This window comes from Mauremys reevesii, linkage group 7 (genome assembly GCF_016161935.1).
Source record: "Mauremys reevesii isolate NIE-2019 linkage group 7, ASM1616193v1, whole genome shotgun sequence".
In the NCBI taxonomy this organism is placed as follows: Eukaryota; Metazoa; Chordata; order Testudines; family Geoemydidae; genus Mauremys; species Mauremys reevesii.
Window position 1 is genome coordinate 124977189 of NC_052629.1, and position 137565 is coordinate 125114753.

The window sequence follows — 137565 nt, forward strand, 5'->3', positions numbered from 1 at the left end:
CCTGGGGGCTGGAGCGGGAGGGGCGGGGGGAGCCGTGCCTGGGGCCTGAGCGGGAGGGGCGGGGAGCCGTGCCTGGGAGGGGGCCTGAGCGGGAGGGGCTGGGGAGCCGTGCCTGGGAGGGGGCTCTGAGCGGGAGGGGCGGGGGAGCCGTGCCCGGGGGGCCTGAGCGGAGGGGCGGGGAGCCGTGCCTGAGGGGCCTGGAGCGGGAGGGGCGGGGAGCCGTGCCTGGGGGCCTGAGCGGGAGGCCGGGGGAGCCGTGCCCGGGGGCCTGGAGCGGAGGGGCGGGGGGAGCCGTGCCCGGGGCCTGAGCGGGAGGGGCGGGGAGCCGTGCCCGGGGGCTCCTGAGCGGGAGGGGCTGGGGAGCCGTGCCCGGGGCCTGGAGCGGAGGGGCGGGGGGAGCCGTGCCCGGGGGCCTGAGCGGGAGGGGCGGGGAGCCGTGCCTGGGAGGGGGCTCTGAGCAGGGGCGGGGGGAGCCGTGCCCGGGGGCTGAGCGGAGGGGCGGGGGAGCCGTGCCTGGGGCCTGAGCGGGAGGGGCTGGGGGAGCCGTGCCTGGGAGGGGGCTCTGAGCGGAGGGGCGGGGGAGCCGTGCCCGGGGGCTCTGAGCGGGAGGGGCGGGGAGCCGTGCCCGGGGGCCTGAGCGGGAGGGGCGGGGGAGCCGTGCCCGGGGGCCTGAGCGGGAGGGGCGGGGAGCCGTGCCCGGGGGCCTGAGCGGGAGGGGCGGGGGAGCTGTGCCTGGGGGCTCCGAGCGGGAGGGGCGGGGAGCTGTGCCTGGGGGCTCTGAGCGGGAGGGGCGGGGGAGCCGTGCCCGGGGGCTCTGAGCGGAGGGGCTGGGGAGCCGTGCCCGGGGGCCTGAGCAGGGGGCAGGGGAGCTGTGCCCGGGGGCTCGAGCAGGAGGGGCCGGGAGCCGTGCCCGGGGCCTGAGCGGGAGGGGCCGGGGAGCCGTGCCTGGGGCTCCAGGGGGCAGGGAGCTGTGCCGGGGCCTGAGCAGGAGGGGCGGGGAGCGTGCCCGGGGGCCTGAGCGGAGGGGCCGGGAGCCGTGCCTGGGGGCCTGAGCGGGAGGGGCCGGGAGCCGTGCCTGGGGGTGGGGCCTGAGCGGAGGGGCTGGGGAGCCGTGCCCAGGGGGCTCCGAGCGGAGGGGCCGGGGAGCCGTGCCCGGGGGCTCCGAGCGGGAGGGGCTGGGGGAGCCGTGCCCGGGGGCCTGAGCGGGAGGGGCCGGGAGCTGTGCCTGGGGTGGGGTCCTGAGCTGGAGGGCCGGGGGAGCCGTGCCCGGGGGCTCGAGCTGGAGGGGCCGGGGGGAGCCGTGCCCGGGGGGGTCTCCGAGCGGGAGGAGCTGGGGGGAGCTGTGCCCAGGGGGGGGCTCCTTTGCGCTGGCAGCACCTGGGCAGCGCCAGGGGAGACCCGCTGCTCTCGCTCTGACACCCTGGGAGCTTGCCCTGCCCCCGCAGCACCCTGCCTGGGCCCCAGCTGGGACGTCTGGCTCTCCAGCGCCCGGGTTCCAGCCCCGCGCGGGGTGCTCGGGGGGGGGGGGGGTTCCCTGGGCACTCTGTCCCGCTCCGCGCTGCGTGTCCCGGGGCCGGCGCCTGGCAGAGCTGGACACAGGCTGTGGCTGGAATCCGCGCCAGTGGAGAATGCGGAGGCCCGGCCGGCCGGGAGGTCACCGCTGCATGACTGGGCCAGCCAGTGCCCTGGTAGGCACAGAGGGCACAGGCCTAGCCGGTGCCAGCCTCACTGCAGGGATAGAGCAGGAGCCCACAGAGCCGGAGAGGACGTGGAGCGCGGCAGAGCTGGGCAGCTTGGGCCTGGGCTCTGGCTCTGCCTTAGGGGGATGGCAGGTGACCCAGTGGATGCTCCTCGCCCTGCCCCCGCAGCGCCCCTTGCTGCAGCCCAGGGGAAAGCCCTGTGTGGCAGGCTGATGGTGAGACGCACTGGCGGGAGCCATGGGTGGGCCGGCCCCGGCAGGCTCTGTCCAGGTGCTGGCAAGGCTGTGGGGCCTGGCCTCGTGGAAGGGTGGGGCTGGAGGGGCCGGCGTGCTGCAGGGAGGCTGCTTGAAGGCCCCGGCAATGCACACTCCGTGCCCCACGGACCCAGAACCACCCGATGGGCCATCCCCACTCGGCTACGGCAGCCACTGCCTGAGGCTGCACAGAGAGGTGCAAAAGTTCCCCTCTGTCTACGGGGCATCTGGGGTCGTGCTCTGGAGCCCGAGGACAGCGGGCGGCATAAGAATTCCCGGGGCCTTGCAGCAGTGTTCCGGGCCGGGCACGCTGCTGCCTGCCCTGTGCCCACAGCCCAAGCGCCAGCCACTCGAGCCCAGGGCATGGCAGGCAGCAGGACGTACTGGGGGCAGGTGGAGGCTGGGCACTTACAGCTCAGGCCCCAGAGCGGGAGCCCATGTCACCCCCCCCCCCTCATTTCCTGCCAGCAGGACGTGATCCTGGCAGTACCCACAGCCCAGGGCCATGCTGTACTGGGGCCTGCCGGGGGCTGTTTACAACAGTTTCCAGCTCAGAGCCGCTCCCCCGGTGTTGTTAGCGCAGGCTAGATGGTGCCAAGGTGCCATGCCCCGAAGTCAGGGGAGATGAACCCGGCCAAGGGGTCACCACTGCCCCCCCTCCCAAAGCCGAGCAGTGAATGTGCTAATGCGACTCCCACAGGTTAACCAGGGCCTGACCCCAAGTACTGGAGGGGAGGGTGAACCACTGACAGTGGGTTTGGCAAATGTGATACTAGCCCCCAGGGCAGGTCCCTGCCAGCTGAGGAAGCAGGGGCCATTCCTGCCAGCCAGGGACACGACTGGGAAATGTAACGAGAGAGAGAGAGTGTGTGTGTGTGTCCCCGTCCCCCGAGGGATGGGGAAGGGTTCTCAGCCCCTCGCCAAGCCCTCGGAGCGGGAGGTGTGCATGGCAATGCAGCAGGCAGGGTGGTGGGTGCATCTTTTACACAACTTCCCTGGGCTCAGAACGAACCCACTGGCCCAACCCACTAGTGCAGAGCAGGGCTGCCAGGATGACACCAGCGTGGAGAACCTGCCTCGTGAGCACAGACTCAAAGAGCTTGGCTTGCTTAGCCTGGCCCACCGCAGGCCAGGGGAGAGCTGATCGCTGGCTATAAATCCGGCCGAGGGGGAACACCAGGCAGGGAGAGGAGTTATTTCAGTTACGTGAAAGTCTCAGCTGGAAATCAGGAGAGGGTTTCTAGCCATCTGTGACAAAGTGGGAATGTTTTAATGTTTGCTCTGAATACTGGGTGGGTGCCTCAGTTTCCCCTATGCCTTTCTTAAGGATCTAGGTGGTGGGATCAGGGGGTGGGATTGTGGCAGAGCCCTAGAGGGCCAGTGTGATGGTGTCTGCACAGAGAATGGCCGACACCCTGTCTCCTGGCAACTGGTGGCCTGAGCCCCTCCCCTGCCGGTGCCAACAGGTGGTGTTGGAGAACAGAGAGATCAGGGGCCTCCTGGCCCGGGAAAGAGACAAAGGGCAGAGGGGGGGCTGGAGAGAGTCTGTTTGGGGCTGGCTGGGGAAACAGGGAGGCCCAGGACCGGGGTCTGGGCTCCCCACCCCCAAAGATGAACATGGCTGAGGGGGCCTGTTCTCTGGACCTACAAGCTCTGTTAGGGACCATGTTCCTGTCCTCTAATAAACCTGTGTCCCCAGCTGGCTGAGGCCCAGTGAGTCGCAGGAAGTGGGGGGTGCAGGGCCCGGCCTCCCCCACGCTCTGTGACACCATCAGAGGAGTGAGGTTCTGGAGCAGCCCCCAAGGGGTGCAGAGGGGGCAGAAACCCTAACTGGCTTCATGCCTGAGCTGGATCCGTTTTCGAAGGGATGGTGTGATGGGGCTGCCTCCGCTGGCATGGAGCCGATCGGGGACTGCCAGCAGCACGATCCCGACCGCCGGGGATGGGCCACTAGCTGGGAAGGGCTCCGAGTCACTGCCGAGAATTCTCTCCCGGGGGTCTGGCTGCCGGGGCTTGCCCATGTGCTCAGGGGCTAACCCAGGAGCGCGCAAACTTTTTGGCCTGAGGGCCGCATCGGGTTTCGTAAATTGTATGGAGAGCTGGTTAGGGGAGGGGGTCACGGCCCAGCCCCATCTCCTATCTGCCCCCCTGGACTCCTGCCCCAGCCCACTCCCCGTTCCTGACGGCCCCGGAACCCCTGCTCCCATTCAACCCGTTTCCCCCAACCCCTATCCACACCCTCCCCTCCCCACCACCCCGCAAAACCCAGCCCACAAAACAACCCCCCCGCGCCCTGCCCCTTTAACCTGCTGCCGGGAGCAACGGTGGCTGGCCGCACAACAGCCGCGCAGCCCCGCTGGATCCAGCCACCGCCACCACGCAGCACTGAGCACCGGGTCAGGCTGGGCTCTGCAGCTGCGCTGCCCCAGGAGCTCGCAGCCCCACTGCGCAGAGCGTTGCTCCTGAGCCAGGAGCTCGGGGCCTAGGCAGGAGGATCCCGTGGGCCGGATGTAGCCCACGGGCCATAGTTTGCCCACCTCTGGTCTAACCAATCACCAGATCTGGGGTCAGGAAAGAACTTTCCCCTGGGGGAGTTTCGCCTTCCCCTGCAGTCTGGGGCACTGGCTGTTTTGAACTAGTGGCAGTGGTGGACGCCAGTGACTCAGGCAGAGGCTGGGGTCTATGCCCGGAAGGGGTGGGTGAGACTCTGTGGCCTGCACCGTGCAGGGGTGAGGCTAGATGAGCTGCATGTCTGTATTGTAGGGCTGTCGTGGGCACAGGGCCACACAGGAGTATCTGGCCTTCGGGGGGTTGGTCGGAGGGGATGTGCTATGTGGATAGAAAGCTGGCTAGATCATCGGGCTCAACGGGTAGTGATCAACGGTTCCATGTCTAGTTGGCAGCCGGTTTCAAGCGGAGTGCCCCAAGGGTCAGTGCTGGGGCCGGTTTTGTTCAATATCTTCATTAATGATCTGGAGGATGGTGTGGGCTGCACCCTCAGCAAGTTTGCAGGTGACACTAAACTGGGAGGAGTGGCAGATACGCTGGAGGGTAGGGATAGGATACAGAGGGACCTAGACAAATTAGAGGATTGGGCCAAAAGAAATCTGATGAGGTTCAACAAGGACAAGTGCAGAGTCCTGCACTTAGGACGGAAGAATCCCATGCACTGCTATAGACTAGGGACCGAATGGCTGGGCAGCAGTTCTGCAGAAAAGTACCTAGGGGTTACGGTGGATGAGAAGCTGGATAGGAGTCAGCAGTGTGCCCTTGTTGCCAAGAAGGCTAATGGCATTTTGGGTTGTATAAGTAGGGGCATTTCCAGCAGATCGAGGGATGTGATCATTCCCCTCTATTCGGCATTGGTGAGGCCTCATCTGGAGACTGTGTCCAGTTTTGGGCCCCACACTACAAGAAGGATGTGGAAAAATTGGAAAGAGTCCAGCGGAGGGCAACAAAAATGATTAGGGGGCTGGAGCACATGACTTCTGAGGAGAGGCTGAGGGACCTGGGATTGTTTAGTCTGCAGAAGAGAAGAATGAGGGGGGATTTGATAGCTGCTTTCAACTACCTGAAAGGGGGTTCCAAAGAGGATGGAGCTCGGCTGTTCTCAGTGGTGGCAGATGACAGAACAAGGAGTAATGGTCTCAAGTTGCAGTGGGGGAGGTCTAGGTTGGATATTAGGAAACACTATTTCACTAGTAGGGTGGTGAAGCACTGGAATGGGTTCCCTAGGGAGGTGGTGGAATCTCCTTCCTTAGAGGTTTTTAAGGTCAGGCTTGACAAAGCCCTGGCTGGGATGATTTAGTTGGGGTTGGTCCTGCTTTGAGCAGGGGGTGGGACTAGACACCTCCTGAGGTCCCTTCCAACCCTGATAGTCTATGATTCTGTGAGAGGATCTAGAGGGCAGAGGAGCTGGGGCATAAGGGCTGCCCTCCCCCTCATGGCCACGCAGCTCCCCCCGCCCCGCTGGGTGGGTGCACAGCTGGCAGCTCTGCTTCCAACCCACCATGTTCCCTCCCCTCACGTGCCCAGGCCAGGCCCAGCTCCGGCTCCGAGCAGGCTGGTGCAGTGGTGGAGGACGCAGTCTGCCGGCTGCCTTGGTTTGCATGAGAGCAGGTGGGGGCAGGGTGGGCAGCGTATGCCTGGGACCCGGCTGTCCTGCACCGTCTGTCACCAGCCCAGGAACCACAAAGAGAGGCAGTGAGTCCAGGCGAGGGCTTTATTCACACGCAAGCTGCCCCCGCCACGTGCCAGGGCAAAGCACCACAGGATGCAAGACCTCGTCTCGCGGCCCCTGTGCCCCGCCCCGCCCGCTGTGGCAGGTGCGAGTCCCCCTCAGCCCCCCAGCCTAGCGCTGGGTCAGGGTCCCGGTGCCCCCGGCCGGAGGCAGCGCAGAGCCCTGGGTTGCGGAAGGGGCACCGTGCCAGCCCGGGACAGGGGCCCAGGACGTCCCGAGGGGGCAGGGCTCTCCCAGGGGGCTGGAGCCAAGCAGGGGAGCCCAGGTCCTGGCAGACATGGAGAGGGGGCTGGGCATGGGGACGGGCTGGCTGGGTTGGGGGTGACAGGCCGGTGGGCACTCGGGGTCACTGGCAGGTGTTGTAGATCTGGATCTGCTGATTGATGGCACCCACGATGCCCTTCACCTTGGCCTCCAGCCCATCTAGCTGGGCCGCCTTCTCCTCCAGCACCAGCTCGTTCTCCTGGTATGACCCCTCCAGCGCTGGGGAGACACAATGCAGGGTGAGCCCTGCCCCGCTGGCACCCTGGCATGGGCAGGGCCCAGGGCTGTTCCCGCAGTGCCCCTGCCCCACTCCTCACCTGTCAGGCGCTGCAGCTTGCCTTGAGCATCCTGCAGGAGAGCCTTGGCCTCGTCACGCAGCCGCTCCGCCCGGAGCCTGGCCTGCAGCGCGGAACGTGCCTGGTTCTGCACCAGCTCCTGTGCCGCCTGGTACCCGGCCTCCAGCCGCCCCTCTGCCAGCTGTGCCACATCCAGCCGAGTCACGAGTGATGTGGAGAAAGTGGATAAGGAAAAGTTATTTACTTGTTCCCATAATACAAGAACTTGGGGCCACCCAATGAAATTAATGGGCAGCAGGTTTAAAACAAATCAAAGGAAGTTCTGCTTCACGCAGCGCACAGTCAACTTGTGGAACTCCTTGCCTGAGGAGGTTGTGAAGGCTAGGACTATAACAGCGTTTAAAAGGGAACTGGATAAATTCATGGAGGTTAAGTCCGTTAAGGGCTATTGGCCAGGATGGGTAAGGAATGGTGTCCCTAGCCTCTGTTCGTCAGAGGGTGGAGATGGATGGCAGGAGAGAGATCACTTGATCATTACCTGTTAGGTTCACTCCCTCTGGGGCACCTGGCATTGGCCACTGTCGGTAGACAGGATACTGGGCTGGATGGACCTTTGGTCTGACCCGGTCTGGCCGTTCTTATGAGGGCCAATGGGCTCCCCCCAGGGCCAGCACAGACCCACAAGACAGAGCCAGCATGGCTCCCCCCCGCCCCCCGCCCCCGGGCTAGCACAGACCCTGGACAGAGCCAGCATGGCTCCCCGCCCCGCCCCGGGCTAGCACAGACCCTGGACAGAGCCAGCCCGGCTCCCCGCCCCGCCCGGGCTAGCACAGACCCTGGACAGAGCCAGCATGGCTCTCCCCGCCTTGGCCACCTCCAGCCCTGAACCAGAGAGCCAAGCCCCCTCCCAGTCCCTGGGCCCCCAGCTGGGTTTCCTCTCCTTTGCCCCCACTCACCTGCTTGACCTCCCGGGCCCGGGCCTGCGCAGCGTTGGCCGTGTCCCTGGCCCGTGTGGCCACCAGGCTGTTATTGGCCCGTCTCAGCTTCAGCGCCCCCAGCTGGCTGTCCAGCCGCCCCACCTGCTCCATGGCGCCCTGCAGCTGGCGCTCTGTGCTCGCCGCCTGCAGCTGGATCTGCCCGGGGGGAAGCGGCATCAACCTGGCAGGGCCCCCCCAGCGCTGCCCGGACCGGCTGTGATCGTATGAGCGCTCTGTGCCCAGCCCTGGCACTGCCCAGACCGTGGGGGGCTTGGCTGGGATACTGGTGGGGACGGAGTACCGGGTAGGGTTGCCCATCGCTGCCCCATGGTGCAGAAGGGTTCAAATGCCCCTGGGCACCGCAGGGGGCAGGAGCTGGCTGGGGCAGCAGGACTGGCTGGAACCGACCCAGAGTGTCGAGAAAGACCCAGCGCCTGGCCAGCTGACCCCCAGCAAGGGAGAGTTGGCCGGCAGCCGAGAGCCCAGCGGGGCCTGCAGGGAGAGGGGCTAGGCACAGGGCTCGCCAGGGGCTGGCGGACGCGGGAGAGACGAGGAGGGAGGCCGAGAAGGGCTGGCCAGGCTGCCCCTTCGCTGCTCCCCGCTGAGCCAGGACTGGAACCCGGCCCCGGGCGCGCGGCACAGGGGCTCGCTCGGTGGCCGGGCCGGGCCGGGCGGAGCTCCCGGGGGTTGGCAGGGGCTGCAGCCCGGCGGTTTGGGCTCAGAGGTGGGGAGGCCACGTGACCCCGGCCCACGGAAGGGAAGTGCGCAGGCTCAGCTCTCTCCCAGCCCATGGGGAGGACAGAGCTGCCCGGCCCTGGCTGTGGGGCTGGGGGTACCCGGCTCACCGTGCTCAGGGTGCCCTCCGTGTGGCGGATGTCGCTGCTGGCGCTGCGGATGGCGCTCTCAGCGGCGCTCTGGGCTCGCCTGGCATCCTCCAGCGCCCGCCTCCCCACTTCAGCCCCGTTCTTCACGCTCTCTGCCCGCAACCTGCACCCGGGCACACGGCAACACATGGGGCCCTGGGCTGGCCCCACCGCCCGTCCCTGGGGCCAGGGCCCAGCCCCCTCCCCTGCCCGTTACAGTGGGCTCCCCACAGCGTCGCGGCAGCTCGGGGGCTGTGCAGGAAGTGGGCGTCGCCGGCGGGTAGCCCCAGAGCCGGTGTGCCTGGCACCCCGCCCCGTGGTCTCACCTGGCCCTGCGGGCGTCCTGCAGCAGCTGCTCCGCCCGGCGCACATTGCCGGCCGTCTCCTCCAGGATGGCATCCACGTTGGCCAGGCTGCGGACGCGCGCCTTGATCTCCTCGGCCAGGTGGCGGATCTGGTCGGGCGAGGCCGGGATGGAGAGCGCCAGCACCCGCCCGGCCACCGCCGCAATGCTGTCGGGGTCGGCCCCCTCCTCTGCAGAGCGGGGAGCGGGTCAGCACCACCGCCCCTGCCCCCCCAGGGCCCGCCCTGCCCCACCCCAACACCCTGCCCCACTGTGCTCCCCATGCCCCTGCCCCAGTGCCTGCCCCTGCCCCCCCAGTGCCTGCCCTGCCCCCCCCAACACCCCGCCCCACTGTGCTCCCCAGGCCCCTGCCCCCCCAGTGCCTGCCCTGCCCCCCCAGGGCCCGCCCTGCCCCACCCCAACACCCTGCCCCATTGTGCTCCCCATGCCCCTGCCCCCAGTGCCCGCCCCATCCCCGGCACCTGCCCTGCCCCACCCCAACACCCCGCCCAACTGTGCTCCCCATGCCCCTGCCCCCAGTGCCCGCCCCATCCCCAGCACCTGCCCTGCCCCACCCCAACACCCCGCCCGACTGTGCTCCCCATGCCCCTGCCCCCAGTGCCCACCCCATCCCCAGCGCCTGCCCTGCCCCACCCCAACACCCCACCCGACTGTGCTCCCCATGCCCCTGCCCCCAGGGCCTGCCCTGCCCCAGGGCCCGCCCTGCCCCACCCCAACACCCTGCCGCATTGTGCTCCCCATGCCCATGCCCCCAGTGCCCGCCTGCCCCACCCCAACACCTCACCCGACTGTGCTCCCATGCCCCTGCCCCACAGTGCCCGCCCCTGCCCCAGTGCCTGCCCTGCCCCACCCCAACACCCCACCCGACTGTCCTCCCCATGCCCCTGCCCCCAGTGCCTGCCCTGCCCCACCCCAACACCCCGCCCGACTGTGCTCCCCATGCCCCTGCCCCCACAGTGCCCGCCCCTGCCCCCAGTGCCTGCCCTGCCCCACCCCAACACCCTGCCCCACTGTGCTCCCCATGCCCTGCCCCACAGTGCCCGCCCCTACCCCCAGTGCCTGCCCTGCCCCACCCCAACACCCCCCCATTGTGCTCCCCATGCCCCTGCCCCCAGTGCCTGCCCTGCCCCACCCCAACACCTCACCCGACTGTGCTCCCCATGACCCTGCCCCACAGTGCCCGCCTGCCCCACCCCAACACCCCGCCCCGACTGTGCTCCCCATGCCCCTGCCCCCACAGTGCCCGCCCCTGCCCCCACAGTGCCCGCCCTGCCCCACCCCAACACCCCACCCGACTCTGCTCCCCATGCCCCTGCCCCCACAGTGCCCGCCCCTGCCCCCACAGTGCCCGCCCTGCCCCACCCCAACACCCCGCCCCATTGTGCTCCCCATGCCCCTGCCCCAGTGCCTGCCCTGCCCCACCCCAACACCCCGCCCCACTGTGCTCCCCATGCCCCTGCCCCCAGCGCCTGCCCTGCCCCACCCCAACACCCCGCCCCATTGTGCTCCCATGCCCCTGCCCCCACAGTGCCCGCCCCTGCCCCCAGTGCCCGCCCTGCCCCACAGTGCCTGCCCCTGCCCCACCCCAACACCACACCCGACTGTGCTCCCCATGCCCCTGCCCCCACAGTGCCCGCCTGCCCCACCCCAACACCCCGCCCGACTGTGCTCCCCATGCCCCTGCCCCACAGTGCCCGCCCTGCCCCACCCCAACACCCCACCCGACTCTGCTCCCCATGCCCCTGCCCCCACAGTGCCCGCCCTGCCCCCAGTGCCCGCCTGCCCCACCCCAACACCCCGCCCCATTGTGCTCCCCATGCCCCTGCCCCCAGTGCCTGCCCTGCCCCACCCCAACACCCCGCCCCACTGTGCTCCCCATGCCCCTGCCCCAGCGCCTGCCCTGCCCCACCCCAACACCCCCCATTGTGCTCCCCATGCCCCTGCCCCACAGTGCCCGCCCCTGCCCCCAGTGCCCGCCCTGCCCCACCCCAACACCCCACCCGACTGTGCTCCCCATGCCCCTGCCCCAGCGCCTGCCCTGCCCCACCCCAACACCCCGCCCCACTGTGCTCTCCATGCCCCTGCCCCCAGTGCCCGCCCCTGCCCCACCCCAACACCCCGCCCCACTGTGCTCCCCATGCCCCTGCCCCAGTGCCCGCCCCATCCCCAGCGCCTGCCCTGCCCCACCCCAACACCCCACCCGACTGTGCTCCCATGCCCCTGCCCCCAGTGCCCGCCTCTGCCCCACCCCAACACCCCACCCGACTGTGCTCCCCATGCCACTGCCCCCAGTGCCCGCCCCATCCCCAGCGCCTGCCCTGCCCCACCCCAACACCCCGCCCGACTGTGCTCCCCATGCCCCTGCCCCCACAGTGCCCGCCCCTGCCCCACCCCAACACCCCACCCGACTCTGCTCCCCATGCCCCTGCCCCCACAGTGCCCGCCCCTGCCCCCAGTGCCCGCCCTGCCCCACCCCAACACCCCACCCGACTCTGCTCCCCATGCCCCTGCCCCCACAGTGCCCGCCCCTGCCCCCAGTGCCCGCCCTGCCCCACCCCAACACCCCGCCCCATTGTGCTCCCCATGCCCCTGCCCCCAGTGCCTGCCCTGCCCCACCCCAACACCCCGCCCCACTGTGCTCCCCATGCCCCTGCCCCACAGTGCCCGCCCCTGCCCCCACAGTGCCTGCCCTGCCCCACCCCAACACCTCACCCGACTGTGCTCCCCATGCCCCTGCCCCCACAGTGCCCGCCCTGCCCCACCCCAACACCCCCCGACTCTGCTCCCCATGCCCCTGCCCCACAGTGCCCGCCCCTGCCCCACAGTGCCCGCCCTGCCCCACCCCAACACCCCGCCCCATTGTGCTCCCCATGCCCCTGCTCCCCAGTGCCTGCCCTGCCCCACCCCAACACCCCGCCCCACTGTGCTCCCCATGCCCCTGCCCCACAGTGCCCGCCCCTGCCCCACCCCAACACCCCACCCGACTCTGCTCCCATGCCCCTGCCCCCACAGTGCCCGCCCCTGCCCCCAGTGCCCGCCCTGCCCCACCCCAACACCCCGCCCCATTGTGCTCCCCATGCCCCTGCCCCCAGTGCCTGCCCTGCCCCACCCCAACACCCCGCCACTGTGCTCCCCATGCCCCTGCCCCCAGTGCCCGCCCCATCCCCGGCGCCTGCCCTGCCCCACCCCAACACCCCGCCCCATTGTGCTCCCCATGCCCCTGCCCCCACAGTGCCCGCCCCTGCCCCCACAGTGCCTGCCCCTGCCCCACCCCAACACCTCACCCGACTGTGCTCCCCATGCCCCTGCCCCCACAGTGCCCGCCCTGCCCCACCCCAACACCCCGCCCGACTGTGCTCCCCATGCCCCTGCCCCAGCGCCTGCCCTGCCCCACCCCAACACCCCGCCCCATTGTGCTCCCATGCCCCTGCCCCACAGTGCCCGCCCCTGCCCCCACAGTGCCCGCCCTGCCCCACCCCAACACCCCACCCGACTCTGCTCCCATGCCCCTGCCCCCACAGTGCCCGCCCCTGCCCCACAGTGCCCGCCTGCCCCACCCCAACACCCCGCCCCATTGTGCTCCCATGCCCCTGCCCCCAGTGCCTGCCCTGCCCCACCCCAACACCCCGCCCCACTGTGCTCCCATGCCCCTGCCCCCAGCGCCTGCCCTGCCCCACCCCAACACCCCGCCCCATTGTGCTCCCATGCCCCTGCCCCCACAGTGCCGCCCCTGCCCCACAGTGCCTGCCCCTGCCCCACCCCAACACCTCACCCGACTGTGCTCCCATGCCCCTGCCCCACAGTGCCCGCCCTGCCCCACCCCAACACCCCGCCCGACTGTGCTCCCCATGCCCCTGCCCCCACAGTGCCCGCCCCTGCCCCACCCCAACACCCCACCCGACTCTGCTCCCCATGCCCCTGCCCCACAGTGCCCGCCCCTGCCCCCAGTGCCCGCCCTGCCCCACCCCAACACCCCGCCCCATTGTGCTCCCCATGCCCCTGCCCCCAGTGCCTGCCCTGCCCCACCCCAACACCCCGCCCCACTGTGCTCCCCCTGCCCCTGCCCCCCCAGTGCCTGCCCTGCCCCACCCCACCACCCCGCCCCATTGTGCTCCCCATGCCCCTGCCCCCACAGTGCCCGCCCCTGCCCCCCCAGTGCCCGCCCTGCCCCACCCCAACACCCCACCCGACTGTGCTCCCCATGCCCCTGCCCCCAGCGCCTGCCCTGCCCCACCCCAACACCCCGCCCCACTGTGCTCTCCATGCCCCTGCCCCCAGTGCCCGCCCCTGCCCCAGTGCCCCCTGCCCCACCCCAACACCCCGCCCCACTGTGCTCCCCATGCCCCTGCCCCCAGTGCCCGCCCCATCCCCAGCGCCTGCCCTGCCCCACCCCAACACCCCACCCGACTGTGCTCCCCATGCCCCTGCCCCCAGTGCCCGCCCTGCCCCACCCCAACACCCCACCCGACTGTGCTCCCCATGCCCCTGCCCCCAGTGCCCGCCTCTGCCCCACCCCAACACCCCACCCGACTGTGCTCCCCATGCCACTGCCCCCAGTGCCCGCCCATCCCCAGCGCCTGCCCTGCCCCACCCCAACACCCCGCCCGACTGTGCTCCCCATGCCCCTGCCCCAGTGCCCACCCCATCCCCAGCGCCTGCCCTGCCCCACCCCAACACCCCGCCCCACTGTGCTCCCCATGCCCCTGCCCCCAGTGCCCACCCCATCCCCAGCGCCTGCCCTGCCCCACCCCAACACCCCGCCCCACTGTGCTCCCCATGCCCCTGCCCCAGTGCCCGCCCCATCCCCAGCGCCTGCCCTGCCCCACCCCAACACCCCGCCCACTGTGCTCTCCATGCCGCTGCCCCACAGTGCCCACCCCAGGTCCAAAATGTGCCCTTGCTGACACCGCCCCCACACTGCCCCCAGCCCAGACACCGCCTGCGAGTCCTGGCCTGCTCTCCAGACAGTGCTTGCCCCCCAACCCACTGCCTTGGCACCCCCCATTCCTTCCCCTCCCCACCCAGTGCCCTGCCATCCTCCATCCCCGCCCCATGACAACACCCATCCTGCCCCGGGGGTACCCAGCGCCACAGCCCCACCACACTCGTGTGACGAACTGGGAATGTTCTGAATGTTTGCTCTGAATACGGTGTTGGTGCCTCAGTTTCCCCTCTGCAGTTCTTAATATCTAGGGGGTGGGATCAGGGGGGGTGGTTGCTGCAGAGGAAGGGGCCAGTGCACCGAAATGCTTGGCACTCTGTCTCCTAGCAACTGATGGTCTGGGCCCCCCCTCTGCAAAGGTGCCAACTGAAGGTGCTGGAGACACAGAGATCAGGTGACCCCCTGGCCCGGGAAAGGAGCTGAGCAGAGAGGAGGGGCTGGAGGGGGTGTCAGTCTGGAGCTGGCTGGGGACGAGGAGTGAAGTGCAGACGTGGGGGTCTGGCTCACTGCCCCCCAGAATGGACCCGGCCGAGGGGTCCGGTTCTCTGTACCTACAGGCTCTGTGTTAGCCCCTGTTCCTGTCATCGAATAAACCTCTGTGTTCCCGGCTGGCTGAGAGTCACGTCTGACTGGGAAGTGGGGGGGCAGGACCCTGTGGCCCCCCCAGGACCCCGCCGGGGAGGACTTGCTGGGGGAAGCGCACGGAGGGGCAGAGGATGCTGAATGCTCCAAGCAGAGACCCAGGAGGTGAAGCCGTGGGAGCTTCTTGCCCTGCAGACAGGCTGCTCCCAGGGAGAGGAGGCTCCCCAGAGTCCTGCCTGGCTTGGTGGGGAGCAGCCCCAGAGCAGCGCCCGGGGCCCCCGGGACAGCTGGCGCAGGGGAGGGGCTCCCTGGCGGGGGGTGGGGCTGGGCACTCACGGCTCAGGAAGCCCTTGATCTGGTGGATGAGCTCGCGCAGAGCCGTGTTGGAGCGCTCCACACGCGCCCTGCTCTCGTTGGCCTTGTCCAGCGCCGCCTGCGCCCTCAGCCGGGCCGAGTCAGCCTTCCCCTTGGCCTCGGCCACCTGCCCAGAGAGGTGAGAGCCACGCGCCCACACTGCCCACGGACGGGGGAACCACGCGCCCACACTGCCCACGGACGGGGGAACCACGCGCCCACGCTGCCCACGGACGGGAGAGCCACGCGCTGCCCACAGGCACTGCCCACGGACGGGGGAGCCACGCGCCCACACTGCCCACGGACGGGGGAGCCACGCGCCCACACTGCCCACGGGCACTGCCCACGGACGGGTGAGCCACGCGCCCACACTGCCCAGGGACGGGGGAGCCACGCACCCACACTGCCCAGGGACGGGGGAGCCATGCGCCCACACTGCCCACGGACGGGGGAGCCTCGCGCCCACGCTGCCCAGGGACGGGGGAGCCACGCGCCCACACTGCCCACGGACGGAGAGCCACGCGCTGCCCACGGGCACTGCCCAGGACGGAGAGCCACGCCCACACTGCCCACGGACGGAGAGCCACGCGCCCACACTGCCCACGGGCACTGCCCACGGACGGGGGAGCCACGCGCCCACACTGCCCAGGGACGGGGGAGCCACGCGCCCACACTGCCCACGGACGGGGGTGCCACGCGCTGCCCATGGGCGCTGCCCACGGGCACTGCCCAGGGACAGGAGAACCACATGCCCACACTGCCCAGGGATGGGGGAGCCATGTGCCCACAGGCACTGCCCACAGACGGGGGAGCCACGCGCCCACGGACGGGGGAGCCACGCGCCCACACTCGGGGGAGCCATGTGCCACCCACAGCCCCTGCCCACGGATGGGAGTTGCAGCCCACGCCCTGCCCCTGGAGTCCCTCTCCGTGCCAGGTTCCCCTGCTGCCCACTCCCTTCCCCGCCCACATTGCGTACCTTGTGGAAAAGCACGTCCACCTCACCCATGGCCTGGTGCAGCTCGGCCTGGGTGTGCCGGGCCCGCTCCCGCGCGCTGCTGGCCGTGGCCACCGCTCCCTGGCAGTTGAGGCCCCCACAGTGGCGCCTGCCATCCTCGTCCCGGCAGCCGGCCCCTCCGCAGGGGCTGCTGGCGCAGGGGGCATCCCCGGGGGCACCACACACCTGTGAGCAGCAGGGCACTGTGGGCCGGACACCCCCGGAGCTAGGGGTAGCCGCCTGGAGCTGCTGTGCCATGGGCTTGCTGCCCCCTGCCCCACATCCCCCATCCCCCGCCCACCCGCCCCACTTCCCCCTCAGCCCCCATCCCCCGCCCGCCCCACTTCCCCTTCAGCCCCCAGCTCCCACCCGCCCCACACTGCCCATCCCCCACCTGCCCCACTTCCTCAGCCCCCATCCCCGCCCGCCCACACTGCCCATCCCCGCCCGCCCCACTTCCCTCAGCCCCATCCCCGCCCGCCCCACACCGCCCATCCCCCGCCCGCCCCTCTTCCCCCTCAGCCCCCATCCCCCACCCGCCCCACCCTGCCCATCCCCGCCCGCCCACTTCCCCACCCCACCTTCTCGTTGACCTCCCGCAGCTGCAGCGCTCGGTCCTGGTGGCCAGCTCGCCAGCGCCGCCGGTTGGCCGTGACTCTGGCGGTTGAAGTCTCTCCTCCGTGCCATCAGCTGCTCCGAGCGCGCCGGGTGGCAGCCGAGTCGCCACAGAGCTGGGCACTGCCAGGCTGGAGGCATTGGCATCGTGCTCAGCCGCCCGTGACTGGGCGTGGGACTGGCGGATGCTGTCGTAGGCACCTGGGGAGGAGCAGACGGGCAGTGAGAGACACCCGCCCAGGGCAGGGAGCCTCCTGCTCCCTCGGCGCCAGCCCCCCACAGCCTCCGTCCTGGGGGCCCCCTGCTCCCTCCCCCCAGAACCAGCCCCCCACAGCCTCCGTCCCGGGGGCCCCCTGCGCCCTCCCGCCCAGAACCAGCCCCCACAGCCTCCGTCCTGGGGGCCCCCTGCTCCCTCCCCAGAACCAGCCCCACAGCCTCCGCCCCAGGGGCCCCTGCTCCTCCCCAGAACCAGCCCCACAGCCTCCGTCCCGGGGCCCCTGCTCCCCCCCAGAACCAGCCCCCCACAGCCTCCGCCCCAGGGCCCCTGCCCTCCCCCAGAACCAGCCCCCACAGCCTCCGTCCTGGGGGCCCCCTGCTCCCTCCCCCCAGAACCAGCCCCCCACAGCCTCCGTCCCCAGGGGCCTCCTGCTCCTCGGCGCCAGCCCCCACAGCCTCCGTCCTGGGGCCCCTGCTCCTCCCCCAGAACCAGCCCCCACAGCCTCCGCCCCAGGGGCCCCTGCCCTCCCCAGAACCAGCCCCCACAGCCTCCGTCCCGGGGCCCCTGCTCCCTCCCCAGAACCAGCCCCACAGCCTCTGCCCCAGGGGCCTCCTGCTCCTCGGCGCCAGCCCCACAGCCTCCGTCCCGGGGCCCCTGCTCCTCCCCAGAACCAGCCCCCACAGCCTCCGTCCCGGGGGCCCCTGCTCCTCCCCAGAACCAGCCCCACAGCCTCCGCCCTGGGGCCCCCTGCTCCCTCCCCAGAACCAGCCCCCCCCAGCCTCTGTCCCGGGGCCCCCCTGCTCCCTCGGCGCCAGCCCCCCACAGCCTCTGCCCCCGGGGGCCCCCTGCTCCTCCCCCAGAACCAGCCCCCACAGCCTCCGTCCCGGGGCCCCTGCTCCTCCCCAGAACCAGCCCCACAGCCTCCGCCCCGGGGCCCCTGCCCTCCCCAGAACCAGCCCCACAGCCTCTGTCCTGGGGCCCCTGCTCCTCGGCGCCAGCCCCCACAGCCTCTGCCCCCCAGGGGCCCCCTGCTCCCTCCCCAGAACCAGCCCCCACAGCCTCCGTCCCGGGGCCCCTGCTCCCTCCCACCCAGAACCAGCCCCCACAGCCTCTGCCCCCAGGGGCCCCCTGCTCCCTCCCCAGAACCAGCCCCCACAGCCTCTGTCCTGGGGGCCTCTGCTCCCTCCCCAGAACCAGCCCCCACAGCCTCTGCCCCCAGGGGCCCCTGCTCCTCCCCAGAACCAGCCCCCACAGCCTCTGTCCTGGGGCCCCTGCTCCCTCCCCAGAACCAGCCCCCACAGCCTCTGTCCTGGGGCCCCTGCTCCTCCCCAGAACCAGCCCCCCACAGCCTCTGCCCCCAGGTCCCCTGTGACGTTATTGATATAAATTGGGACCATATAGAACATGGTTTGCAACCAAGGTCCTGTAGTGGCACCAAATCTTAAGTGAAGGGGGTCATCTAAGGTGTCTAAGAGCAGGTTAGGGGTGGCTGGTTAGGATTGTGCTGTCTGGGTGCATGTGTCACTTTTAGCTGAAGTTATGAGTATTGGCTCTGTCCTGTCTGTACTTCAAACTTATGCTCTGCTTCTGGGAGACACCCCAGACAAGCTGGTGTTAGCTCTGCCCAGCCTGCTTGAGGGCCCATTAAGGACCATCAGCTACACAATGGACCCATGGAGAGAAGGCAGACACGCCTCGTGACTCAGCAAAGTGCAGGGACTGGCCCATGTGACTCCAGACTCCATTTTGCTGGAATTTTCCACAGTGAGGACAAAGAGGTTCTTACACCTGGAAGAGCCTATATAAGGCTGATGCCTCATCTCCATCTGGTCTTCAATCCTGCGTCGTACCTCTGGAGGGACTTTGCTACAAGCTGAAGCTCTGCACAAAGGACTGACTGACCCATCCCAGCGGGGGATGTTCCAGAGACTTGATTTGAACCTGCAGTTTATTCTGTTACTGCTGCAAGCCTGAACCAAGAACTTTGCCATCACTGTCTGTAACTGATTCCATTTAACCAGTTCTAGCTCTCAGCTCTAGCTTTTCCCCTTTATGAATAAACCTTTAGATTTTAGATTCTAAAGGATTGGCAACAGCGTGATTTGTGGGTAAGATCTGATGTGTATATTGACCTGGGTCTGGGGCTTGGTCCTTTGGGATCGAGGGAACCTTTTTCTTTTATTGGGGTGTTGGTTTTCATAACCATTCATCCCCAGGACGAGTGCACTGGTGGGGATACTGGGAGACTGGAGTGTCTAAGGGAATTGCTTGTGTGACTTGTGGTTAGCCAGTGGGGTGAGACCAGAGTCCTTTTGTCTGGCTGGTTTGGTGCCTTAGAGGTGGAAAAGCCCCAGCCTGGGGCTGTAACTGCCCTGTTTGAGCAATTTGTCCTGAATTGGCACCTCAGTTGGGTCCTGCCAGAACTGCATCGTCACATCCCCCTGCTCCAGCCCCCCCAGAACCAGCCCCCCACAGCCTCTGCCCCCAGGTCCCCCTTACTCCAGCCCCCCCAGAACCAGCCCCCCACAGCCTCCGTCCTAGGGGCCCCCTGCTCCAGCCCCCCCAGAATCGCCCAGTGCCAGCCCCCTACAGCCTCCGTCCCGGGGGCCCTCTGCTCCAGCCCCGATGAGCCCCTCAGTGCCAGCACCCCCGAGCCTCTGCCCCCGGGGCCCCCTGCTGCCAGCCCCCCCAGAGTCGCCCAGTGAGACTCCTGCCTCCTAAAAGCCCTGACCTCTGGGGCCCCCGGTGCCACCCCCCTGAAGCCCCTGCCCCTGGGGCTCCTCAGTGCCACCCGCAGGGAAACTCTTGCCCCCGTGGTGCCAGCCCCAGAGCCCGCTGCCAGGGCCCAGCTCACCCAGGAAGTTGGAGTTTTTGAGCAGGTGGAGCTGGCGTGCCAGGTCGTGCAGGGTGAGGTTGAGGCCGCGGGCGCCACGCTCCAGGGTGCCCAGGGCGCGCTTGGCGTTGTAGTTCTCATCCTGTGTCATGGTGAGTTCACCCTCCAGCTGGGTCAGCGTCTCTGTGGCTTCACCGATGTGCTGCCTGTGGGCAGGGCAGGGTGAGGCCCTGGGGCACAGTGCCAGCCTTGCTCCTGCCCTCCCCAGCCCGCCTGTGGGACACTGATCTCTGCCTGGCGTGGGCTCAGCCCCACCCTCCTGACCCATGCCCAGGCACTGCCCAGGCGCCTGGCGAGGCGCCTCTGCACCCCCCGCTCACCGCAGCTCCTCCATGGTGCGCAGCAGCTGGGTCACAGCTGCCGCGGTGGCGTTGCGGGCGTCCACGATGGCCCGGGCCGTGCCCAGCTTCTCCTCCAGCTGGCGGAAGTTCCTCTCGAAGGCGCCTGCGACGCCCGTCTGCTGGATGTGTTTGGCGCGCAGTGCCAGGCCCCGGGTGCGGGCAGCCAGGTCCTGCACCACACGGTCCCAGTCCCCGAAGCACTGGTGGCAGGGCTGGCAGTCGGGGAAGGCACCAGAGAAGCCGCGGGCGCACTGGTCGCAGCGGACGCCCGACACCCCCTGGCGGCAGGAGCAGTGCCCGGTGGCGCGGTGGCACTGGGAGCTCGTGACCCCGTGGGGATCACAGTCACAGGCTATGGAAAGCAGAGAGACGTCAGCGGTGTCCCCTGAGCCTGGCATCCTCCCCACTGCCTCGTGCACTCTGCCCCCGCCCACACACTCACCCCGGCACTCCCGCTCTGGCTCGCCCCAGTGGTTCTCCCGGCAGTCGGCGCAGGTGCGGCCCCCGAAGCCCGGCCGGCACGGGCACTGCCCTGTGAACTGAAGACAGACACTGCCTATGGTCAGTGCATGCGAGCCCCTCCCCACCCTGCCCCAAACCCTGTGATAATGTGGGAATATCTGGTCATGTTTTTATGAAGCCTGTCCGTGCCTCGGTTTCCCCGCGATGCTGCCTGGCTTCCCAGTGGGTGGGGAAGGGCTGGTTGCTCTCAGGGTAGGGGAAGTGACATGGCCGTCTGGGCCTTGCTCCCCATGTCAGTGGGGCATTTGAGAAGACACTGGCGACTCCGCTCGCCGGGACGCTGGCACCGAGCACGCAACGCCCCCGAGAGACCTGCCTCCCCTGGGGGGCTGAACCATCCCCAGCTGAGATCAAAGCACTGGGGGGCAGGGGGAAGATCTGGGGGCTGGCAGGAGCCAGGGCTCTGCTGAAGGAGGGCAGACAGACAGAGCCTGCACCCAGGGGCTGGGCGCTGGCTGAGCAGGACGGCCCATGCTGCAACCTTCACTTCTCTGGGCTGCCCTACGGACTCCCTGTGCCGCACCGGGGGACAGCGCTGGGCGAGTCGCTGCAGGCGCTGGGCAAGGGGCACCGGTCCCTGCGCAGTGGGCAGGGCTCTGCCGAAGGAGGGCAGACAGACAGAGCCTGCGGCCCATGCTGCCACCTTCACTTCTCTGGGCTGCCCTACGGACTCCCTGTGCCGCACCGGGGGACAGCGCTGGGCGAGGGGCATTGGCAGAGCGAGACCCCTGGGGGTCTGGACCACTGCAGGGGGCCCCCGGAGCCGGTCCCAAAGCTGCTGACTCCGGAGGGCAAGTAACTACAACGTGGCGGCTCCAGCCTGGCATTGGGGAGCACAGGCCCCTGGCTGCATGGGGTGGGAGATCATGGGGCAGCTGCCCCCGGGACATGGACTCAGTGGTGAGGCTGCACCCAACCCTGACACAGCGCAGGGACCAGGCCTGCCCCCAAAACACCCCAGGGCCCTGCCCCTCCAATGCCAGCTGCACCGCAGTGGGCAGGCAGGATCCTAGCGTCGGGGGAGCCAGGGGTGGGTTGAGAGGGTGGGACAGTCTGGGTGCGGGCTCAGTGCGGAATCTGGGTTGGGGGGATCTGGGTTGGGGGGGGTCTGGATGCACAGGGGCTTGTTGGAGGGTTCTGGGTGCAATGGTGATGGGACTCTGCAGGGGGGTCCCGGTGAAGGTGGTTGGGGTTCAGCAGGGATCTGGCTGGGGGGGGGATAAAGCTTGGCAGGGGGGGTTGGCTGGGGGAGTGGGGCTCAGTGGGGTGGGGATCCAGGTGTGGGTAGCTCATTGGGGTGGTCTGGGTGCAGTGGGAGTGTGGCTCATCGGGGGGGTGAGGCTCAGCAGGGGGGTTGGGTGGTGTGACGTTATTGATATAAATTGGGACCATATAGAACATGGGTTGCAACCAAGGTCCTGCAGTGGCACCAAATCTTAGATAAAGGGGGTCATCTAAGGTGTCTAAGACCAGATTATGGGTTGCTGATTATAATTATGCTGTCTGTATGTCTGTATCATTTGTAGTTAAAGTTATAAGTATTGGATCTGTAATGTCTATAGTTTGTATTCTGCTCTGCCTCTGGGAAGTGTCCCAGACAAGCTGATGTTAGCCCGGCATAGCTGGCTTGATGGCCCATTTAAAGAGCCATCAGCTACACAATTGACCCATGGAGAGAAGGCAGACACGCCTTGTGACTCAGCAGAGTATGCAGGGACTGGCCCATGTGACTCAAGGCTCCATTTTGCTGTAAATTTCCACAGTGAAGACAAAGGGATTCTTACACCTGGAAAAGTCTATATAAGCCTAATGCCTCATCTCCATCTTGTCTTCAATCCTGCTTCTGACCTCTGGAGGGACTTTGCTACAAACTGAAGCTCTGCACAAAGGACTGAAGGACCCATCCCAGTGGGGGATGTTTTCCAGAGACTCAATTTGAACCTGCAGTTTACTCCAGCACTGCTGCAAGCCTGAACTAAGAACTTTGCCATTACTGTATGTAGTTGATTGCATTTAACCAATTCTACCTCTCTTCTCTACCTTTTTCCCTTTGTAAATAAACCTTTAGATTTTAGATTCTAAAGGATTGGCAACAGCGTGATTTGTGGGTAAGATCTGATGTGTATATTGACCTGGGTCTGGGGCTTGGTCCTTTGGGATCGAGGGAACCTTTTTCTTTTATTGGGGTGTTGGTTTTCATAACCATTTATCCCCAGGACGAGTGCACTGGTGGTGATGCTGGGAGACTGGAGTGTCTAAGGAAATTGCTTGTGTGACTTGTGGTAAGCCAGTGGGTGAGACCAAAGTCCTTTTGTCTGGCTGGTTTGGTTTGCCTTAGAGGCGGAAAACCCCAGCCTAGGGCTGTAACTGCCCTGTTTGAGCAATTGGTCCTGATTTGGCACTCTCAGTTGGGTCCCGCCAGAATCGCTCCGTCACAGTGGCGTAGTCGTGCTTGGATCCACAGAACCAGGTCAATTAAGCTTTGGGTCAGAACCCCACGCTATCCAAATTTTAACTTTGGGATTGAGAGTTTGGTTGGTTAAAGATCAGTGACTATGAGACAGAGAGCATCAGGAAAAGCAAGGAAACTGCAAGCCTTGAGAGACAGCCTGCAGTTTGATTATGAGCAAGAACTGGCAGAAATTCGAATGGAGAAAGAGGCTGATGAGAGAAAGAAAGAAGTTGCTAAGAGAGAAGAAAAAGCTCGTAAGAGGCGTCTGGAGCTGCTGGCTGCTGAGGAGAAAACTCGACAGATGCAACAGGAGACAGCTAGACTCCAACTCCAAGTCAAAAAAGCAATGGAAGAACAGCAGAGACTGTATCCTCTTGAAAGTCCAGTTTGTAACAATGTTGGTATGTTGTATCACTCTGAGCAGTTGTCTGGGGGTAACCACATGTACCCCAACAATGCCACCTTTTATGTCAATGCTGTTACTGTGTGTTCAGTAGGGGGTGGCCCCATAAATTGTGGCAGTGCTATGTATGAGAGTGTAAAAGTCAATGGTAAAAGCTGTTTAGGGCAAATTATGGCTTCTAACATCACTCTTGTTAAAGCAGATCTGGTCAAAGAGGAAGATTATTTACCAAATCAGAGTGTGAATGTTGTGATCCTCTGTGAGTTTACTGTCCGTGTGCCTTTAGCCAGAATCCACCTTGAGTGGAATGGGGCTCAGCATGAAGTGATAGCTGGCGTCAGGAAGTTATTGCCTAAAGATCTTTTAATTGGGGAAAATGTTACAGCTTTGTTCAGTCCAGGTAGCCAGTTACAGGGGAGGAATGATCTTAAACCTGTGTCTAGTGTGGGCAATGATTTGCCTGAGGTGGGTTGCTCCAAAGGTTTGTCTGTGCCAAGAAGCAGTGTGTCTGGGAATGAAGTTTCTGAATGTCTGTCTGATGTCTCAGAAGTGAATCTGGAGTTAGATCAAGAGCAGAAAGATCTCATTGGTGAGGAAAATGTTTCTCAGGAGCAGACTAAAGTAGATGGTCAGGTTAAAGCCCTAACTGAGGAAGGAGAGGGTAAATTTGTAATGGGTAATGGATTGTTGGCTAGTGCAGCTTGTAGAAGTAAACCTGAAATGGGTAACTGTGATTTGCTACAAGTAGCTCAGTGTAGTGAAAAGAGCAGCAGCTTATCTGTTGGGAGAGGCAATGTGCCTGGTAAGGAAAGTTTGCAGGAGACTAGGCAGCCTTGTGAGCTGATGGCTTTGTCTAATCAGCAATTTGGGAAGGGAGGGATAGTGGAAGATGAGTGTCCATATCCCTTACCTGCTTCCTGTGTGGAGAAATGTGACAGTGGAGGGAATGTGCCTGTGTCTGTCAGGAGTATTGACTTGCCTATAAAGGAAGCTACCCCAGTCTCCAAGCAGTTGTCTGTGAACAGCCCTGTGTGCTGGGACAAGGGAAGTAAAATCCCAAGCTGTGTGTCTGGTAAAGGAGAATGTGTCTCCGGCTCTTCTGTGTCTGTGGAGCAGACAGAAGGTGCCTGTCAGCCTGTAATGGTTGAGGGTGATTCAGTTGTCTCGAAGTTGGTTGTAAATACAGCTAAAGCCCAGGAAGGGAATGGTCCTGAGTTTGTGTCTGCTGGGGGGAATGGCACTGTGACTAGGTTGCATCCAGTTAGTGTCTTAGCAAAATCCCAGAGACCAGACAGTTCTGGTGCTTGTAGTTTGCCAGTTGCTAATGTGTGGTTGGAAAAGGGTGCAGCAACTCTGTCTGATCAGGGTGATACCCCAGCCGGGGCACAAGGAGAGCATGAAGGTGATTTAAGTGTGTTACCTACTGACAGTTTGACAACTTGTAGCAAGAAGGAAAAGATTCCTGAACTTGTTCATGGCCAAGGGAAGGAGACTACTTCTGACCTGTTATCTAGAAAGTCTGTAGCATCTGTGGTTGCTCAGGGAAGTGTTCCTTTAGAGCAAGCCCTAGGTGAAGAGGGGAAGGGCAGAATTTCTGAGAGGGGTGAATTGCTGCTTAGAGAAGCTCCTAGGGAAAGGAATCCTCATGGTAGCCTGTGCAAGCAGTTTACTGCAACTGAAGGGTGTAAAGGTGATTTAATCAAGAAAGTTTTAGTTCCTAACAGCCAGAAATTTTCTGTTGTGAATGGATCCACTGACTTTCCTTTTGAGAGATCCAGTGTGGGCAGCTTTGAAAAGGTCCCAGGTGGAGTAGAAGCTGTTAAGGAAGTTGAGCAGCCCTATAACCACCTGGCTGTGTGTGGCCAGCTTGTTGGTGGGGAGACAATGCTGTTGGGACAGGAATGTCTCCATGCTGAATCTGTAAGTGAGCAGTCTGTGCTTCAGGATCTGAGGACAGATTCAGTTACTGGTGTTTCAGGGCAGAACAGTTGTATGGCTAAATGCTTGAGGAGGCAGGGGAGAGCAAGCCAGCTCTCACCCTCAGACTCTTTGGATTTGTGTGGTATCTCTGTAAGACAAAGTCCAGCCGTGGAATCCATAGCAGCTAAGAAGTTAAAAGCTAGTGTCTGTGTTGATGCGAATTACTGGGCTGGCAGGGAGAAGAAAGACTTGCTAATGGCTGTTAGCACGGAGGGCCCACCCCATCAGCCAGTGATCTCTGTTAAGCAAGAGAAATCAGGGTTTAATCCTGAAGAACAAGAAGGAAAGAGAAGACTGAATTTTGCAAAGGGAACCCGCAGGTTAACCCTAAAAGGCCCAAACTCCAATGGTATTGAGCCAAGGGTGTGGCATGACAAACATGTTTGTAGATGGACACTTGCAATCAATTTGTTGTTATTGCTAATGCTAACTGTAACAATGTACAATGTGCCTAATCTTTTGGAAAATCCCTTGAACATGTTGAAAGGAATACATGAAAACACACTTTATGTTAAAGGGCCTTGCTATACTGATGTTTCACAGTTAATGCCTGTAAACAGTGTTGGAACTTTTCACAGGGGAAAATACATTCCAGACCTGATGTGCTGTATGAGAGGGGAAACTGAGGCACACTACCATATTGCTTTCATGGCTAAATGCCAAGATTCCTGTTCTATGAACAACCTCAATATCTACATTGGTTTAATGTTAATTGGGTTCCAAACATTGGCCAAAGCTGGTATGGATAAAGTAGCTGTTTTCTTTAGCTCTTGGCAAGATCACATGAAACATACAGGAACCATGCTGCAAAAACTAACCAAGTTATACCTTGAGTTTGTAAGGAGATTCATTCATGTTATTGAACATGACTTTGATAAACCATTTCGGTTATACACTGGTACGGCCTCTAGCCCAACACTAGCTGTAGTGAGACAGACCCAAGGAAAGGGGGCTCTTGGGATGCAGTCAGTGATGTTTTGTCATCCCTTCCTGCATCAATTTTGCGTTGGGGGTGTGACGTTATTGATATAAATTGGGACCATATAGAACATGGGTTGCAACCAAGGTCCTGCAGTGGCACCAAATCTTAGATAAAGGGGGTCATCTAAGGTGTCTAAGACCAGATTATGGGTTGCTGATTATAATTATGCTGTCTGTATGTCTGTATCATTTGTAGTTAAAGTTATAAGTATTGGATCTGTAATGTCTATAGTTTGTATTCTGCTCTGCCTCTGGGAAGTGTCCCAGACAAGCTGATGTTAGCCCGGCATAGCTGGCTTGATGGCCCATTTAAAGAGCCATCAGCTACACAATTGACCCATGGAGAGAAGGCAGACACGCCTTGTGACTCAGCAGAGTATGCAGGGACTGGCTCATGTGACTCAAGGCTCCATTTTGCTGTAAATTTCCACAGTGAAGACAAAGGGATTCTTACACCTGGAAAAGTCTATATAAGCCTAATGCCTCATCTCCATCTTGTCTTCAATCCTGCTTCTGACCTCTGGAGGACTTTGCTACAAACTGAAGCTCTGCACAAAGGACTGAAGGACCCATCCCAGTGGGGGATGTTTTCCAGAGACTCAATTTGAACCTGCAGTTTATGCCATCACTGCTGCAAGCCTGAACTAAGAACTTTGCCATTACTGTATGTAGTTGATTGCATTTAACCAATTCTACCTCTCATCTCTACCTTTTTCCCTTTGTAAATAAACCTTTAGATTTTAGATTCTAAAGGATTGGCAACAGCGTGATTTGTGGGTAAGATCTGATGTGTATATTGACCTGGGTCTGGGGCTTGGTCCTTTGGGATCGAGGGAACCTTTTTCTTTTATTGGGGTGTTGGTTTTCATAACCATTTATCCCCAGGACGAGTGCACTGGTGGTGATGCTGGGAGACTGGAGTGTCTAAGGAAATTGCTTGTGTGACTTGTGGTAAGCCAGTGGGGTGAGACCAAAGTCCTTTTTGTCTGGCTGGTTTGGTTTGCCTTAGAGGCGGAAAAACCCCAGCCTGGGGCTGTGACTGTCCTGTTTGAGTAATTGGTCCTGATTTGGCACTCTCAGTTGGGTCCCGCCAGAATCGCTCCGTCACAGGTGGATGGGGGTGCAGCTAAATAAATGGAGACATCCTGTCTCCTAGAACTGGAAGGGACCCTGAAAGGTCACTGAGTCCAGCCCCTGCCTTCACTAGCAGGACCAAGGACTGACTTTTGCCCCAGATTCCTAGGCGGCCCCCTGAAGGATTGAACTCACAACCCTGGGTTTAGCAGGCCAATGCTCAAACCACTGAGCTATCCTTCTGTAAAGGGAGCCCTCCCCCTGCAGCTTAGAAGCGATGGGTGCAGGAAGCGGGTAGGAGTTGCAGGGGCGGCTCTAGGAATTTCGCCGCCCCAAGCAGGGCGGCACGCCGCGGGGGGGCACTCTGGCGGTTGGCGGTCGCCGGTCCCGCGGCTCCGGTGCACCTCCTGCAGGCGTCCCTGCGGAGGGTTCACTGGTCCCGCGGCTCCGGTGCACCGCCCGCAGACGTGCCTGCGGATGCTCCACTGAAGCCGTGGGACCAGCGGACCCTCCGCAGGCACGTCTGCGGGAGGTCCACCGGAGCCGCCTGCCGCCCTCCCGCGGCATGCCGCCCCAAGCCCGCGCTTGGCGCGCTGGGGTCTGGAGCTGGCCCTGGGAGTTGGCAAAGCTTCCTGCAGCCAGGGGAGAAATCTCGGGATGGGTCTGACACAGCCCCAGATGCCATGCAGGGAACAGGAAGTCCCATGCTCACCTGCCCAGCCGGGACTAGCAGCTGAGCCCGGTGTAGGGTAGGAGCCACCAGACTGGGGGTCTTCCCCAGTCTGACCCCCCCATGGTGATTTACCTCTCTGCTGGCACCCAAAACATACTGCTGGGGAGGGTCACATCACTACTCTTGTGGCTTCCCTTCGCTTCCCCATCAGAAAGGCATTTTTCTGCGGGGAAGCAAAGAAATGTGCGGGGAACATAAATTCTGTGCATGCGCAGTGGCACAGATTTCCCCCAGGAGTAAAACCTGGGGCTATAGCCCCGCTCCTGGGGGCCATGATACTCCCCTGGCCTGCCTCTGCCCCCGACCCAGCCCAGCACCCCTCCCCCCCGCTGGCTCTCACCTGGTTGCAGGCGGGGCCCAGCGAGTGCTGGGGGTGGCAGGCACAGGGCTCACAGCCCTTCCCACTGGCCAGGTTCCAGAAGTTGGGGATGCAGCGGTCACAGCTCTGCCCCTGCACGCTGGGCAAGCACTGGCACTGCCCACTGCGCCGATCGCACTGGCACTCATCCTGCGCACTGCACTCGCTGCGCTCTGTGCCCAGGACGTTACAGGAGCAGCCTGGGAACCCAGACAGCAGGGGCATCAGCAGGAAAGGGGGGGCCCAGCTGAGACCCTGGCTAAGGGCATGGAATGGGATAGGGCCCGGCTGCATGGCACTGGCACCAGTACCCATTGGGAGGACTGAGCATCTGGTCCCTGGGGGCGAAGGGGGGTCTGTGTGCCTGGTCCCAGGGGGTGAAGGGGGGGCTGTGTGCCCGGTCCCAGGAGGGGTGGGGGGATCTGTGCACCTGGGCCCGGGGGGTGATGGAGGGGTCTGTGCACCCCGTCCCAGGGGGTGGGGAGTCTGTGCACCTGGTCCCAGGGGAGGTCTGTGCGCCCGGTCCCAGGGCAGGTCTGTGCACCTGGTCCCGGGGGGGCGAGGGGTGGGGAGGGTCTGTGTGCCCAGTCCCGGGGGCCGTATGGGGTCTATGCGCTGGGGCTGTGCGCGGTTCTGGGGGTGCTCAGATGCGAGGGTAACAAGCCTGGTCCAGGAGACTGGCAGGGCAGAGCAGGGTCCGCCCAGGGCAGCGCCCGCAGTGCCCGAGCCCGGCCCGTACTCACGCCGGCAGCTGTGGCGGGTGGCGTCGCCGTAGTAGCCGGCCTGGCAGTGCTGGCAGTGCGCCCCCTCCGTGTGGTGCAGGCAGCGCAGGCAGCGCCCCGAGCGTCGCTCACACGCCTCTGCGTCCAGCAGGTCAATGTGGCCGTTGCACTGGCAGGGCTGGCAGTGCCCGCCGGCCCGCGAGGGGTTCCCGTAGTAACCAGGGGCACACTCCTCGCAGCGCAGCCCTGCGGGAACGCCGATGTGGTGAGTATTGGCTCTAGCCTGTCTGTATTTCAAACTTCTGCAGACAGGCCGGGGTTAGCGCTGCCTGGCCGGCTTGACGGCTATACCAGGGGTTCTCAGCTGGGGGTCAGGGCCCCTCGGGGGGTCGCGAGGCTGTTACATGGGGGGTCACGAACTGTCAGCCTCCACCCCAAACCCCGCTGTGCCTCCAGCATCTAGAATGGTGTTCAATCTACAAACAGGTGTTTGTAATGTATAAGGGGGGTCGCGCTCAGAGGCCTGCTGTGAATGGGGTCACCAGTACATAAGGCTGAGAACGCCTGAGCTACACAACTGACCCACTGAGAGGAGGCAGATCCCCCTCGTGACTCAGCAAAGTGCAGGGACTGGCCCCTGTGACTCCAGACTCCATGTTGCTGTAATTTTCCACAGTGAGGACAAATTGGTTCTTACACCTGGAAGAGCCTATATAAGGCTGATGCCTCATCTCCAGCTGGTCTTCAATCCTGCTTCTGACCTCTGGAGGGACTTTGCTACAAGCTGAAGCTCTGCACAAAGGACTGAATGACCCAGCCCAGCGGGGGATGTTCCAGAGACTGGATTTGAACCTGCAGTTTATTCTGTTACTGCTACAAGCCTGAACTAAGAACTTTGCCATCACTGTCTGTAACTGATTCCATTTAATCACTTCTTGCTCTCATCTGTATTTCTTTCTTTTTATGAAAAACGCGACAGAGTCCTGTGGCACCTTACAGACTAACGGACGTATTGGAGCATGAGCTTTCGGGGGGTCTTGCATCCGACGAAGTGGGGATTCACCCCCAAAAGCTCATGCTCCAAAACGTCTGTTAGTCTATCAGGTGCCACAGGACTCTTTGCTGCTTTTACAGCTCCAGACTAACACGGCTCCCCTCTGATACTGTCTTTTTATGAACAGACCTTTAGATTTTAGATTCTAAAGGATTGGCACCAGCATGATTTGTGGGTAAGATCTGATGTGTATATTGACCTGGGTCTGGGGCTTGGTCCTTTGGGATCGAGGGAACCTTTTTCTTTTATTGGGGTGTTGGTTTTCATAACCATTTATCCCCAGGACGAGTGCACTGGTGGTGATGCTGGGAGACTGGAGTGTCTAAGGAAATTGCTTGTGTGACTTGTGGTTAGCCAGTGGGGTGAGACCAAAGTCCTTTTTGTCTGGCTGGTTTGGTTTGCCTTAGGGGTGGAGAACCCCCAGCCTAGGGCTGTAACTGCCCTGTTTGAGCAATTGGTCCTGATTTGGCACCTCAGTTGGGTCCCGCCAGAACCGCACCGTCACAGGGAGAGGGGAGGCAAGGGGGGACCAGCCACGCGGGAGGGGAGGCAAGGGGGACCAGCCACGCGGGGGAGGGGAGGCAAGGGGGGACCAGCCACGTGGGAAGAAGGGGATGTGGCGAAGGGGGGTTTTATTCACCTTGATATGTTCCATGTGAGTCTGGCTAATACTGGGTGTGCCTCAGTTTCCCTGTGTGCTGCAACAATGTCCTGGGGGTGGGAATTGGGTGTGTGAGTTTTGCTGAGGCCCTCAGGGCAAGTGAAGTGGCTGGAGCTGCCTGCACTAGGTGATGGTCGATGCCCTTCGTAACCTGAGACCCAGGAGGGGGATGCGACCAGGTGACTCTTGGCAGGGGAAGGACGTGAGACAAAGGCCGGAGGAGGAGCAACGGGCTGGGCAGGGGCCAGGCAGCTGGAAGGAGTCAGTCTGGGCTGGCTTGGGGCGCAGGGGGAGGGGCAGAGCCCTGGTTCTGGGCTCCCCTCCCCCCAAGATGGACTTGGCTGAAAGTCCCTGATTTCTGTGCTAACGAGCTCTGCCCTTCGCCGTGATCCTGTCGACTGATAAACCTGCTGTTTTACGCTGGCTGAGAGTCCCGGCTGCCTGCGGAGTGGGGGGGCAGGGCCCTCTGGCTGCCCCAGGACCCCGCCCGGGCGACTGGCTGCGGGAAGCACACGGAGGGGCAGGGGATGCTGGATGCTCCGAGCTCAGCCCCAGGAAGGTGGAAGCTGTGGGAGCTTCTTGCCCTGGGGACCGTCTGCTCCGAGAGAGGAGGCTCCCCCAGAGTCCTGCCCGGCTCCGTAGGGAGCAGAGCCGGCATCGCCCGGGGACTCCGTGATGGGGTACAACGGTGCGGGGAGGGGTGGGACGGGGGTACAGCCAGGAAGCGGGGGAGGGCCGGGGCTCACAGCTCAGACAGAGCAGCACTGCGCTGTAGGGCCCAGGAGGACGAAGGCTGTGCAGGGCTGTACCCCCTAGCGCCCCCAGCCCGGCACCTCACTGCAGGGGGCTGAGCTGCCCCACGGCCCTGGGGGTCCCCAGTGCAGACGGGCAGAGTGCCAGGTGCTGGCACAGCCACGCCCACCACTGGTGCCACCCCAGGGCAGAGGAGCTGGGCAGACGGGGGCCCCGGGCAGACGGGGGCCCCGGGGCGGAGGAGCCGGGCAGACGGGGGGCCCCGGGCAGACGGGGGTTGGGGAGGAGCTGGGCAGACGGGGGCCCCGGGGCGGAGGACCCGGGCAGAGGGGGCTTGGGGAGGGGCTGGGCCCGGCTCCGGCTCCGGCTCCGGGCAGGGAGAGGCTGGCACGTCAGGCCCTGGGGCAGTGGTGCCAGCGGGTGCCCGAGGCCATAGGGGGCACCCACCTGTGTAGCCGGGGTTGCAGTTGCAGATCACCTGCCGGGAGCGGCTGTCCTGGCGGCAGGAGGCGGCGAAGTGGCGGCCGCTGCTGGGCCCGTCGGGGCAGGGGCAGGGGCGGCAGCGCTCTCCCGAGGCCAGTGCGGGGTTCCCATAGTGACCAGCTGCGCACCTGTGGGGGGAGGCAATGAGCACCAGGCCCCCCAGCCCTGGGGACACCCGACTGCCCCCCTTCCCCACAGGGGGCCAGCCCCACAAGTCAGAACCCCCGCACCACGGGGCCAGCGCCAGCCGGTCGTGAGCTGGGGTATGAACTGTCCCTGTAACTCTGGGGAAACGGAGGGAGACCCAGGGCCGGGGTCTGGGCTCCCTGCCCCTAAGACGGACCGGACTGAGGGGGTCCTGTTCTCTGTACCGGACTGTGTCCTGTCGTCCAATAAACCTTCCGTGTTACCGGCTGGCTGAGAGCCCCGGGGACCTGCAGGTAGTGGGGGGTGCAGGGCCCGGACTCCCCCACCCTTCCTGACGCCAGCCCCTTGGCACGGCCACCCGTGGGGGGGGGGACTGATGTTCTCCCTGGCACCGCATCCCTCGTCCCAGGAGAACCTGGCCAGCACCGCTACCCCTGCCCCGGGAGAGCCCCACCGGCCCCCACCCCCGGAGAACCTGGCTGGCACCGCGGCCCCCGTCCCAGGAGAGCCTGGCCAGCACCACTACCCCTGCCCCGGGAGAGCCCCACCGGCCCCCACCCCCGGAGAACCTGGCCGGCACCGCTACCCCTGCCCCGGGAGAGCCCCACCGGCCCCCACCCCCGGAGAACCTGGCTGGCACCGCGGCCCCCGTCCCAGGAGATCCTTGCCAGCACCATGGCCCCCGGCCCGGGAGAGCCCCCTGGCACCGCGGCCCCCGTCCCAGGAGAGCCTGGCCAGCACCATGGCCCCCGGCCTGGGAGAGCCCCCTGGCACCGCGGCCCGTCACCTCTGGCATCTGTCGCCATCCGTGTGGTCGCGGCAGTGCAGGCAGCTGCCGGTTCGTGGGTCGCACTCCTCTGAGTGCCCATTGCACTGGCAGGGCTGGCAGTGGGGGAAGCCCCAGGAGCCAGGCTGGCAGCGGTCGCAGCGGGGCCCGAAGGCGCCTGGCCGGCAGGGGCACTGCCCACTGAAGCTGTCGCAGAAGCTGCTCAGGGCCCCGTCGCTGTTGCACTGGCAGGCTGCAAGGGAGAGGCCGTGAGAGGGGCTGGGCACTGCCCGGGCACTGCCCACCCAGCCCGGCCAGGGCCCCAGGGCGATCACTGGGGCAAAGGGCAGGCAGGAGAGACACCCCTATCCCCTGGGAACCGGGGACCCTCCCCCGGAACAGAGGCCCCCAAACAGGTGTGAGGGGAAGGCCTGGATCCTGTCCTCTGGGGAGCCCTCGCGGGGGAGGGGCGGGAGTCACTCACCTCGGCATCCGCTGGGCCCAAAGCCGAAGGTGCCCGGGGAGCAGTGGTGGCAGCGACGCCCCATCACGCTGGCCTTGCACTGGCACTGCCCCCCACTGGGCTCACACTCAGAGCTCAGCGAGCCCTGGGGGTCGCACAGGCAGGCTGGGGGCAGACAGACGAGCGCGTGACCCATGGGCAGAGGGAAGGGGGCAAATTGTGCACCGGCATCCCAGCCCAGGAACCGGGTGCACCCCCTCCCCCAGAATACACCGCCCGGAACCGGGGGACCCTCTCCCAGAATACACCGCCCGGAACCAGGGACCCCCCCCAGAATACACCGCCCGGAACCGGGGGACCCTCTCCCAGAATACACCGCCCGGAACCGGGGACCCTCCCCCAGAATACACCGCCCGGAACCGGGCACCCCCCCAGAATACACCGCCCGGAATCGGGGACCCTCTCCCAGAATACACCGCCCGGAACCGGGGACCCCCCCAAGAATACACCGCCCGGAACCGGGGACCCCCCCCAGAATACACCGCCCGGAACCGGGCACCCTCGCCCAGAATACACCGCCCGGAACCGGGGCCCCCCCCCCGGAATACACCGCCCGCACCCGGGCACCCCCCCAGAATACACCGCCCGGAACCGGGCACCCTCTCCCAGAATACACCGCCCTGAATCGGGCACCCCCCCAGAAAACACCGCCGGAACCGGGCACCCCAGAAAACACCGCCCGGAATCGGGACCTCTCCCAGAATACACCGCCCGGAACCGGGACCCCCAAGAATACACCGCCCGGAACCGGGACCCCAGAATACACCGCCCGGAACCGGGCACCCTCTCCCAGAATACACCGCCCTGAATCGGGGGACCCCCCCCAGAATACACCGCCCGGAACCGGGGGACCCTCTCCCAGAATACACCGCCCGGAACCGGGCACCCCCCCAGAAAACACCGCCCGGAATCGGGGACCCTCTCCCAGAATACACTGCCCGGAACCGGGCACCCCCCCAGAAAACACCGCCCGGAATCGGGGACCCCCTCCCCAGAATACACCGCCCGGAATCGGGGACCCCCTCCCCAGAATACACCGCCCGGAACTGGGCACCCCCGCCCCCAGAACCAGGCCAGCAGATGGCAAGGGTCTCTCCCGTCCTGGGACTGGCTGGCGCTGCCCAGGAAGCGCCTGGCAGACGGGGGCACTCACGCAGGGCCCCCCCGTGGATGATGGCCGACATGCTGGTGAGCAGGGTGGTGCACACTTGGCTGGCGGGCGCCTTGCCCACGGCCCAGGTGTGCTGGTCACAGCGGTACCGCTCGAAGGCCTCCCTGCGCCCCACGGCGCCCGCGTCGCCCGCAATGAACATCTCCATGGAGGAATAGCGCGGCACCAGCACCAGCTGGAGGGGAGAGAGGTCAGCCAGTGGCAGGGCATGCTGCCCCCCCCCCCACCCGCGGCCCTGTCCCCCCCCAGCACAGCCCTGTCCCCTGCCCCACCGGCACACAGCCGGGCCTGGCACGGCCCTGTCCCCCAGCACAGCCCTGTCCCCGTCCCACCGGCACAGCCGGGCCTGGCACGCCCTGTCCCCAGCACAGCCCTGTCCCCTGCCCATCGCGGCCCTGGCCCGGCCCCGCCCTGCCCTGTCCCCTGCCCCACGCGGCCCTGTCCCCCCCCAGCACGGCCCTGTCCCCGTCCCACCGGCAGACAGCCGGGCCTGGCACGGCCCTGTCCCCCCCAGCACAGCCCTGCAAACTCCCCCCCCCGCACACACACAGCTGCCGTGGCCCCGTCCCCCTGGCCCAGCCCCCAGGCTCACCGAGTCGAGCAGGACGCTGGCACCGGGCACCGCCTGGCGGGACGTGTAGCGGGTGAGCTCCAGGCGCAGGGTGTAGCTGATGCCACGCTCCAGGCAGACGGGCTGGGGCAGGAGCACGTACCTGCGGGGACAGGAGCCACGGCTCAGCTGCCCACAGTGCGGGCCCGGGATGGGGGCCCCCCGCCCAGTGCCAGCAGGGCAGCTCCCCCCAGCGCCACCCCGGCGCCTGGCCCACCCCCCGCCCTGCTCACCTGGCCCTGGGCGGCAGCGCCGTGGCCAGCCGGTCGTCAGCAGGGATGGTGTTCCCGCAGGGGCTGCCGGTGGGGATGGGCCCGGGGCGCAGCACCCACAGCTTCACCTCCTCCCACGGCTCCGGGAGCTGAGAGCCGGGAGAGGCCAGTCAGAGCGGGCAGGGGCAGGGGCACGGGCCTCGGGCCAGAGGGAGGAGCCAGGAGGAGGCAGGGCTGGCCCGGGGCCGCAGGTGGGAGCCCAAGGGGGGGCAGTAGCTTGGGGTGAGAGCCCAAGGGGGGGGCAGTGGCCCGGGGCCGCAGGCACGAGCTCAAGAGGGGGCAGTGGCCAGGGCAGGAGCCCAAGGGGGGCAGGTGGGAGCCCGGGGGCAGTGGCCCGGGCCACAGGTGGGAGCCTGGGGGCAGTGGCCAGGGGCCGCAGGTGGGAGCCCGGGGCAGGTGGGAGCCCGGGCTGCAGGTGGGAGCCCGGGGCAGGTGGGAGCCCAGGGGGCAGAGGCCCGGGGCCACAGGTGGGAGCCCGGGGCAGGTGGGAGCCCAGGGGCAGAGGCCCGGGCCACAGGTGGGAGCCCGGGGGCAGTGGCTCGGGGCCACAGGTGGGCGCCCTGGGCTGCAGGTGGGAGCCCGGGGGCAGTGGCTCGGGCCGCAGGTGGGAGCCCGGGGGCAGTGGCTCGGGGCCGCAGGTGGGAGCCCGGGGGCAGTGGCTCGGGGCCGCAGGTGGGAGCCCGGGGGCAGTGGCTCGGGGCTGCAGGTGGGAGCCCGGGGGCAGTGGCTCGGGGCCACAGGTGGGAGCCCGGGGGCAGTGGCTCGGGCCGCAGGTGGGAGCCCGGGGGCAGTGGCTCGGGCCGCAGGTGGGAGCCCGGGGGCAGTGGCTCGGGCCGCAGGTGGGAGCCCGGGGGCAGGTGGGAGCCCGGGGGCAGAGGCCCGGGGCCACAGGTGGGAGCCCGGGCTGCAGGTGGGAGCCCGGGGCTGCAGGTGGGAGCCCGGGGGCAGTGGCTCGGGGCCGCAGGTGGGAGCCCGGGGGCAGAGGCCCGGGCCACAGGTGGGAGCCCGGGGCCGCAGGTGGGAGCCCGGGGCTGCAGGTGGGAGCCCGGGGGCAGTGGCTCGGGCCACAGGTGGGAGCCCGGGGGCAGTGGCTCGGGCCGCAGGTGGGAGCCCGGGGGCAGGTGGGAGCCTGGGGCAGGTGGGAGCCCGGGGCCGCGGGCTGGGAGGTGCCGGCCCAGGGCTCACCTGGGGCTCGTAGCGGATCACCACGTCGTACTCCATGGAGGCGGGCCCGTTGCTGACCAGGAACTCCACGGCACCGCCCTCTGGCACATGGGCAAACCCTGCCCCCGTCCACGTGGCTGGCCGGCCCGTGGGCTGCGCCCGCTCCACCACCGTGCCCTGTGCGAAGGAGCCGTCAGGAATGGCCCCTCTGCCCGCGTGTCTCCAGGGGGCCCAGCCTGGCCCTGCACATGGGCCCCGCTCTGCCCGCTGGCTGCTGCATGCTGAGCGGGCGCGGGGGGGCCGGGCTGGCAGCTGGGCTCAGAGGCAGCCGGGGTCCCAGTCCCACGGCTCCGGATCCCAGGCCCAGCTGTTGTGGGTACTGCCGGGGCCTCGCCCCCCAGGGCGCCCTCCCCGGGCAGGCCCAGCCCCACCCTGTGCACAGGCGGCAGAACGCCGGGGCTCCCCCGCCTCACCTGGCGCAGCCGGGCCTCCTCCGCCTCGTAGGTGTGGTGGTCCAGGTGGGCGAGGTAGAAGCCGGCCTCCACCTGGCTGCACGTCCGGCCCGCCATGTGGCTGCGGCAGTGGCACTGCCCGGTCTCGGCGGCACACCTGGCAGCAGAGCGGCGTCAGAGCAGCCGCGCCAGGCCCCGCCGCCCATGGAGAAGGGGGTGACCCCCACCGCCCCCCCAGCCCCCGCCCCACGGGGTCATGGCCAGGCCCAATGCCCACTCACTGGTTGTGGTGGGCACCGCCCACGTCGCAGTCACAGGAGCGGCAGCCGAGCAGGTCGTGGCTGAGAGCCCAGTGCTCCGGCTGGGGACAGAGACGGCGTTAGTGACCGGTCCGCCCGGCCTCTGCCCGGCCCCATCCGGCCTCAGCCCGGCCCCACCCAGCCTGCCCGGCCCCGCCCGACCCCATCCGGCCTCTGCCCGGCCCCGCCCGACCCCATCCGGCCTCTGCCCGGCCCGCCCGACCTGCCCGGCCCCATCCGGCCTCTGCCCAGCCCCACCCAGCCTGCCCCTGCCCGCCTGCCGCCCCGCTCAGCGTGCACGGCCCCACCCAGCCTGCCCCTGCCCAGCCCGCCCCGCTCAGCGTGCACGGCCCCACCCAGCCTGCCCCTGCCCAGCCCGCCCCCGCTCAGCGTGCACGGCCCCACCCAGCCTGCCCCCTGCCCAGCCCCGCGCAGCCTGCACGGCCCCGCCCAAACCCCCCCCCGTCGGCCTAGCCCCTGCCCCCTGGTGTGACAAAGTGGGAATGTTCTTAGTGTTTTCTCTGAATACTGTGGGTGTGCCTCAGTTTCCCCTGTGTGTTACTCAAGTGTCTAGGGGCTGGGCTAAGGGTGTATCATCATGGCAGCGACCCCTACAGGGCAGGTGTGAGGGCCACGGTCTGCACTGTAGCCGGGTAACTGATGGCTGGAGCCCGTCCCCTGCCAGAGGATCCTGGCTAACTTCACTCAGGGCAGTTCCAGAGTCCCCGGCCTGTGACAGCGGGACACCTGGCCCCTGCCCTCCTCCCACCAGCCAGTACCCGTGATCCCCGGGCACTGGCCAGGCCAGGCCCAGCCCCAGGAAGGGGCCCAGCCAGTGACACACCCTGGGCGGCAGCCTGGGGCCAATGCCGTGGGCAGCGCTGCCTGGAGGGCCGGCACTCACCAGGCACTGGTCACAGCTCTGGCCGGTCACCAAGCGCTTGCAGAAGCAGTTGCCACTGACGGGGTCGCACTGGGTCCCGTCCGACACCGTCCCCTGCGGGTGGCACTGGCAGCCTGACACGGAGAGCGGGTGAGAGGGTGACACTGGCCGACACCACCCCACAGCCCTCACCCCCGCCATGCCCCGCCCCCCCCGGCGCCCCCTGCTGGGAGCTCCCCAGCACCCCTGCCCCCAGCGCCCCTGCCGGAGCTCCCCACAGCGCCCCTGCCCCCAGTGCTCCCTGCTGGGAGCTCCCCACAGCGCCCCTGCCCCAGCGCCCCTGCTGGGAGCTCCCCACAGCGCCCCTGCCCCCAGCGCCCCTGCTGGGAACTCCCAGCGCCCCTGCCCCCAGTGCTCCTGCTGGGAGCTCCCCAGCGCCCCTGCCCCCAGTGCCCCTGCTGGGAGCTCCCCCAGCGCCCCTGCCCCCAGTGCCCCTGCTGGGAGCTCCCCAGCGCCCCTGCCCCAGTGCCCCCTGCTGGGAGCTCCCCCACAGCGCCCCCTGCTGGGAGCTCCCCTCACAGCGCCCCCTGCTGGCAGAGGCGGGAATGGCAGCTGGCCATGTGGCCGGAGGTACCCACGCTGGCAGCCCTGGGGGTTGTCGCCGCTGAGCCCGAAGAATCCTGGCTGGCACTTGTCGCAGCGCGGGCCCCAGGTGTGCGCCTTGCAGCGGCACTGCCCGGCGAGGAGCCCCAGCGCCGGGCTGTCGTGGGCGTCACAGATCCCGCCGTCCAGGGCGCCGGCTGGGTCACAGTCACAGGCTGCGGACCCCAAACGGGCAGAGTCAGATGTGGCCCAGCCCCGCAGGCCATGCCCTCCCAAGGGAAAGGCCCCGCCCCGAGACCGGCCTCAGTTCTCCACCCCCGGCCCCGGGCCCCTCCCCTCGGCAGGCCCCGGGGTCCCGCAGGTCCCTGCCAGGGTCCCTGTAGTAGAAGGGTTTGCAGAACTGGCAGCTGCGGCCCATCGTGTTGTGCTGACAGTCGTCACAGACGCCCCCGCTGGCGTTGCCCGTGGCCAGGTACACGGCCATGTCGAAGTGGCACCGGCGCGAGTGCTGGTTACAGTTACACCCTGCGAGACACCGGTGCCATGCGGTAACCCGGCCCCCGGCCACGCCACCCGGCCCCGGCCACGCCGCCCGCCAGGCCACCCAGCCCCCGGCCACGCCGCCCAGCCACACCGCCCAGCCACGCCATCCAGCCCCCAGCCACGCCGCCCGGCCCCGGCCACGCCGCCCGGCCACGCCACCCAGCCCCAGCCACGCCGCCCGGCCCCGGCCACGCCGCCCGGCCCCACCACCCAGCCCCGGCCCCACCACCCAGCCCCGGCCCCACCACCCGGCCACGCCACCCAGCCCCAGCCACGCCGCCCAGCCCCGGTCACACAGCCCAGCCACGCCGCCCGGCCAGGCCACCCAGCCCCCGACCACGCCGCCCGGCCACGCTGCCCAGCCCCGGCCCCACCACCCAGCCCCGGCCACGCCGCCCGGCCACGCCACCCAGCCCCAGCCACGCCGCCCAGCCCCAGCCACGCCGCCCGGCCACGCCGCCCGGCCCCCGGCCACGCCACCCGCCAGGCCACCCGGCCCCCGGTCACACAGCCCAGCCACGCCGCCCAGCCCCGGCCACGCCGCCCGGCCCCACCAACCAGCCCCGACCACGCCGCCTGGCCACGCCACCCAGCCACGCCACCCAACCCCGACCACGCCGCCCAGCCACGCCGCCCAGCCCCGGTCACACAGCCCAGCCACGCCATCCAGCCCCAGCCACGCCGCCCGGTCACACCGCCCAGCCACGCCGCCCAGCCCCAGCCACGCCGCCCGGTCACACCGCCCAGCCACGCCACCCAGCCCCCGGCCACGTCGCCCGGCCACGCCGCCTTGCCCCAGCCACGCCGCCCGGCCACACTGCCCAGCATCAGCCACGCCACCCAACTGTGCCACCCAGCCCCAGCCATGCCGCCCAGCCCCAGTCACACTGTCCAGCCCTCCCAGCCTGGCCTCCAGCCACGCCGCCCGGCCCCTGGTCACACCGCCCAGCCACGCCATCCAGCCCCAGCCACGCTGCCCAGCCTCAGCCACGCCACCCAACGGTGCCACCCAGCCCCCAGCCATGCCGCCTGGCCCCCAGTCACACTGTCCAGCCCCTCCCAGCCTGGCCTCCAGCCATGCCGCCCAGCCCCTGGCCACGGCGCCCAGTCACACCGCCCCGCCACGGCGCCCACGCCCCAGCCACGCCGCCCAGCCGCACCACCCAGCCCCTGGCCACGCCGCCCGGCCACTAGCCATGCTGCCTGGTCACACCACCCAGCCACAGCACCCGGCTCCCAGCCACGCCGCCCGGTCACACTGCCTAGCCACGCCGCCCATCCCCCAGCCACGCCGCCCGGTCACACCGCCCAGCCCCCAGCCACAGCACCCGGCTCCCAGCCACGCCGCCCGGTCACACCGCCCATCCCCCAGCCACGCCGCCCGGCCCAACCCCCAGCCCAGCTACCCAACCATGCTGTCTGCCCGGCCGCCCCGCCTGGCACTCACTCCGGCAGGCGTTGGTGCTGCGCCCCTCGGCCGGGCGCCAGGGCAGGTCGTTGTAGAAGCTGTCGCACTTCTCGCAGTTCAGGCCCTGCGTGTTGTGTTTGCAGGCGCACCTGCCATGCACCTGCCGAGGGGGTGGGGCGTGAGAGACATGCCAAGGCCCTGCTAGCCCCAACCTCTGCCCGGCCGGGCCCAGGGCACGCAGCGCTGGCCCTGCTGCCCCAGCCAGACTCCCAGCGGAGCGTGGCCTCCAGCTCTCAGACTCTGCTGCAAAGGGGGCCAAGCCGCGCCAGGCAGCGGGCGCTCTCGGGCCCACGCCCTGCCAGTGCAAAGGGGGCCGCCGAGACCCACAGCCACCCCGGGCCAAGCCAGCCCCCGCCCGTCAGCCCGCGGGGCTCGGCTCGGGCCCTTCCCAGCGTGGGGGGAGCGCAGCCCCTACCATGCCCTCCACGTTGGCCTGGGCGCCGGGGGCGGGCGCGCACTCGGAGGCGTGGCCGTAGCAGAAGCAGCTCCCGCGCAGCACCAGCTCGTAGAGGGCGTAGTAATACTTCTCCTGGATCTCCCGCCGCGAGTCCAGCAGCTGGTCGCCCAGCGTGTGCAGCCGGGTCAGGTTCACCCGCAGGTTGGTGACACGCAGCAGATCTGGGGGCAGACGTCACCCAGTGCAACGCTCCAGGGCAATGCCGGGGGGGGACCCAGCCCATCTCCTCGGGGGCGGCCGGGGGAGCCCATGTGTGGGGAGGGCCCCCGGGAGACCAGGGCGAAAAGCAGCAGCAGCTCCCAACAGAGCGGAGCAGCACAGGCCCAGGGCCTGGATCCACCTGCCCGTCCCCAGGAACCCCCGCGCTGCCCCAGAGCCCCTCACCCTGATTCCCCAGGACCCCCCCAGGAACCCCCCTGCCCCCCCCAGGAACCCCCCTGCCCCCAGGAACCCCGCTGCCCCAGAGCCCCTCACCCTGATTCCCAGGACCCGCCAGGAACCCCTGCCCCCAGGAACCCCGCGCTGCCCCCGAGCCCCTCACCCTGATTCCCAGGACCCCCAGGAACCTCCTGCCCCCAGGAACCCCGCTGCCCCCGAGCCCTCACCCTGATTCCCAGGACCCCCAGGAACCCCTGCCCCCAGGAACCCCGCGCTGCCCCAGAGCCCCTCACCCTGATTCCCAGGACCCCCAGGAACCCCTGCCCCCAGGAACCCCGCGCTGCCCCAGGCCCTCACCCTGATTCCCCAGGACCTGCCCAGGAACCCCTGCCCCAGGAACCCCGCGCGCTGCCCCAGAGCCCTCACCCTGATTCCCAGGACCTGCCCAGGAACCCCTGCCCCAGGAACCCCCGCGCTGCCCCCGAGCCCCTCACCCTGATTCCCCAGGACCCCCATAGAACCCCTGCCCCCAGGAACCCCGCGCTGCCCCAGGGCCCTCACCCTGATTCCCCAGGACCCCCAGGAACCCCTGCCCCCAGGAACCCCGCGCTGCCCCGAGCCCCTCACCCTGATTCCCAGGACCTGCCCAGGAACCCCTGCCCCCAGGAACCCCGCGCTGCCCCAGAGCCCTCACCCTGATTCCCAGGACCTGCCCAGGAACCCCTGCCCCAGGAACCCCGCGCTGCCCCAGAGCCCCTCACCCTGATTCCCCAGGACCCGCCCAGGAACCCCTGCCCCCAGGAACCCCGCGCTGCCCCAGAGCCCTCACCCTGATTCCCAGGACCCGCCCAGGAACCCCTGCCCCCGGAACCCCGCGCTGCCCCAGAGCCCTCACCCTGATTCCCAGGACCCGCCCAGGAACCCCTGCCCCCAGGAACCCCGCGCTGCCCCAGAGCCCTCACCCTGATTCCCCAGGACCCGCCAGGAACCCCTGCCCCCAGGAACCCCGCGCTGCCCCAGAGCCCTCACCCTGATTCCCAGGACCTGCCCAGGAACCCCTGCCCCCAGGAACCCCGCTGCCCCAGAGCCCCTCACCCTGATTCCCCAGGACCTGCCCAGGAACCCCCCTGCCTCCCCCAGGAACCCCCGCGCTGCCCGAGCCCCTCACCCTGATTCCCCAGGACCCGCCCAGGAACCCCCTGCCCCCAGGAACCCCGCGCTGCCCAGAGCCCCTCACCCTGATTCCCCAGGACCCCCATAGAACCCCCTGCCCCCAGGAACCCCGCGCTGCCCCGAGCCCCTCACCCTGATTCCCAGGACCCGCCCAGGAACCCCTGCCCGTCCCCAGGAACCCCGCACTGCCCCAGAGCCCTCACCCTGATTCCCCAGGACCCCCATAGAACCCCTGCCCCCAGGAACCCCGCGCTGCCCCCGAGCCTCACCCTGATTCCCAGGACCCGCCCAGGAACCCCTGCCCCCAGGAACCCCGCGCTGCCCCCGAGCCCCTCACCCTGATTCCCCCGGACCCGCCCAGGAACCCCTGCCCCAGGAACCCCGCGCTGCCCCAGAGCCCTCACCCTGATTCCCAGGACCTGCCCAGGAACCCCTGCCCCAGGAACCCCGCGCTGCCCCCGAGCCCCTCACCCTGATTCCCAGGACCCCCAGGAACCCCTGCCCCCAGGAACCCCGCGCTGCCCCAGAGCCCTCACCCTGATTCCCAGGACCCGCCCAGGAACCCCTGCCCCCAGGAACCCCGCGCTGCCCCAGAGCCCCTCACCCTGATTCCCCAGGACCCGCCCAGGAACCCCCCTGCCCCCCCCAGGAACCCCCGCGCTGCCCCAGAGCCCCTCACCCTGATTCCCCAGGACCCGCCCAGGAACCCCTGCCCCCAGGAACCCCGCGCTGCCCCAGAGCCCCTCACCCTGATTCCCCAGGACCTGCCCAGGAACCCCCTGCCCCCAGGAACCCCGCGCTGCCCCCGAGCCTCACCCTGATTCCCCAGGACCCGCCCAGGAACCCCCTGCCCCCCCAGGAACCCCTGCGCTGCCCCAGAGCCTCACCCTGATTCCCAGGACCCGAACCCCTGCCCCCAGGAACCCCGCGCTGCCCCAGGGCCCTCACCCTGATTCCCAGGACCCCCAGGAACCCCCTGCCCCAGGAACCCCGCTGCCCCAGCCCTCACCCTGATTCCCAGGACCTGCCCAGGAACCCCTGCCCCAGGAACCCCGCGCTGCCCCAGAGCCCTCACCCTGATTCCCCAGGACCCCCAGGAACCCCTGCCCCCAGGAACCCCGCTGCCCCAGAGCCCCTCACCCTGATTCCCCAGGACCTGCCCAGGAACCCCCTGCCCCCAGGAACCCCGCTGCCCCAGAGCCCTCACCCTGATTCCCCAGGACCCCCAGGAACCCCTGCCCCCAGGAACCCCGCGCTGCCCCGAGCCCCTCACCCTGATTCCCAGGACCGCCCAGGTAACCCCCTGCCCGTCCCCAGGAACCCCCGCGCTGCCCCAGAGCCCCTCACCCTGATTCCCAGGACCCGCCCAGGAACCCCTGCCCCCAGGAACCCCGCTGCCCCAGAGCCCCTCACCTGATTCCCAGGACCCGCCCAGGAACCCCTGCCCCAGGAACCCCGCTGCCCCAGAGCCCCTCACCCTGATTCCCAGGACCCGCCCAGGAACCCCTGCCCCCCAGGAACCCCGCGCTGCCCCAGAGCCCCTCACCCTGATTCCCCAGGACCTGCCCAGGAACCCCTGCCCCCAGGAACCCGCGCTGCCCCAGAGCCCCTCACCCTGATTCCCAGGACCCCCAGGAACCCCTGCCCAGGAACGCTGCCCCAGAGCCCTCACCCTGATTCCCGCTGCCCCAGAGCCCCTCACCCTGATTCCCCAGGACCCGCCCAGGAACCCCTGCCCCAGGAACCCCGCGCTGCCCCAGAGCCCTCACCCTGATTCCCAGGACCCGCCCAGGAACCCCTGCCCCCAGGAACCCCGCGCTGCCCCAGAGCCTCACCTGATTCCCCAGGACCTGCCCAGGAACCCCTGCCCCCAGGAACCCCGCGCTGCCCTCACCCTGATTCCCCAGGACCCCCAGGAACCCCTGCCCCAGGAACCCCGCTGCCCCAGAGCCCCTCACCCTGATTCCCAGGACCTGCCCAGGAACCCCTGCCCCCAGGAACCCCCGCTGCCCCAGAGCCTCACCCTGATTCCCCAGGACCTGCCCAGGAACCCCTGCCCCCAGGAACCCCGCGCTGCCCCAGAGCCCTCACCCTGATTCCCCAGGACCTGCCCAGGAACCCCTGCCCCCAGGAACCCCGCGCTGCCCCAGAGCCCCTCACCCTGATTCCCCAGGACCTGCCCAGGAACCCCTGCCCCAGGAACCCGCTGCCCCAGCCCCTCACCCTGATTCCCCAGGACCCCCAGGAACCCCTGCCCCCAGGAACCCCGCGCTGCCCCAGAGCCCTCACCCTGATTCCCCAGGACCCCCAGGAACCCCTGCCCCAGGAACCCCGCTGCCCCAGAGCCTCACCCTGATTCCCCAGGACCCGCCCAGGAACCCCCTGCCCCAGGAACCCCGCGCTGCCCCAGAGCCCCTCACCCTGATTCCCCAGGACCCGCCCAGGAACCCCTGCCCCCAGGAACCCCGCTGCCCCAGAGCCCTCACCCTGATTCCCAGGACCCGCCCAGGAACCCCTGCCCCAGGAACCCCCTGCTGCCCCAGAGCCTCACCCTGATTCCCCAGGACCCGCCCAGGAACCCCTGCCCCCAGGAACCCCGCGCTGCCCCAGAGCCCCTCACCCTGATTCCCAGGACCCGCCCAGGAACCCCTGCCCCCAGGAACCCCGCGCTGCCCCAGAGCCCCTCACCCTGATTCCCCAGGACCCCCAGGAACCCCTGCCCCAGGAACCCCGCTGCCCCAGAGCCTCACCCTGATTCCCTGCCCCCAGGAACCCCCGCTGCCCCAGAGCCCCTCACCCTGATTCCCAGGACCCGCCCAGGAACCCCTGCCCCCAGGAACCCCGCTGCCCCAGAGCCCCTCACCCTGATTCCCAGGACCCGCCCAGGAACCCCTGCCCCCAGGAACCCCGCTGCCCCAGAGCCCCTCACCCTGATTCCCAGGACCCGCCCAGGAACCCCTGCCCCCAGGAACCCCGCTGCCCCAGAGCCCCTCACCCTGATTCCCAGGACCCCCAGGAACCCCTGCCCCCAGGAACCCCGCTGCCCCAGAGCCCCTCACCCTGATTCCCCAGGACCTGCCCAGGAACCCCCTGCCCCCAGGAACCCCGCGCTGCCCCAGAGCCCCTCACCCTGATTCCCCAGGACCCCCAGGAACCCCTGCCCCCAGGAACCCCGCGCTGCCCCAGAGCCCCTCACCCTGATTCCCAGGACCCCCAGGAACCCCTGCCCCCAGGAACCCCGCTGCCCCAGAGCCCCTCACCCTGATTCCCCAGGACCCGCCCAGGAACCCCTGCCCCCAGGAACCCCGCGCTGCCCCAGAGCCCCTCACCTGATTCCCAGGACCTGCCCAGGAACCCCCTGCCCCAGGAACCCCGCGCTGCCCCAGAGCCCCTCACCCTGATTCCCCAGGACCCGCCCAGGAACCCCTGCCCCCAGGAACCCCGCGCTGCCCCAGAGCCCCTCACCCTGATTCCCCAGGACCGCCCAGGAACCCCTGCCTCCTCCCAGGAACCCCGTGCTGCCCCAGAGCCTCACCCTGATTCCCAGGACCCCCAGGAACCCCTGCCCCCAGGAACCCCGCGCTGCCCCAGAGCCCTCACCCTGATTCCCAGGACCCGCCAGGAACCCCTGCCCCCAGGAACCCCGTGCTGCCCCAGAGCCCCTCACCCTGATTCCCAGGACCCGCCAGGAACCCCTGCCCCCAGGAACCCCGTGCGGCCCCAGAGCCCCTCACCCTGATTCCCCAGGACCCGCCCAGGAACCCCTGCCCCCAGGAACCCCTGCTGCCCCAGAGCCCTCACCCTGATTCCCCAGGACCCGCCAGGAACCCCTGCCGTCCCCAGGAACCCCGCGCTGCCCCAGAGCCCCCCTGATTCCCCAGGACCCGCCCAGGAACCCCTGCCCCCAGGAACCCCGCTGCCCGAGCCCTCACCCTGATTCCCAGGACCCGCCAGGAACCCCCCTGCCTCCTCCCAGGAACCCCCGGGCTGCCCCAGAGCCCCACACCCAGATTCCCAGGACCCGCCAGGAACCCCTGCCCCCAGGAACCCCGTGCTGCCCGAGCCCTCACCCTGATTCCCCAGGACCCGCCCAGGAACCCCTGCCTGCCCCCAGGAACCCCGCGCTGCCCCAGAGCCCCTCACCCTGATTCCCAGGACCTGCCCAGGAACCCCTGCCCCACCAGGAACCCCCGGGGTGCCCCTGAGCCCCTCACCCTGATTCCCCAGGACCCGCCCAGGAACCCCCCTTCTCTCCCCACAGGCCCCTCCGCACCGCCAGGATCCCCCCACCCACCGCAGGCCCCCTCGTGCCTCCCCAGGCCCCCCGCACCCCCCAGGCTGTGCCTGTGCTCAGGGCTGGATCCCCCCCGCCTGTGCTGCTGAGACCTGGGCCGGGATCTCCCCGCGTGGTCCCGCTGGCGCAGAGCCGCGGCGTGAGCTGGACTCACCCTGGATGGCCGGGCTGTAGGGGTCTCGGATGGGGATGGCTGGGTCCAGGACTCTGTAGATAACCTGAAATACGGGGAAAGGCCCCTCAGTCCCAGGGCCGGCTGCGGGACAGTCCCGGGGCCCCGGGGGGTGGGGGGCAGGCCTGTCGTGCTCATTTCACTGGGCCCCGGGGCCCGAGGGTGCTGCCCGGCTTGGCTCGGGCCCCGGGCCAGACGCAGCCCGGGGGAGCAGGCCCGGCCCAGCCCGGCCCCTTGCCCGTTAGCTGGGAGGCTCCCATGTTTGAGCGTCTCTCGGCTGGTGCCAGCCTCCCGGGGAGAAGGGACGAGGCTGGGGCTGAGCTGTCCCGGCCCGGCCCGACGAGCGCCCAGGAGGGGACGGGGAGACCGGACCAGCAAGGAGAAAATGCAGCTTCTGGCTCGGCTCCTGGCTTCCCGGGCCAGTGGGAAACGCCCAGGCGGCCGAGCAGCCACCCGCAGCCCCAAGCGGCCCGGCGCCAGGCGCTCCGAGCCCAGCTTCTGCCAGCCTCTCCCCGTGCCCAGGCCTGGCAGCCTGGCAGCCTCTGCTCAGAGGCAAGGGAAGGGAAGGGGGGGGGAGGTCTCCCTTCCCCTTGCTGTTTGGGATCCAGCTGGAGCCGGCGGAGGTGACGTCCTCTGGCTTCCTCCTTTGTCTGGTCGGGCCGGCCCTCGGGACCGGGACTGGGGTCGGGATCGGGCCGGCCCTCGGGACCAGGACCGGGGTCGGGCCGGCCCTCGGGACCGGGACTGGGGTGGGGGTCGGGCCGCCCTCGACCGGGACTGGGGTCGGGCCGCCCTCGGGACCGGGACTGGGGTCGGATCGGGCCGGCCCGACCGGGACTGGGGTCGGATCGGGCCGGCCTCGGGACCGGGACCGGGGTCGGGCCGCCTCGACCGGGACCGACGGGGTCGGCCTCCGGGACCGGGACTGGGTCGGGCCGCCCGGGACCGGACTGGGGTCGGGCCGGCCCTCGGGACCGGGACTGGGGTCGGATCGGGCCGCCTCGGGACGGACTGGGGTCGAGGATCGGGCCGCCTCGGGACCGGGACCGGGTCGGCCTCGACCGGGACCGGGTCGGGCCGCCTCGACCGGGACGGGACCGGTCGGCCCTCGGGACCGGGACGGGTCGGGCCGGACCGGGTCGGGACGGCCCTCGGGACCGGGACCGGGGGGCCCTCGGGACCGGGGTCGGGCCGCCTCGACCGGGACTGGGGTCGGGCCGGCCCTCGGGACCGGGACTGGGGTCGGGGTCGGGCCGGCCCTCGGGCCCGGGCCCGGGACGGTGAAGGCCCAGTGACGTTACGGCGGAGCTGGGATCCCAGGACATGGAGGGGATGAAGCTGACAGCAGGAGCCAGGTTTTCCCCCAGCATCTCTCGGAGGACCCCGGAGGAGAGCTGGGGGAACAGTCCAGCCCCATCTCCCAGCCCCGAGGGCGGCTCACTGATTTCCCGCCCCTCCTCTTCTCGTTCCCATGCGAGAGCTCAGCAGCACTTTGGTCTGCACTGACCGCGGGTGCCTCGGCTGCTCGCGCTGGGACACGCCCGCGCGGGCGCAGGATCTCCAAGGCCCGCGGTGAGCCCGTCGCCCAACCCTGGACACGGGCGGGGCCAGCCCAGGACCCCACTCACCTCCTCGCTGGACGGCTCGATGTCTGAGTAGCGGGACTCACAGATGACATCGTCCACCCTGCGCAGGGCGCGCGGCAGCGCCGGGAAGGCCGCAGCGCAGTCATAGCGTGGCGATAAACCTTCCAGGTGCGGCCGAAATCGCCGAGCGCGACCAGCATGGCCGCCGGGCGGAAGGTCTGGGGGAGAGACACGGGGGGCTGGGCGCACCGCAGCAGGGCCGAGTGGGATGCTGGGGGGGGCAAATGGGTGGCACAAGCGGGGCGTCGGGGGAGGGGAGGGAGCCCCCAGGGCATCGGGGGAGGGGGAGCCCCAGCCTGGAGCCAGGCGCGGGGAGGGGGAGGAGCCCCAGGGTGTCGAGGGAGGGGAGTGAGACCCCAGGGTGGTGCGCGGGGGGCGTCGGGGGAGGGGCGGGAGCCCCCAGGGCGTCGGGGGCGGGAAGGGAGCCCCCAGCATGGCGTGGGCGGGGCGTTGGGGAGGAGAGGAGCCCCAGGGTGTCAGGGAGGGAGGAGCCCCCAGCATGGCGTGGGCGGGGTGTCGGGGGAGGCGAAGGAACCCTCAGGGCGGGGAGGGAGAGACCCCCGGGTGTCGGGGGAGGGGAGTGAGACCCCAGGGTGGTGCGCGTGGGCGTCGGGAGGGGCGAGCCCCAGGGCGCCGGGAGGGAGCCCCAGCATGGCGCGCGGGCGTTGGGGGGGGCGAGGACCCAGGCGTCAGGGGAGGAAGGAGCCCCAGCATGGCACATGGGGCATTGGGGGGGAGGGAGCCCCAGAGTGTCAGGGGAGGGGAGGAGCCCAGCATGGCGTGGGCAGGGTGTCGGGGAGGCGAGAACCCTCAGGGCGTCGGGGGAGGGAGGCCCCAGCCTGGCGGGCGGCGTGTTGGGGAGGAGGGAGGCCCCAGGCGTGGGGAGGAGGGAGCCCCAGCATGGCACGAGGGGCGTTGGGGAGGCGAGCCCCAGGGTGTCGGGAGGGGAGGAGCCCCAGGGCGTCGGGGAGGGGAGGAGCCCCAGGGTGGCGCGGGCAGGGTGTTGGGGAGGGAGGAGCCCCCAGGATGTTGGGGGCGGGGAGGGAGCCCCAGGATGTCGGGGAGGGGAGGAGCCCCAGCCTGGCGCGGGCAGGGTGTTGGGGGAGGGGAGGAGCCCCAGCCTGGCGGCAGGGTGGGGGAGGGGAGGCCCCAGGCGTCGGGGAGGGGAGGAGCCCCAGCCTGGCGCGGGCGGTGTTGGGGAGGGAGGAGCCCCAGGGCGTCGGGGGAGGGGAGGGAGCCCCCAGGGTGGCGCGTGGGGACAGGCGGGGGGCTCCCGGGAGGCTGGCGTGTCCCCCATGTCCCAGGGGAGGACGGGTCTGGGCGAGGGGCCCCGTGCCCGCAGGGGGGTGGCCTGGCCCCACAGGGCTCCCCACGCCCGCCCCAGGCAGGGACCCACCTTGAAGGTCATGATGAGGTGGGTGAAGTGGAACTCGGCCTCCAGGTCCAGGCGGATGCTGACGTGCTCCACGCCTGCGGAGACGGGGCTGTGAGCTCCGTGGGGCCGGCAGTGGGGCCTGGGGCATCGTCCCGGGCGCTGGTGCTGCTGTGGGGCCGGGGCGAGGCCCCCTCCGAGCCCGGTCACTGCCAAGGACTCAGCCGCCTCCGCCAGGCAGGGCCCCGCGGCAAAGGGCCAGGCCAGGGTGGGTCCGGCCGGTGAGTCAGCGCTTCCCCGCGTGGGAGGGCCCCAGGGACCCCCAGCCCCACATGGCTGCCAGCCCCTCTCCTGGCTAGGGGAACACAGGGGCCGTTCGGCGTCAGAGCCTGGCCCGTCTCTGTGGCGGGGGGACCCCCATGGCCCAGGCCCCCGAGGCAGCCACCTACCCTGGGGGCTGGATGGGGATGGCTTGGCCCGGGGGGGCAGAGTGGGCCAGGGCTCCTGGGCCCCACACACGGGCCAGGCAGTCTAGGCAATGGGGCTCTCTGCAAGGGAGCTGGGGGGCTGAGGGACCGGGCAGGGCCTGGGGCAGGGCTGGGGGCAGGAGGGCTGAGCCAGGGGCTGGGGCTGAGCCAGGGGCAGGTGGGCTGAGCCTGTGGGGCTGGGGGCTGAGCCAGGGGGGCTGGGGGACAGGGCTTGGGGCAAGGGGGCTGACCGGGAGACCTGGGGCTGAGCCAGAGGTGGGGCAGGGCTGGGCACTGGGGGCAGGGCAGGCAGGGGGCCGGGAGGGCTGGGGGCTCACCATTCTCTGACTGCCACCAGGCCTTCCTGCGGTGGGGAGGAAGGAGGACGGCGTTCTCCATGCGGTGGCTGAGGGGGCCAGGGGCGTAGGGCCGCAGTCGCACACAAAACACTTCTTCTCCTCCTGCAACAGAGCCGCCTTAGCGACCCCCGCAGCCCGGAGCCCCGCAGCCCGGCGCCCGCTGCCAGCGCCCGCGCGCCCAGGCGCCCGGGCGCCCAGCCAGCGCAGCCCGGCGCGCCCTTGGCAGCCCGCGCCCGCTGCCCGCCCGCCCGCAGCCCGCCCGCAGCCTGAGCCCCGCAGCCTGGCGCCCCACCCACCGCAGCCCAATGCCTCGCAGCCCGGCGCCCCGCTGCCCGCGCGCCGCCCACGAGCCCCAGCCCAGCGCGGCACCCCACCGCTGCCCAGCGCCCTGCAGCCAGCGCCCCTGCAGCCCGCGCCCCGCCCCACAAGCCCTGCAGCCGGCGCCCCCACGCTGCCCGCTGCCCACCCACGAGCCCTGCCCGGCGCCCCTGCCCACGGGCGCCCCACCCACCCCACCACTGCCCGCGCCTCGCAGCCCGCCCCCCACCCCTGCCCGGCACCCCCACCCACCCGCCCCACCGCTGCCCAGTGCCCCTGCCCCAGCACCCCGGCCCTGCAGCACCCCACCCCAGCATACCCCTGCTCCATGAGTCCACTGCCCTGCAGTGCCCTCCGCCCCACTGCTGCCCAGCACCCCCTGCCCACGAGTCCACTGCCCCAGCACCCCCTGTCCAGGGCGCCCCCCCAGGACCCCACCCCAGCGCCCCCGTCCCACCTGCAGGTGGCTGACGATGCAGTAGGGCTGGGGTCCCTGCAGCCCACACGTGGAGGAGGCTTCCAGCCGCTCCGCTCGGCCCACAAGCAGGTCCCCGGTGACTGGGTAGCAGCTGCCCATGGAGCAGCCATGTGGGGGCTCGGGGTGCTGGCACAGGCCCCCCCCCAGCACTGTGGAGAGAGGTCAGAGCTGAGAGGGGAGCAGGGTCTGCACCCCACCCTGGGCGAGGGAGCTGGGGGTCCGTGCCCTGTCCTGGGGCACCTCCCTGCCAGCCATGGAAGACAGGGGGTCTGCCCCGTCCACACTGGGGAGCCGAGGTGCCCCGGCGCCCGGGAGGCCAGGCGCCCCAGCTGCCTTTGCCTGGGGATCGGGGGCGGCAGCGGGGCGCCTGCGCCCGGGAGGGGAGCGGGCGGGGCGGCCCCGGCGCCCGGGAGGAGAGCGAGCGCGGGCGGAGGGGGCTGCCCGGCGCCCGGGAGGAGGCGCGCGGGCGGAGGGGCGGCCCCGCGCCCGGGGGAGGCGCGCGCCCGGGAGGAGCGGAGGGGCGCCCGCGCCCGGGAGGAGCGCGCGGGCGGAGGAGGGCCTGGCGCCCGGGAGGAGCGCGCGGGGCGGAGGGGGGCTGCTCCGGCGCCCCGGGGAGGGGAGCGCGCGCGGGGCGGAGGGGGGCGCCCTGGCGCCCGGGAGGAGCGCGCGCGCGAGGAGGCGCGGCGGGCGCCCCGGGAGGCGCGGGGGGGCGGAGGGGCGGCCCCGGCCCGGGAGCGCGCGGGCGGAGGGGCGCCCCGCGCCCGGGAGGAGCGCGAGGCGGAGGCGCCCGCGCCCGGGAGGAGCGCTGGGCGGAGGGGCGGCCCCGGGAGGAGCGCCCGGGCGGAGGGGGCCCGGCGCCCGGGAGGAGCGCGCGGGCGGAGGGCTGGCGCCCGGGCGGAGGGAGCGCGCCCGGGAGGGGAGGAGCGCGGGCGGAGGGGGCGGCCGGCGCCCGGGAGGCGCGCGCGGGCGGAGGGGCGGCCCGGCGCCCGGGAGGCGTGCCCTGGCACTGCAGGGTACAGGCACTGATGGGCACCGGGACCTTTGTTCTGCCATCACCCAGGAACTGGGGCTCCCTGGCGCAGAGCAGGGCCAGAGCCAGGGGCTGGTGGTCACACAGACGGGGGGGGGGGCAGTGCCGAGGGTCTGGCTCCAGGCTGTTCTGAGCCCCCCTTGGCCACCTGCCCCTGCCCCTCAAGCAGGGCCAGGAATGTGACTGGCCGAGCCCCTTCCGCTGGCCGGGGCGGAAACAGCTGCCAGCTAGAAATAGCCAGGCCCTCACCCTCGCGCGCCAGGGCTCTGGGCCCAGCCGGGCAGGCAGCCAGGGGAGGGGTGGGGGCTGCTGACTCTGCATCCCGGGGTCCCAGGGCGCCCGCCACCCAGCCAGGACAGGGGGTGGCTGGGCCAGGAACCCAGGAGTCCGGGCTCCCTCCTCCCCGACCTGCGACGCTACTGTGCTCGGGGGAGGGGTGCAGGGGAGGCCCCAGCACAGTCCCTGCCCTCCTGCTGGGGGGGGTCGCTCACCCTGCCCCCCCCGGGCAGGCTGCGTTCTGGGCACCCAGCCAGCCCCCTCCCCTACCACTGAGCTTCAAAGACAGAGGAGAACCGGCCGCCCTGGGGTGTGCCCCCCAGCACGGGCAGCCATGCCCCCCGCCCCCCGCTCATGGCAAGGGGGCAGCACAGAGGCAGCCCGGCAGGGCTCTGGGGCCCAACTGGGGGCGAGGGGTGGCTGGCAGCTGGCGCTGGGCACAGGTAACAAGGGAGCGGTGGCCAGCGCCAGGCACAGCTGGGACTGGACCCAGGAGTCCCGGCTCAGGAAACAGGCCCAGGGCCCACCCTGCCCCACAGCTCCCTGCAGGAGACGGGGCCAGGCCACTGCCGGGCACTGACCCCCACGGGGGACGGGCCAAAGATGAGCCCCAGGGGTGCCAGTGGGGAATGAGCCAGCGCCACCCCCAGCTGGTAGCCCCACCGCAGCCCCCATGCGGGGGCACAGGAGGGAGGGCGGGAGCCAGCTGCCCAGGGGCGGGGTCCCACAGGACCTGGGGGCAGTGGGGAGGGCAAGTGAGGGGCAGGGGCCATGGGACGAGCTGCCCGGCCCCAGAGGTCCCAGGACCCCGGACACAGCGCATCTGGGGCGGGGCATCGCTCCAGGCCCCTTGGCTCCTGGTGCCCCCCCACCCCACAGCGGGCCGGACTCACCCGCCAGCAGCCAGCCCCACAGCCTCATCGGGGCAGCCCCGGGTCCCGCTAGTCCTTCGCCGCAGTCTCCTCTTCACCCTGCGGGAGAGGCCGGTGAGCCGAGCCGAGCCGAGCCGAGCCGAGCCGGATCCCCCCTCCCCCGGGGACGCGCCCAGCCCCGTCCCGCTCACCCGCCCGGTCCGGTCCGGCTCGGCTCGGCCCCGCTGTGCCCGGCCCGAAGTTGGAGAAGTTGGCGAGGGGCCGGAGGCAAAGTGCGGGGCGGATTCGCCGCTGGGATCCGGGGCCGCGGCCAGGGGAGGAGCCGGCCGGGGGCTCCCGGGGGCGGTGCCTCGTAGGGGGCCAAAGGGAAAACGGGACCCCCGGCCCGTTCCCAGCCCCGGGGCTTCGGATAGGGCCTGTCCCGGCACGTGCCAAGCCCCCCCCCCCCCGCACGAAGCGGCGCAGCCCTGGGAGCCGTAGCCCAGGTGCTGGAACTGGGGGGGCTGCAGCCCCCCCTGGCGCAACGCGGTTTCCATCATATCCAGGGTTTGCAGTTTGGTTCCCCGGCTCAGCCCCGTACACATTGCACCAGCGCCCCTGGCCGGCGGGCACGGCCCCGGGGAGCTGCCGGGCGCAGACGGGGGGAGCCGGCGGGCACGGCCCCGGGGAGCTGCCGGGCGCAGACGGGGGGAGCCGGTGGGTGAGGCCCCGGGGAGCTGCCGGGCGCAGACGGGGGGAGCCGGCGGGCACGGCCCCGGGGAGCTGCCGGGCACAGACGCGGGGAGCCGGCGGGCGCAGATGGGGGGAGCCGCCGGGCGCGGGCCATGGGGAGCTGCTGGGCACAGACCGGGGGAGCCGGCGGGCGCAGGCCCTGGGTCTGAGCTCCTGTCCAGGCGGCTCCGGCTTTTCCCCCGCGCTGGCAGGCCCGGCTGGAATGCAGGGCCGGGGCGGGGGCTGCAGGACAGACGCTGACAGCCAAGGCCGGATTTCAGTCAAGGGCAGCTGGGCCAAATCCCGCCCCCACCCCACCCGCAGGAGGGTTTGGGAAGCAGCGTCCCGTGCACAGGCCCCACCCTCGCCAGTGAGCCTGTCCCAGCGCCCAGCGAGGGGGCCCTGTGTAACCAGCCCCCACCCCAGAGGCAGGCGCCTCAGTGCCGAACCAGGGGGTTCGGTGAACTGATGGCTCGGTTCACACTGGCACCGCCGGCTCGATGCTGCCCCAGCCCGTGCCGGAGGGTTGGGGCTTCCTGCCCGGCTGCAGCATGCGGGGGGCGGGGGTGCCCTTGCGGGTCAGTGTTAAGGCTCCATGGTGCTGGAGGGCACCGCCCTGAGCTCCTGGTTCAGGCTGGCAGCAGCCCAGGCAGGCAGTGCGGCGCTGGCCACGCTTGGGCAATGGACGCTGGGGCTGGGCCCCTGCTCAGCACGGATGCGGGGCCCTGGCCAGCCTGGGACCCCGCCCTGGAAGGGGTGAGCATGGTGGCACCCGGCAGGGGTGCAGCTCACGCTGCCTGTGAGGCCCTGGCCAGCCTGGGACCCCGCCCTGGAAGGGGTGAGCATGGTGGCACCCGGCAGGGGTGCAGCTCACGCTGCCTGTGAGGCCCTGGCCAGCCTGGGACCCCGCCCTGGAAGGGGTGAGCATGGTGGCACCCGGCAGGGGTGCAGCTCACGCTGCCTGTGAGGCCCTGGCCAGCCTGGGACCCCGCCCTGGAAGGGGTGAGCATGGTGGCACCCGGCAGGGATGCAGCTCACGCTGCCTGTGAGGCCCTGGCCAGCCTGGGACCCCTCCCTGGAAGGGGTGAGCATGGTGGCACCCGGCAGGGATGCAGCTCACGCTGCCTGCAGGGATGTGGGGACTCCGCAGGCTGCCCTTGGTGGGCACAGCTTGGGCAGCTCAGTCCTTGGGCAAGGCAGCCTGAGCCCCACGCCAGGCCCAGCCCTGCCCACCCCGCTCACGCTGGCACAAGCAGGGCCAAGCCCTCGGGCTGGAAGCAGAAGGGCCCAGCCCAGAGCTCCCCTTGGACCAGCTCCTGGGGTTCGGAGCCTGCTCCTGCCCCCGCGGCTGGGGCCTGCCTGGCCGGCGCTCACCAAGCAGCGATGGCTCCAGTCCCGTGCCAGCCTCTGGCCCGGCCACCAGCCAGGCTGCCCCGGCAGCTGCCGCCTCTGGGCGAATCTGACGCCCCCACGCTGGAGGGGCCAGAGCTGGACTCCCTGAACGGGGGCTCTGGCTGCCCCTGGACAGGGTGGGGGCCGGGTGTTCCAAGAGCCGGTTCCACCCCAAAGGCACCGTTCAGTCCACAGTCTCACCCAGACCTGGCTGGGTTTGGGATGCAGCCCACACGCCAGCGCCTGCAGGTGGGGCAGGGGCAGCCTTGGGCCTGGGATGAAGTGGGGATTTATTCATCTGGTTACTGTCCTGTACCAATACGGTGTGTGCCTCAGTTTCCCTGTGTGCTGCACCATACTTGGAGGGTGGGAACTGGGGGTGTGATTTTTGCTGAGGCCCTCAGGGCAAGTGAGGCTGCCCAGCTGTTTGCAGCTGTGTAACCTGAGACCCAGGAGGGGGGGTGCGACCAGGTGACACCTTTTGCCCAGGAAGCGAGACAGAGAGGAGGAGCAGGAACAATGGGGGGCGGAGGTGGGGTGGCTGGAGGCTGGCAGTCTGCGTGGGGGGCTGCAAGGGGGGGAAGCCAGGCCGCCTGGCCCAGGACTCCCAAGATGGACTTGGCTGAAAGTCCCTGATTTCTGTGCTAACGAGCTCTGCCCTTCGCCGGGATCCTGTCGACTGATAAACCTGCTGTTTTACGCTGCCTGAGAGTCCCGGCTGCCTGCGGAGTGGGGGGGCAGGGCCCTCTGGCTGCCCCAGGACCCCGCCCGGGCGACTGGCTGCGGGAAGCACACGGAGGGGCAGGGGATGCTGGATGCTCTGAGCTCAGACCCAGGAAGGTGGAAGCTGTGGGAGGTTCTTGCCCTGGGGACCGTCTGCTCCGAGAGAGGAGGCTCCCCCAGAGTCCTGCCCGGCTTCGTAGGGAGCAGAGCCGGCATCGCCCACCGGCTCCGTAGGGAGCAGAGCCAGCATCGCCCAGGGCCCCCGGGGCAGAGCCAGCATCGCCCACCGGCTTTGTAGGGAGCAGAGCCGGCATCGCCCAGGGCCCCCGGGGCAGAGCCAGCATCGCCCACCGGCTTTGTAGGGAGCAGAGCCGGCATCGCCCAGGGCCCCCGGGGCAGAGCCGGCATCGCCTGGGGCAGAGCCGGCATCGCCCGGGCCCCCGGGGCAGAGCCGGCATCGCCCACCGGCTTCGTAGGGAGCAGAGCCGGCATCGCCCAGGGCCCCCGGGGCAGAGCCGGCATGGGGCCGTGGTCCCTTTGGGCGCTGGGGCAGTGCCCAGTGCAGAAGCAGGCACACAACACAGAGCAGCCAGGGCCACGGGCTTAGGCCTTTATTTGCAGAGTCCAGGGGTGCTACAGGTAGAGCCTGGAGCCAGGAGGGGCCCCTGCCAGGTGGGGCCTGCCCCTGGCTTCCCACTCGCTCCCTAGTACAGTGCTGGCCCCACGGCATTGCCTGCCCATGAGCCCAGAGCCCCCGGCTGGCTGGCAGCGGGCCCAGCCTGTGGCCAGGGAGGGCAGCGACAGGGCACAGAGCAGGCTGCCAGCAGAACTCCTGACTCCCCCCCTGGGTGGGCAAAGGGTGTGGGGGCTGGGGCATCCCTGCCAGTGGAGGGGCCTGCACGCCAGCTCTGAGCCCCACGGCAGCATGGGCACTTGGCTCTGCCCTCCCTGGGGCATTCCCAGCCCCACCTGCTGTGGGGTATGGGAGGGCAGGAAATAATCCCATTAATGTCTGGGGGGGGGGCGGGCAGGGGCCTCATCACACCATGAGCCTGTGTCCCCGGGGTGGCCCCTGTGGATAGGGGGTGTCCTTGGGGGGGGGCCTCTCTGCCCCGGGTCCCTGTGGGAGGTCCCTGTGGATTGGAGGTGTCCTTGGGGGGGGCCTGTGGATAGGGGGTGTCCTTTGGGGGGGTCTGCTGGGGGTGTCTCTCTGCCCCGGGTCCCTGTGGGGGGCGCCTGTGGCTCAGGGGTGTCCTTGGGGGGGCCCTGCTGGGGGCATCTCTCTGCCCTGGGTCCCTGTGGGGAATTGCAGGGGGGAGGGGGTGGGCACCCTCCACAGCTCCCCCAGGGGAGCCCCCCACTGCTGCCAAGGGCCCACTGAGCCCTTCCAAGGGTGGCCAGTGCCCAAGGTCACAGGCCCAGCCCAGCAGCGCAGAGGGGGCATGGGGGCAGCACAGAGGGAAGGCGTGGGGGTCCAGATGGGCAGTCAGGCCTGGGGGGGGCTGGGGGGGCTCCGTGGGGGTCCAGACAGTCAGGCTGGTGGGCGGGTCTGCAGGGGTCCAGATGGGCAGTCAGGCCCGGGGGTACCATGGGGGTCCAGATGGGCAGTTGGGCTGGCGGGGGCTCCGAGGTGTCCAGACAGGCAGTCAGGCTGGTGGGCGGCGGGGGCTCTGCGGGTGTCCAGACGGGCAGTCAGGCTGGTGGGCGGCGGGGGCTCGCGGGTGTCCAGAAAGGCAGTCAGGCTGGTGGGCGGCGGGGGCTCTGCGGGTGTCCAGACGGGCAGTCAGGCTGGTGGGCGGCGGAGGGGGCTCCGCGGGTGTCCAGACGGGCAGTCAGGCTGGTGGGCGGCGGGGGCTCCGCGGGTGTCCAGACGGGCAGTCAGGCTGGTGGGCGGCGGAGGGGGCTCCGCGGGTGTCCAGACGGGCAGTCAGGCTGGTGGGTGGCGGGGGCTCGCGGGTGTCCAGACGGGCAGTCAGGCTGGTGGGCGGCGGGGGCTCTGCGGGTGTCCAGACGGGCAGTCAGGCTGGTGGGTGGCGGGGCTCCGTGGGGTCCAGACGGGCAGTCAGGCTGGTGGGTGGCGGGGGCTCCGTGGGGGTCCAGACAGGCAGTCAGGCTGGTGGGTGGCGGGGGCTCCGTGGGGTCCAGACAGGCAGTCAGGCTGGTGGGTGGCGGGGCTCCGTGGGGTCCAGACAGGCAGTCAGGCTGGTGGGCGGCGGGGGGGGGGCTCTGCGGGGGTCCAGACGGGCAGTCAGGCCTGGGGATGTGTGACGTTATTGATATAATCTGGGACCATATAGAACATGGTTGCAACCAAGGTCCTGTAGTGGCACCAAATCTTATGTAAACGGGGGTCATCTAAGGTGTCTAAGAGCAGGCTCTGGGGTTGCTGGTTAGGATTGTGCTGTCTGGGTGCCGGTGTCATTTTGTAGTTGAAGTTATGAGTATTGGCTCTGTACTGTCTGTACTTCAAATTTGTGCTGTGCCTCTGGGAGACACCCCAGACAAGCTGGTGTTAGCTCTGCCCAGCCTGCTTGAGGGCCCATTAAGGACCATCAGCTACACAATTGACCCATGGAGAGGAGGCAGACACGCCTTGTGTGACGTTATTGATATAAATGGGGACCATATAGAACATGGGTTGCAACCAAGGTCCTGTAGTGGCACCAAATCCTAAGTAAAGGGGGTCATATAAGGTGTCTAAGACCAGGTTCTGGGTTGCTGGTTATGATTATGCTGTCTGTATGTCTGTGTATAATTTTGTAGTTGAAGTTATAAGTATTGGCTCTGTAATGTCTATACTTTGTTTTATGCTCTGCCTCTGGGAAGTGTCCCAGACAAGCTGATGTCAGCCCTGCATAGCTGGGTTGATGGCCCATTAAAGAGCCATCAGCTACACAGTTGACCCATGGAGAGAAGGCAGACACGCCTTGTGACTCAGCAAAGTATGCAGGGACTGGCCCATGTGACTCCAGACTCCATATTTTTGCTGTAAATTTCCACAGTGAAGACAAAGGGATTCTTACACCTGGAAAAGTCTATATAAGCCTGATGCTTTGTCTCCATCTTGTCTTCAATCCTGCTTCTGACCTCTGGAGGGACTTTGCCACAAACTGAAGCTCTGCACAAAGGACTGAAGGACCCATCCCAGTGGGGGATGTTTTCCAGAGACTCAATTTGAACCTGCAGTTTATGCCATCACTGCTGCAAGCCTGAACTAAGAACTTTGCCATTACTGTATGTAGTTGATTGCATTTAACCAATTCTACCTCTCATCTCTACCTTTTTCCCTTTGTAAATAAACCTTTAGATTTTAGATTCTAAAGGATTGGCAACAGCGTGATTTGTGGGTAAGATCTGATGTGTATATTGACCTGGGTCTGGGGCTTGGTCCTTTGGGATCGAGGGAACCTTTTTCTTTTATTGGGGTGTTGGTTTTCATAACCATTTATCCCCAGGACGAGTGCACTGGTGGTGATGCTGGGAGACTGGAGTGTCTAAGGAAATTGCTTGTGTGACTTGTGGTAAGCCAGTGGGGTGAGACCAAAGTCCTTTTTGTCTGGCTGGTTTGGTTTGCCTTAGAGGCGGAAAAACCCCAGCCTAGGGCTGTAACTGCCCTGTTTGAGCAATTGGTCCTGATTTGGCACTCTCAGTTGGGTCCCGCCAGAATCGCTCCGTCACAGTGGCGTAGTCGTGCTTGGATCCACAGAACCAGGTCAATTAAGCTTTGGGTCAGAACCCCACGCTATCCAAATTTTAACTTTGGGATTGAGAGTTTGGTTGGTTAAAGATCAGTGACCATGAGACAGAGAGACAGCCTGCAGTTTGATTATGCGCAAGAACTGGCAAAAATTCGAATGGAAGAGAAGCAAGTCTTGGCCCAGCTGGAGAAAGAGGCGGCTGAGAGAAAGAGAGAGGCAGCTGAGAGAGCGAGAGAGGCTGCTAAGAGAGAAGAAAAAGCTCATAAGGGGCGTCTGGAGCTGCTGGCTGCTGAGGAGGAGACTCACAAGGTGCAACAGGAGACAGCTAGACTCCAACTCCAAGTCAAAAAAGCAATGGAAGAACAGCAGAGACTGTATCCTCTTGAAAGTCCAGTTTGTAACAATGTTGGTATGTTGTATCACTCTGAGCAGTTGTCTGGGGGTAACCACATGTACCCCAACAATGCCACCTTTTATGTCAATGCTGTTACTGTGGGTTCAGTGGGGGGTGGCCCCATAAATTGTGGCAGTGCTATGTATGAGAGTGTAAAAGTCAATGGTAAAAGCTGTTTAGGGCAAACTATGGCTTCTAACATCACTCTTGTTAGAGCAGATCTGGTCAAAGAGGAAGATTATTTACCAAATCAGAGTGTGAATGTTGTGATCCTCTGTGAGTTTACTGTCCGTGTGCCTTTAGCCAGAATCCACCTTGAGTGGAATGGGGCTCAACATGAAGTGATAGCTGGCGTCAGGAAGTTATTGCCTAAAGATCTTTTAATTGGGGAAAATGTTACAGCTTTGTTCAGTCCAGGTAGCCAGTTACAGGAGAGGAATGATCTTAAACCTGTGTCTATTGTGGGCAATGATTTGCCTGAGGAGGGTTGCTCCAAAGGTTTGTCTGTGCAAAAAAGCAGTATTTCTGGGAATGAAGTTTCTGAATGTCTGTCTGATGTCTCAGAAGTGAATCTGGAGTTAGATCAAGAGCAGAAAGATCTCATTGGTGAGGAAAATGTTTCTCAGGAGCAGATTAAAGTAGATGGTCAGGTTAAATCCCTAACTGAGGAAGGAGAGGGTAAATTTGTAATGGGTAATGGATTGGTGGCTAGTGCAGCTTGTAGAAGTAAACCTGAAATGGGTAACTGTGATTTGCTAAAAGTAGCTCAGTGTAGTGAAAAGAGCAGCAGCTTATCTGTTGGGAGAGGCAATGTGCCTGGTAGGGAAAGTTTGCAGGAGACTAGGCAGCCTTGTGAGCTGATGGCTTTGTCTAATCAGCAATTTGGGAAGGGAGGGATAGTGGAAGATGAGTGTCCATATCCCTTACCTGTTTCCTGTGTGGAGAAATGTGACAGTGGAGGGAATGTGCCTGTGTCTGTCAGGAGTATTGACTTGCCTATAAAGGAAGCTACTCCAGTCTCCAAGCAGTTGTCTGTGAACAGCCCTGTGTGCTGGGACAAGGGAAGTAAAATCCCAAGCTGTGTGTCTGGTAAAGGAGAATGTGTCTCCAGCTCTTCTGTGTCTGTGGAGCAGACAGAAGGTGCCTGTCAGCCTGTAATGTTTGAGGGTGATTCAGTTGTCTCGAAGTTGGTTGTAAATACAGCTAAAGCCCAGGAAGGGAATGGTCCTGAGTTTGTGTCTGCTGGGGGGAATGGCACTGTAACTAGGTTGCATCCAGTTAGTGTCATAGCAAAATCCCAGAGAACAGACAATTCTGGTGCTTGTAGTTTGCCAGTTGCTAATGTGTGGTTGGAAAAGGGTGCAGCAACTCTGTCTGATCAGGGTGATACCCCAGCCAGGGCACAAGGAGAGCATAAAGGTGATTTAATTGTGTTACCGACTGACAGTTTGACAACTTGTAGCAAGAAGGAAAAGATTCCTGAACTTGTTCATGGCCAAGGGAAGGAGACTACTTCTGACCTGTTATCTAGAAAGTCTGTAGCATCTGTGGTTGCTCAGGGAAGTGTTCCTTTAGAGCAAGCCCTAGGTGAAGAGGGGAAGGGCAGAATTTCTGAGAGGGGTGAATTGCTGCTTAGAGAAGCTCCTAGGGAAAGGAATCCTCATGGTAGCCTGTGCAAGCAGTTTACTGCAACTGAAGGGTGTAAAAGTGATTTAATCAAGAAAGTTTCAGTTCCTAACAGCCAGAAATTTTCTGTTGTGAATGGATCCACTGACTTTCCTTTTGAGAGATCCAGTGTGGGCAGCTTTGAAAAGGTCTCAGGTGGAGTAGAAGCTGTTAAGGAAGTTGAGCAGCCCTATAACCACCTGGCTGTGTGTGGCCAGCTTGTTGGTGGGGAGACAATGCTGTTGGGACAGGAATGTCTCCATGCTGAATCTGTAAGTGAGCAGTCTGTGCTTCAGGATCTGAGGACAGATTCAGTTACTGGTGTTTCAGGGCAGAACAGTTGTATGGCTAAATGCTTGAGGAGGCAGGGGAGAGCAAGCCAGCTCTCACCCTCAGACTCTTTGGATTTGTGTGGTATCTCTGTAAGACAAAGTCCAGCCGTGGAATCCATAGCAGCTAAGAAGTTAAAAGCGAGTGTCTGTGTTGATGCGAATTACTTGGCTGGCAGGGAGAAGAAAGACTTGCTAATAGCTGTTAGCACAGAGGGCCCACCCCATCAGCCCGTGATCTCTGTTAAGCAAGAGAAATCAGGGTTTAGTCCGGAAGAACAAGAAGGAAAGAGAAGACTGAATTTTGCAAAGGGAACCCACAGGTTAACCCTAAAATGCCCAAATTCCAATGGTATTGAGCCAAGGGTGTGGCATGACAAACATGATTGTAAATGGACACTTGCAATGAATTTGTTGTTATTGCTAATGCTAATTTTTGTAACTAATGTGTTGATATGGCCAAGAACTGTAACAATGTACAATGTGCCTAATCTTTTGGAAAATCCCTTAAACATGTTGAAAGGAATACATGAAAACACACTTTATGTTAAAGGGCCTTGCTATACTGATGTTTCACAGTTAATGCATGTAAACAGTGTTGGAACTTTTCACAGGGGAAAATACATTCCAAACCTGATGTGCTGTATGAAAGGGGAAACTGAGGCACACTACCATATTGCTTTCATGGCTAAATGCCAAGATTCCTGTACTATGAACAACCTCTATATCTACATTGGTTTAATGTTATTTGGGTTCAAAATATTGGCCAGAACTGGTATGGATAAAGTAGCTATTTTCTTTAGCTCTTGGCAAGATCACATGAAACATACAGGAACCATGCTGCAAAAGCTAACCAAGTTATACCTTAAGTTTGTAAAGAGATCCATTCATGTTATTGAACATGACTTTGATAAACCATTTCGGTTATACGCTGGTACGGCCTCTAGCCCAACACTAGCTGTAGTGAGACAGACCCAAGGAAAGGGGCTCTTGGGATGCAGTCAGCGATGTTTTGTCATCCCTTCCTGCATCAATTTTGCGTTGGGGGTGTGACGTTATTGATATAAATGGGGACCATATAGAACATGGGTTGCAACCAAGGTCCTGTAGTGGCACCAAATCCTAAGTAAAGGGGTCATATAAGGTGTCTAAGACCAGGTTCTGGGTTGCTGGTTATGATTATGCTGTCTGTATGTCTGTGTATAATTTTGTAGTTGAAGTTATAAGTATTGGCTCTGTAATGTCTATACTTTGTTTTATGCTCTGCCTCTGGGAAGTGTCCCAGACAAGCTGATGTCAGCCCTGCATAGCTGGGTTGATGGCCCATTAAGAGCCATCAGCTACACAGTTGACCCATGGAGAGAAGGCAGACACGCCTTGTGACTCAGCAAAGTATGCAGGGACTGGCCCATGTGACTCCAGACTCCATATTTTTGCTGTAAATTTCCACAGTGAAGACAAAGGGATTCTTACACCTGGAAAAGTCTATATAAGCCTGATGCTTTGTCTCCATCTTGTCTTCAATCCTGCTTCTGACCTCTGGAGGGACTTTGCCACAAACTGAAGCTCTGCACAAAGGACTGAAGGACCCATCCCAGTGGGGGATGTTTTCCAGAGACTCAATTTGAACCTGCAGTTTATGCCATCACTGCTGCAAGCCTGAACTAAGAACTTTGCCATTACTGTATGTAGTTGATTGCATTTAACCAATTCTACCTCTCATCTCTACCTTTTTCCCTTTGTAAATAAACCTTTAGATTTTAGATTCTAAAGGATTGGCAACAGCGTGATTTGTGGGTAAGATCTGATGTGTATATTGACCTGGGTCTGGGGCTTGGTCCTTTGGGATCGAGGGAACCTTTTTCTTTTATTGGGGTGTTGGTTTTCATAACCATTTATCCCCAGGACGAGTGCACTGGTGGTGATGCTGGGAGACTGGAGTGTCTAAGGAAATTGCTTGTGTGACTTGTGGTAAGCCAGTGGGGTGAGACCAAAGTCCTTTTTGTCTGGCTGGTTTGGTTTGCCTTAGAGGCGGAAAAACCCCAGCCTAGGGCTGTAACTGCCCTGTTTGAGCAATTGGTCCTGATTTGGCACTCTCAGTTGGGTCCCGCCAGAATCGCTCCGTCACACCTTGTGACTCAGCAAAGTGCAGGGACTGGCCCATGTGACTCCAGACTCCATTTTGCTGTAAAATTCCACAGTGAGGACAAAGAGGCTCTTACACCTGGAAAAGCCTATATAAGGCTGATGCCTCATCTCCATCTTGTCTTCAATCCTGCTTCTTACCTCTGGAGGGACTTTGCTACAAGCTGAAGCTCTGCACAAAGGACTGAATGACCCATCCCAGCGGGGGATGTTCCAGAGACTTGATTTGAACCTGCAGTTTATTCTGTTACTGCTGCAAGCCTGAACCAAGAACTTTGCCATCACTGTCTGTAACTGATTCCATTTAACCAGTTCTACCTCTCAGCTCTAGCTTTTCCCCTTTATGAATAAACCTTTAGATTTTAGATTCTAAAGGATTGGCACCAGCGTGATTTGGGGGTAAGATCTGATGTGTATATTGACCTGGGTCTGGGGCTTGGTCCTTTGGGATCGAGGGAACCTTTTTCTTTTATTGGGGTGTTGGTTTTCATAACCATTCATCCCCAGGACGAGTGCACTGGTGGGGATACTGGGAAACTGGAGTGTCTAAGGGAATTGCTTGTGTGACTTGTGGTTAGCCAGTGGGGTGAGACCAAAGTCCTTTTTGTCCGGCTGGTTTGGTGCCTTAGAGGTGGAAAAGCCCCAGCCTGGGGCTGTGACTGCCCTGTTGGAGCGATTTGTCCTGAACTGGCACCTCAGTTGGGTCCCGCCAGAACTGCATCGTCACAGGGGGCCAGCGGGGGGGCACCACGGGGGTCCTGACAGGCAGTCGGGGCGGCGGGCAGCACCCGGGCACTAGCAGGTGGCGTAGGCGTTGGCCTTCTCCCGGATCTCCTCCAGAAGCCCGGAGACGCGTCTCTCCAGCGCCTGCAGCTGCCTGGCCTTGGCCTCCAGCAGCTCCTCGCCGGCCCCAAAGCGCCGCTCCAGCTCTGCAGACAGGCGGAGACCGCAGTGAGCCCCCCCGCCATGCCCCCCCGGGCCCACAGCCAGCTCGGCCTGCAGCCCCCCGCACCACGTGCCCATACCCCTCCCAAGTGCCCGTCTGAATGGGGGGCAGCAGGGCCCCCGGCGAGTGGGGCTGGGCACGGCTCCTGCCACCCCCAGCCGCGCGCCCGCCCCGGGTACCTTCCAGCTTCCTCTGGCTGCCGCTGGCCTTGTCCAGGAGCTGCTGGGCATCCTGCAGGAGCCGCGTCACCCGGAGCAGCGCCGCGCCCGAGGCCCCGGCCAGCCCGCCCACCTGGCTCTTCAGCACCGCGTAGCGCGGTGTCACCGCTGCCAGCGCCTGGGGCAGAGGGGCACAGGCTGACACCCAGCGCCAGGCCCACTGCCCCCAGTGCTGAGCAGACTGGTGGGTGTAGGTTGGGGGGAGGGGGAGGGGGAGGGCGCTGTGTGGGGGCAGGGTGCTGTGCGGGGAGGGAAGGCAGGGGCTGGGGAGGGGCGGGCGCTGTGTGGGGAGGGGTGGAGGGGCGGGCGCTGTGCGGGAGGGGAGGGCAGGGGCTGGGAGGAGGGGCGGGCGCTGTGCGGGGAGGGGAGGGCAGGGGCTGGGAGGAGGGGCGCGCGGGGAGGGGAGGGCAGGGGCTGGGAGGAGGGGCGGGCGCTGTGTGGGGAGGAGGGCAGGGGCTGGGAGGAGGGGCGGGCGCTATGCGGGGAGGAGGGCAGGGGCTGGGAGGAGGGGCGGGCGCTGTGCGGGGAGGAGGGCAGGGGCTGGGAGGAGGGGCGGGCGCTGTGCAGGGGAGGAAGGCAGGGGCTGGGGAGGGGCGGGCGCTGTGCGGGGAGGAGGAGGGCAGGGGCTGGGGGAGGAGGGCAGGGGCTGGGGAGGGGCGGGCGCTGTGCGGGGAGGAGGGCAGGGGCTGGGAGGGGCAGGGGCTGGGGAGGGTGCTGTGCGGGGAGGGGAGGACAGGGGCTGGGGAGGGGAGGGCGCTATGCAGGGAGGGCAGGGGCTGGGGGAGGAGGACAGGGGCTGAGGGAGGGGAGGCGCTGTGCGGGGGAGGGCAGGGGTTGGGGGAGGGGCGCGCAGGGGCTGGGGGGAGGGGCGGGCAGGGGCTAGGGGAGGGGGCGGGCGCTGTGTGGGTCTGGGGAGGCCAGGGCAGGGGGTAGACGCTGGAAGCTGGCAGGGCCGGGGGCTCTCACCTGGCCCAGCTCCCCCGTGGCCGACACGGCTCGCTCCGCTTTCTCCTTGGCCTCCTTGGCCAGCCCCCGGTTGGCCCTGGACTTGTCCTGCAGGGCAGCCACCTGCTTCGCCAGCGCCTGCAGGGGCCGCAGCACCTGCGCCTCCTTCTCCTGCAGCCCCCGGAGCCTGCGCTCGGCCTGCGGGGACAGAGGGACGAGGGTGCCCCAGGTCCCACCCGCCCCCGCAGCGTGGACGCTACAGGCTGCCCGTGGGAGCCCCCCCGGCCCCGCCTCACGGCTGAGCCCCCGGCCCGGCCCGGCCCCAGGGAGGAGCAGCTGAGGGGGACCGGAGGGGGGGCTCCAGCCAGCGGAGGAGGGAGGGGTTCCCCAGCCCCAGTAAGGGGGCTCAGGGTGTGGGGATGCCCCGGGGAAGGATCAGGCCTTTGTCTGCAGGCAGATGAAAAGAGCAGCCGAGCAGCAGCCATTGGCTGAGGAGCGAGACGTCACGTCCGCACAGGCCAGCTAAGTGACATTGAAGCCAGGGCCTAGCGGGCTGGTCGGACGGGGACTCCCCACGGAGCTTGAGCTGGCTAACGACCAGCCCAGCGTGTGTCTGGCAAGAAATCACAGCCCAGAGGGGTGGGTGAAACCCTCCTTCCCCCTCGCTTTGTCCCGGCGGCTCCACCTCCCCCGCTTTGACTGTCCCTCGGCTACATCATTCATTTTGGGAGGGGTAAACGAAGGCCCTGGGGCGGGGCCGGTGGGGAACGTCGTTACCCTGGGGCAGGGCCCGTTGGGAACGTCATTAGCCGGGGCGAGGCCGGTGGGGAACGTCGTTACGCCGGGGCGAGGCCCGTTGGGAACGTCATTAGCCGGGGCGAGGCCGGTTGGGAACGTCGTTACGCCGGGGCAGGGCCCGTTGGGAACGTCATTAGCCGGGGCGAGGCCGGTTGGGAACGTCGTTACGCCGGGGCGGGGCCCGTTGGGAACGTCGTTACGCCGGGGAGGGGCCGGTGGGGAACGTCGTTACGCCGGGGCGAGGCCGGTGGGGAACATCGTTACGCCGGGGCGGGGCCCGTTGGGAACGTCATTAGCCGGGGCGAGGCCCGTTGGGAACGTCATTAGCCGGGGCGAGGCTGGTGGGGAACGTCGTTACCCTGGGGCGGGGCCGGTTGGGAACGTCCTTACGCCGGGGCGGGGCCGGTTGGGAACGTCATTACACCGGGGCGAGGCCGGTTGGGAACGTCATTACGCCGGGGCGGGGCCGGTTGGGAACGTCATTACACCGGGGCGAGGCCGGTTGGGAACGTCATTACGCCGGGGCGGGGCCGGTTGGGAACGTCATTAGCCAGGGCAGGGCCGGTTGGGAACGTTGTTACGCCGGGGCGGGGCCGGTTGGGAACGTCGTTACGCCGGGGCAGGGCCCGTTGGGAACGTCATTAGCCGGGGCAAGGCCGGTGGGGAACATCGTTACGCCGGGGCGAGGCCCGTTGGGAACGTCATTAGCCGGGGCGAGGCCGGTGGGGAACGTCGTTACCCTGGGGCGGGGCCGGTTGGGAACGTCATTACGCCGGGGCGGGGCCGGTTGGGAACGTCATTATGCCGGGGCGAGGCCAGTTGGGAACGTCATTACGCCGGGGCGGGGCTGGTTGGGAACGTCATTAGCCAGGGCAGGGCCGGTTGGGAACGTTGTTACGCCGGGGCGGGGCCGGTTGGGAACGTCGTTACGCCGGGGCGGGGCCCGTTGGGAACGTCATTACGCCGGGGCGAGGCCGGTTGGGAACGTCATTACGCCGGGGCGGGGCCGGTTGGGAACGTCATTAGCCGGGGCAGGGCCGGTTGGGAACATCATTACGCCGGGGCGTGGCCGGTTGGGAACGTCGTTACGCCGGGGCGAGGCCCGTTGGGAATGTCGTTACGCCGGGGCGGGGCCGGTGGGGAACGTCGTTACGCCGGGGCGGGGCCCGTTGGGAACGTCATTAGCCGGGGCGGGGCCCGTTGGGAACGTCGTTACGCCGGGGCGGGGCCGGTGGGGAACGTCGTTACGCCGGGGCGGGGCCCGTTGGGAACATCATTAGCCGGGGCGGGGCCGGTTGGGTGGGGAACATCGTTACGCCGGGGCGAGGCCCGTTGGGAACGTCGTTACGCCGGGGCGAGGCCGGTGGGGAACGTCATTACGCCGGGGCGGGGCCGGTTGGGAACGTCGTTACGCCGGGGCGAGGCCCGTTGGGAACGTCGTTACGCCGGGGAGGGGCCGGTGGGAACGTCGTTACGCCGGGGCGAGGCCGGTGGGAACGTCGTTACGCCGGGGCGAGGCCGGTGGGGAACGTCGTTATGCCGGGGCGAGGCCGGTGGGAACGTCGTTACGCCGGGGCGAGGCCGGTGGGAACGTCGTTACGCCGGGGCGAGGCCCGTTGGGAACGTCATTAGCCGGGGCGGGGCCCGTTGGGAACGTCGTTACGCCGGGGCGGGGCCCGTTGGGAACGTCGTTACGCCGGGGCGGTTACGCCGGGGCGGGGCAGGCTCATAAAATGTTAGGGTAACAACTGGCTAAGGCAGAACTCCCCAGAACTCACCTCCCTACCCAAACCGGGCTCCAAAGGGACGTTCTTGGGAACCGACTCCAGGCCCCAGCCCCATGGCCAGAGCTCAGCTCTCTGCCAGTGACGCCGAGCAGAGATGGGCGCCCCCAAACGGACCCGATCCTGGCTGGCGCGGGGGACACTGGGTCTGGGGGTTGTTAGTCACTGGAGGCGACGGAGGAGATTACCGGGTGAGGCTCTTTCACTGCACCCCTGCAGCAGTCGTGTACACCCAGAGCCCCACGGATTGGGAATGGGTGGGTGCCCTAATGGCTTGGGGGGGCCACGAGGGTCCCCAGGATGGCAGAGCCCCTCACCTCCTTCACGCTGCTCTCCACACCCCGCACCGCCTCCTTGCTGCTCCTCAGCACGTGCCCCACCATGGAGACCTGGACCGTCGCCCCCGCCAGCACCTCCTGCGTGGCTGCGATCACCCCCCTCACGCCCACCGCTCGGTCCCTGCGGGGGCACAGGCAGCGTCACCCTCAGCCCCTCCCCCCAGGCAGCTCCCCCACCCTGCCCCCACAGCGCCCCCTGCTGGGAGCTCCCCCAGAGCCACCCCTGCCCCGCCCCACAGCGCCCCTGCGGAGCTCCCCAGAGCCACCCCTGCCCTGCCCCGACAGCGTCCCCGGCAGGGAGCTCCCCCAGAGCCACCCCCTGCCCCGCCCCCACAGCGCCCCTGCCGGGAGCTCCCCAGAGCCACCCTCTGTCCCGCCCCACAGCGCCCCTGCCGGGAGCTCCCCAGAGCCACCCCTGCCCCGCCCCACAGCACCTGCCGAGCTCCCCAGAGCCACCCCTGCCCCGCCCCACAGCGCCTGCTGGGAGCTCACCCCCACAGCCAGCGCCCTGCCCCGCCCCCACAGCGCCCCCTGCCGGGAGCTCCCCAGAGCCACCTCTGTCCCGCCCCACAGCGCCCCTGCCGGGAGCTCCCAGAGCCACCTCGGCCCCGCCCCACAGCACCCCTGCCGAGCTCCCCAGAGCCACCTCGGCCCCGCCCCACAGCGCCCCTGCCGAGCTCCCCAGAGCCACCCCTGCCCCGCCCCACAGCGCCCCTGCCGGGAGCTCCCAGAGCCACCCCTGCCCCGCCCCACAGCACCTGCCGGGAGCTCCCAAGAGTCACCTCCTGCCCCGCCCCACAGCGCTGCCGGGAGCTCCCCAGAGCCACCCGGCCCCGCCCCACAGCGCCCCTGCTGGGACCTTCCCACAGCCAGTGCCCTGCCCCGCCCCCACAGCGCCCCCTGCCGGGAGCTCCCCAGAGCCACCCCTGCCCCGCCCCATAGCGCCCCTGCTGGGAGCTCCCAGAGCCACCCCTGCCCCGCCCCACAGCGCCCCTGCTGGGAGCTCCCCACAGCCAGTGCCCTGCCCCGCCCCACAGCGCCCCTGCTGGGAGCGCCCCACTGCCAGCGCCCTGCCCCGCCCCCACAGCGCCCCCTGCTGCAAGCTCTCTCCAGAGCCAGCCCCCTGCCCCCAGGTGCCCCCTGCAGGGAGAGGCTGGGACCAGAACCTCCCCCCACGCCCTCAGCCAGAGCCCCTGGCCTGCTCCCGTCCCTGGTAACTCACCTGGCCTGCTCTGCCCGGGTGAGCAGCTCCTTGGCCGCAGCCAGGCCGTGGGCCGTGCTGTTCAGGACCGCGTCCACCCCGTCCAGCTGCCGGATACTGGCCTGGATCTCCTGCAGCAGGTACCGGATCCTGCTGGGGCTGCTGGGCAGGGAGATGTTCAGCACCTGCCGGGCCACCAGCTCGATGCTCTCCGGGTCGGCTCCCTCCTCTGCAGACAGGGACGGCCCTCAGCGTGGGCAGCAGGTCCTAGGCATGCCAGTGGGGCAGGCCGGGGCATGGCTGGGCACCCACGGGACTGCAGCAGCTGCCGACTTGGGCCCCGGCTCACCCCATGCCTGCCCATGGCTCGGCCCGGCGTGGCGGGGCCTGGGATGCCCACCGCGCCAGGCTGCGGGGGTGCCAGAATTCCTAGGAACCCCCGGCCCACCCCAGCTCAGCTCCGGCTCCATACCTGCCAGGAAGTCCTTGATCTTCTGGATGAATTCTCGCAGCCTGGCTGTGGACTCCTCCATGTGGCCTCTGGCTGCCTGGGACCCATCCAGTGTGTCCTGGGCTCGTCTCCTGGCGCCCCGGGCCAGCTCCTGGATCTCCTGCACCTGGAAGAGACTCACCACTGATTGCTCCAGGCTGGTGCCAGCTGTGTGCCACACCCAGTGTGGGGGGAACAAGCAAGGAGGTGCCCAGCTGGCAGCACAGGCATGGGACTGGCACATTTGTGTGGGTGCCCACAGACGGGTGAGGCTAGTGGGGACACACTCACGGGGACCCCTGCAGCTTAAATCACAGGCCTGATGCCCAAGGAGACCGTCCCCTCCCCTGGAGACGGGACCAGCCCCTGCCCACACCCTACCTTAAGGGCAATGGTGCCCAGCTGCCCGGCCGCGCTTTCCAACTGGCGTGAGACATCCTGGGCGGTGCGCAGGGCCTGCGTGGAGACGGGGAGCACCCCCTTGCAGCCTGGGCCCCCACAGCGCCGCTGCCCGGAGTCGTCCTGGCAAGAGGCCCCTCCACAGGGGGCTTGTTGGCAGGCCTGATCTCCCTTCGCTCCACAGATCTGCAGGGCAGAGAGCGCATGGCAGGGGGTCAGCCAGAGAGCCAGCCGGCCTTGCAGGGCCCCAGGGGAGGGGGGCAGAAACCTGGGCTTGCATTGCATTCGCTGGGAGGGAGGCTGCGACAAAGGGCGAATGATTTGTATGACTCCAGGGTGTGCCTCAGTTTCCCCCTGTGCTCCACATGGCTACCGGGGACAGGGAGGAGGATTCAGTTTGCTCTCAGGGCGACCGAGGCCTGTTCTACCCTAGGAGATGAAGTCAGTGTTACCACGTCGCTCAGGGGGCTGAAAACTCACCCTCCCGTAGCGCCGCAGTGCCCCGAGCTGAGCCCGGTGGAGGTAGCGCTCGGTAGATGGGAGAGTTCTCCCAGCGAACCTGCCACCCCTCTCGGGGAGGTGAATTGGGACAAGGTGGGAATATTTGGTCATGTTTTTATGAGGCCTGTGCATGCAGGGCCGCCCAGGGGATTCAGGAGCCCTGGAGCAAAGCGGGGGAGCTGCAGCGCTTGTACTCACCCGGCGGTGATCCGGGTCTTCGGCAGCACTGAAGGGCCCCCGCCGCCGAAGACCCGGACCTCCACCAGGTGCCCCACTTGCACCCCCCCCGGGCAGCCCTGTGTCCGTGCCTCGGTTTCCCCGCGATGCTGCCTGGCTCCCCAGTGGGTGGGGAAGGGCTGGTTGCTCTCAGGGTAGGGGAAGCGACATGGCCGTCTGGGCCTTGCTCCCCATGTCAGTGGGGCATTTGAGAAGACACTGGCGACTCCACTCACCGGGACGCTGGCACCGAGCACGCAACGCCCCCGAGAGACCTGCCTCCCCTGGGGGGCTGAACCATCCCCAGCTGAGATCAAAGCACTGGGGGGCAGGGGGAAGATCTGGGGGCTGGCAGGAGCCAGGGCTCTGCTGAAGGAGGGCAGACAGACAGAGCCTGCACCCAGGGGCTGGGCGCTGGCTGAGCAGGACGGCCCATGCTGCAACTTTCACTTCTCTGGGCTGCCCTACGGACTCCCTGTGCCGCACCGGGGGACAGCGCTGGGCGAGTCGCTGCAGGCGCTGGGCGAGGGGCACCGGTCCCTGCGCAGTGGGCAGGGCTCTGCCCGGCTCTGTCCCAGGGGGCTCGCAGGGCGGAGCAGGGGCTGCAGCCCAGAGGGCCAGTGTCAGGGGATGGGGAGGCCATGTGGCCGACCCTGGCAGAAGGGTGAGGCCCATTGTGGGGCTGGCCCGCAGAAGGGCTTCTCCCAGGGACTGTTTAAAAGCTGGGGCCTAGCACCGACCCTGGGGATCCATGGCGGAGGGACACCCGAGCCCTGCCCCAGCTCTCCCTGGAGGGCTCCTGGCGGTAACCCTGCCCGGGCACTAGCCCCTGCAGCCCAGCAGCCCAGCACGCCGTCCTGGCGCGAGCCGGCCAAGGAGGGGGCTCGGGATCCACCCGAAGGGGCAGTTGGAAAGAGCTGGAGGGGAAGAAGGATGCAGAGGCTGAGCTAGCAAAGGGATCAGATAAGAGAAGAACTGGGAAGCGAGAAAGAGGAAAGAAGGAAAAGGCGAAAGGTCTGAGGTCCGGAGACGCAGGAATGTCAGACCCGGGTCTGGGAGCAGACACTCAGCGAGGGAAATGGAGGGACGCGCAGGAGAGGGCGTCACAGCAATCCACCCGCTGAAACGGGACCAGCTCCAAAGGCAGTTTTAGCTTAAACCAGACCCTGCAAAGGGGAAGCGAGACCCCCCCCGCCTCAAGCCCATGCCCAGAGACTGAGCGTCTAGTGAGGCAATACAGGTCGAAGGGGCCCAGTGCCCAGGTGAAGGCCCCGAGTGAAGAAAGCTGCTTGGTGACAAACCGGGTGCAAAGGGACAGCGCCAGGGGCCAAGCCAAGGAGAGGCAAAGACCAGGCCAGCGAGAGCGGAGCTGCCCTGCCAGCCCAGGAGAGGAAAAGCTGCCCAGGCTGCTGGCGAGAGACCCCACGGCTCTGGACCGAGCTGGGCAGCGTGGCCAAGGCCCCCCGGGTCCTGAGCGGGGAGCCTAGAGCTGCCCCTTCGAAGCATCAGGCCTTGGCCACGGGCGGGCGGATTTCAGCTCCCGCTCCGTGTGTCCTGGTCTGCTCCGCCTCCCCTCCCGGTTAGCCCAGCCGGGTCACCCACTCCTCCCCGCAGGCCCCCGGCCCCTCCTGCTCTGCCCGCGCCCCGGCCTCCTCCCCAGGCCCAGCCCGACCCCATCCAGAGACCTGCCCCCGGCCTCTCCTCCCCAGGGCCCAGCCTGATCCCCATCCAGAGACCCGCCCCCGGCCTCTCCTCCCCAGGGCCCAGCCCGACCCCCATCCAGAGACCTGCCCCCCCCCGGCCTCTCCTCCCCAGGGGCCCAGCCTGATCCCCATCCAGAGACCCGCCCCCCCCGGCCTCTCCTCCCCAGGGGCCCAGCCCGACCCCCATCCAGAGACCCGCCCCGGCCTCTCCTCCCCAGGGCCCAGCCCGACCCCATCCAGAGACCCGCCCCGGCCTCTCCTCCCCAGGGGCCCAGCCCGACCCCATCCAGAGACCTGCCCCCGGCCTCTCTCCCAGGGGCCCAGCCCGACCCCATCCAGAGACCCGCCCCGGTCTCTCCTCCCCAGGGCCCCAGCCCGACCCCATCCAGAGACCCGCCCCGGTCTCTCCTCCCCAGGGGCCCAGCCTGACCCCATCCAGAGACCCGCCCCCCCGGCCTCTCCTCCCCAGGGGCCCAGCCCGCCCCCCATCCAGAGACCCGCCCCCGGCCTCTCCTCCCCAGGCCCAGCCCGACCCCATCCAGAGACCCGCCCCCGGCCTCTCCTCCCCAGGGCCCAGCCCGACCCCATCCAGAGACCCGCCCCCGGCCTCCTCCCCAGGGGCCCAGCCTGATCCCCATCCAGAGACCTGCCCCCGGCCTCTCCCAGGGGCCCAGCCTGATCCCCATCCAGAGACCTGCCCCCATCCAGTCTCCCTGGCTCTGACCCCGCCTCTCCTCCCAGGGCCCAGACCAACCTCCATCCAGAGACCTGCCCCCGGCCTCTCCTCCCCAGGGCCCAGCCTGATCCCCATCCAGAGACCCGCCCCACCCGGCCTCTCCTCCCAGGGGCCCAGCCCGACCCCATCCAGAGACCCGCCCCGGCCTCTCCTCCCCAGGGCCCAGCCCGACCCCATCCAGAGACCCGCCCCGGCCTCTCCTCCCCAGGGGCCCAGCCCGACCCCATCCAGAGACCTGCCCCGGCCTCTCCTCCCCAGGGGCCCAGCCCGACCCCATCCAGAGACCCGCCCCGGTCTCTCCTCCCCAGGGCCCCAGCCCGACCCCATCCAGAGACCCGCCCCGGTCTCTCCTCCCCAGGGCCCAGCCTGACCCCATCCAGAGACCCGCCCCCGCCTCTCCTCCCCAGGGGCCCAGACCGACCGCCATCCAGAGACCCGGCCCCCGGCCTCTCCTCCCCAGGGCCCAGCCTGATCCCCATCCAGAGACCCGCCCCACCCGGCCTCTCCTCCCCAGGCCCAGCCCGACCCCATCCAGAGACCCGCCCCGGCCTCTCCTCCCCAGGCCCAGCCCGACCCCCATCCAGAGACCTGCCCCCGGCCTCTCCTCCCCAGGCCCAGCCCGACCCCCATCCAGAGACCTGCCCCGGCCTCTCCTCCCCAGGGCCCAGCCCGACCCCATCCAGAGACCCGCCCCCGGCCTCTCCTCCCCAGGGCCCAGCCCGACCCCATCCAGAGACCTGCCCCCGGCCTCTCCTCCCCAGGGCACCAGCCCGACCCCCATCCAGAGACCAGCCCCATCCAGTCTCCCTGGCTCTGACCCCCGCCTCTCTCCCCCAGGGCCCAGCCCGACCCCATCCAGAGACCTGCCCCCGGCCTCTCCTCCCCAGGGGCCCAGCCTGATCCCCATCCAGAGACCTGCCCCGGCCTCTCCTCCCAGGGGCCCAGCCCGACCCCATCCAGAGACCCGCCCCGGCCTCTCCTCCCAGGGGCCCAGCCCGACCCCATCCAGAGACCCGCCCCCGGCCCCTCCTCCCCCGGGGCCCAGCCCGCCCCCCATCCAGATCCCTGCCCCCATCAAGTCGCCCCTGGCTCTGACCCCGCTTCTCCTCCCCAGGCCCAGCCTGATCCCCATCCAGAGACCCGCCCCGGCCTCTCCTCCCCAGGGGCCCAGCCCGACCCCATCCAGAGACCCGCCCCCGGCCTCTCCTCCCAGGGGCCCAGCCTGATCCCCATCCAGAGACCTGCTCCCCCGGCCTCCTCCCCAGGGGCCCAGCCTGATCCCCATCCAGAGACCCGCCCCGGTCTCTCCTCCCAGGGGCCCAGCCTGATCCCCATCCAGAGACCCGCCCCCCGCCGGCCTCTCCTCCCCAGGGGCCCAGCCCGACCCCATCCAGAGACCCGCCCCACCTCCCCAGGCCCAGCCCGACCCCATCCAGAGACCCGCCCCGGCCTCTCCTCCCCAGGCCCAGCCGGATCCCCATCCAGAGACCTGCCCCCCCCCCCGGCCTCTCCTCCCCAGGAGCCCAGCCCGACCCCCATCCAGAGACCCGCCCCCACCTGGGGTCGTGACTCATGGGGGCGAGGGGTGCACAGCCCTAGGAAGCTGCGGGTCGGGGGTGCACTGCCCTGGCTCTGGCCCCTGCTGCAAGGGGGAGTCTCAGGGCTGGGGCAGGGGGTTGGGGCGCAGGAGGGGGTTCAGGGTGCCAACTCCAGGAGGGAGTTTGGATGCAGGAGGGGGCTCAGGGTTGGGGTGCAGGGTGCAGGCCCGGTGGAGCTTACCTCAGGCAGCTCCCTGGAAGTGGTGATATCTCCCTCTGGCTCCTAGGCGGAGGCACAGCCAGGAGGCTCTGCACACTGCCTCGCCCACAGGCACCACCCCTGCAGCTCCCATTGGCCGTGCTTCCTGGGCAATGGGCGCTGTGGAGCCAGCGCTTGGGGGCGGCGTGTGGACCCCCTGGCTGTCCCTGCACCTAGGAGCAGCAGGGACATGTCACCACTTCTGGGGAGCTGCACAGAGCTGGGTAGGGAGCCTGCTGGCCCCGCACCGACTGGACGCCTGGCAACCTTTCAATATCGGGACTAAGGGCGTCCTGATCATCCATCGGTCGGGACGCAGGATGAGGAGTTAAATATCGGGACATCTGGTGACCCTACTCCCGGCCCTGCCCATCCGGGCTCTCCCAGCCCCGCCCCACCCTGCTCACCCTCTCGTTGAGCCCGGAGACGCTGAGCGCAGCCGCCCGTTTCTGGGCCTCCCGCAGCGAACTCCTCTGCGCTGCCAGGGTCCTGCGGAAGGCGCCGCCAGTGTCGTGCAGCAGCTCCTCCGCGGCCTGCCGTGTGCGCTGGGCCTGGCCCACTGGGCTGGCTGGCCCCTGCACCGAGGCACCGGCCCGCTGCGCCGCCTGCGCAGAGATCTCAGAGTAGGCCTGGATGCTCCAGTAGGACTCTGCCAGGGCACAGGAGCAGGGCATCAGGCCGGGCCGTGCGGCCAGGGAGACGTGGCTGCCCCACGTGGGGGCTGGGCAGTTAGGGAGGGGCTCTGCCCCCTTACCCCAAAAGCTGGCCTCTTTCCAGTCTGCCAGCTGCTCCTGCTGGCGGGAGAGGGTGCGGTTCAGCTCCTGCAGCTCCCTGCTCAGGTTGGCCAGGCGGCCTCTCTGCTCCGCGTCCGCCCCAGCCAGCCCGTCCAGGCGCCCCTCCGCAGCCTGCAGCTGCTTCCAGAGCTCGTCCATGTCCTCCCTAGGGGCACAGCTCGGAGTGGGCACAGGGCGGGACCTGCCCCCCACCCTGTCCCGGGCCCAGGCCCTTCTCCCCAGCACACCGGCGGGCGCATGGGCGCAGGGCCAGCCTTGCCAGTGGGGCTCAGCCCTGCACCCACACAGGGCCTCCGTCTCCTTGGCCTCTGCTGGGCCTGCTCGCGAGGGGCCGGCCATGCCAGCTGGGGCAGCAACATGGGCATCTGCCCCCAGCCCAGCTGGAGGGGTCTCGCCGGGTGCTCAGGGTGAGGGGTCCATCACCCAGCCCCTCCCCGCCGGTGCTGCCCCCTTGCCTGGTGTCGTCCAGCCGGCGGCCCAGCTGGCGCAGGATGGGGGCGCCCTGGCTGCTGCCGTCCCCGACCAGCTGCTCCGTGCGCCTCAGCTTGCTTTCCAGGTCCTGCAGGCGGCTGTTGCTGAGCTCGGGCCCAGGGCCTCCCTCCTGCAGCGCCCGCGCCTGCTCCTGCAGCTGGCGCAGCCGGTCGTGCAGCCGGGCCAGGGCCAGGTCCCACTGGGCGAAGCAGGGCGGGCAGCGGTCGCAGCGGGGGAAGTTGTCCTGGAAGCCGCGGAGGCAGCGGTCGCAGCGCTGCCCGGTGAAGCCGGGCTGGCAGGCACAGTGCCCGCTGAGACGCTCACACTGCAGGCTCTCCGCCCCGGCCGGGTCGCACGCACAGGCTGCCGGAGCAAAGGGGGCACGTCACAGCCCAGCCGCCTGCCGGAGTCTGCACACAGCCTGGCACGCCCGCTGCTGACCCCTCCCCAGCCGTGCCCCCCGCACAGCTCCCACAATGCAGCGAAGCCCCATGCCTTTCTCTGGGGGGCAGGGGGCTTGGCAAGGGCTGAGTAAAGCAGCCTGCCCAGTGTGGGGGACCCCCACGGTTCGCTCCCCACCCCTCCGGCTCACCCCCACCCCCTCAGCTCGCCCCAAGCTCACCCCACCCTCCGGCTCACCCCCACCCCTCGGCCTGCCCCAAGCTCACCCCACTCCTCCGGCTCACCCTCATCCCTTCCAACTTGCCCCCACACCGCCGGGCTCGCCTCATCCCCTCTGGCTCACCCTCATCCCCGGCTCACCCCATCCCTTCAACTCGCCCCAGCCCCGGGCTCACCTCCCATCCCCAGGCTCACTCCCATCCCCGGCTCACTCCCATCCCTTCCGACTCGCCCATCTCCTCCAGGCTTTCCCCTACCCCTTCTTGGTCTAGCCCCGGTCCCCATCCCAGCTCTCCTCCCATCCCCTGTGCCCGCTGTGACGAAGTAGGGGGCGTTTCTTGGGTTTTCTGTGTTTCCCAGGGGGTTGCATGCAGGGGGGGTGGGACTCAGTGTCCCCGGGTGTTACGGGTTGAACGAGGGGAGGGGAGAGGGAGTTGTTGTTACACAGGACCAGAGAGGGAACTTGGGACCCTGGCCCACGGCCTGGAGGATGGAGACCCCAGCGACTGGTGACCCGGAGACCCAGCTCAGCCAGTTCAGGCCAGTGGGGGACAATGGGCTGCGGGGAGAGGACCCCGGTGACCTGACCAGCCGGCTCCAGCCAGAGGGGCCAGAGGGGGGCTGAGAGGAGAGGAGACCCAGGTCTGCCTGTTTACGACCCTGTTTCCCTGGAGAGGAGACAATGGACAGAGGGGGCCTGGGGCCGGGGATATCGGAGGCCCAGCTGGGAGCAGGGGGGCTCTGGGCTGGAGAGGGGGAGCAGGCAGAGCCCACCTGGCTGCAGGGGGACTGGGATGTGCTGGGCTGAGGGAGGCCAGGCCTGAGGCCCTGAGAGTTTCCTGTGCTGGGTTCAACGCTCACTAAACCCTCCTGTGTTACGCTGGGGAGAGTCACTGGGGGCTAGAGAACAGGGGGCATCGTCCCCTTCGCGGGGTGGCGGCCCCGAGGGTCCAGAGCGAGGGGACTCCCTGAGGGGCCCACGGCACAGACAGACGTGCTGAGGCTCAGGGAGGTGCGGCTCCAGGAGGAGGAGGGGCCTGACCCCGAGAGAGAGTGGCCCCCCGAGAAGGGCTGTTGCCCTGAAAGGGGCACCCCCCACAGACCGCACGGGGCCACGAGTGGGCCCGATCTGTGAGTCCGTGACACCCCACTCCTGGCTTGCTCCCCCCACTCCCCTCCAGCTCACCGCTCCACATTCCACTCCAGACTTTCCCCCCGCCCCGGATTTGCACTCCAGGTCTCTGCTCACAGACCCCCCCCTCCCCCCGCTCACACTCACCCCAGCACTCCCGCTCTGGCTCGCCCCAGTGGTTCTCCTGGCAGTCGGCGCAGGTGCGGCCCCCGAAGCCCGGCCGGCACGGGCACTGCCCTGTGAACTGGGGGGCAAAGCAGACACTGAGGTGGAGCAGAGGGAGCCCGGGCACCCCCAGATGCAGGCCTCCCTGGGCTGTGCACAGCCCAATGTCCATGCAGCGCCCAGCTCGCCTACCCGGGGCCGAGCACCAGGCCCTGCCGGACGCCGGGCAGCACCCAGCCCCTGCTCCCTGGCACGGGGCACTCACCATGTTGCAGCTCTGCTGCAGGGAGTGGGCCGGGTGGCAGCTGCAGGGCTCGCAGCCCTGCTCCCCACCGAAGCTCCAGAAGCCAGGGGCGCACTGGTCACAGTTCCTGCCCACCACGTGGCTGCGGCAGGGGCAGCTGCCCGTGAGCCGGTCGCAGGAGCAGGTGCCAGAGGCGCAGTGAGCGGGCAACGTGCCCAGCTGGTTACAGGTGCAGCCTGGGAACAGCAACAGAAGGATTGGAGGAGCGGGGGGGCAGGGTTCAGCCCCCCCGTCTCCCCACAGATACCCACAACCCTAGGGCACTGCCCTGCTGCCCCCGGGTGCCTCCATCTCCCACACTCAGGAACAGGGTCTAGCTGGGTGCTCTCCCCCCAGGCCTTCGCAGTGCCAGGGCCTGGGACACCAGGCGCTGGCACCCCAGCCCGTTCCCTGTACTGTGATGCCAGCCCCAGCCCTGCCCCTCCCCACAGCCCCACACCACAGTGCCAGGCCCAGCCCCCATCCCCCAGCCCCACTCCCCCAGTGCCAGGCCACCCCCCCACTCCCCCAGCCCCAGTGCCAGGCCCTGCCCCCACTCCCCCAGCCCCACACCCCCAGTGCCAGGCCACCCCACTCCCCAGCCCCAGTGCCAGGCCCTGCCCCACTCCCAGCCCCACTCCCCAGTGCCAGGCCACCCCACTCCCCCAGCCCCACTACCCAACTGCCAGGATGTGCCCGTCCCCAGCCCCACTCCCCAGTCGCAGGCCCCGCCTCATCCCCATCCCCACTCCCCAGTCGCAGGCCCCGCCCCATCCCCACTCCCCAGCCCCAGTGCCAGGCCCTGCCCCACTCCCCAGCCCCACTCCCAGTCGCAGGCCCCGCCTCATCCCCAGCCCCACTCCCAGTGCCAGGCCACCCCACTCCCCGGCCCCAGTGCCAGGCCCTGCCCCACTCCCAGCCCCACTCCCCCAGTCGCAGGCCCCGCCCTCATCCCCCAGCCCCACTCCCCCAGTGCCAGGCCACCCCCCCACTCCCCCGGCCCCAGTGCCAGGCCCAGCCCCCACTCCCCCAGCCCCACACCCCCACTGCCAGGCCGCCCCACTCCCCAGCCCCACTCCCCCAGTGCCAGGCCACCCCCCCACTCCCCCGGCCCCAGTGCCAGGCCCTGCCCCAGTCCCCAGCCCCACTCCCCAGTGCCAGGCCGCCCCACTCCCCAGCCCCACTCCCAGTGCCATGCCACCCCACTCCCCAGCCCCAGTGCCAGGCCCTGCCCCACTCCCAGCCCCACTCCCAGTCGCAGGCCACCCCACTCCCCAGCCCCACTCCCAGTGCCAGGCCACCCCACTCCCGGCCCCAGTGCCAGGCCCTGCCCCACTCCCAGCCCCACTCCCCAGTCGCAGGCCCCGCCCTCATCCCCCAGCCCCACTCCCCCAGTGCCAGGCCACCCCCCCACTCCCCCGGCCCCAGTGCCAGGCCCTGCCCCCACTCCCCCAGCCCCACTCCCCCAGTGCCAGGCCGCGCCCCTGCCCGCCCCGCTCACGTCGGCAGCTGCGTTGCAGGGCGTTGCCGTGGTAGCCGGGCTGGCAGTGCGCGCAGCGGGGCCCGGCCGGGTGGTGCAGGCAGCGCAGGCACTGCCCGCTGTGGGGGTGGCAGGCCGAGGGGTCGCTGGGGTCGATGTTGTTGTTGCACTGGCAGGGCCGGCAGCCCCCGCCCTCCTGCTGTGGGGCCCCGAAGTAGCCGGGGGAGCAGCGGTCGCAGCGCGGGCCTGGCAGCGACAGCAGGAGACACTCAGGGGCTGCTGGGTGATCCCCGGAGAAACGCCCCGGCCCCGGCCCACGGGGAGCACCCAGCCCAGCCTCAGGGACCAGGAACGCGCCCGGAGCCCTGCGGGCCTGGCGCAATGCACACGTCCCTGGGACGGCTGCCCAGTCCCCATGGCCAGCACGGAGCCCTGTCCCGCCGTGGCACCGCATGGGGCTAGGGGCAGCTACGGAGCCGATCTGCCCCACGTCGCCAGCCCTTCCCGCTGCATCCCCGACACCCCACGGGGAGGGGCTGGGGCTGAGCGCGGCGGGGGCGGGAGGCTGGGTTTGGTTTTCTAAAGGAAAAGGGTAAACCCTGAACTCCCTGCCCCACCCCCGCCCTCCCTGCCGGCCAGCGGGACCCCCCGCCCCACCCCCGCCCTCCCTGCTGGCCAGCTGGACCCCGCCCACCCCGCCCTCCCTGCCGCCCAGCAGGACCCCGCCCCACCCCGCCTCCCTGCCGGCCAGCGGGACCCCGCCCCACCCCCTCCTGCCGGCCAGCAGGACCCCCGCCCCACCCCGCCCTCCCTGCTGGCCAGCTGGACCCCGCCCCACCCCGCCCTCCCTGCCACCCAGCGGGACCCCGCCCCACCCCGCCTCCCTGCCGCCCAGCGGGACCCCCGCCCACCCCGCCTCCCTGCCGGCCAGCGGGACCCCGCCCCACCCCGCCCTCCCTGCCGGCCAGCCGGGACCCCCGCCACCCCGCCCTGCCGCAGCCAGCCCACCCCACCCCACCCTCCTGCCGGCCAGCAGGAGCCCCTGCCCCACCCCGCCTCCCTGCCGCCCAGCACCCCCGCCCCACCTGCCGTGACAGGCTGGCACAGCGCCCAGCCCGCAGCTGGGGTAGTGCCAGCAGCAGACACTGCAATTCCAGTGGGGCAGGCCGTGGTGGGAGGCTCTCTGTGCCCGCAGCCCCTGGGAGCTGGGGGAGGCCCTGGAGCCCTGGGCTGGGCCCAGAGAGCAGGTGGAGGGAGCCAGGCCCTTCTCTTTCCCCTCCCCAGAGTTGTGGGTGCAGCGCAGGGGCTGTCTCCTGAGTGCTCTGCCGGCAGCCGCCCGGCCGGGAGGGGGCCCGGGGGCTCCGCAGAGCCTGAGCAGCATCTCAGGGGACAGACGGGAAAGGCCCTTGCGGAGCCGAGGGCCCCCCCGGCTCTGGCCCCCGCTGCCGCCGGCCCCACACCCTGGCTGAGGGGGCTGCCCCCTGCTCCCCGTGCGGCCCCCCCTTACCCCCGCTCACCTGTATAGCCTGGTGCACACACACAGACGATTTGATTGGTCTCCTTGTCGGCGTGGCAGGAGTTGCCATGGTAATGTCGAGTCCCAGGGTACCCAGGGCAGGGGCAGGGCCGGCACTGCTGCCTGGAGCCCAGCACCGGGTCGCCATAGTAACCTCCAAGCACCTGCCCACAGCACAGAGAGAGAAACCACCTCGCTTCCCCGCCTCTGCCCCCATCCCCACCGCCAGCCCCCGCCGACCCCGTCCCCACCGCCAGCCCCAGCCAGTCCCCACCGCTGCCCCCATCCCCACCGCCAGCCTCCCCAGCCAGTCCCCACCGCTGCCCCCATCCCCACCGCCAGCCCCTGCCGACCCCGTCCCCACCTCCAGCCCCCAGCCAGTCCCCACCGCTGCCCCATCCCCACCGCCAGCCTCCCCAGCCAGTCCCCACCGCTGCTCCCCATTCCCACCGCCAGCCCCGCTGACCCCCAGCCCCGCCAACACCCCAGCCAGTCCCCACCGCTGCCCCCATTCCCATGGCTAACCCCCATCGCTGCCGACCTCTGGCCAGGCCCCGCCTCTGCCCCCGTCCCCACCGCCAGCCTCCCCAGCCAGTCCCCACTGCTGCCCCCATTCCCACAGCCAACCCCATCCCCTGGCCAGCCCTCCACTATCCCCTGGCCAACCCCACCGCCGCCGCCCCATATCCATGGCCAGGGCCCCCACCGCTGATCCTCGTCCCCACGGCCACCCTCCCTCCCCCACACTCTGGCTGGCCCCCAGCCAGCCCCCCACACTGTCCCCCATTGCGTCTTCACCACCCATCCCTCAACAGCTGTGCCCCGCCCCATGGGCCCACACACCCACCTCTCACAGTGGCGCCCCGTGGTGGTGTCACGGCACTGCTGGCAGGCCCCAGTGTGGGCGTCACACTCCTCCGAGTGCCCGTTGCACTGGCAGGGCTGGCAGGCCGGAAAGCCCCACTGGCCCGGCAAGCACTGGTCACACTGGCGCCCCATGGCACCATGCTGGCATCGGCACTGCCCACTCACGGGGTCGCAGAGCTTGGAGACCGAGCCCTCGGGGGAGCAGGCACAGCCTGTGGGACAGGCGGGTGGGGCGTCACCCAGCTGGGCAGACAGACGGACAGCAAGCATGCCCAGAGCACCACCGGGCCCGATGCTTGGAGCGTTACTGTGACAAAGTGGGGATGTTTACAATATTTTTATGAATCCTTTGTCTGCCTCAGTTTCCCTGGAGGAAGAGCAAGACCCCGAAGGGCTCTGATACACCACAGGGGTTCCTCCTAGAGACATCCAAAGGTGGGGGTGTAGCCCAGCTCCTGTGGGTCTGCGACAGTCACTGTGTGAATAAGTGGGGGATTTGCTTGTGTTTTCCTTGGTTTTCCTTTGCATGCTAAGGGGGTGGGACTCAGTGTCCCCGGGTGTTACGGGTTTAATGAGGGGAGGGGAGAGGGAGTTGTTGGTGCACAGGACCAGAGAGGGAACTTGGGACCCCGGCCCACGGCCTGGAGGATGGAGACCCCAGTGACTGGTGACCTGGTGACCCGGAGACCCAGCTCAGCTGGTTCTGGCCAGTGGGGGACAATGGGCTGTGGGGAGAGGACCCCGGTGACCTGACCAGCCGGTTCCAGCCAGAGGGGCCAGAGGACAGAAGAGGGGAGAGGAGGCCCAGGTGTGACGAAGTGGGACTGTTCGTACTGGGGGCTGGGTACAGATCCTAAGTATCTAGCAGCAAAAGGCCATGCAGCAAATGCCTGACACTCTGTCTCCTAGCAACGGATGGCCGGGCCCCTCCCTGCAAAGGTGCATCTAAAGGTGTTGGAGACAAAGGGGCCAGGTGACCTCCTGGCCCGGGAAAGAAGCTGAGCAGAGGGGAGGGGCCGGAGGGGGTGGGGCAGACTGGAGTTGGCTGGGGAACAGAGGGGAAGCAGGGAGAGAGGGCTCTGATCCCCGAGGGGGGCTGTGGGGCCCCAAAATGGACCTAACAGGGGGGATCCTGTTATCTGTGCCTGCAAGACCTGGGTTGGACTGTGTTCCTGTCGTCTAAATAAACCTTCTGCTTTACTGGCTGGCTGAGAGTCCTGGTGAATCGGCAGGGAGCCCGGGGGTGCAGGGCCTGACTCCCCCACACTCCGTGACCCTGTGTCCCTGGAGAGAAGCCAATGGACAGAGGGGGCTTGGGGCCGGGGATATCGGAGGCCCAGCTGGGAAGCAGGGGGCTCTGGGCTGGAGGGGGGGAGCAGGCAGAGCCCACCTGGCTGCAGGGGGACTGGGATGTGCTGGGCTGAGGGAGGCCAGGCCTGAGGCCCGGAGAGTTTCCTGTGCTGGGTTCAACTCTCAATAAACCCTCCTGTTTTACGCTGGCTGAGAGTCGCTCCGGGCTAGAGAACAGGGGGCATCAACCCCTTCGGGGGTTAGGAGGCCTGGGGGGTCCAGAGCGAGGGGACTCCCTGAGGGGCCCACGGCACAGACAGACGTGCTGAGGCTCAGGGAGGTGCGGCTCCAGGAGGTGGAGGGGCCTGACCCCGAGAGAGTGGCCCCCCGAGAAGGGCTGTCGCCCTGAAAGGGGCACCCCCCACGGACCACACGGGGCCACGAGTGGGCCCGATCTGTGAGTCCGTGGCACCCTGTCCTGGGCAGTGGGCTTTCCCCATCTCCTACCCTCCACTGCGACGGGTCGGACAGCTGGGACAACTGGGTGGAGAGGTAGGGGAGTCCACATCCCTCTGGGGCCTTGGGGTCCCTATTGTCTCCCCCATGCCCCCCACCCCTGCCCCAGCCCGGATCCCCTCCTGCACCCCAAACCTCTCATCCCCGGCCCCACCCCTGCCCCAGCCCACATCCCCTCCTGCACCCCAAACCTCTCATCCCGGCCCCACCCCTGCCCGGATCCCCTCCTGCACCCCAAACCTCTCATCCCCGGCCCCACCCCCCTGCCCCAGCCCGGATCCCCCTCCTGCACCCCAAACCTCTCATCCCGGCCCCACCCCTGCCCCTGCCTGCATCCCCCTCCTGCACCCCAAACCTCTCATCCCCGCACCCCACCCCTGCCCCAGCCCGGATCCCCTCCTGCACCCCAAACCTCTCATCCCCATCCCCACCCCTGCCCCAGCCCGGATCCCCCTCCTGCACCCCAAACCTCGCATCCCCGGCCCCACCCCCTGCCCCTGCCTGCATCCCCCTCCTGCACCCCAAACCTCTCATCCCGGCCCCATCCCCTGCCCCAGCCCGGATCCCCTCCTGCACCCCAAACCTCTCATCCCGGCCCCACCCCTGCCCCTGCCCACATCCCCTCCTGCACCCCAAACCTCTCATCCCGGCCCCACCCCTGCCCCAGCCCACATCCCCTCCTGCACCCCAAACCTCTCATCCCGGCCCCACCCCTGCCCCAGCCCGGATCCCCTCCTGCACCGCAAACCTGTCATCCCCGCCCCACCCCCTGCCCCAGCCCGGATCCCCCAACGGCACCCCAAACCTCTCATCCCCGGCCCCAGCCCCCTGCCCCAGCCCAGTGAAAGTGAGTGAGGGTGTGGGAGAGGGCGCAATCGGGGGGGAATAGTGAGCGGGGTGGCCTCAGAGAAGGGGCGGCCGGGGCAAGGTGTTTGCTCAGTTTTGTTTGGCTAGAAAGTTGGCAGCCCCACAAGGCAGCTGCAGCTCCGGCCCAGCAGAGAACGGGGCCCAGCCTTGGGGAGAGCTGCAGTCGCAGGCAGCTCGGGGCAGGGCCCTTTGGCACGTCCCCCCAGGGGAGCACCCGGTGGGGTGAATGGGGAGAGGTCCCTGGGGCGGGCAGCGCCATGGCAGTCACCAGGGCAGACAGACAGACACACACACAGGTACTCACGGCTGCAGCCGGAGGGCCCAAAGCCATAGGTGCCTGGCGCACAGTGGTCACAGCGCCGGCCGATCACGTGGGGTTTGCACGTGCACTGCCCACCCACCGGCTGGCACACGCTGCTGGTAGAGCCTTGGGGGTCGCACTGGCAGGCTGAGGAGGGAGGGGCATTAGTGGTGCTCATGGGGAAACTGAGGCACGGGGTGGGGCCTCCCCCTTGGCACACACAAGACTAGAACTCAGGAGCTCATGGCGGAGCATTAGCTGCCATTTGCCCCACTCCGACCCACCAGCAAGAGCTGCCCCCCAGAGTCCCAGCCCAGGGAGCCCGCCCCCCGCCCAGAGCCCACCCAGTGCCAGTGGTGCGGGAACAGTTTTTGGAGTGGGGGTGCTGAGCGGCACCCCTCTTGCCCCGTCTGTGCCCCTCACCGCCCCCTAAACCTGGGGCCGGGAGCAGGGCCGTGGCTCCGGGAGAGGGGGACGCAGACAAGGGTAAGGCAGCAGAGCTGGGCCCACAGCTAGGGGTGGATGCGGAGCCCTGGTGTGGGGCATGCAGGGCCGGTGGCCAGGACCATGGGGCCAGAAGCAGAGCCCCTGGGCAGCAAGGGCCAATGGCCAGGACAGTGGGCGCAAAACCTGGGGGTCCTGCAGCATCCCCTGTATCCCTACTCCCCATGCCTATGCCCAGTGCCCCTCCCCCCACCAACACTCTCCCAGTGCCCCCCCCAGCCAGCACTCACCCAGTGCCCTTCCCCAGCCAGCACTCACCCAGTGCCCTTCCCCAGCCAGCACTCACCCAGTGCCCTCTCCCCCGGGCAGCACTCACCCAGTGCCCCCCAGCCAGCACTCACCCAGTGCCCCTCCCCGGGCAGCACTCACCCAGTGCCCCCAGCCAGCACTCACCCAGTGCCCCAGGCAGCACTCACCCAGTGCCCCTCCCCAGCCAGCACTCACCCAGTGCCCCTCCCCCCCGGGCAGCACTCCCCCAGTGCCCCCCCAGCCAGCACTCACCCAGTGCCCCTCTCCCCCCCGGGCAGCACTCACCCAGTGCCCCCCCGGGCAGCACTCACCCAGTGCCCCCTCCCCCCGGGCAGCACTCACCCAGTGCCCCCTCCCCGGGCAGCACTCACCCAGTGCCCCTCCCGCCCGGGCAGCACTCACCCAGTGCCCTCTCCCCCCGGGCAGCACTCACCCAGGGCCCCCCCGGGCAGCACTCACCCAGGGCCCCCCCGGGCAGCACTCACCCCGTGCCCTCCCCCCCCCGGGCAGCCCTCACCCAGGGCCCCATCGTGCCGCAGGGCCGAGAGGCTGCAGAGCAGACGGGCACCCCTCTCGGCCAGCGCTGGCATGGTCGCCATGCGAACGCCTCCTGGCACAGGTAGCGCTCCAGCTCCTCGCGGTGCGGCACCGCCGCCGGGTCGTGGCCATGGAAAGCCGGCAGCTCCAGCACTCGCGGCAGAAGAACGAGCTGGGAAGGGAGACGCATGAGTGCAAACGTGGGGCCCAGCCTGTGAGGCACGGGCTGGGCAGGGCATGCGGTGGGGGCAGCAGGCTGGGCCAGGCCAGGAATGTGGGGGCAGGGAGCAGGACAGGCTGCACTGGGGGAGCGGGGGCACTGGACAGGCTGCACGGGGGCACAGGGGGGCACTGGACAGGCTGCACTGGGGGAGCGGGGGCACTGGACAGGCTGCACGGGGTGCAGGGGGCACTGGACAGGCTGCACTGGGGAGTGGGGCACTGGACAGGCTGCACGGGGCACAGGGGGCATTGGACAGGCTGCACTGGGGCGCAGGGGCACTGGACAGGCTGCACGGGGGCGCAGGGGCACTGGACAGGCTGCACGGGGCACAGGGGCATTGGACAGGCTGCACTGGGGCGCAGGGGCACTGGACAGGCTGCATTGGGGCGCAGGGGGCACTGGACAGGCTGCACGGGGGCACAGGGGGGCACTGGACAGGCTGCACTGGGGGAGTGGGGGGCACTGGCTGGCTGCTCGGGGGACCGGGGGCACTGGCTGGCTGCACTGGGGCACAGGGGGGCACTGGACAGGCTGCACTGGGGCGCAGGGGGCACTGGACAGGCTGCACGGGGGCACAGGGGGGCACTGGACAGGCTGCACTGGGGCACAGGGGGGCACTGGACAGGCTGCACTGGGGCGCAGGGGGGCACTGGACAGGCTGCACTGGGGCGCAGGGGGGCACGGGACAGGCTGCACTGGGGCGCAGGGGGCACTGGACAGGCTGCACTGGGGCGCAGAGGGGCACTGGCTGGCTGGCTGAGAGTTATGTCTGACTGCGGAGTTGGGGGTACAGGGCATGGTGGGGGCATGGCCAGGCCAGGTGCAGAAGGGACTGAATGGATGGGTAAGTGCAGTGGGGCAGGTTGTGCCGTGGGCACATGGGCCTGGTAGGACAAGGTGTCGGCTGGGCAGGGCCGGGCAGGGGTGCAGTGGGGCTGGTGTTTGGGGCCAGGCACATGGAGATGCGGGCACTGGGGAATGAGAGCCAGGAGGGGCACCCAGCAGTCCCGGAGCAGCCCCTGGGGCCCTCCCCACCTCAGCACACCATGGTCCTGCCAAGCGAGCGGCACGGTACCCGTGGGCGCCTGCCAGTGGGCGAGTAGTGTGGTACTTTCAGGCAGCAGATGCCAAGAGCCACCATGGCCAATATGGTGGTGTGACGAAGTGGAGATTTCCCCTTGCTATGTTGTATGTGAGTCTTACTGTTTTGCATGAATTGTGCGTGCCTCAGTTTCCCTGTGTATTGCACCAATGTCTGGGTGGTGGGACTAAGCGTGTGTGACTTGTGGGGGCTGCTCCAGCTGCCTGCAGGGATGCTCTGGCCGCCCCTTCGTAACCTGAGACCCAGGAGGGGGATGCGACCAGGTGACTCTTGGCCGGGGAAGGACGTGAGACAAAGGCCGGAGGAGGAGCAACGGGCTGGGCAGGGGCCAGGCAGCTGGAAGGAGTCAGTCTGGGCTGGCTTGGGGCGCAGGGGGAGGGGCAGAGCCCTGGTTCTGGGCTCCCCTCCCCCCAAGATGGACTTGGCTGAAAGTCCCTGATTTCTGTGCTAACGAGCTCTGCCCTTCGCCGTGATCCTGTCGACTGATAAACCTGCTGTTTCCCCGGCTGCCTGAGAGTCCCGTCTGCCTGCGGAGTGGGGGGCAGGGCCCTCTGGCTGCCCCAGGACCCCGCCCGGGCGACTCGCTGGGGGAAGCACACGGAGGGGCAGGGGATGCTGGATGCTCCGAGCTCAGACCCAGGAAGGTGGAAGCTGTGGGAGCTTCTTGCCCTGAGGACTGTCTGCTCTGAGAGCGGAGGCTCCCCCAGAGTCCTGCCCGGCTCCGTAGGGAGCAGAGCCGGCATCGCCCAGGGCCCCCGGGGCAGAGCCAGCATCACCCAGGGCCCCCGGGGCAGAGTCAGCATCGCCCGGGGCAGAGCCAGCATCGCCCACCGGCTTCGTAAAGAGCCGTGACAGGTGGCTGCTGGTGGAAAGTGACTTACGGCTCAGCCAGGGCACCAGCAGGTTCCCTGTCACATCCAGAGCTGGCCTGGCCCATGGCTCCAGCTGGCAGCGCCGTGGGGCACTGGAAGGACACTCCCTGCTCTGCGAAGCCAGGCGACGTGGCTACAGGCCTGGCCTGGCATCTCCCTGCCCAGCGCAGGAGGCAGCCGGCCCATGCCTGGCCCAGGGCGAAGTGGGTGCTGTGAGGCACCCGGAGAAGCCACGCGGGGGCTCCGGGGCCAGGACCTGGCGCCTCCCTGTGCAGCCACGGGGGGAGGGGGAGGCTGCTGAGGGCAGCTCCCGCCGGCCCCTGCCCTTACCGAGTCGATGAGGATGAAGGCAGCCGGGTGGCGCTGGGCCACGCCTGCCCGCTGGAGCCGCATGGCGACCTCGTACTGGTTCCTGGGCTCAAAGCAGAAAGGCCGGGACAGCAGGGCGTACCTGGGGGCAGGAGGGCGAGCTGTGTGGGTGGGCCGATGGGGCAAACAGTGGGGGCTGTGACACAGGGGGGCTCTGAGCTCAGCCCAGCGTGGGACAGGGCCCGAGGAGGGGGGGTGACCCCAGCCCAGCGTGGCACAGGGCCCGGGGTGAGCCCAGCCCAGCCTGGGACAGGGCCCGGGGCGGGGGTGAGCCCAGCCCAGCCTGGGACAGGACCCGGGGCGGTGGGGTGAGCCCAGCCCAGCGTGGGTCAGGGCCCGGGCGGGGGTGAGCCCAGCCCAGTGTGGGACAGGGCCCGGGCGGGGGCAGGGTGACCCCAGTCCAGCCTGGGACAGGTCCCGCTGGGGTGAGCCCAGCCCAGCGTGGGACAGGGCCCGGGGTGAGCCCAGCCCAGCGTGGGACAGGGCCCGGGGGCAGGGGGTGACCCCAGCCCAGCCTGGGACAGGGCCCGGGGTGACCCCAGCCCAGCGTGGGACAGGCCCGGGGTGAGCCCAGCCCAGCCTGGGACAGGACCCGGGGCGGTGGGGTGACCCCAGCCCAGCGTGGGACAGGTCCCGGGGGTGAGCCCAGCCCAGCGTGGGACAGGGCCGGGGTGACCCCAGCCCAGCGTGGGACAGGGCCCGGGGCGGGCGGGTGAGCCCAGCCCAGCCTGGGACAGGGCCCGGGGCGGTGGGGTGAGCCCAGCCCAGCCTGGGACAGGTCCCGGGGCGGTGGGGTGACCCCAGCCCAGCCTGGGACAGGGCCCGGGGTGACACCAGCCCAGCCTGGGACAGGGCCCGGGGGCGGCGGGGGGGTGAGCCCAGCCCAGCCTGGGACCGGGCCCGGGGTGAGCCCAGCCCAGCCTGGGACAGGGCCCGGGCGGTGGGGTGACCCCAGCCCAGCGTGGGACAGGGCCCGGGGGGGGGTGAGCCCAGCCCAGCGTGGGACAGGGCCCGGGGGCAGGGGGTGACCCCAGCCCAGCCTGGGACAGGGCCCAGGGGGGGGTGAGCCCAGCCCAGCGTGGCACAGTTTGCCAGGCAGGGGGCTCAGCTGGCACGGGCTGGGCTCGGCTGCGCAGGGCATGGCTGCGGTCCCGGGGGTGTGCCCCCTTGGCGGCCTGGCTCCTAGCCCGGGCAGCAGCGGGTGAGGTGCTGCATTGCGACATTGGCCCGAGCAGCCTGGCAGTGAGGGGGTCCCCAGGCAGGGGGAGACCCCGTCGGCTCTCACCTCTGGGTGTGTGGCAGGCTCTCCCTGTACCTCTGCTCCGAGGGCAGCACGTTCCCGCAGCGAGGGCTCGTGGGCAACGCCTGGGCACTGACGCTGACGCTGGCCTCCCAGTCCTCTGTGGACTGCGGGGAGAGGGGTTAGGGGCGCCCCCAGCTGGGTCCCCGAGGGCGGCAGCCTACGGCCCGACGGAGGGAGTGGGGGCACTGCCAGGGGCAGGCTGACGGCTGACGTGGGGGGCAGGTGCTGGCAGGGGAGGGAGCCCTGGGCTGGGAGATGAACAGAGCCGTCCTCGGGGCAGCCTGCTCCCGGCGTGGGCCCCGAGCTGGGCGCTGAGTGTGGACTCGGGGCTGGCCCCACGCCCGGGGAGCCCCTCCCCCGGGTTCGGTCAGACGTGCGACTGGACACCCGGAGCCAGTCCCCGCCGGTGGGGAGGCACCAGCCCCTGCTCAGCCAGGGCCGCCCCCTGGGCGGGCAGCAGCAGTTCCCCCCCGCGGAGCAGGGGGAGCCCAGCTGTGGGGGCGGGGGAAGGGAGATGGAGACATCCACCAAGTGACAGAGGTGGGGCCTTGGGAAGAGGCAGAAACGGGGCGGAGCCTGGGGAGCGGCGGGGCACGGGGTGGGGCTGGGAGTTTGGTTACCAGCAATTCGAGAGGTGGCAACCCCATGCCAGCCCCCCCTCCCCCACCAGCCCCATGCCCAGCCCCCTCCCCACCAGCCCCACACACCAGGGGAGCCCAGCGCCCAGCCCCCTCCCCATCAGCCCCATGCCCAGCCCCCTCCCCACCAGCCCCACACACCAGGGGAGCCCGGACCTAGCCCCCATCAGCCCCACGTGCCCTGCAGGAGCTCGGCCATCCCCTCCCCTGTTGGCATCCCGCCCCGGGGCAGCCTGGTGCCCCTCCATGCCCCGCACACCTCGGGCTCGTAGCGGATCAGGATGTCGTACTCCATGGCGTAGGGGATGTTGCTGATGTGGAAGGACAGGCCGGCCCCATCCCGCACGCGGGCGAAGCCGGGCCCTGTCCATGTGATCATGTGACCCGCGTGCTCCCGGGACACCACTTCCACGTCGGGCTAGGGGGCAGAAACCTGGGTCAGTGACCTGCCCCTCCACTGCTGCCCTTTGCCCCCACCTCGCCCCATCCTTTCCCCCCCGCTACCCTCAGCCCATCCCTGTCCCCACCCCTCCACCGCTGCCCCGTGCCCCCACCTGCCCCCACCTCGCCCCATCCCTGTCCCCACCCCTCCACCGCTGCCCCGTGCCCCCACCTGGCCCAATCCCTGCCCCACTACCCTCAGCCCACCCGTCCCCACCCTCCACCGCTGCCCCGTGCCCCACCTGCCCCCACCTCGCCCAATCCCTGTCCCCACCCCTCCACCGCTGCCCGTGCCCCACCTACCCCCACCTCGCCCCATCCCTGTCCCCACCCCTCCACCGCTGCCCCGTGCCCCCACCTGGCCCAATCCTGCCCCCACTACCCTCAGCCCACCCCGTCCCCACCCTCCACCGCTGCCCCGTGCCCCCACCTGCCCCACCTCGCCCAATCCCTGTCCCCACCCTCCACCGCTGCCCCGTGCCCCACCTGCCCCCACCTCGCCCCATCCCTGTCCCCACCCCTCCACCGCTGCCCCGTGCCCCCACCTGCCCCCACCTCGCCCCATCCCTGTCCCCACCCCTCCACCGCTGCCCCGTGCCCCCACCTGCCCCCACCTCGCCCCATCCCTGTCCCCACCCCTCCACCGCTGCCCCGTGCCCCCACCTGCCCCCACCTCGCCCCATCCCTGCCCCCCACTACCCTCAGCCCATCCCTACTCCCACTCCTGCTCCCTGCTATCCTCCCTTGTGTGACAAGATGGGAACTCTTTGTAGTGCTTTGTATTAATCCTTTGGGTGCCTCAGTTTCCCCGTACACCCTGCATTGCTGCCCAGTGGTGGGAGGATTTCAGCAGACACTACCGTGCGCAGCTACAGCACGGCGTCACGGGGCTCTCCCCTCGCCTCACTAGCCCCCTCCCCAAGAGGTGGGCACAGTGGTCAGGGAAGAACCCCCCGTGGGCCTAGCGCTGTTCACTGGGGGGGAGCGGTCCCTGCGCAGCGGTCAGGGCTCTGCCTCCGTGGGAATTCTGTCCATCCCTGCCTCAGTTTCCCCTAGGTGCTGCAGTGCTGGGTGCTCTCTGGTGGCGGGGCTCCTGCCGCCTGGCCTCGGGCCCTGGCCCCGGGCAGGTTTTGAGAAGACAATGGCAGTCCCAGTCGCTGGGACTTTGGAACCCAGCAACCAGGGAGTGTGGCTGCCCTGCCCGGGGACCCAGCCGTGACTGCCCAGCTGGGAACAGAGGGTGGGGGGGTTAAGCACTGGCTGCGGGAAGCGGGTGCCCCTGGGGGTCCGGCAGGGGATCAGACAGCCGGGAGGCAGAGGGGGAGCCCAGGGGGTCTCTACAGCTTGGCCGGGCTCTGCGGGAACTGTCCTTTCTCTGGGCTCCCCCGGGGCTGCCTGCGCTGGGTTCAGGGGACTGATGAGCCGGGCTGGGCCCACGCTGCCTGTCTCTCTGCCGGCGCTGGCAGAGGGGGGCTGCTCCCTAGGGTGCTCCGAGTCTCTGCCCGGCTCTGTCTCAGGGGGACTTGCTGGGCAGAGCTCGTGGGCCAGAGCAGTGGGATGGAGCCCAGAGGCCCGAGCGGGACCCCTGGGGCTCTGGCCCACTGCAGGGGGCCCCCAGAGCCGGTCCCAAAGCTGGGGCCATGCCAGACGGGCTGGGCAGAGCTCCCAGGGGTCTGTCTGCACTTGAGGGCCAGCGCTGGCACAGCTGCGGCGCTGTGGGCCGACCAGAGGGGCGCTGCCATTAGCCCCACATCCCGAGGCAGCAGCTGGGTGTAGGGCAGACCCCCCATCGGCCTAGCGCTGTGCACAGCGGGGCAGGTCGGCTGGGCATCGGCGCCCCCCGAGCACTGGAGCAGGTGTAGGCCTGGTGGGGCCGCATGGGCGACCTCGGGGGAGGAATGGGACCCGGGGGGCTGGCCCAGGGGACTGTTTGAGAACTGGGGCATAGCCCCAACCCTGTGGATCTGTGACACCCACCCCCATTCCTCTACCCCAACCCCCCCGCCTCTCACCTTGTGCTGGGGCTGCCGGCCACGCCGGGACAGGGCTCGGTGCTGCAGGAGCCGCATGGCGCTGCGCTGGCGCCGCAGACGCCCCTTCCGCCCGTTCGGGAGCCCGCTGGAATACTCCAGGCAGTCCGGGGGGGCCTCGGGGCGCAGTGCTCCCTGCAACGGGCCAGGGTCAGCCTGGCAGAGCGCCGGGGCACCCCGGGGGGGGGACTGATGAGGGGGCAGGAGGCTGCCGAGGGGGGCTGGGGTTAGCCCGAGGAGACCCCATGACCGCGGCAGGCTCTGGCTGGCCAGAGGGACGCTGACACCCGGCTGCTGCTGGGTCCTGTTGCTCAGCGGGGGGCACAACCCCCAGCCCAGACCCCAGCCTGGCACCAGAGACTGTGCCCCACAGCCATGGAACTGCACTCAGGAGGGGCACTGAGCCCTGGCCCCCCTCCACCCTGGACCCTGCACGCTGCCCCCCTCAGCCCCGGGACCCATGGGTAGCGCCCCCCCCAGCCCCAGGATCCCGTGTGCTGCCCCCACCTCAGCCCCAGGACCCTGCCCCCCTGGCACCCCCACCCCCTCCCCCCGCAGCAGCCCAGCATCTGGTGCCCGCACTCACCGGCAGCGTGGGGTGGCTGTGCGCGTGGCCTGTGGCATGCTCTGCCTCGTAGCTGTAGTAGTCCAGGGGTGCACAGAAGTAGCCGGGTTGCACCTGGTCACACTGGCGCCCGATGAGGTGGGGCCGGCAGGGGCACAACCCGTCCTCCATGGAGCACCTGGGGGCGCACAAGCCCTAAGGGAGCCTGCCCTACCCTGTCCGTGTGTCCGGGGGAGCCGGCCCAGCCCAGGGCACATGTCTGTGTGTCTGCCCCAGGGCAGAGGCCGTGGGGGAGGGGTGAAAGGCCAGCCTGTTACCAACCAGCCCTGAGTGCCCTGGTTCCACCCCACAGCTTGTGTCCCACCCCCGGGGGGATGAACTGGGCATGTTCTTACTGTCTTCTCCAAAGACTGTGTGTGCCTCAGTTTCCCCTGTGTGTTACTCAGGTCTGTGACCCCTAGAGGCCAGGTGGGGCTGTGATGGCCAGGCCCCCTCCTCTGCCAGGATCAGCCTGGGGGGTTGGTGCAGCCCGGGTGACCGGCTGGCCCGGGGAACAGAAAGGAAAGAGGGGCAAGGGGTGTGAGGGAGGGTTGCCAACTCTCCAGGGTTGGCCTGGAGTCTCCCGAATCGGCATCGGTCTCCCGGTGACTATTGCAAGCCATCCGGCAGTTCTACGCCGGGTCCCCGCCCACCACCCGTCCATCACCCAGCTAGCGACCGGGGGGGGCCTTGCTCCCTCTGAGGGTGGGGCTCCAGGCAAAGCCAGGCGGCTGGAGGCTCAGAGGTGCGGTTCCAGGAGGCGAGGGGGGGGGGGGAGAAGGGGGTTCCTCCCAGGGGCCGAGAGAGCCCGGGGCCTGGGAGTGCCTGACACCCGGCACCCCTGAGCCACGGTGCCACCACTGCCCCATGCCCTTCCCCCCGGCCATGGTGCCGCCCCCTTCCCCACCCGATCATGGTACCGCCCGCTGTGCCCACTCCCCCAGCCATGGTACTGACCCATTCCCCCCCGGCCATGGTACTGCCCGCTGTGCCCACTCCCCCCGGCCGTGGTACCACCCCCTTCCCCCCAGCCGTGGTACTGACCCATTCCCCCCCGGCCATGGTACTGACACCTCCCCCCCCAGCTGGGGTACCGCCCGCTGTGCCCACTCCCCCCGCCATGGTACTGCCATCAGCCCTCCCCCGGCTGTGGTACCACCCCTTCCCCCAGCCGTGGTACTGACCCATTCCCGGCCATGCCACTGCCACCCCCCCAGCTGTGGGCCCCGCCAGCCCCTCCCAGGCTGTGGTACTGCCCCCTTCCCCACCCTGGCTGTGGTAGCACCCGCTCTGCCCTCTCTCCCCAGCCGTGGTACCGTCCCCTCCCCCTCCAGCCATGGTACCGCCCCTTCCCCGGCCATGGTACTTCCTCCCCAGCTGTGGTACCGCCCACTGTGCCCACTCCTCCAGCTGTGGTACTGCCCCCAGGGCTGCCCAGAGGGGGCACTTGCCCAAGGCCCTGACCAGGGGCCCCACGAGAATACAGGATTCTACAGTATTGCAACTTTTTTTTATGGAAGGGGCCCCCGAAATTGCTTTGCCCCAGGCCCCCTGAATCCTCTGGGTGGCCCTGTTGCCCCCTTTCCCCACCAGCTGTGGTACCGCCCACTGTGCCTGCTTCCCCTAACTGTGGTACCGCCCCTCCCCGGCCATGGTACCGCCCCTTCCCACCCAGCTGTGGTACCACCCCTTCCCACCCAGCTGTGGTACTGCCTCCTTCCCCCTCCCGGACATGGTACCACCCCCTTCCCACCCAGCTGTGGTACTGCCTCCTTCCCCCTGGACATGGTACTGCCCTTCCCCCAGGCCGTGTTACTGCCTGTGACGAATTGGGGCTGTTCTTAATGTTTCCCCTGGATACTGTGGGGGGGCCTCAGTTCCTGGCCGACCCTCTGTCGCCTGGCAACTAATGGCCGGGCCCTTCCCCCCGCCAGGGGATGCTAAAGGTGGGGGAGAACAAGGGGATCAGGTGCCTCCTGGCCCGGAAAAGGGACACAGCCCAGAGAGGAGGGGCTGGGGGGGGGTTGCAGTCTGGGGCTGGCTGGGAAATGGAGAGGGGCCCCCCCCCAACGGGGCTGTGGCCTCCCTGGGGCCCCAATGGACCTAACTCCAGGGGGTCCTGCTGTCTGTGCCAGCAAGGCCTGTCCTGGACTGTGTCCCTGTCATCTAATAAACCTTCTGTGTTACTGGCTGGCTGAGAGTCCTGGTGCATCGCAGGAACCCGGGGGGGCCGGGCCTGGTCTCCCCCCCCCATGACACTGCCCCCTCCCTCCAGGCCGTGGTACCACCTGCTGTGCCCGCTCCCCCCAGCCGTGGTACCACCCCCTTCCTCCCGCCGGCCATGGTACTCCCCCCTCCCCCCCAGCCATGGTACCACCTGCTGTGCCTGCTCCCCGGCCGTACCGCCCCTCCCCCGGCCGTGGTACTGCCCCTCCCTCCCGGCCGTGGTCCCACCCGCTGGGCCCGCTCCCCCCAGCCGTGGTACCACCCCTTCCTCCCCGGCCATGGTACTGCCCTCCCCCAGCCATGGTACCACCAGCTGTGCCCGCTCCCCCTGGCCGTGGTACCGCCTCCCCCCGGCCGTGGTACTGCCCCTCCCTCCCGGCCGTGGTACCACCCCCTTCCTCCCCCCGGCCGTGGTACTGCCCCCTCCCTCCCGGCCGTGGTACCACCCGCTGTGCCCACTCCCCCCAGCCGTGGTACCCCCCCCATGGCACATGCCTACCTGTTGCTGTAGGCGCCCCCAAAGTCACAGGCACAGGGCCGGCAGCCGGCCATGTCGTTGCTCAGGCCCCAGAACTCGGGCTGTGGGGAGAGCTGGGTCAGACACTGGGTGGGTCCCACCGGGGGCCGGGGAGGGGCAGGGCACAGGGCACTCACCAGGCACTGGTTGCAGTACCGGCCGCTGACAAAGCGCTTGCAGTAGCAGTCTCCACTGATGTGGTCGCAGGGGGGGCTGCCCGCGATGATGCCCCGAGGGTCGCACCTGCAGGCTGGGCACAGACACAGCAGCTTACCCAGCAGGGCCCGAGCCCACGGCCCCCACGAATATCCCAACCTCACCCTCGTGTGAGGCCTGGCACACACACAGCTCTGGGGATGCCCGAGGGGTTGTCCCACGCAGCACACGGGGCCCTGCCCGCCAGCGGCTGTCCTGAGGAGCCATGTCCCCCGGGGCCCTGCAGCACGGCCAGGCTGGGTGGCTGGGATGAAGTGGGCACGTTCTTACCATCTTCTCTGAATGCTCTGTGTGTGCCTCAGTTTCCCCTATGTGTTACTCAGGTATCTAGGAGGTGGGACAAGGGGGGTGATGTCTGCAGCGACCCCTAGAGGGCAGGTGTGGATCCTGACAGGCTGCAGAGAACAGCCGACACTCGTAGCCTGGCAACTGCTGGCTGGGCCCCCTCCTCTGCCAGGATCAGCCGGGGGTGTTGGTGCAGCCCGGGTGACCTGCTGGCCCGGGAAAGGGGCAACAGGCGTGAGGGAGGCCAGGCAGTTGGAAGGGGTCAGTCCCCTGCATAGGGGCTGGAACTAGGGGGCTGCAGCACCCCCTGGCGTGACGGGATTTCCATCATGTCCAGGGTTTGGTTCCACGGCTCAGTCGTCTTCCCCCCGCACCTCGCCGTACACTGCTCCAGCGCCCCGGGGGTCCAGGGGAAGCAGGCCCTGGGTCTCCCCAAGCTGGACTCTGCTGCAGGCGCCTGCTCCCTGTTCGACGCTGGGTTCCCGACGTCTGTGTCACACGCTGGCTGCGGGGGGGGGCGGGGGAGGGCCCGTTGGGGGCATGTGAGGCTCCCTGGGGTCCCGTCCAGGGGGACTCGCTGCAGGGAGCGAACGGGGTGACCATGGGGCTGAACGCTCCAAAGCTGGACCCAGGAAGCACCGAAGCCGAGAGGCTCCTTGCCCTGGTGAGTGCGGCCCTGAGCCTGCCTGGCTTCACTCCAAGCGGTGCCAAGGCCGTGCCCGTGCCGTGCCCCCGCCCACACTCACGCTGGCAGCCCTGCGGGTCGGTGCGGCTCAGCCCGTAGAAGGCCTCCTTGCAGCTGTCGCAGCGCACGCCCTGGACGTGCTCCTTGCAGCGGCACTGCCCAGCGATCATGCCCAGTGCCACGTCCGTGTGGCTGTCACACACTCCACCGTCCAGGGAGCCCACCGGGTCACAGTCACAGGCTGCCAGCACAGGGGAAGAGAGCGGGAGTCACACGCCAGGAGCCAGCTCTGGCCCAGCCCGGATGCCAGCGACTGGCACCGCAGTGACCCCGAAGCAGGTGGCACTGCCAGGGCAGCCAGGATCAGACATGCTGGGCAGAGCGGGGCAGGGACGGGGGAGCTACAGTCGGTGGGGTAGAGAGGGCAGCCGAGTGCCTCAGCACAGCCAACCCCCGGGCACACGCCCAGGCCAGGGAGTGGAGCGTGGGGGCTGCCTTGGCGCGAGCCCCCTGCGCAGCACTGTAGCCAAAGGGCTCATGCGCTCCCTGACCGCATCCCGGGGCCGTGACCAACATGGGCGATATGTGCCTCAGTTTCCCCAGGTGTTGCCCTGCCGCACTGAGCACCACATGAGGTGTGGGCCATGCAGCTGGCTGGGGAGACGCATGGGGCAGCAAGGCCTAGGGGGACCCAACAGACAATGGGAACCCCAAGGACCTCATGAGGCTGCAGACGGAGAACGAGGGGGCGATGCCAGGCGAGCGCAGAGAACAGGGGAGCCCCTGGCGCTGAGACACGGGAGAGACGAGGAAGGAGGCCGAGAAGGGCTGGCCAGGCTGCCCCTTCGCTGCTCCCTGCTGAGCCCGGACTGGAACCCGGCCCCGGCCGCGCGGCACAGGGGCTCGCTCGGTGGCCTGGCCGGGCCGAGCTCCCCGGCGCGGCAGGGGCTGCAGCTCAGTCTCGGAGGCAGGGAGCAGCCAGCCTCACGATGCGCAGCGGTGACCCCAGCCCAGGAGCCGTGCAGTGCCCTGGCCTCCCCCCGGCGCCCAGGGAGGGCACAGGCATGTGTCAGGGGGCCCGTCTGGGCTGGGAGCAGACCCGGGGACAGCACACGACTAGTGGGGGCCTGGCCAGCCCCTGGAGACCCTGAGAGAGAGGATGCCCCCCTGCGCTGTGGGCACCCGGCCGGCCCCAGCTCTAGCTTCAGAGGAAGGGGAGCAAAGCCCCAGACCCCCGGGGGCGACCCCGCCCCCGCCCGCTGCAGGCTGCCCAGGCCCGTCCGCCGGGCACTCACGGACGCAGGCGCTGCTGGCCCGGATGTCGGCCCGCGGGCTGTGGTAGTAGAAGGGTTTGCAGAGCTGGCAGCTGCGGCCCATCGTGTTGTGCTGACAGTCGTCACAGACGCCCCCGCTGGCGTTGCCCGTGGCCAGGTACACGGCCATGTCGAAGTGGCACCGGCGCGAGTGCTGGTTACAGTTACACCCTGCGAGACACCGGTGCCATGCGGTAACCCGGCCCCCGGCCACGCCACCCGCCAGGCCGCCTGGCCCCCGGCCCCACCACCCAGCCCCGCCACGCCGCCAGCCCCGGTCACACAGCCCAGCCACGCCGCCCAGCCCCAGCCACGCCGCCCGCCTCGCCCCGGCCACGCCACCAGGCCAGGCCGCCCGGCCCCCGGCCACGCCACCCAGCCCCGACCACGCCGCCAGGCCCCGGCCACGCCACCCAGCCACACCGCCCAGCCCTGGCCACGCCGCCCGGCCCCGGCCACGCCACCCGCCAGGCCACCCGGCCCCCGGTCACCCAGCCCAGCCACGCCGCCCGGCCCCCGGCCACGCCGCCCAGCCCCGGCCACGCCACCCAGCCCCTGGCCCCACCACCCAGCCCCGACCACGCCGCCCGGCCCCGGCCACGCCACCCAGCCACACCGCCCAGCCCCGGCCATGCCGCCCAGCCACCCGCCCACGCCACCCGGCCCCGGCCACGCCACCCGGCCACACCGCCTGACAACAGACTGGTTCCTCAACACCGGCCCGGGCACACTCACCCCCTGGGCACTGCCCCCCAGTGCACTTGCTTCATTAGGCGTGAAAGCAGGCAGGGGGCAGAGCCGTGGGGAAGCGGCGGGGAGAGCTGTAGGGAAGTAGGGGGGGCAGAGCTGCGGAGAAGGGGAGGCAGAGCCGCGGGGACGTGCGGGGGAAGAGCCGTGGGAAGGGGGAGAGCCGTAAGGGGGGCAGAGCGGAAGGGGGGAGAGTCGCAGGGAAGTGCGGGGCAGAGCCGTGTAGGGCCATGGGCAGGGCAGAGCCGAGGAAAGGGGGCAGAGCGGGGAAGGGGGCAGAGCCGTGAGACGAGGCAGAGCCGTGGGAGTGGGCCAGAGCCGTAGAAGGGGCAAGAGCGGGAAGGGGGCAGAGCCGTGGAAAGGGGGCAGAGCCGTGGAGAAGGGGGCAGAGCCAGCTGGGAAAGGGGCAGAGCCGTGGGGAAGGGGGGGCAGAGCCGCAGGGAAGGGGGCAGAGCCGTGGGAAGGGGGCAGAGTGTGGGAAGGGGGCAGAGCGTGGGAAGGGGGCAGAGCCGTGGAGAAGGGGGCAGAGCCGTGGGAAGGGGGCAGAGCCGTGGGAAGGGGGCAGAGCCATGGGAAGGGCAGAGGCGTGGGGAAGGGGGCAGAGCCGTGGGAAGGGGGCAGAGCTGTGAGGAAGAGGGGCAGAGCCGCAGGGAAGGGGGCAGAGCCGGGGAAGGGGGCAGAGCCGTGGGGAAGGGGGCAGAGCCATAAGGGGGCAGGGAAGGGGGCAGAGCCATGGGAAGGGGGCAGAGCCATGGGGAAGGGGGCAGAGCCGTGGGAAGGGGGCAGAGCCGTGGAGAAGGGGGCAGAGCCGTGGGGAAGGGGGCAGAGCCGTGGGGAAGGGGGCCGCCTGCCTCTCACCTTGGCAGGCGTGCGGTCGGTGCCCCGGCAGGGCGCCAGGGCCGGTCCTGGTAGAAGTCCTGGCACCGCCGCAGTTCAGGCCGTGGTGTGGTGCCTGCAGACGAGCGGCCGTGAATCTGTGGGAAAGGCGGCGATGGGGCCCAGGTCAGCTGTGGCCCCTGGTCCACGTGAGACACTGCCACGGCCCCAGGCTGGCCCCTGACCCTCATGTCAGGGGCCCAGGGCCTCAGCTGCCTTCAGCAGGCCACACGCCAGGCCTGAGTGGGTCTCGCCTGCACTGGGGCACAGGGACCTCTGAGGCCGCCCCACACCCCCTGACACCCGCCTGCTGCCCCAGGAATCATGGGCACAGCAGCCACTCAGGGCTCCCCGCTTGGCTGTGCCTGGCTGCCTTGTGGTAGGTCTTGGGGTGAGGCTCTGCCCCACTTCCCCTCCCCTGGGGTGGAGCCATGCCCCCTACCATGCCCTCCACGTTGGCCTGGGCGCCGGGCGACGCGCACTGGAGGCGTGGCCGTAGCAGCAGAAGCAGCTCCCGCGCAGCACCAGCTCGTAGAGGGCGTAGTAATACTTGTGCAGCACCTGGCGCCGCGAGTCCAGCAGGTTGTCGCCCAGCGTGTGCAGCTTGGTCAGGTTCACCCGCAGGTTGGTGACACGCAGCAGATCTGGGGCAGGGGAGCTTAGCACTGGCCCCTCCTGGCCCCGCTACCCACCCCAGCCCCCAACCTCCCAGCCCCTGCTGCTCCCAGTCTCCCCAGCCCCTGCACTGCCTTGCCCTGATGCCTCCCACTCTCCTCAGCCCCCGGCTACGGTGCCCAGTTACCACCCGCATGCCCCGTCTCCAACACTCCTGGGGCCCCTGCAACCCCCCAGGCCTGCCTGTGCCTCCCCTGCCATGGGCATCTCCCTGCACCGCCCGCGGCTCTGGACCCGGTGCCCCACGGCGCCGCCCGCGGCTCTGGACCCGGTGTTCTTACGGCGCGCCTCGCGTTTCTGGACCTGCACGCCCACCCCAGGGCTGCAAGCTCTAGGGCAGGGATTCCAGCCCGTCCTCCCGGCCGAGCCCCCCGCCTCGTGCCCCTACCCTGGATGGCTGGGCTGTACGGATCCTCCACTGGGATGGACGGGTCCAGGACCTTGAAAATCACCTGGGAGATAGGTGAGGGGCAGCATGAGACCCCAGAGAGCCCCCAGCCCCGGCCTGCCCCCAGCTCCCCACCATGCCCCAGGGTGACAAAAGGGGGTAGTGTGACGTTATGAGTGTAATAGAATCTCTCACTGAAAGGTGACAGGGCCAGAAAGAGTTAATTACCTCCCAGACTGACCTGCCCCAGGGCTAAGTTTAAAGACTTGTTAGGAAGATCTGTAAATGAATGAACCATTATCTTTGATCCGGGGAGGTCCCGGATGACTGGAAAAAGGCTAATGTGGTGCCCATCTTTAAAAAAGGGAAGAAGGAGGATCCAGGGAACTACAGGCCAGTCAGTCTCACCTCAGTCCCTGGAAAAATCATGGAACAGGTCCTCAAGGAATCAATCCTGAACCACTTAAAGGAGGGGAAAGTGATCAGGAACAGTCAGCATGGATTCACCAAGGGCAAGTCATGCCTGACTAACCTAACTGCCTTCTATGATGAGATAACCGGCTCTGTGGATGAGGGGAAAGCAGTGGACGTGTTATTCCTTGACTTTAGCAAAGCTTTTGATACGGTCTCCCACAGTATTCTTGCCGGCAAGTTAAAGAAGTATGGGCTGGATGAATGGACTATAAGGTGGGTAGAAAGCTGGCTAGATCATCGGGCTCAACGGGTAGTGATCAACGGCTCCATGTCTAGTTGGCAGCCGGTATCAAGCGGAGTGCCCCAAGGGTCAGTGCTGGGGCCGGTTTTGTTCAATATCTTCATTAATGATCGGGATGATGGGATGAATTGCACCCTCAGCAAGTTTGCAGATGACACTAAGATGGGAGGAGAGGTAGATACACTGGAGCAGGGCCATGAGGAAGTGCGCCCAATCAAATAGTTTGACGGCCCCAGCAAGATGACTTAAAAATAAACGAAACCACGGCTGGCACCCACCACAGACTCAATTTTGATAGCACCTAGCGGTAACACCACCCAGGTCCGTGGCACCAGAGTGATCCCCGCTAAACGCTGAACATCCTGCAGTACAGGTAAAATTATGACTCTATAGCTAGATGCAACATCGTAAATTAGCAGTGGTAGCCCATCCATTCTCTGCCACCGGAGAGAGAGAACCAGAACAGCCACCCCAGCGGGCGTGGAGTTATCACCACCGTCCCCGCCCCGGAAGCCGGGCATATGGGCGGGACAGGGTGACAAAGGTCCGCCCCAATGCTCAGTTGGAGCCCGGCGCCGGGAGAGGACAGACGCCCCTGCCCGATCTCCTGCTGGGGATCAGCCTTGCCCGAAAGCTCCTGCTAGACCAAGCCTCTCCCCGAGCCAGGTATCCGAGGTGGACGGACTGAGCCTTCCCGGAGCTGAAAATTTGAGGAGGACTGGCCGAGCTTCCCATTGTGTACCCGGAGGAGGCCTTCCCGAGCCAGGCACTCGTGGAGGAGGACTGACCAGCTTGCCCCAGCTCGGTACCCCGAGGAGCTGTTGGCATCCCCACCTAAGTCCGGAGGAGCCGCTGAGCTAGCCGTGGCTCTCTGCAGCATGGCGAGGAGCCCATGGTGTTGACCCAGCGCCCACCCCAGAGACGCAGCAGGTACCTGAGGGAGAGATGAGTGGATTCGGGCACACCCTGTCGAAGGAGGGCACCGACATGCCCATGTCAGTGTGTTGCGTCGTGATCCACTGACCGGGTGGCAGAGAAGCCGCTATTAGGGCCCCGGCTGGGACGGAGCAGGCTCAGGTCCCCCCACCCCACTACGGTGGCAGACTCCTCCTACTCAAAGGCCAGGCAGAGAAGCCTGCACTGGCCTTGCTGTGGCTCAGCGCTCATACACGGCCTGAGCCCTGTAATATTGTGGTGGGACTACCTTTAGTTCTGCTACCAGGAACTGGAGCCCGACTACTGCTGGCCGCCCAGCCCTGACTGAGGGCTTTGAGCTAAATCACCAACCCGGGTCTGCTCAGCCCTGCCTGAGGGTCTGGGCCAGAACTGCTGGTTGTTGCCCCACCCTGACTGAGTCCGGCTTGACTGCAAGTTATTGCTCAGCTCCTGCTGTAAGGACCCGAGCCCTGAACTGGCTATTTGCTGCCCCGCCTGACGGAGGGCCTGGGCTTATCTCAGTGACTCTGTGTGCTCAGCCCGACTGAGGGTCTGAGCTAGAACTGTTATGTGCTGCCCCGCCCCTGACTGAGAGCGGGCCCTGGCTGGACTGCTTCCGCCTTGTTCAGCCCGCCTGAGGCGAACCCTGACCTTCGGAGACTGATAACTTAGGTCAGTAGTAGCGAGTCGCCTGGCCTCTGGGCCGCACCTGAGAAGGCCGGCCCCCGCACCGACTACATGGTGGAATAGGCTCAAAGCCAGCCCTGCACTGAGTGGTAGATAGGGTCCAGAGGATCGTGACGTTATTGATATAAATTGGGGACCATATAGAATATGGTTGCAACCAAGGTCCTGTAGTGGCAAAAATTCAAATCTGATGTAAGGCGGGTCATATGGAGGTACCCAGACCAGGTTATGGGTTGCTGGTGGGTGATTATGCTGTCTGTATGTCTGTATCATTTTTAGCGAAGTTGCGAAATGGGCTCATGCTGCCTGTATTTCGTTGGTGCTGTGCTTCTGAGCAAGCATCCCAGACAAGCTGGTGTTAGCTCTGCCTGAAGCCTGCTTGATGGCCCATTAAGGACCAATATCAGCTACACAATTGACCCATGTGGAGAGAAGGCAAACACGCTGTGACTCAGCAAGGTATGCAGAGACTCCTGTCCATGTGGACTTAAGAGACTCCATTTCCTCTTGCTGAATTTTCTACAGTAAAGACAAAGAGATTCTTACACCTGGAAAAGCCTCATTATATAGGCTGATGCTTAATCTCCATCTTGTCTCTCTCTCAATCCTGCCTTCTACCTCTGAGGACTTTGCTACTTCTAACTTGAAGCCTTCCCAGGCACAAGGGACTGAGGACCCATCCCAGCGGGGATGTCTCCAGAGAGACTTAATTTGAACTCTGCAAAGTTTACTCCAGCACTGCTGCAAGCCTGAACTAAGAAGTTTGCCATTACTGTATGTAATTTCCTTGATCTCCATTTAACCACCCCACTCCCTACCTCTCATCTTCTACCTTTTCCCCTTTGTAAATAAACCCTTTTAGATTTGATTCTAAAGCGATTGGCAACAGCGCGATTTGTGGGTAAGATCTGATGTATATTGACTCCTGGGTCTGGGGCTTGGTCCTTTGGGATCAGAGAACCTTTCCCTTTATTGGGGTGTTGGTTTTCATAACCACATTCATCCCCAGGACGAGTGCACTGGTGGTGATACTGGGAGACTGGAGGTCTGATGGGAATTGCCTCGTGGTGACTTGTGGTTAGCCAGTAGGGGGTGAGACCAGAGTCCTCTTTTGTCTGGCTGGTTTGGTGCCTTAGAGGTGAAAAACCCTGTGCCTGGGGCTGTGGACTGCCCTGTTTGAGCAATTGGTCCTGGGATTTGGCACTCTCAGTTGGGTCCCGCCAGAATCGCCTCCACACAGTGACCTGTGATGAAATTGGAGGATTGGGCCAAAAAGAAACTCCAATGAGTAGATTCAATATGACAAGTGCAGAGTCCTGGTGTTCACTTAGACTGACTTAGCTAAATCCCACATGCACTGCTACAGACTAGGACCGACGTGGTGGCTAGGCAAGGCAGCAGTTCTGCAGAAAAGTGACCTGGGAGTTACAGCAGTGACGCAGAAGCTGGATATGAGTCGGCAGTGTGCCCTTGTTGCTAAGCATACACAACGTGGCATTTTTTGGGCTGTATAAGTAGGGGCATTGCCAGCAGATCGAGGGATGTGGGATCATTCCCTCTTATTCAGCACCTCCTGGTGAGGCCTCATCTGGAGACTGTGTCCAGCAGCCCCACATTACAAGAAGGATGCTGTGGAAAATTGGAAAGAGTCCAGTGAGGGCAAACAAACATGATTAGGGGCTGGAGCACATGACTCTATGAGGAGAGGCCGGAGGGAACTGGGATTGTTTAGTCTGGGTGGTGAAGAGAAGAACAAGGGGGATTTGATAGCTGCTTTCAACTACCTGGAAAGTGAGTTCCAAAGAGGATGGAGCTCGGCTGTTCTCAGTGGTAGCAGATGACAGAACAAGGAGTAATGGTCTCAAGTTGCAGAGGGGGAGGTTTAGGTTGGATATTAGGAAACACTATTTCACTAGGAGGGTGGTGAAGCACTGGAATGGGTTCCCTAGGGAGGTGGTGGAATCTCCTTCCTTAGAGGTTTTTAAGGTCAGGCTTGACAAAGCCCTGGCTGGGATGATTTAGTTGGGTTTGGTCCTGCTTTGAGCAGGGGGTGGGACTAGACACCTCCTGAGGTCCCTTCCAACCCTGAGATTCTATGATTGTATGATTAATAGAGCTTTGAAATGCAGCCGGCATTGTTAGAGGTAGAAGGGTAGACGTTTGCTCAGGTCTTGTGATGTCAGCAAACAAGTCTTGTCTATTGCTATGGCTTTGATTCAAAGACCAAAAAAGGAATATTAACATTTAGAAAGACACTTGAGGGAAATAGTATTATTGTCCATATGTCTCTTGGAAGGTTGTGGTCACCTGTATCTGAACGGTTTAATGGGTAAATTACCCAGTGCTAATTGCCAGGATGTTTGGAAGACAGAAAGTTAAGCCTATTGTTTGCTCAGGCCAAAAGGCTGCTGGAAATATATAAAAACCCTGGGACACGATCCTTCTTCATCTCAGATCTGCTTTGGGTTTCAAGAGGGGGAAACCCTGAGCCACAAGGACTGAGATCCCCAGTCACTGACTGGAGTCACCCTGAATATGGACATTGGACTATAAACCTCAGTAGATTGAACTCAGGCAGCGTGAGACCCCAGAGCCCCCACCGCCCCGGCCTGCCCCCGCCCCCCCCATCCCGTTCCCCAGGGCGATAGGTGAGGGGCGGCGTGAGACCCCAGCTCCCCACCTCGCCATGGCTGGAGGGTTCGATCTCGGAGTAGCGCTGCTCACACAGCACCTGGTCCACGCGGCCTGACGCCTGCACAGCCACGTCTGGGAACAGCCGGGAGCAATTGTAGCCGAAGTAGCGATAAACCTTCCAGGTGCGGCCGAAATCCGCCGAGCGCTCGACCAGCATGGCCGCCGGGCGGAAGGTCTGGGGGAGAGACACAGAGCGGCTGGGCGCACCGCAGCAGGGCCCCGGGCGGGGTGTCAGGGGAGGGGAGCTGGGTGCCGGGCGGGTGTCAGGGGAGGGGAGCTGGGTGCCCCCCAGCATGGCCCCGGGCAGGGTGTCAGGGGAGGGGAGCTGGGTGCCGGGCGGGTGTCAGGGGAGAGGAGCTGGGTGCCGGGCGGGTGTCAGGGGAGGGGAGCTGGGTGCCCCCCAGAATGGCCCCGGGTAGGGTGTCAGGGGAGGGGAGCTGGGTGCCCCCCAGCATGGCTGCCCAACCCTGCAGAGCCAGGCCTGGGACCAGTGGGACGGCTGCTCTTCGGCAGGGTTGGCCCTGCTGTCCCCACCCCCAGCCCAGGGACTAGGCCTCTGATCCCCGAGCTCCCCACCTCCCCAGCCCAGGGCCCAGTTACCTTAAATTTCATGATGAGGTGGGTGAAGTGGAACTCGGCCTCCAGGTCCAGGCGGATGCTGACGTGCTCCACGCCTGCGGAGACGGGGCGGGGTCACCCCATGCACCAGCCCCCGGGGAGACAGGACGGGACGGGACGGGGTCACCCCCATGCACCAGCCCCCAGGGAGACAGGATGGGACGGGACGGGGTCACCAGCCCCTTTGCCACCTCCACCTCCCAAGCTGTGGTCACTCCCAGCAGAGGCAGCTGTGGTGGCTGCGGCCGGGGGCCTCTCACCCAGCCTGGCGGTCCTGGCATTGGGGGGTCCCGAGGAGCCGTCTCCCGGCCCAGGCTCTCCTGAGGGTCCCCCGTGACTCCCGCAGCCCGGGGCAGCGCAGGCCAAGCATGGGCCATGACCCCTTCCCTCCCCGCTAGTCTGGGTTCCCTCCTCTTGCAGGGGAGCCTCTCTCCATGGCCCCGAGGGCCGCCCCTCACCATTCTCCGACTGCCACCAGGTGGGGTGCCCGTCCCGGCCGCTGAGGTACAGCACGTTCTGGATGAGGTGGCTGTTGCGCAGAGACGGGGACCGGGAGTCGCAGGAGAAGCATTTCTCCGAGTCCTGCAGCACAGAGAGGGTCCCAGTGCTGTCCCTGCCCCACGGCACATCCCCCGCAGCAGGGGCAGCCCGGGCTCTGGGGCTGCCTCTGCTCAGCGCCTGCCCTTGGACAGACAGACAGACTCACCCCCGGACACGCAATCCAGACCCGCGCACGGACGGACTCGCACACCCACAGATCCAGGCAGACAGACGGACGGACACAACCACCTTTTCAGCCGGACAGACGGACACATACACACACCCACAGATCCAGGGGCCAGATGGACAGACACACACACACACAGCCGGACAGACGGACTCACGTGCACACGCAGATCCAGGGGCCAGATGGACACACACACACTCACACAGCCGGACAGACGGACTCACACACACTCACAGATCCAGGGGCCAGATGGACACACACACACACAGCCGGACAGACGGACTCACGTGCACACGCAGAGCTGGACAGATGGACTCACTGTCACGGAGTGTGGGGGAGTCAGGGCCCTGCACCCCACTCCCTGTGATTCCCTGGGACTCTCAGCCAGCCAGTAAAACAGAAGGTTTATTAGCCGACAGGAACACGGTCCCACAGCGTGTAGGTACAACCAGAACCCCTCAATCAAGTCCTTCTGGGGGGTTCAGGGAGCTTAGACCCCAGCTTGGGGTTCCCTGCATTGCACCACCCAGCCCAAAACTGACCCTAAAATATCCCTCCAGCAGCTTTCTCCCCCCTCCCCTCTGCTCCTCCTCTCCTTTGTTCAGTCTCTCGAAGGTGTCACTTCTCCCCACCCCGCCTCCTGGCTCCGGTTACAGCTCAGGAGCTTCCTTCATCCCCAATGTAACTCCCCGGCCACATTCCCAGGTCAAATCCACCCTGCTCCCTGCTCCATCACACTCACACGCACACACGCAGACCCAGGGGACAGACGGACTCACACACGCACTCAGAGCCGGACAGAGACTCACACACAGATCCAGAGGACAGATGGACGGACACAACCACCAGTTCAGGCGGACTGACGGATACACACACACACACATCCAGACAAACTTGTACACACCCACAGATCCAGGGGGCCAGATGGACACACACACACACACACACACACACAGATGGACAGACGGACTCACGCACACACGCAGACCTGGAGGACAGACGGACTCACGCACACACACACGCTGACCCTGGCCCGCCCGCAGACTCTGCCAGCCCGGCTGAGCTGAGTGTTTGGGGCTGGGCACAGGGGACCGAGCCCCCGTCTCCCTTGGCCAGGCTGCCCGAGGCCTGAGGCCCGGCTGGCGGGCGCCGGTGAGAGCGCAGGGCTGGTTGCCCTGGATGGGAGGGGCCTGGCTCAAGCCAGCGGGGGCTGGGGGCGGAGGGCCCTGCCCCCCAGGTGCCCACGCAGCAGCTGTCCACGCCGCACGCAGAGGCCAGGGCTGGGCCTGGAGCCAGGCCGCACAGCACCCGGAGGGTGGGGCACTGCCCCGGGCACGGCGGGCGGGCGGGCGGGTACCTGCAGGTGGCTGACGATGCAGTACTCCTGGGGCCCCCACAGCCCACACGTGGACGTGGCGCTCAGGTTCTGGGCCCGCCCGATGAGCAGGTTCCCGGTGGCCGGGTGGCAGCTGCCCGCGGAGCAGCCTGGCTCCTCCTGGCTCACCGCACCGGGCACCTGGCCTGGAGAGACAGACGGACTCACGCAGGCGGGCGCTCTGACAGGGCCTAAGCCCCAGCCCCCACATATGGGGCTCACCCCCTCGTCCCCCCCGCGCACCCCTCCCCCCTCCCCATGCACCCCTGCGCACACCTCCCTGTGTAACCCCGTACCCCTCCTCCCACACACACTGCCCCGTGCAACCCCCACCCTCCTCACACCTACCCCTGTGCACCCCACACACCCCTCCCCTCACACTTCCCTCCCCCGCACACACCCTCCCCTGGGCACCCCCCGCACCAACACTGGGTCCCAGACCCGCTGACCCAGCAGGGAAGCACCATGACCCTGTGATGGGGGGAGCAAAGGCCTTTGTCTGGCCTGCCATGACTGCCCCCCTCCCCGACTCTGCCCTGCCCCTGCCAATGATTAGCTAGTGAGGCCCTGCCCAGGGACACTCCACACCCTGGGGAGCAGGGCCCCACCTGGCCATGACCTGGGGAGTCCCCAGCACCGGGGCAGAGCAGGGGGTGGGGGAGGGGTCAGTGGGGGGGCTCTGCGTAGCCCCCTGCTCTGTCTCGGACCGGGACCGGCCGCCAGGCAGCACCAGGCACTGGGGGCAGGGGGCTCGGGGCTGCCCTGGCCGTGCCCGTCCCCGTCCCGGGAGCTGTGAGCACGGTCAGGTGCTGCCCTAATTCCGCTGCCGGGGCTCAGCGGAGCCAGGACGTCTGGGGATTTACGGCTCAGCTTCAGGGGCCCTTCGCCACGTGGGGAAGGAGCGGGCACAACCCCCCGCCTCCATCCGGCCCCCACCGGGCCCCCGCCTCCATCCAGCCCCCACCAGGCCCCCGCCCTCAGGGCCCCCCGCCTTCAACCAGCCCCCACCGGGCCCCCGCCCTTAGGGCCCACGCCTCACTGGGCCCCGCCTTCAACCAGACCCCACTGGGCCTCGCCTCAGGGCCCCCCACCTTCATCTGGCCCCCACCGAGCCCCTGCCTCCATCCAGCCCCCACCGGGCCCCTGCCCACAGGCCCCCGCCTCCATACGGCCCCCACCAGGCCCCTGCCCTCAGGGCCCCCGCCTCCATACGGCCCCCACTGGGCCCCCACCTCAGGGCCCCGCCTCCATCTGGTCCCCACTGGGCCTCGCCTTCATCCGGCCCCCACTGAGCCCCCGCCCCATCCAGCCCCCACCGGGCCCCCGCCTCAGGGCCCCACCTTCAACCGGCCCCCACCAGGCCCCCACCTCAGAGCCCCCACCTCCATCTGGCCCCACCAGGCCCATCCGGCCCCCACCGGGCCCCTGCCTCCATCCAGCCCCCACCAGGCCCCCGCCTCAGGGCCCCGCCTCCATCCAGCCCCACCAGGCCCCGCCCTCAGGGCCCCCGCCTCCATCCAGCCCCCACCAGGCCCCCGCCCTCAGGGCCCCCCGCCTCCATCCAGCCCCCACCGGGCCCCCGCGCTCAGGGCGCCCCAGGGCACATGGGTGCGCACAGCCGGGGTCTGCGGCCGGCGCTGCCCGCCTGCCCTGGGAGGGGAGGGGAGAACGTGCCCGGGGCTGCGCGTGAGCCAGGACTTACCCAGCAGCAGGAGAGTGAGCAGCAGCTCCATGGGCCCGGGGGTCCGGCCTGGGGAGAGCGAGGGGAGAGGGTTACGCCGGGCGGGCTGGGCTGGGCGAGGGGAGTGTGGGTGCAGGTCAGAGCTGCGGGGAGCCGTGGGCCCAGGGTGCAAAGGGCGGAGGGGAAAGAGACTGGGGGTGATGGGAAGGGTGGGGGACAGGGCTCCCAGTGGCCCAGGCCTCCTTCCTGCCAGCCCCGCAGGTGGGAGGTGCCAGGGCTCCCTGGTACTGCTAACGCCCGACGCCGGGGCCTGGCCACAGTCAGCAGAGCCAGGGCGCCCGAGGTCAGGCGCTGCTCAGCCACCCCCAGGACAGCACCTGTGGTCCCCCCAGAGCCCCTCACCTGGCCAGGCTCTCCCTGCTGCCCCCCTGCGGAGCTGGGGGATCAGGGGCAGGCGGGAGCTGCCTGTGGCTGGGGGGTCCCACGTCTCGGAACAGGCGCATGTGCCCCGAGCCAGCGCCAGCCCCAGTGAGGGCAAAGTGCCCCGGTGGGCAGTGCCACCCGCCCGTGGCATGAGGGGAGCTGCCACGCTAACCTGGGGCCGGGCATGCCAAGCAGCCAGCACAACTCCTAGCAAGAATTGGAGCAGGAGACAGGGATCCCGGACACCTGGGTTCTCTTCCTGGCGCTGCCCCGACTGATGTGAGGTGCTGAGCAAGCCCATTCCCCTCAGTCTGATCCCTCGCTGCCCCGGGCACCCTCCTGCCAGCTCACCCGCACTGGGCACCGGGCTCGGGGCTGGAGGAGAAATCCAGGCAGCTTGAGCAGTAATGTCGCTGCCGGGGCCAGGCACCTTAGGGCCGCAGGCGCCGCGTGCAGCCCCCTCCTGCTCGCCCCAGAGCCGCCCCGGTACTCACGTCTGAGCGGTGCAGCCCGCGGCCCTGGCAGCCGCTCCCCACTACGCGCGGGGGGACGGGGGAGCTGGCTGCAGGCGGGGTGGAGGCGGCCCCCGAGAGCGCCCCTCCTGCTCCTGCGAGTCCCCGAGCCCTGGGCGGGCAGCGTGAGAACTCGGAGCACAAAAACAAGCTGGCAAACAAGGGAAGCGATGGGTAAAACTCACCCGGCTCCTCTCCCAGGCGCAGGGAGGCCGGGACAGAGCGATTCTTATTCAAATCGGCGCTGGGGCTGTGAAAGGGGCTAACGGTCTCCAGGCTACGGGAATGTCACAGCCGATTCTTTCTGCTCGGCAGTGCACACAGGCCAGCCGGGGCGGGGACGACCGGCCTCTGGGCCCTGGGCCGGCCCCGGCCAGGCTGACCCAGGCCAGGCTCCCGGCTCACGAGGGGCTACAGTTACCGTCAAGCCGGTCGCCCTGTGGGGCGTGAGCCGAGGGAGCTGCTCCGGTCTCCCCACCTCCTGGGCACACGGCGCGCTTCAGCAGGCGGGTGCAGACACCTGGCTCCCCCGGCCGCGCTGGGGGGAGAGGGCCCACTCCTTGTCCCCCCGCTGGCCTCAAGCCCCAAAGCGTGGGAAGCGGGGCCCGCCCAGGGCCGGGGCTAGGGAGAAAGGAGCAGGCCCGTTCCCAGGGTGCTGGCCCCAGCCAGGCAGGAATGTGCGTGTTGTGTCTTGCAGCAGGCTCTCCGGTGCAAGCTGCGCGTCCCACAGCTGCTGCCACCAGGACGGGGAGGGGGCAGGGTGGGAAACAGCCAGTGTCCCGGCACGGCCCGCTCTGGGGGCCGGGCAGGGAGGGAGCCGGCTCCATGCCCGGGGGCATCCAAGCTGGCACTCCAGGATCCCCTTGGCTGGGTGGGCCACGAGCCCCTTGGCCTGGGAGGCAGGTGGCCAGCTGGCCACCAGATCTCTGGAGAGCGGCTCAGTGCCGGGGGCCGGCCAGGACCCAGATGAGCCTTGCCCTGGGGGCAAGGGGGGTCTTTGCAGGAGGGTGGAGCCTGAGTTTGACTCCCAGGAGGGGCTGTGCTCTGGCCACACCCCTGTCCCGGAGGGCACCACATGGGGACCCCCCCATACCTCTGGTTCCCTGCTGCTATAGGGCCCTCTGTCCCCTGCCCCGCAGCCTCAGGGAGCTGCTTCATCCCTGGGGCTCAGAGATGGGGCCTGGCCCGGCAGCCTGCAGGGCTCCAGCTAGCCAGACCCACCCCTTGTCCCAGCGTCGGCTTTGCCCCCGTGCAGGTGCAGGTGCAGGAGCAGGAGCGGCCTCCCCCAGCCCCGGCGGCCGGAAGCCTGGGGGGCCAGCCCGGCTCAGGGACCCTCCTGTCGCCCCCAGAGCTCCCCCGCCCCAGGGCGCTGGGCAGGGCAGAGAGGCCCAGCCCCCATGGGCTTTGCCTCCAGCCCCGCACCATGGACACTGGCCCAGGCTGGGCACCGTGTGGCCTGTTCGCCAGGGCACGTGCTGAGACTCCAGCCGGGGCCCTGGGCCCGGCAGCGCCGCCCCAGGGGCACGTTCACCCCTCAGGGAACAGCAGCCCAGTGTCCCGGGCCCACCCCTGGGAAGGCTGTGAGCCCCAATGGCTCTGTTCCAGCCCCAGCTGTGAGCACAGCACCCCGAGCTCCCCCACCCCTGAGCTGGCCAGGGCAGGACACCACATGCTCACAGGGGGCCCCTCCGAGCAGCCCCGGCTGCCCTCTGCCAGTGTGCAGGGCACCGCGCCCGCCCCGCGAGCTCTGGGCACCTCCAGGCCTCCCACCCCCCCAGCACTGCCCAGCCTCCAGGCCAAATGCCCCCCCACTGCAAAGCTGCCACCTCTGGGCGGGAGCGGGGCAGCTTGTTGGCACTGGCAACCCATGGAGACTGCCCGCCGCGGGGGCAGCACAGACAGGCCAGGGCCCAGGGTTCACACCCCACTCAGCCAAGCCAGCCCTGCCCCGGGGAGACGATCAGCCCTTCCCGCCCCGCCCCGCCCAAGCAGGGCGCCTCAGCTCTGCCCAGGCAGCGAGAGTGAGCCAGGCGGGGCGCTGGCTGGGGCCGCCCGGCCAGGGAACGGCACGAAGGCAGCACGCAGAGCCAGGGCCGCACTGGTACCTGTACGGCTGTCGCTGCTCGGGGTCCCTGGCAAGGGCCACGCTTGGCCAGGTGGGCACACGCCCCTCCGGAAGCCCCTGGCAGCGGCCTGCAGCAGCCGACTCCCAGCTCAGTCTGCTCAGGGCTGGGCTGTTTGTTCCTGCAAAGGTTCCCTCCCTCAGGCTCCTCCTCCCGCCACCGGTGCCAGGTGGGGCGGGCCCCGCAGCTCAGCCAAGGTGAGCGGGAGGCCAGGTGCAGCGACTCTCCCAGCCCTGCGCACGGGGGAGAGGAGGGAGTGTGCCCCTGCCCCCTGAGCTGCCAGCCCTCAGCTCCCCGCTGTGAGGGAGGTGCAGCATGCGAGGGCCTGGGCCCTGGGGCCCTGCAGCCATGGGGAGGGGCGGGGACCTCAGGCTGTGGCTGGCACAGATTGCAGGCAGGCCCCGGGGCTTGGGGCCGTGCCACGTGCCAGGGAGTGCCCGGCTCTGCCCGGGCAGGGCGCCCAGGCCTGTCCCTACGTACAACACTTGGAGCATGTCTCCTGCCCAACAACATGCTTGGAGCCGCCCGTCGGCCACCCTGACACGCGACCATTGGCGCCAATCAGTGCCTAGCTGCCTGGCTCCGGGCCGGAGCCGCTGGGTGCTTGGTGTGGGACGTCACGCAGCGCCGGGGGTGGGCCCAGCACACCCTACTTTGCTCCTTGCAGGCAGGCCCGCCCCTGCCCGCTTGCTGGCACCATTAACACTTTTGATCCTGCAGCGAGCCCCTCCCTCGGTGTCGCTGGGCACGGCACGGCTCTCCGGGGGATCTCTGCCCAGTGCCAAGCCCATCGCAGGCGATCCCTTCTGTCACGAGTCCCCGGGCGCTGCTCTGGAGCTGCTCCCCACCAAGCCAGGCAGGACTCTGGGAGCCTCCTCTCCCTGGGAGCAGCCTGGCTGCAGGGCAAGAAGCTCCCACGGCTTCACCTCCTGGGTCTCTCCTTGGAGCATCCAGCATCCTCTGCCCCTCCGTGCGCTTCCCACAGCGAGTCCGCCCAGGCGGGGTCCTGGGGGGCCACAGGGTCCTGCACCCCCACTGCGCAGTCAGACGTGACTCTCAGCCAGTCAGGGACACAGAGGTTTATTCGATGACAGGAACAGGGTCTAACACAGAGCTTGTAGGTACCGCGAACCGGACCCCTCGGCCGGGTCCATTCTGGAGGGGGGGCAGTGAGCCAGACCCCCACATCTGCACTTCACTCCTCGTCCCCAGCCAGCTCCAGACTGACACCCCCTCCAGCCCCTCCTCTCTGCTCAGCTCCTTTCCCAGGCCAGGAGGTCACCTGATCTCTGTGTCTCCAGCACCTTCAGTTGGCACCTTTGCAGAGGGGGGGGGGCCAGGCCATCAGTTGCTAGGAGACAGTGTCAGGCATTTCGGTGCACTGGCCCCTTCCTCTGCAGCAATCACACACCCTGACCCCACCACCTGGATATTAAGAACTGCAGAGGGGACACTGAGGCACCAGCACCGTATTCAGAGAAAACATTCAGAACATTCCCAGCTCGTCACAGTGCCCCAGCTACAGGGGTGTCCCTGACAGGGAGCTGGGCCCAGCCGGCGAGTCAGGAGGGTACAGTACCCGCTGCCAGGGGTGGCAGGTTTGTATAATTGTTGGTGGTGCCAGGGGTGAGCTGGAGCAGGTTCCCACAGGTTCTCAAGAACCGGTTGCTAAAATTAGACCTCCGTGAAGAACCGGTTGTTAAAGGGCCAGGGGGTGGGCAAAGAACTCTGGTCCGTGGGCCGGACCATCCTGTTGCTCCCAGGATTCCCAGCTGGGGAGGCTGAGGCTCCCCCGGCCCTTCCCCCCAGCTGCAGCGTGGCCAGCCGCCGGCACCAGCTGGGCAGCTCAGCTGAGCTCTGGAGTTGTCCTGCTGCCACTTTTTGAATGGCCCAGCAAGGTGGGGGTGGGGGCTGCTGCAAGCTCCAGGGCTGGCCAGAGGGGAAGGGAGGGGGCAAGTGGGGCAATTGGCCCAGGCCCTGCAGGGGCCCCCGGCCCCACAAGGATCTCTCCCACCCCCCCACCCCTTAAATCAGAACTTTTTATAGGGAACCAGTTGTTAAGATTTTGGCAGCTCATCACTGGGTGGTGCCCAAAGAATCATAGAATATCGGTGGTGGAAGGGATCTCAGGAGGTATCTAGTCCCACCCCCTGCTCAAAGCAGGACCAACCCCAACTAAATCATCCCAGCCAGGGCTTTGTCAAGCCTGACCTTAAAAACCTCTAAGGAAGGAGATTCCACCGTCTCCCTAGGGAACCCATTCCACTGCTTCACCACCCTACTAGTGAAATAGTGTTTCCTAATGTCCAACCTAAACCTCCCCCACTGCAACTTGAGACCATTGCTCCTTGTTCTGTCATCTGCCACCACTGAGAACAGTCTAGATCCATCCTCTTTGGAACCCCCTTTCAGGTAGTTGAAAGCAGCTATCAAATCCCCCCTCATTCTTCTCTTCTGCAGACTAAACAATCCCAGTTCTCTCAGCCTCTCCTCATAGGTCATGTGCTCCAGCCCCCTAAGCATTTTTGTTGCCCTCCACTGGACTCTCTCCAATTTTTCCACATCCTTCTTGTAGTGTGGGGCCCACAACTGGACACAGTATCCAGATGAGGCCTCACCAGTGCTGAATAGAGGGGGATGATCACGTCCCTCGATCTGCTGGCAATGCCCCTACTTATACAGCCCAAAATGCCGTTAGCCTTCTTGGCAACAAGGGCACACTGTTGGACCCCAGAATGGGTCCAAGTCCCCCCCCACACACGCACCTGCCTAAGGCTCTGGGAGGGAGTTTGGGTGCAGGAAGGGGGTCGGGGTGCGGGTTCTGGGCGGGGGCAGGGGCTTGGGGTGCAGGAGAGGGGTGCAGCGATTACCTTGGGCAGCTCCCGAAAGCGACCCGCACCCCACATTGGCAGCGGCTTAGAGGCAGGGGGGCCGCAGGCACCAACCCCATAGCTCCTATTGGCTGCAGTTCCCAGCCAATGGGAGTTGCGGAGTCGGCGCTTGGGGCAGGGACAGCGTGCGGAGACCCCCTGCTCTCCAGGGGCCGTTCTGGCTGCTTCCAGGAGTAGCGCAGAGCGAGGGCGGGGAGGAAGCTGCCTTACCCAGCTGAGCTGCCGATGGTGGTGACCAGGGGTCTCCGGGCCCTTTTAAATCACCCGGGGGTATCAGGCGGGGCTGGGGGAGAGACCCAGCCCGAAACAGTGGTGGAGCTGGGCCCCTGGGCCTGGAATATTCCTGGAGCCTGGGCACCATGTCCATCTAACTCGCCGCCCCTGCCCGCAGCCCCTGGCCACGTGGGCGCCCCCGGCAGAGGCCCGGCCAGAGGGGCTCGCGGAGCCCAGCCTGGGAGCGGCCTGCCCGGTTAGCTCCAGCTTGCCCATGAGGGGAAGGCCAGTTCTCACACCGCCACTCAGGACTGGCAGAGCTGCCAGCTCTCCCTGCCGGTGCCAACGGCCTGTCTCACTGCCAGTGCCAGCCCCTCTGCCCTAAGCTCTGGGCGCAGGTGAGAGGGAACGAGGGGCAGAGCCCCTTCCCCACTGCCTGCGCCACAGGCGCATTGACTGGCATCGGCCTGGCTGAGCACAGCCCATTTGCTACAGGCTCAGTGCCACGCGGCGCAGCGACATATCCCATCTCCCTGGGCACACGCTGGCACCGGCGGCCTGGAGAGCCCGTGCCCAGCCCCTCCCCTTGTGCTGCCAGCCAGCCCCCAGCACCGGCACCGGCAGCCGGTCAGACAGGGGCTTGGGGTGAACGTGCGGCAGAGGGGGGGCATGGGAGCGGGAGTCCGGGGTCCAGGCCACACTTCGCCCACAGCTGGCTCGGGCATCGGCTGTGGGGCACCATGCCGGGGCTGGGCTCCCCAGACAGCAGGCGCCTGCTCAGCGACCTAGAGCACAAGAAAGGATACGTCACGCCAGACTGCGGGGACAAACCTGCTCCCCAGGCCCCCAGACACACGCGTGTCCCTGCACGACATGCACACGTGCAGGCACCCCCCAGACACACGCATGTACCTGCATGACATGCACATGTGCATGCCCACACAGCACCCCCCAGACACACGCGTGTCCCTGCACGACATGCACACGTGCAGGCACCCCCCAGACACACGCATGTACCTGCATGACATGCACATGTGCATGCCCACACAGCACCCCCCAGACACACGTGTGTCCCTGCACGACATGCACACGTGCATGCCCACACCCACACAGCACCCCCAGACACGTGTGTACCTGCATGACATGCATACATGCAGGCACCCCCCAGACACACGCTTGTACCTGCACAACATGCAGATGTGAATGCCCACACAGCACCCCCCCACACGTGTGTACCTGCATGATATACACATGTGCATGGCCACACAGCACCCCCCAGACACGTGTGTCCCTGCATGACATGCACACGTGCACAGCCGCACACGCACGGGCACCCGCAGACACACATGTACGTGCAGGGAGCTGCACATCAGATGGGATGCGTTGCCTGAGAGTAAATAAGCTCTGCACCAGCAAGCCAGCCCCACCCATGCGCCCCCAGCCGCACACACCTCCCTGGAGGGCCCTGTGCAGATAGCGGGCCGGCCCCTGCGCCCCCCGGCTGTCATGGAGGTCAGCGAGCGGCTCCCTGGCCAGCAGCAGGCTGGTTTCGTCCTGGTGCAGCTCCCCCAGCCGGTGCATCACATGCAGCTGCTGCCTCCACCGTGCCACCCGCTGCATCCTGGGCGTGAGAGCGGCGCGTCCCAGCCAGGGCACCTGCAGGGGGCAGCGTCACGGGGCAGTGGGGAGAGACAGAGCACAACACCCAGCCATGGCACCCACACACGGGGGGAGGGGCACGGGGCCCTCATGTAGTGGGGGGACATGGGGGTCCCCAGCCCATTCGGCCGTGGTGCCCTGCCAGGGAGGCTCCCGCAGACCCCCCCGAGGGGGGCCCACCTTTGTGGGGTAGGAATCAGGGCAAAGCCAGCTCCCACCCATGGCAATCCCACATGCAGGGACAACCTGCCGCAGCCCAGGAGCCCCTCACCTGCTCGGCGAGCGTCTGCCCCGTCCTGGCCTCTGCCGCCTGCCGCCGGCGCTGTGGCTCCTCGTGCAGGACTCGCCAGAGCTCCTCAGCGCCGGCCCCTGGGGGGAGGGACGGGGCGAGTGTCCAGGCCAAGTGCCCCAAGCTGGTGGCCCCAGGGCTGCTGCTATGTACCCAGCCAGCCTGGCCAATGGGCTGGGCCCGGGGCAGGCCCACGGGGCTGAGAAATGGAGCCCCCCCCCCCAGACCACAGGGCTCAGAATGTGCAGCCAGGGCCGTGGGCGCTGGCTCCGGGGGCCAGGGAGCTGGGGCTGGGCCCTTACCTCCCGCTGCCTCCAGCAGGCCCAGCTCCCCAGGGCTCCTGCATCGCGCCAGGGCTGGCGGGCTCAGGAAGTATTTGGCTCTTTCAGGGCCCAGAAGGCTGCGGGCAAGGAAGCAGGTCACACCATGCAGCCCGACCCACTTGCTGTGCCTGGCATGCCCAGCCCCCACCCACGATGGCTGTGCCACCCCCCTAAGCCCAGGATCCACCCAGTTTGCCATGGCCCACCCCTCAGGATCTAACCCACCTGGAATCCACCCAGGATCTGGCCCAGCCCACCACGTCCCTGCCCGGCTGGTGCCCACGAGTGCCCAGGCAGCCGGGGTGCCGGCCCTGTTAGGACACCCGGCGTTTCCATGGGGCGACCCCACCCCACCCTGCCAGCGGCCTGCAGGGCTCCCCTGGGAGGGGCTCGCCTCCCTCGCTCACCTGTACAGGTGCTGCCGATAGTCGGGTGGGGGGCCGGCCGGGGGCTCCTCCTCGATCCCCGGCAGCCTCTGGCTCTTGCTCCCCTCACAGGGGGCTTGGCTGCTGGGTGCTTCCTCCATGGGGCCGGACCCCTGGTGCCCCCAGCACAGGGACTCAGCTAGAACAGAGGGGGAGGGGCAAGGAGCGGGGGAGACCCTTCACCATGGTACCCCCCCTTCACTGGGCCCCACCCCATCCCCACCACACTCACGGTTCCCCACACCCTGCCCCACGCCAGCCCCAGGCCCTGCCAACCCCCCGCCTCACCCCAGCACTCGGCCCCAGGCTCTGCTGGGGAGCAGGGACAGCCAGCCCCCCACATGGCGAGGTCCCTGGCACCCCTGGGCCCCGGCTCACTGTCACCTGCTGGCCCCGCGGCTCCGGCCTCTTGTGCAGGTGTTGCCATGGCACCACCGTCTCCTCCCGCCCGGATCACCGGGCAGCAGAGCCTGGCAGTGGGCAGGGCACTGGGGAGGAGCGTTGGGGGCAGGGAGGGAAGGGGGGCTGGGCTGCCCCGGGGATGGGGGGGGATATAAGGACATGCTGTGGGTCTGGCCTCTCTTGCTGACCGTGGGCTGTGGCCAGGCCCCCCACCAGCCGGCTCCTCAGGCCAGGGCTTGCTGGGGTTCCCGGGGGGGACACGGGGAGTGGGGGGCAGAGCCATAGCCCAGGCTCACACTGCCCCCTTCTGGCTGCCTGGAGCAGGGACTGCCGGGGGCTGGAGGGTTGGTTCTCGGCTGCCAGCCCATCCCCAGCCCAGGCGGAGGGGACGCTGGGCACCCCCAGAGCCAGGCAGGCCTCTGTGCTCAGCCCTTCAGCTTCATTTCTGCCACATACACCTGGCAATAAGTGCCAGCTCCTGCCCCTGCTGCCAGAGACGCGAACAAAGGGCTGAAATGCGCTACGGGGGCTGGGGAGTCCGATGCTATTCGGCAGCATGCCCGCCCCGCCCCCCGGATGCCAGGCCTGGTCACCCCCCTCCCACCGCAGAGAGGAGAGGCGGGTGGTGGGAATGACTAGGGGCCAGGAGAAACTCCCGTACCGAGAGAGACGGAAAAGACTGGGCCTGCTTCCCTCTCTCACAGCCAGTTCCCCCAGCCTTGGGATCTGCCAGGAAACATGAGCAGAACATCTGTGAAGCCACGTTCGGTGCTTGCCTGAATGGTTCTCCAAGTTCAAAGCATTACCAGAGACCACTGCCTTGTCAGCAGCCACTGCGCAGGAGCAGGCTCTGGGTGTGGGGAGCTGGAGGGACCAGGGCGTCACCCCAACCCCAAGGATACAGAGCGAAGCAAAGAGGCAATTAGCGCAATGCATGCCCAGCACCGACGTCACCTGAGTTCCAACCCCGCTGCTCCCAGGGAAGCCAAGGGGGAGCGCCGCCCCCACCCCCTTTTAGAGGTGATCAGTGTGTTTGCACAGTGGATGGCAGAGGCAGGGCTGAACAGGTGGAGGAAGGCACACAGACAAGCCCTGCATGGCACTGCACCTCCCTGCTCCTGCCCTGGGACGCCGTGTCCTAGCTGCCAGGGAGAGGGATCCTGGAAGCCTGTGTGTCCCTCGCAGCTCCTGCACCTGGCTACGCCTGCTTTGCTGGCAGGACCGTGACATTACAGCACATCACTGTGAACACTTCCCTTGCAGAGTAATTCCCGGCCAGCAGCTCCTGGACACCTGGGCCTGCCCAGCCAGGCACCTCAGGCCTTCATGGTTGCTGCGAGAGAGAAAAACGTTAATGAGCTGGGACAAGATGCTGCGTTTGCTTGGGTGCATGTATTGGACTGGCTGACGCTGCTGCAGGGTGCGAAGGAGAGGCAGGATGGGGGAGCAGGGCTCATAGTGCTGAGTTTTAGAGAATCCAGCCCCGTGCAGCAGCCAGTCACACCTGAGGCTCTGCCCCGTTCACTTGACAATGTGTGATTGTCATTAGCACCCACGGCAGCAGCCTGGCCAAGGGCACAGAAGGGCCAAAGAGGAGCCGGACGCAGCTGGCTGGGTTCTGAAGCACCATTTTACTGAAGGACGGCAAGGCCAGATCGCCCGCTCCCATTTCACTTCACTGAAGAGTTTGATTTTGGCCTGTTTCCTCGTAAGAGTGGGACACTACCACTGCCCTTCCCTGAACAGCGGCGTCCGAGTATACACAGCACGCGGGGCACCATCTGCCCAGCAACTGGCCACGCTGCACACACACTTCACTCCCAGCACAAGGGGACCAGTTGTTTCAGATTCACAACACAAGCAGCATGTGGGGTTCCCTCCTGCAGGTGATCCCATTCCCAGGCTGACAGCAGGGGCGGCAGGCTGGTAGGAAATGGCCCGCTGGCTCTGGGGCCTAGCACTCTGCTGGAATGGGGCTGGCCTGGATTGACACCAAAGAGAAGATCCGTGGCCAAGCCGGTGGCTCCAGTCCAAGCAGAAGCAGCCAGTCACGCTGCAGCAATGGAAGGTCTCTCACAAGGCTGCTCGGCAACGATGGACAGTTCCCCCGGCCCATCGGAAATGCTGCAGGCAGAGAGGACGCCAGTGTCTCTCCAGACACTAACTGCACCGCTTGGTAAACTCCAGGTGCCAACGGACGTCCCTGGCACGCTGTGGCCGGAGGCGGGTTTCCAAGTGCTCTGGGTGCCCCCAGGAGTGGGGAGAGGAGCATGGCTGTTGGCATGTCACTGCAGCACTGCGTGCCTGGCTTTGCCTCTGGGGAAGGCCCCAGCCGCCCTCTGCGGAGCCCTGTGTGCAGCTACAGGAACTGAACGGGATCATTAAGACTCCACAGGAGGCACAGGCCAGGGGATATGAAGGGATTCCTCAGGGCAAGGGCTAATTGCCGCTGAGGGGAACTTGCTTTGGATGCTCATGCTGGGAGGAGACGCGCTCCTCGATCGACACGGCCTGGGCAGGGCTCTGGGCGCGAGCGCTGCAGAGCCCAGAGGCACATCAGCTCCCCGCAAAGCCCCCAGCCGCCCCTCCACAGCGCCACGCCCGCCCGGTGCCCACACGGCCCGACCAGCTCAAGGAAAAGCTGCCTGCAAAGGGAGCTCTCTGGTGCTTCCCAGCCTGCGCTGAGCACAATCCCCCAGCCGCTCACGCCATGTCCAGGAGCCAAACAGGCCTGGCAGCCACCACAGCCGGCTTCCTTGGGTTCCCCTAATCCCAGCTCCTTGCTTCTGCAGCAGCCGGAGGGGCCCCCTCTCGGCAGCAAGGGAGCTGTGCTGGCAGAGCTCAGGGCCAGGGTATTACACACTGACCCAGAGGCTGGGCTGAGCCGCTCCTGGGGCACAGCCCAGGGGAGCAATACTGGCCCCTCGGCCCCGCCCAGCACAGCTTAGCAAGCCACGCGCTGCACCCCCGGGGAAGGAACAGTAGGGGCAGGGACAATCTGCCACAGGGCACTGTCGCTACCTGCTGGAAGGTGCCCCCCGACCACAGGGGTTCCAAACACACTGGTCTACAATTTTTTAGAAGTCGTCTGCTTCAGAAATAAAATGTGCTATTTATTATGTATTTTGATGTGCTGAATTCAAATATGACAATTAAAACGGATTGGCTACTGTTTCTCAAAGAAGTTCACGAATCTGAGGACCAACAAAGACACCTTCCTTTATCTTAGCTTCACTTAACCTTGGAAATTTTCCACGGAGGTACTTGAAAAAACTTGTGTTTTGTCACTGGCCTTGACAAAGTTCTTCATCAGACCCAGCTTGATGTGTAAGGGTGGTAACAAAATCTTCCTTGATTCAACAAGTGGTGGATGCTGAACACTTTTCCTCCCAGGCTCCAATGACTGTCGGAGTGGCCAACCTTTCTTGATGTAGTGGGAATCTCTTGCACGACTATCCCATTCGCAGAGAAAACAGCAGTACTTTGTGCGTCCAGTCTGCAGACCAAGCAAGAGAGCAACAACCTTCAAATCGCCACAAAGCTGCCACGGATGTTGGTCATAGTTTATGCACCTCAAAAGTTGTTTCATGTTGTCATAGGTTTCCTTCATATGGACTGCATGACCAACTGGAATTGATGGCAAAACATTGCCATTATGCAGTAAAACAGCTTTAAGACTCGTCTTCGATGAATCAATGAACAGTCTCCACTCATCTGGATTGTGAACGATGTTGAGGGCTGCCATCACACCATCGATGTTGTTGCAGGCTACAAGATCACCTTCCATGAAGAAGATGGGACAAGATCCTTTTGACGGTCACGGAGCATGGAAACCCTAACATCACCTGCCAGGAGATTCCACTGCTATAGTCTGGAGCCCAACAGCTCTGCCTTACTCTTGGGTAGTTCCAAATCCCTGACAAGGTCATTCCGTTCACCTTGTGTTATGAGGTGTGGTTCAGAGGAGGAGGATGGGAGAAAATGTGGGTCCTGTGACATTGATGGTTCAGGACCAGAAGTTTCATCCTCTTCCTCGTCTGACTCAAGTGAGAATGATTCTGGTGCATCAGGAACCGGCAGTCCTTCTCCGTGGGGTACTGGGCGTATAGCTGAGGGAATGTTTGGATAATGCACAATCCACTTTTTCTTCTTTGACACACCTTTCCCAACTGGAGGCACCATGCAGAAGTAACAATTGCTGGTATGATCTGTTGGTTCTCTCCAAATCATTGGCACTGCAAAAGGCATAGACTTCCTTTTCCTGTTCAACCACTGGCGAAGATTTGTTGCACAAGTGTTGCAGCATATGTGTGGGGCCCACCTCTTGTCCTGATCTCCAATTTTGCAGCCAAAATAAAGGTGATAGGCTTTCTTAACCATAGTGGTTATACTGCGCTTTTGTGATGCAAAAGTCACTTCACCACAAACATAGCAGAAGTTATCTGCACTGTTCACACAAGTACGAGGCATCACACTTTGGCTAAACAGAAATGTGTCCCTTTGCAAAATCAAACACTGATAAATAAGAGAGCATGACACTGTATGATTTCTAGAGCTGATATAGGGCAATTGGTTCAGCTTCGTTATGATTGCATCATCCATGACTTCTAGGAATAACATGATGCAATTCATATCATGTATGATGCGATACCAGCTTCAGATTGCGTCATTCATTGTTTTGCCTAAAAAGCAAGTACTGTCCAAACCCATTCATAGATTTATTCATAGATCCAGTCAAAGATGGATTTTAGTCATTTCTGGTTTAAATTGAGATCCCTTCCCTTTATAACTCACTTATCCTCCGCTATTCCCAAGTCAAGGGTCGTATATACTGACCCAATAGCATAACTTGAAAACTAGAGCCAACCAACAATTTTAAGCATCATTTTCATTCTCAGTGACCCAGAATTAGTAAAGTTTGACTCCATTTATTTCAGAAGCATTTTGGCTGTAGAGCAGTGACATCAGCATCACTTGAAACCCTGCACAACGAATACACTCACTTCTCTAGGACACAAGGCTGAACTTGGTCAAACTGCAGGTGCCAAAGCAGCCTGGCCCCACTCATCAGCTCTGCCAGAAACTCAGGCCCGTGCGTGGAGCTTCCCCCCAGTGCTACAGGCAGGGGAGAGAAACCCTCCTCCTCTCCCCCAAGGCAGGCACTGGGTGTCTCCCCATTCGTGGGGGTTTTCACACACCCACTGGCCACAGAGAGCACTAAATGAGGAGCCTGTGGGGGGAAATGGCACTGGGCACAGGACTCACACTGCAGATTTTCAACCAAACCTCTGAAAATCAGATCCTCCCCCCTTTCACCGACCTGCGCAGACACATGCTGCTTTCCCTGCAAGAACACGGCCTCCCTAACACAAAGCAGGAAGTGCAGGGGCCCCTACCCCGGGTGCAGCCAACTCAGGCAGGGGAAACACAAACTGCCTCCTGGCAGGTAAGTAAAAGCGGAAATGATTCCCCAGGAAGGTGGGTAAGCACAGCCCTCGGCAGAGCATTAATCCACACAGCACAAGCGCTGCTGAGCGTGCTGACTCTCCCGGGACCAGCACCGCCAGACTAGGTGGTCTACACAAAAGCAGACTGAAAACCACCTGTGTGCAGGGCACTGCAGTGTTACACATTCAGCACTTACTGGATCAGTTCCTGATACGGCCCTGTGGCTGCCCAAAATGCCAGTCAATCAGTAAAGAACGATCCCGCAGACCCTTACACCTCTGTGCCAACCCAGCCCCTACGGGCAGGAAGGGTTAACCCCAGGCCTAAGGGCACAGAATGCAGCCCTAAAGGCCACGCCACCTCTCCTGAGCGCCCATCCCCTCAACTCCAGCAACCCTCACACTGGGGTCCGCGGCTACCACAACCACCCGTGGCATGGAGCTGGATTCCCTCCAGCAGGGCCCCAAGGGCTGTCTGCAGCCCCCCTTGAAACAAAGGGGAAGGGGTTGGCAAGGGGGGTTTCTGCATTCCCCACCTGCGCTGGACCAACCCCGAGCACCCCTCTGCACTGCCATCTCGCTCGCTCGCTCGGACACCTACCTGCTCTGCGGGATTCTGGGCAGGACGAAGGTATTGCCGTGCCTATCGCTGACACACACAACCTCACGCATACTCCACCGACCAAGCCAGGGGAGAGCTCCAGCGGCTTCCAGCTCTCCCAGGAACCGGGCTGCCACGTCCCACCGCCCCCACCCCTTGCAGGAGAACCTGGGTGGACCCCCTTTTCCACACATTGTAGGAACTCATGAGCGGGTGTGAAGGCAACAAGCCGCGTTTGACGTGTGCAGTCGCAGGGAGAGAGCGGCGTGAGCCGCCTCAGGGACACGGAGATTTCGGGAGCTGAGCCATGTGGGGAGGAGGGCAGCAGAGTGCTGCAGCAGGTAACGCACCCGGGGGAGCCCCAGCTGCTCACCTCTCGGGAGCGGCTCAGCATACGCTGAAGGAAGAGACCTAGGCCTGGGTATAAGCAGGTGCATGTCTCACTGGCTTCAATGGGAGCTGGAGTCGCTGCTGCAGGTTCCTAGAAGCTGCCTGAGAGCAAAGCCGGCCAATGCACTGCTGTGGCCAGAAGAGGAGATAATGCTGCAGCACCTTTAGAGAGGAGAGGAGGCGGAACAGAGCGCTCCCAGCAGGCTGGGGTTCTGAGCCCTCTCCCGACGGGGAAGACCCACTGGAGGGCAGCCTATTCCTCTGCCTGCTTGAAAGCCAGGGAGGGAGCTGAGCATAGGGAAGGGAGGGAAATGGGAAAGACAGTGATCAAACAGCCCCCGCTCACCCAGTGCCGCTCCTGCAGTGGGAACACTGCAAAATTCAAACACAAGGGCTGTGAAAACAACGAGTGAAAAGGAAACATTTCCATCCTATAGCCACCCCGGGGCAGCCACTGAAGGTCACGTCCGGGGGGGGGGGGGGGAGCACCTGGCCAGCGATGGCATTAGCAGCTAGCAACTCCTGACAGCACGACTGCTGTGGGGCTGGGGGGGCAGCTGTGCCTCTTGAATGGTGCTCCAGATTGGCCGGAATTGCCAATTGCATGTGAACTAGTGTAAAATTCCGACTGTCAGTGCTGGATGGGGTGTGACCATCGCCCTGCAGAGACAGCCTTCGTCATCTCGCTCTTGACTGACAGGGAGTCTCGAGCCAGAGACCATGAAAACAGAAAGGGGCATTTTCCCCCCTTCTCCGGAGGAGAATCGACCCAAAGTGCTGAGGCTGTTTGTGGGAGGGCCCCGGCTCTCATTACCGGGTGGCCCTGTTTTGTTAACACACAAGCACACCAGAAGGTCGCACACTTTGTTGCATGCATTGACGACCTGTGTGTCCAATGAGGGAGCAGCATATTAAGCTATTGCCTATGATGCACAGGCAGCAGCAGGGGGCGTCAGAGAAGCTCCTCTGCCTGCAGCACCAACTGGACCCCGGGGCCTGATCTCCCTTTCCCTTACACAGGCTTTTCCAGGTCCCCCAGCCACAGCCTTCTGCCAGCTGATGCCTAGAGCATCCTCCGGACGGCTCTGGGGTGCCGCAGCAGGGTGGATTCAGCCACCCCGGGCCATGGCGTGCAATGTCCCACCTGGCGTCGGCTGGCTCCACTCAGCTGCTCTTCCACGGCACACGGCGGCTGGCAGCTCTTGCTTCCTTGGAAAGCCAGCACCCTCCATAGAAGGCAGAACCAACTGTACCCAGTGAAGGCTCTGCCTTCAGATCACACCCAGCAACGCAACTGCGATAAGCATATTCCCAGCCTGTACCTGCCAGACTTCCCCAGTGAGGAGGGAAGGAGGCACCTACCCCTTGTTTTCTCATGCTCCCCTGAACATAGAACTAAGCACGGAGACTCCAAGCAGAGAAAGATTTTATACCCTGCAGCAGATCATCACCCTAAAATCCCAGAAGAGCTGGCAAATCTGAAATCCAGGATGAGAAATAAATATACAGTGGCTTAACCCCGCGCAAACCACTCCCCAGAAACTAATACCTTATTCTCTTGAAATGTTAAAAAATTGCTGGAAACTCCTTTGATGAAGCTGCTGCTGCTGTGCTCTGGTTCTCAGCCATACACATTCCCCTGGAGCCAGCAGAACATTAGCAACACTCGATACATTCAGAAGCACAGTGGGCGAGTTCTCAACCTAACCCGCAAGTCACTGGAATGTCCAGCAGCACTCAAGTGATGACGCTCTGGCCAGGAAATATTCAGTATCCGCTGATGGGCAGCCCCAGATCTTGGGTCGACAACCAGCCACAAATTCATTGCTTAAGTTAACGGACGGGGCCTGACAGCACCTTTCCCGCGGCGTCTTTGGAAGCAAACCCGCAGGAAGCATTTAGTATTTCTGCTAACAGCGAAAGGGGCGGCAGACAGACTCAGAGCGAACAGCCCAATCAGCCCTCCCCTACGTTCCATTTTCTTTGCCGAGGTCACCTGAGCAGGACAGAGCTACGAGCTGGTAAGCCTCCATCCAGCATGGTGTTTCCAGAGACAAATGTGTGGCTGTAATTCTGCCTGCTTCTGAGCTTCTCAAGAGAGCCCAGAACAGACAGGTAAGAACACTGACGATGGGAAAGAAACCCTGGCACCTTTCGACAAAAGACTGACTGAAGGGTGAACCCAGCTCCAGAGGGGCGGAGGAGACGTGTCTTCAGACAGTGCCAGGGCACTGTGTGTGTGTAGATAGATAGATATAGAATAAAGTTATAAAATTTGATCAAAATAAAACTAATAAATGTACAGCTTGAAAAAGAGCAAAACATCACAGTGCATGAACGTCAGGAGAAAGTCCGGCGCTCCTCACTGCACAGACATACGCTCCAGCACGTTCAGAAAAGCACAGCACAGAACGCTAGCACCTGGCTTCGCTCAGCTCACCATGGGGGCTGGGAGTCGTTGTCCTGGATTTCTAAACACGGCTTTGTACTCGCGCAGTCCAACTCTGCAGAACGTTGCCAGGCAGCCAGCAACAGCTGCGGAGCAAGGTGCCCAAAGTCTGCAGGTCCCGGCTGTGATACTGCTGCCGGACACTAGAGAATGAAAGTGGCTCTTACACATCTCCACAGCCTGGCAGCTGGTTCACACTTACGTATTTAAGAGAAAAGTGACAAAAGGAAGGAACTCAGGGGACATTGTGAGAGGGGGACAATGGCTGAATTCTGATCACAGGGGACAGGTTAACCCTAAGGATCTTCTGTGCTCTCCTCCTCACTTCTTCGTCTGACGACGAGCTGTCCACCTTAATGGCCCGGGATCTCAGCAGGTTCAAAGTGCTCTGACCTAGTTCAGGTTTATTCATGGCATTTTTCTTCTTCTTCTTCTGTGGTGCTTCTTTCACCTCCTCGGCTCTTTTCCTTTTCTGCCCAACAGTCTCCTGACTACTGCTGTCTTTCCATTCAGTTCTCCCCCCCGGAACTTCCTTGGCTTTATTTGTAAAGGCCTTGGTCTGTGACCCCCCACTGCAACACTGAGATGAGCTGCCTGTAATCCTCCCATTCAGGATTGCAGATGCTTTGCAACCATTGCTCTCCTTTAGCACCCCACCTTGAGTTCCCTTCAGAAGCGTTACAGCTAGAGCGGGAGAATCTGGCGCTTTCGTAACTACGTGTTTGTAGCCTTTGAGGTCTACCTGCCCCGCGGGTAGCTTAGCGTTCTGCCTTGAGGCACCCGACGCCTTGAGAAGCTTCAGGTCCGAGGGGGAGATCCCAAGATGCCCCTCTTTGTATTTGGACTCCAGACAGGATGCTGTGGCTTTCAGTGGGACCAAGGCTTCCAGCACGACAGAGAGTCTCATGGCTGGATACACATCAGGGTACATATTAGCTGGGAAGCCCATTGCTGAGGCCTTCGATGTGCCTGACCGTGTCTCTTTCAGCGAGTTCAGCAGCAGGTTTGTGGCCCTCCCTTTAGAGACAGGCTTGGTGCGAACGTTAGGAGAGCCGACCGACACCTCCGCACGTGTCCCAGGCGCCTCTGCTGTCACGGCAGGGCTTCTAACCGGAGCGTTAGTACAGTCAGAGACAGCAGCGCCTGGGTTTGAATTGTCGGGTGTCTGGCTGGGAGTAGCCGCCGTGCAGGAGCTGTACCCATAAACATCCTTGCTCCTTAAGACTGTGGGCTGGTAGCCTTCCTCCTTGAGGCCTTGGAGAAAGGCCACCAGCTGGGTTTCGGTGTCTGAAAGGTCCTTGGACATGGGGTTGAAGACTCTGAGAGCTTCCTCCAGGGCTTTCTGTCCTGCAGAAGAGATTCTTGACCAAGAATGGACAGCTTTTTCTTCCGCATTGTTCACCTCAATATTCATGGCATTAGGGCAGTAGGCACTTCCAATAGGTCCAAATTCCTTGAAAACCAGCGCTGGACACCTCAAAGGGAAAGAGAAGACAGTTAGCACAACCCAAACACCAATCTCCAGGCTTCTAAGGGAAGGCTATGGAGAACCCTCTGAGATCTTAAATGCCAGTGACCATCTAGTCCAGGGATCGGCAACCTTTGGCACACGGCTCGCCAGGGTAAGCACCCTGGTGGGCCGGGCCGGTTTGTTTATCTGCCGTGTACGCAGGTTTGGCCGATGGTGGCTCACACTGGCTGCAGTTCGCCGCTCCAGGCCAATGGGGACGGCGGGAAGTGGCACAGGCCGAGGGATTTGCTAGCTGCCGCTTCCCGCAGCCCCCATTGGCCTGGAGCGGCGAACCGCTGCCAGTGGGAGCCGCCGTCAGCCGAACCTGCGGACGCGACAGGTAAACAAACTGGCCCGGCCTGCCAGGGTGTCACGGAGTGTGGGTGAGTCAGGCCCTGCACCCCCGGGCTCCCGGCCGATTCACCAGGACTCTCAGCCAGCCAGTAAAGCAGAAGGTTTATTTAGACGACAGGAACACAGTCCAACAGAGGTCTTCAGGCACAGATAACCGGATTCCCCCTGTTAGGTCCATCTTGGGGCCCCACAGCCCCCCTCGGGGATCAGAGCCCTCTCTCCCTGCTTCCCCTCTTTCCCCAGCCAACTCCAGTCTGCCCCACCCCCTCCGGCCCCTCCTCTCTCCTCCGCTTCCTTCCCGGGCCAGGAGGTCACCTGACCCCTTTGTCTCCAACACCTTTAGATGCACCTTTGCAGGGAGGGGCCCGGCCATCAGTTGCTAGGAGACAGAGTGTCAGGCATTTGCTGCATGGCCTTTTGCTGCTAGATACTTAGGATCTGTACCCAGCTCCCAGTAAGACCAGTCCCACTTCGTCACACAGGGTGCTTACCCTGGCGAACCGCGTGCCAAAGGTTGCCGACCCCTGATCTAGTCTGACCCCCTGCGTAACCCAGGCCAGAGAACCTCACCCAGTCATTCATGCATCCAGACTAATCATTTGGGGTTAAACGACCACATCTCGTTTAGAAAACCAGCCGTGCCTGGTGTGACGATTTCAAGTGACGGAGAATCCACCACGATTGCTAGGCCAGCTGTTCCAGTGGTTAAACACCCGCACTGGAAACCGTGCACCTTATTCCAGACTCACACTTCAGCCTGCAGCCACTGGCTCATTCTGCTCTGTCGGCGAGATCAAAGCGCTCTTGCTACAGAGATCCTCTCCCTGCGCAGGCGCTTACCGGCCAGGATCAAGCCATCTCAGCCTCTTCAGACACCGAGCTCCTTAAGCCTCTCATTATAAGCCATGTTTCTTCCAACCCTCAGACCATTCTCTGCTCCAGGTGTTCAATGGCTTTTCTGAAGTACGGAGCCCAGAACTGTAGTGCTCTCACTAGTGCCATGTACAAAGGCAGCATGACCTCCCTCCCTCCCTCCTTCCTCCCACTTCCTCTCCCTTGTTTATACAAATGTCTGCAATTTGCTGTCATCCAAGGACGCTCACTCCACAAAGACAATACAAACGTGTTTTTCACTGAGGCAAGAAACCACAACAGAACCCCGGCTATGATGCAGGAACTGGAACTCACTGGAGGTCTGCGCACCCAGGGCTGAGGGCCAGCACTGCTATTCCTTTAGCAGCACTCAGCTACCTATGCTGGGGGAATGGCGCTAGCAGCTGAGTACAGGATGCAAACCCCGAAAGGAACCAGCACTGCAGAACACTGTGCGGGAATTGGAGTCAGCCGACACTAGGCCAGCAGGCTGAAGCCAACACGGACGCAACAGGCTGATTCTACAGCTGGAAATGGCAACTAAAGGCTGACAAAAGCGGTAAAACGTGAAGAGTTGGTAAAACCTGCAGCTGCTGAGACACCTCTCAAACCAGTAAGAAAGTGGAATTCAGTGTTTATCAAACATTCCCTTCAAAGCCAGTCCAAGGTCTGAGATAGATAATGAAAGAGGAACGCACCCAGTTGATGGTGGACTGAAAAATGACCACCTCACAGATAGATTCCACAGGTATTCTCACATCCGCCACCTCCTTCCAGAGTCATTGTTTTTATTACCAGAGCACCTAGGAGCCCTAGAGAGATGGGCTCTCCCCAAAAGCTTCTAACCCAACTATAAAATGAGACCCAAGCGAAGGATTTAGACAGACGAGTGGCACAAGGGAACAATGAGACAATATGGGCCAGCATGATCAGCAGTGGTCTCCGTCAATGTTTGTGTCGGTCTCGCGGCCAAGGAGAGGTTTAGGAGGGTTTTGAAGGTGGAGATGAAATAGTTCCGGGGGAGTTACTGGGAGCTCCTCCCAAGCACGAGGGACAGCGCTGGAGAAAGCGTGTGTAGGCAATGGAGGCTGACCTCACAGCCAATGGGAGATGGAGGTTGACATCCTGATAGTGAATGAGAGGAGAAAGGGAGGGAGGAGATAGGCCAGAAAGGCAAGTGAAGACAAGTAGCTTGTGTTTGATAGGCTAGAGAATGGGGAGCCGGTGGACGGATGCAGAATCGGTAACATGTTTTGAACAGGGTGCAGAATATACAATTGTCATCTGGGAATTGGAACCTGCACCAAGAACAAAGATGGCCAGCACACCTTACTGTGGATTTTTGAAATGCCATTTTAATACAGAAACAGACCAGGAGGTGGTTCTTACTTTAATATATATTTATGTTCATAAAACAGTATAGTTTAAGAAATGACTGTCTGATAAAATGTAAATGGTATCTCATCTAATCAACAAAATTGTCTCTTGCTGCACCCCAAGTTTGTTCACCCACATGCCAGGTGATGCCCTCAATAAATCAAGCGATACCACGTGCATCCACTGGGATGGCGAATCTATGATTCTATAGTAATGACCCAAAAGTCCATTCTCCTAGAGTCACCAGAATAGCTTTTGGCCAACAACATAATGCCTCCAAACACCAAGGGGCAATTAAAGTGTTAACAGGACAAACCCTTGTGACAGGTTCAGACGCTTCGGCAGAGTCAATAATCTGACACTCTGCAGGAGTGATCAGTGAAAGGACTTAACGCCTCAAAACTTCAATGATATTTGGAAGCGGCAAGCAGAGGCTCCTTAGCAAGGCTGTGTGGTGTGGCTGAAGGCTGTAGAGGGGGGATAGAGAAAGACACAATCTGCACAGAAAGAAACCAACTGAAAACCTCCCTATGGCAAGGCCATTCCTTGCCCTTGGCTTCTCCTCCATTCCATGCTCATTAAAAGCTCAGCTGTGCATACTTTCCCTCCTAGGGTTAGGTGCACATTCCTAATCAGCACATCCTACACAGACACCAACTAGCAGCCATCTCCCAGGGCTTGGGGTGAAAGGAATTGTCTGCATGACTCCACCTTCTCAAACCGAGCCATCTGCATCACTTTTTGGGTAGTCAGGAGCCAGGTTAGAGAGATGGGGTTTACCACCCAGCCTACCCATCGAGTGTTTAGTGGCCAGGGGCGGCTCTAGGTATTTTGCCACCCCAAGCACGGCAGGCAGGCTGCCTTCGGCGACACGCCTGCGGGAGGTCCCCGGTCCCGCGGATTCAGCGACACACCTGCGGGAGGTCCCCGGTCCCGCGGATTCAGCGACACACCTGCGGGAGGTCCCCGGTCCCGCGGATTCAGCGACACACCTGCGGGAGGTCCCGGTCCAGCAGATTCAGCGACACACCTGCGGGAGGTCCCGGTCCCGCAGTTCAGCGACACACCTGCGGGAGGTCCCCGGTCCCGCGGATTCAGCGACACACCTGCGGGAGGTCCCCGGTCCCGCGGATTCAGCGACACACCTGCGGGAGGTCCCCGGTCCCGCGGATTCAGCGACACACCTGCGGGAGGTCCCTGGTCCCGCGGATTCAGCGACACACCTGCGGGAGGTCCCCGGTCCCGCGGATTCAGCGACACACCTGCGGGAGGTCCCGCGGATTCAGCGGATAATCTCTCCACTGATTATCCAGCGTCAGAAGAGACGTCTGTTCAAAGGGCAATGCGGGAAAGCTGCCCGACGTGGGGAGA

The 137565-nt window shown here is 66.3% G+C and overlaps 3 protein-coding genes across 3 annotated transcripts in view; all 3 read right to left on the bottom strand.

The window, feature by feature from the left end:
- Positions 1 to 6183: 6183 nt before the first annotated feature.
- On the bottom strand, positions 6184 to 55214 carry LOC120368916 (laminin subunit beta-2-like). Its single transcript, XM_039481649.1, is given in 38 exon segments — positions 6184 to 6677; positions 6776 to 6935; positions 7711 to 7887; positions 8577 to 8718; positions 8921 to 9128; positions 14819 to 14963; positions 15816 to 16019; positions 16415 to 16466; positions 16468 to 16539; positions 16541 to 16649; positions 19520 to 19704; positions 19879 to 20251; positions 20342 to 20438; positions 28385 to 28602; positions 29146 to 29370; positions 32040 to 32203; positions 33010 to 33241; positions 33473 to 33616; positions 34665 to 34857; positions 35275 to 35395; positions 35526 to 35653; positions 36750 to 36905; positions 37202 to 37337; positions 37462 to 37541; positions 38384 to 38496; positions 39001 to 39180; positions 39302 to 39490; positions 40956 to 41076; positions 41392 to 41594; positions 47433 to 47498; positions 49078 to 49185; positions 49188 to 49254; positions 50493 to 50566; positions 51274 to 51369; positions 51372 to 51396; positions 52070 to 52239; positions 54290 to 54367; positions 55116 to 55214. Coding segments are annotated over 37 exon segments (5298 nt in total). The 5' UTR covers positions 54318 to 54367; positions 55116 to 55214; the 3' UTR covers positions 6184 to 6540.
- A 10843-nt stretch (positions 55215 to 66057) lies between these two features.
- LOC120369413 (laminin subunit beta-2-like) lies at positions 66058 to 115506 on the bottom strand. The gene is given in 38 exon segments (XM_039482685.1): positions 66058 to 66254; positions 66451 to 66607; positions 67456 to 67632; positions 70334 to 70475; positions 71577 to 71784; positions 72028 to 72172; positions 72427 to 72630; positions 77805 to 78046; positions 78152 to 78336; positions 78647 to 79025; positions 80563 to 80659; positions 80846 to 81060; positions 82365 to 82589; positions 83861 to 84023; positions 84703 to 84938; positions 87704 to 87847; positions 88971 to 89054; positions 89057 to 89162; positions 91518 to 91638; positions 92842 to 92963; positions 93757 to 93915; positions 95951 to 96103; positions 96555 to 96711; positions 99298 to 99377; positions 99453 to 99565; positions 100563 to 100742; positions 101797 to 101985; positions 103420 to 103445; positions 103447 to 103535; positions 103880 to 103920; positions 103923 to 104081; positions 104501 to 104564; positions 109519 to 109707; positions 110133 to 110206; positions 110609 to 110732; positions 112235 to 112398; positions 113955 to 114002; positions 115054 to 115506. Coding segments are annotated over 37 exon segments (5478 nt in total). The 5' UTR covers positions 113986 to 114002; positions 115054 to 115506; the 3' UTR covers positions 66058 to 66120.
- A 15238-nt stretch (positions 115507 to 130744) lies between these two features.
- LOC120369479 (coiled-coil domain-containing protein 71-like) overlaps positions 130745 to 137565 on the bottom strand; it is a 7498-nt gene continuing 677 nt past the window's right edge. Inside the window, exon 2 of the mRNA XM_039482835.1 lies at positions 130745 to 133555. Coding sequence (XP_039338769.1) covers positions 132316 to 133555 — 1240 coding nt within the window. The 3' untranslated portion in view covers positions 130745 to 132315. The remainder of the gene's footprint in view (positions 133556 to 137565) is intronic.